Below are 144,179 nucleotides of genomic sequence, written 5' to 3'. Positions count from 1 at the left end.
GGCTCAAAATACAATTATCTATTGTAGCCAAAATATCATATTTCTTTAAACATTTTTTAGCTTGATGTACGTAACCCTTTTCAACCCTGCACATGGATGCAATACTCTTGAATCTACCTTCACTACTTGCTATCCATTCCTAAAAACTAGCCACAAAGATAATTTTCTGTAATAGAGTAAAAATGCCTACATACCTTAGCCAATATTTAGCCTACAAGGGTTAAGTATAAAAGGCTAAGTTGTAACTAGCAAAGGATCTTTTTTTCCATTTTACAACATTCATGTTTGAGGTCTCAACCTCCCGCCATCTAAGAGGGTACATACTCTTGACCACCATAGCTTGGGGTGCATACCATGATCCAACCTCTCATCATTTGATTCTCATCCATTAATGGTAATATCATTCTAGCCTAGCCATCTTGGCTATGGTTTCTTTGCATTTTAATATATTACTTTGTATTCCATTTTAACGGTTTCTTGTGGGAATTAGATTCTTTACATTGGTATCAAAGCACATCTTTGATCCAATGGGAAGGTCATTTTCATGGTGAATCTAGTTACAAGGTTAGGCACATGGTAACTAGAGGACAACAAGAATTAGTCATAAGACTTGACACAGTTAAAACTGTGACTAGTAAAGTTTCTCTATAGTAATTCGTGACTAAATTTGAAGATCTTGAAGAAGGCATGAAGAAATAATGGAGGGCTTCAGCTATTTTAGTAGGTTGTCATCAGATTTTGGTTTATTTTGAAGGACATTTGTTAAAAAAAGAGCTATGGAAGACGAGAGGGGACTAAAGTTACTTCTAGTTTTTGAAAGTAGGGTTCATCTTCTTCTTCCCCATCTCTCTCAAGCTTTTCTGTGAGCTTCAATGGTGGATTTCCTTGCATTTATTCTTTCTTTTGCATCAATGACTTGAATGATTGTCAAAGCCTCATTCTACTTGACACATGGAGTATGGTCATAACCATTCTTGGAAGGTTTGATGCAAAATGTGGTCAGCAGGATTAGATCAAAATGAATTGTCCTAAAGCTCTATGTGATAAACATATAAACTAAGGCTAGGAGGAGGGTAGAATGATGTTGGCTACTGCAAGAGCCTGCTAATCTTTGTAGAGGATCCTTGTACATTAACTTTAGATTTTTTGCACTGCTCTACAAGTGTGGTAAGTGACCAAAGCTACATGATATTGTGGAATATCTTGTGAATTTTGGGGAGCCAAAGGAAATTTTTGTTAAAGGAAGTAACATTGAAGGTTTATTTAGGATTGATACAACTTCCATCCCTTCTTGGTATGCAACTATAATGCATTGTCTATCTACAAGAGAGGTTGGGGCTGCTCTATCAAAGTCTGAAAAGAGAAAGATTAAGCAAAAAGCACTATACTTTTTTATTATAGCGGGTGTCTTATATCGGAAAGGCATGGACAAGATTTATCGCCAATGCATAGTACCTGATGAGACACCATTTATTCTTGAGGAATGCCATGATTTAGCATGTGCGGGATATTTTAATGGATGACTTACTTCCTAGAAAGCTCTCCGTGTTGGATATTGGTGGCCATTGATCTTCCAAGATGCTTTCTGTCAAGAATCGCATGGTGGGGGGGACTTGTTTGAGCTATTGCACCAAACACACACACAAGAGGAAGTTCTTTCAAGAACATAAGAAGAGAGAATTTGGAGGCCAAAACGTTTTCTTGTTGGTTTCTTCTTCTCCTTCCACACACAACATAATGTACACAAAGTATAGATAAGATACAACATAAAGAAAAGTGGCCTACTAAGTTAAATAGTTGATAAATGACTATACTAATTGACTGGTGCTATGTTTATGCCATTTGTAGGTAGGTATAACAAACTAAATATAATAAGTGATAAGTCAGTGGCCATGTGAGAATCATAATGACCACCGACATGCTCAGTGTAGATGTGATCCATCTAGCCAAACAGTCCATCATCAATGTCCGCATGTGTTGAGCTTGCCATCTCAACACTCCCCCCCTTGTCATCAAGCTTTTGGCTCTCATAAGCTATGACTCCATGGTCTTGACATAAAATAGCCCCAATTCCCCTTCCACTATCATCGGCACATATGGTAAACTCCTTAGAGAAATCCTGGTATACAAGGATAGGTGCTGAAATTATGAGATATTTCAGCTCATTGAAACTTTGATCGGTGATGGAGTCCCAAAAGAAAGCCTCCTTTTTGAGTCTATCCTTCAATGGAGCTGCCACATGAGCATAATTCTTGATGAACCTCCTATGAAGGTTAGCTCCTCCTTTAATCTTCATGTTGTATAGATGAAGTCAACACTGTGTAGAGAAGTTCCATGGAATTCCTAGCAACATCAAAGACCTCTTTCGATTGTCTAGGCGTGTAGGCCTTGTCGCTATCCCTGTCTGACGCAACACCAAAACTTGATCTTGTCCTTGAAACTTGCCACTATCCCAATCACAGCAGCAAAACTTGCTCTTGTCCTTGGATCTAGCTTTGTACTTTGTGTCCTTGGAGTAAGATCGGGGATAATAAGCTCTCCACATCTAGGCTAGGAAAGTGGACTCCTCTTATTCTTAGCTCTTATATGTCTCTTCAAATATAGGAAGGTAACAAAACTCCTCAGTTGATTCTCCCAAGATTCGATGAGCTCTAGGGCCTTCTCACAAATAATTGTAGGAGTCTGGGGGGTCATCAATGGCCTTGCCCATCTCGTCCAACACTCTTTCCAGTGCAACCTCAAAGAAAATCTTCTCGCAATTCTCAACACGCATGTCTCCAAGGGGACTAGCATGAGTAGCTAAACCCCTGGGCTTCTTCACTCTAGTAGGCTTCTTCACTCTGGTATAAGCTAGCACAGCCACCATTGCATCCTTGATCTTCTTCTTGAGGAAAGCCTCAGCAATTTCTTTCATCTTGGTCAGGACCATGGCATTGATTTCTTTGGGAGTTGAACTAGAACTTGTTATGAATAAGCATACCATACTTCATCAAATTTCAATAATAAGCTGATTGTTAAGAGCTACAAGAATGACAATGCAAAGATGATTAGAGTTTTTACCATGCCAGATTCATACATGAATCTCACAACCTTGAGGGCAACTAGTATACTTATTCATGCTTGGAGCATTAGAAGATTGTTGCCATGTGAGTTTGAAAGCCTCTGGAGACTAGAAAAGAGTCTCATTGTCAAAGAGAAATCAAAGCAATACTATTGCAGATGCACCACAACATGAGTGTAGTCTTGTGCAAAATGAATTGCAGCCTATGGTGGATAAATTGAAAGATGTAGAAAAAGCTTGGTATATTTGAGAGTGGTCTCTGTATCAGCTTATGGCAAGCTCCTTGAAACTTGGAGCTTTCAAAAGAATCAAAGAACAACATTCAAAAAACATTTTGGTACATTGATCCTTGGTATAGAGGCTATTGATCAATAGGCAAACCGTCTTCATTAGTAAAATACTCTATGCATTCTTGATGACTTCTTTCATAGTTGGATGTCAAGGATTTGAATACCCTTAAGCACCTAAGAAGAAGTAGATATTCAATCCAATTTATAGCAACTATTTGGAGAAGTACTTGAGGAAACAGAAGTGTGGATTTATGCAGTAGACTTCATGGACAAATGTGTTTTGCTTTGGGGTACTTATCCTTGAGAATATGACATGCAAGATAGCACAAGATTGTAAGGTAAATGTCATCATGATGCTCAAGATGGCATGACTGGTGATAGTGCTCCTATGAATACTTTTTTGGCTTTGGAGTAGTTTGCAAATTAAAATATTTGACAAAGCTTCTGTGAACAACTCATACTCTCTATGGAAGCTCTACTCTTGAGGATTCTAGTAGCCAGAATGCTTTGTCATGCAGAGATGGGTGAGGACTTGACATTGTCTTGCAGTAGGGTGAGGGCTTGATAATTACCTTTGAGTGAGTTTTGACCAAAGCAACATCCCACTTTGATGATGGTTCAATTGCAATAGGCTATTGTATATAGGGCCAAAATGGGATCACTCAATTCAACTTTCCAATGCTTCATCAACTTTTTAGATGGAAAAGATAGAGATTGTAAAGAAGGTCTATTTTACCGTGAAAATAAACAAAAAAACTAATGAATTGAACTAAGAAAAATAATAGGAAATAACATGAAATTCTTCAATCATGGCCATGCCATAGACATCTTCCATTATACCACAACACAATGCAGCCATGGAAGCTAAAATCAAGATACAAGAAACAAAGCTTGGTACTCACCCCAAGATGGTGATGAACAAGAAATCTCTAAGAAAATAGTGTAAGTGTTAAAAAGCTCCCTACTTTAGCACCTCTTACCTTTTTATAGTCACCCTAGTACTATCATGTCTAAGGTATTTACATGGTTTATTTTTGGAAAAAAATAATGAACTTATGTGGCTAATTTGCTTCATTACAGAGATGCTTGTTGGCAAGAGGGCTAGCTTTTCTCTTTGACAGGAAGGGTTTTGTAAAATGCAATTGAAGAATTTGCTATCTAAGAGAGATGTCATGATCATGCTAAACAATCTCCATACCAAGAAATTAATGCAATAACCCAAATAAGTCCTCCCAAAAGTACTCCTAAAACTGATGCATGGTACTAGGATCCTCGGTATTCATGTATGCAAATATGAACCTCTTACTATCCATGCTAGTCAACTTAATATAAGGGAAAAGACTTGCATTCAAAAGGTGTTTGTAATTCCCCTTTGCCCACATCAAAAGCCTTGGTCTATCATTTTCATATTCAGATACATTCAGCTTTAATTCACCCTTTCTATGCTCCTTTCATACTCCACCTACAAGTACATACAGAGTGGCATCTAATGCATAAACTACCTTTTCACCTCTTCTCATATGGAAAGAAATTTGTTGGAATTGAAAATTTGTTGTGGATTGAGATGCAAGTATAGCTCAAGTTGAGTTACCAGAAGTTGCATTAGAGAGAAAAGAAGAGCCATTGGTGTTCACTAAAGCTATTGATGAGCTCAAAAAGTTGCCATTGCTAGTTGCTCCAAAGGCAAAGGCAAACCCTAAATTTGTAGTAGAAGCAGAACCAAACCAAAATTGCTAAAGGAAGCAAAGCTTGAGATTGAGGTAGAAGAAGATGTTCCAACAAAAAGGAAAATAGAATTAGAATGAACACTCCTAGAATCTGGCTAAGAAAGTGTGGAGACATCATTCACAAATGAAACATTTTTTATAAATCTAGAAGTGCAACCTTTAGCATTAGTAGATTGATTATCCAGTGCTTGAACTTCCGGGTTGCCCTTAGTTGTGTGGGAGAAATTGTTAATCCGATCATTGGCATCCAAGATAATGGAATAAAGATGTGAATCAGTTGATGAAAACTTAGATCATATAGGGTTTCCATAAGAGATAAACAAGATCTCCAACATTGCAGCCACAAATTGATAAATCATTATAGCAGTTAAATTCATGTAGAGTGGACCTTTTCGCTCTTCCATTAGACAAGGGACACCAAGAAAGCATGAGGAAGGTTTTCAGGGAATCAGTAGTATTATGTGGAAATTGGTGAAGATGGGACAGCTCGTATGCTGATAACACTTATAACATCTATATGTAGATTTTCCATCCATCAACAAGAGTGCTATTGTATGTAGATTTGACCATTGCAAATCCATATGCAAACTGAATTTTGGAAAATAGACAAATCTAAGAGTTGGATTATTCAAACAAATGTTTGATAGAGAATACAAGGCTTTCTAACCAATTTAGTACACTACTTTCCTAAATATCTACTTCAGTCACAACTGGTTGATGAACCTGGAAGAGATTATTTCCTCTCCTTTGGCTACTTGCAACTGAAAATGAATAGCATTGAGCCACCATTTTTCTATGCATTATGCAAAAAAATAGCATGCTTATCATGAATATTATGAAGAAGACGTAAGGTACGTGCATCAATCTCATGATCAACACCATTATGATCCACAATTTTCTTGTCATGGATATTGTAGAAAATAGTATGACTATGATCCGCAGTTGTATTATGACCATGAGTACAACAAGAGTTTGTATGACCAACAACATGCATGTGACAGTAATGAGAAATCTATTGAGTTGCATCATGCAAGTGATGGTCATAATATTTTTGGACAACAACAACATGTCAATCATTATGTTTATGGTTAGCCCCAAAAATGAGGACACCCTTACAGTCATTTTGGATACGCTTCCATGAATGAGAATCATGTGGGAATGCCACAAGGATTTGAGAATGGTTTCAAATCTTTTAATATGCATAAAATGGAAATTTGTACATGAATGGACAACAACAACATGTATATGATCGTGATAATGGATATGAGTAGCATTATGCTATTGAACATGGGCAGCATATTGATCAGCACTTCTATGATGATCAGGCATCCCATAATCAATATTATGATGATGATCAACCATTTCTTGGACATCACCATTATGCTAATAGAAATGAGCGTGATCATGACTATGGAAACCATTTTATCATGAGAAGTATGTGTCAAGATTGTGGGAGAGAAGGAAGGAGTCTTGCTTGAAGCTTTCTTGCTTGCACAATGGGGGAAGACACACAAGGGTGGAGGCCGAAAACAATTTTCCTCTTCTTAGTTGTGTAAGCCAAAAAGAACTCTAGTACAAAGAAATAGAAGAACCCTATGTATGGGTCTCAAACCAAACTCAACTAACTAAGGTGGCATACTAACTGAGCCACGAACTAGAGTAGATAAGGATAGCTATCATGTAGCTATTATTCATGGGCGGTGCACCAACCACGTCTGCAATTGACAAGTCGGTGACATAAATACACAACGGTCACCCTGGCGTATCATGAGTGGAGCTCGATATCTCAACACTCCCCCTCGAGCTCAATCCCAATTCCTGCACACCAAGCAGGTCTCTGAACTTGCGCAGCTTCTCTGCACCCAATGCCTTCGTGAATATGTCAGCTACCTGATCCTCTGTGTTGACATAAACTAGATCAATAAGACCTAGTAAAACCCTCTCTCGCACATAGTGATAATGCACCTCAATGTGCTTTGTTCTAGCATGATAGACTGGGTTATTTGCCAAGTGTATACTACTCATGTTGTCACAATAAATGACAACTGGCCCATCTGTAGACTAATGCATATCATAAAGTAGCTTATGCAACCAAGCTACCTCACATGCAGCCATTGCTGCACCCCTGTACTCAGCCTCTGTGCTCGACAAGGCAACTGTAGGCTATTTCTTGCTGCTCCAAGTGACTGCAGCACTCCCAAAAGAGAACACATATCCACTGGTAGATCGTCTATTAGAAATACTACTAGCCCAATCAGCATCAGTGTATCCATGCAACTGTATCTGAACCCCAGTCTCATAAAATAGTCCATACTGCAATGTGGACTTCACATACCTGAGTATGCCTCTAGCCGCATCCAAATGTGGTTTCCTTGGAGCCTACATAAACTGACTTACCAATCCAACAGCATAGCTCAAATCTGGCCTGGTAATAGTCATATAAATCAAACTTCCTACTATGCGTCTGTACATAGTAGGGTCTTCTAGAAGCTCACCTGCATCTGTGCTCAGCTTCACATTCTGCTCCAAAGGAACTGAAATAGGCTTACAGCCTGTCATCCCATATTTGGACAGCATGTCCAATCCATACTGCCTCTGCAAGAGCTATATCCCACTTGGTGATCTAATCTCCTCAATGCCCAAGAAATAACGCAGCTCTCCCAAATCCTTCATCTCAAACTTCTGCTTCAATAGCATTTTCACATGAAGGATATCTTCATCACTGTCACCTGTCATAATCAAATCATCAACATAAATGACAAGTAGCATAATACCTTTCTCTGTTTTTCTCACATAAAGTGAGAAATCTGCCTTGGAAATCTGAAAGCCAATAGTGACAAGATACTGTCCTATCTTGTCAGACCATGCTCTAGGTGCTTGCTTCAAGCCATACAAGGCTTTCTTCAACCTGCAAACAAACTCAGGATGAACAGCATGCACATAACCTGGTGGCTGCTCCATATAGACCTCTTCTTGCAAATCACCATGCAAGAAGGCATTCTTTACATCCATCTGATGTAAAGACCATCCCTTTGATGCAGCCATAGCAATGATTGCTCTTACGGTTGCCATCCTTGCAACCGGACTGAATGTTTCTTCATAGTCAATGCCATACGTTTGTGCATACCCCTTGACTACTAATCTTGCCTTGTATCTATTCACAGAACCATCTGCATTGTGCTTCACCTTATAAACCCACTTACAGCCAATTGCATTTTTACCTTTAGGCAAAGGTACCAATTCCCATGTAGCATTTGCTTCCAAGGCATCCATTTCTTCATCCATGGCTTTCTCCCATTTTTCTTTTCCCATGGCTTGCTAAAAAGAAGTGGGTTCTGGTTCCTGTATCACTTTGACCATATATGCATAATGAATGGCTGTAAATCCATCATATTTCAGCCTATCCACAGGATACCTAGCTCTCGTAGACCTGCGCAAAGTAGGTTCACTCCCAGGTGCTCTCAAAACATCCTTGGTCTTCCTTACTCCAGGTGTAACAATAGAAGGAATACCCAACTCATTATCAATGCTATGTTCTGAGCCGCTGGATTCACCATCCACATAAGAGTGACCTGCATTCACATCAAACATGGGCTGATGAACCTTCTCTTTTCCTTTTCGTGATACCTGCATACCACTATCTGCATTGCTTTGAGAAGATTCTCTTGATCTCAATCTGGCTGTCCATGGCGAAGAATGTGAACCACTGCTAGAGGACGCTCTAGGTCCACTAATATTTTGTCACTGCTGCTGTGAATTCTGTGCAGCATTACCATTTTGTGCATCTACATCATCAATCACATTTACTGGTTTATACCAGCTACTCATCTCATCAAAAACAACATCTCTGCTCACTGTAAACTTACGAGTAGAAGGGTTATAGCATCTATACCCTTTTTGCTGCAGAGAGTAACCAATAAAGATGCACTTCTCAGCTTTTGGATCCAACTTGGATCTCAACTCATCTGGCACATGTACATAGGCAATGCAACCAAAAATTTTCAAATGAGAAATATATGGTTTCCTACCAGTATACCTCTCCTCTGGAGTCATTCCATGTATTGCTGCAGTGGGAGTCCTGTTCATTATGTAGACTGCTGTAGCAACTGCTTCAGCCCAATAAAAATTTGGCAAGTCTTTTTCATTGAGCATGGTACGCGATACCTCTCCAATATGCCTATTTTTTCTTTCTGCAATTCCATTTTGTTGTGGGGTATGACTGCATGAATATTGCTGCTTTATGCCATGCTCCTACAGGAACCTTGCAAACTCATTTGAGATGTACTCTCCCCCTCCATCTGACCTTAGGCATTTTATCTGCATGCCTGTTTCTTTTTCAACCATCGCTTTAAGAGTTTTGAAATGCCCAAAAACTTCACTTTTCTTTTTCATAAAATACACCCAAACTTTTTTGCTATAGTCATCAATAAAACTGACAAAATAATGACAGCCTCCAAGAGATGTAGCTTTAGTTGTCCACACATCAGAGTGGATTAATTCCAATGGCTTCTTACTCTCTTGAACATGTCTAGGAAATGGTTTCCTTGCCTGTTTTCCAAACTGATAGGCTTCACATACCTTATGCATTTCTGCAACCTTGAATTTTGGCAAACCTGCAACAATATTTTGGGCCTGCATTGATTTAAGTCGCTGTACATTAACATGACCAATGCGTTTATGCCAGATATCAATATCTGCAACTACACCGGTCCCATGTGCAAACATTGCTGCACTCAATTCAGACATGTCTGCATCCAATGTAAACATTCTGCCCTTCTTCTTTCCTTTTGCTATCAAGCGACCTTTATTTTTCATATCCTCAACAAAGCATCCATGAGGATTAAATCTGACCTGCAAGCCCTGCTCAACCATTTGACCAACAGAAACCAAATTCTTGGTGATATTCGGGACATGAAATACATCGGACAGGTATTTCTTTTTCCCATCCTGCATAGACAAGGGAATTTTTCCAATCTGCACAATAGGATGTGCAGTATCATCACCAGTCTCCACAAATCCTGGTTTTTCCATTTTTCTTGTATCCTCCATCCATTCTGCATGACCTGTCACGTGGTTTGATGCACCTGAGTCAACATACCATACATCATTGCTTTCTTCTGCACTTGTCACAGAATTGTTCATGTGCTGCACCATAAACAAGTGCTCATTTCTGTCATCACCCTGTCTACTAGAAGATGCATAATTCCCTTGTTGCAGTTTTCCATTCATGATGTCATTCTGCTTTTTATAGCAGTTTTTAGCCATATGACCCATTTTACCACAGTAGTAGCATTCAACATTACTGTTTGCATTTTGGCCTCTTTGCCATCCACCACGGCCTCTTTGGCTCCCCCTGCCTCTAGAGTTACCACGTCCTCCTCCATAGGACTGGTTTTCTTAAGTTTGCTGCATATTCTGATTTCTGCCACGGCCTCCAAATCGGCCTCCTCTACCTCTGCCTCTACCTCTTCCAGCATTTGAGTAGAAGACAGCTTCTTTTGAAGTTCCTCCTGAAGAAGATGCACCACCATTTCTCTACTTAGAAATTAGAAAAGCAATCAACTCCTCAAAATCAGGAAATCTTTCACGGACGGAAATGGATGTTCGGAACTGTGCATAATCCTTTCCTAGACCATTCAAGGTCACTGAGACTAAATCATCATCTTCCACTGGCGACCCAACGGAAGCAAGTGCATCTGCAATCTTCTTCACCTTCATGTGGTAGTCATTGATGCTCATACTTTCTCTTTGCACATTGTGGAACTCTTGCTTGAGCTGCATTTTCTTGGCTTGCGTATTTGTGCTATACATTTTTGACAAAGTATCCCATGCCTCCTTTGGTGTACTTGCATCTTCAATATGCACAATCATAGAGTCTGAAATGCTGATAGACAGCCAGTACATAACTTTCCTGGCTCTCTCATGCCATGCTTTAAATGCCTGCATTTGCTGTTGATTGGGAACATCAGGAAGAACTGGTTCTTCTTCATTTCCTGCGTCAAATTCCCAATATCCTTTTCCCATAAGAAAATTTATCATTCTAAACTTCCATGCTTGGAAGTTGTTCTTGTCAAGCTTTTCAGTGACAATCTGTGAAAGAGAATCAGACGCCATTAAAAAACACTGCAAAAAATTTTGTCACTGCAAAGAACACAGCTTCAGCCTCAAAAGGGCAAATCTGCAAAACTGACGAAAGTGGTATTTGACCATACAGTCACTTCCTAGTGACGATTTTGCATCAACAGGCAACAGGGATGATTCTGTAACTCCCAATGTCTCTGCGCACAGGCATACAATGCAATTTCTACAGTAACTTTTTACGACCTGCAGAACAGTGGTCACACAACATAAAACTGGGCCTTTTCCTGAGTGCGTGCAGAAAAGTTCCGCCTCCAAAACAGGCCCCGAAATGGCCTCAAATCAAAAAAACAAGGTCGCAGCATATACTGCCCTCTTGCTTCACCGCGAAGGGCGTCTCAACCTGAGACAATGCACTCTTGCAATTTCCGGCTGTGCTACCTGCAGAGATCTGCTCCCAAAACAGAAAATGAAAGCAACACTGCTCCTCTTACTAGAACACCGCGAGCTTGGCTTGCTTTCTTGAGCTCCTTACCACGAACAAGGCTCTGATACCATGTCAAGATTGTGGGAGAGAAGGAAGGAGTCTCGCTTGTAGCTTTCTTGCTTGCACAATGGGGGAAGACACACAAGGGTGGAGGCTGAAAACAGTTTTCCTCTTCTTAGTTGTGTAAGCCAAAAAGAACTCTAGTACAAAGAAATAGAAGAACCCTATGTATGGGTCTCAAACCAAACTCAACTAACTAAGGTGGCATACTAACTGAGCCACGAACTAGAGTAGATAAGGATAGCTATCATGTAGCTATTATTCATGGGCGGTGTACCAACCGCGTCTGCAACTGACAAGTCGGTGACATAAATACACAACGGTCACCCTGGCGTATCATAAGTGGAGCTCGATATCTCAACAGTATGATAGTCATAGTGACCAGCATGATATTATTCGAGGAAAACTCTTAACCAATGATGATATTAGAGGACTACATACACAAGGCTTATGTTATAGATGTGCTGAACCAATATCTTCTAATCATAAAGATATATGCAAGAAAAGGAATGCTAAAGTGATGTTGGTTATAGAGTTTTTGAACAATGAAGAGGAAGCTGAAGAGGCCGAAGAGGAAGTGGATTATAAAGTCCAAGATGGAGAGTCTTATAAATCCTATGAAGTCGATCATGATGCCTATAAGCTTTCTAACCTACATCATGCTAAAGACCAAGTGAATGAAATAATTGAAGAGGGACATGTAAAGGAGCTTAATGAATCCATACACCAATCTATGGACTCAAATGACATGTTCTCAATTGATGACCTTATCTTTCCATTTGATCCAGGAGATCATGAGGATGCTTCCTTGTTTCCATCTAACATGGGAGGCAATGATGGGATATATATTTTTGTTTTGTGATGACTAATTTGATGGTTATCCATTTGACCGTGGAGGCATATTGGATTTTTGTGACTTTCATTGTTGGTGGGTTGTAAATAACACTTGCAATATTGATTTCTCAGCATATTCAATCATCCTCTCTAAGGCTTCATTATTCCTTTAAGATAGTGGAATTATTGCAATTACAAGACAATGAACAGCTGGCTGTGTGAATTTTATGTCATGAATTACATGGTCCTTTCTAGCAACATGATTGAATCCTATGTATTGAACAAGTTCCTTATGGTCTTTTCTATCCAACAAGACTTTATTTGTGCCATTGGACTCTTCTATCACAAGTTATAGGTAACTTTTATTGGATGCCATGTTTTACAGTCTACAACAATCCCGTGACCTCTCTTAGTTATTTTCATATTTTGAAAGAATTTTCTGTGTGGCATGAAGACTTTTATTTTAGCATGGAGTCTTATTTAAGCATGATCTCATCTATTACAAGCTATCCTTGTACTCATCCTTGTATATTGTCCCAAATTTAGCTTTGAGGACAAAGTTCTTCTAGGCCGGGATGGCTTGTAATAGAGTAAAAATGCCTTCATACCTTAGCCAATATTTAGCCTACTAGGGTCAAGTATAAAAGGCTAAGTTGTAACTAGCAAACGATCTTTTTTGCCATTTTACAACATTCATGTTTGAGGTCTCAACCTCCCGCCATCTAAGAGGGTACATACTCTTGACCACCATAGCTTGGGGGGCATACCATACTGCAACCTCTCATCACTTGATTCTCATCCATTAATGGTAATATCATTCTAGCCTAGCCACCTTGGCTAGTATGGTTTCTTGGCATTTTAGTCTATTACTTTGTATTCCAGTTTAATGGTTTCTTGTGGGAATTAGCTTCTTTGCATTTTCCCTTTCCTTGGAGGAAAAACCATCTTTTAGGCAGCACTTCCATAGCCTCCATTTACAATAGTGTTGTCTTAAAACCCTTCTATAGCATTAAATGTAACCAAATAATTGTTAAGCATATCCCAATTATAAGGATGATTGACATATATAGTTAAAATTTGAATTTCCCTTTTGTCATCTTTACTTCGCACATGAGCATAAGAAGAACCATCATCTATCACCTTAGTTTCCATACTTGCTTCCACAATGTATGGCTGCCCCAAGATAACTGGATAACTACATGAATCTTGAAGAAATAAGTAATATTCATGTCACATGTCTACAATAGTCATTAGAACACTCGAGCATGCACCATAGAGCTCCCCTAATGAGTTGTTTTAGTCGGCATATGCTAGCCAAGATCTTGGTCCACTGGCCATCCACCATTCTCATACAGACTATATCCCATTACATTCATTTCAAACCCATGGTCCAAGAGAGAAATACATGGTGTTTCCTACTCACCTATCTTCAAAATTTTTGTAGGCTTAAATCCATTTCTTATTGTCAATTCTTCTTACCATTCCTATATACCCCCTTTGCCACAGTTTGGATTAAGAGGTAACCCTATTTCAGTTGCATGAATTTTTCCATCTTTCCAAAACATCAAGTTTTTTGCTTTGTATCATGATAAGCCATATAGTCCCTCTTTTCATACTACAATCTATCACACCATATGCATCATCTCTTAAACCCTTCTTTTCTCTAATAGGCCTTTGGGATGCTACCCACCCCTTCTCAACTTTCTCATCCAATTTATATAGTCTTTGAGTGAAGGCTTATCATATTCAAGTGCAGGTCACATAAGCTTTTCACCAATTCATCTATAACATCTCCTTTTTGGGTCAAACCAGCAAGCCTAACATGTTGTTTAGCCATAAAAACAGATAGCTTTGCTACAATTTCAGGACTTTTAATAAAAACTATAGGTGTAGGCCCCATTTCCAACCTCAGTCTCATCCTTTTTGGCTTCACAATCATATTTATAGCATTAGTGATTTGTGCCTACTCAGATTTTAGCCTAGTGTTTGAGGTTTCATCTTCTAGTTGATTAATCAATTTCTTCTACAAAACAAGGTCAGTAGCTTGCAAGACTAGTTTAACTTTTTGACTTTCCCAAATGAAATTCACACAATAAGCATGTAGGAGAAAGATCCTTGTTAGGTTATTCCACCCAATCTATAAACATCTTCTGTATAACTAATCCTATGTCTTTGAGGAAAAACTCCTCTATGAGAGTCTTCTTAAAGGCAACCCAATTAGCATCTTTTTTATACAATTCAGCACATCATTCTTACAATGCATGCACAATAAGATAGAAAAAATATTAGTTTCATGCATACTAAGAAACCCCATGAAAAATCAACTTGTTTGCATATACTCATAGATAGGCTGATACATTTTGTCCATTAAACTACTTCATCTCATGTCTCGCATCTTGCAAAGCATTCATAGTTGTAGCATCAAGTTTTTTAGAATCGTGCCTTCTTTGTTATTGTTGGGCTTTCTATTGTTGTGACTACAATAGCAATAATACCTGTCAGACAAACAAGGTGGAAAATTTGGAAAAGCTAAAGCACAAGAAAAGGCCAAGGCAAAGGGAAACGGAAGACAAAGGCGTGCCAAGAAAAATCTAGAAACACAAGAAGCGCATAAAAGTCCCAAATAAGGGGAAAAAGGCGCACAAGGAAAAGCGCAAGTCAATACTTTTGTAAAAGAGCACAAGCACACCATGATTTAATTTAAGGAGTGTCGGGCTCTCACCCGTGCAATTTGTAAATGTAGACGGGCGATGGAAAGGAAGCTAGGAAGATAGAAGGACAATGAGAAAAAGGGCCTAGGCCACGGCCGGCCATGTAAAAAAGGGGATAAGGGGATGACCGCCCAAAAGGGATTTAGGGTTTTGTATATAAAGTTGAAAAGTGAATGAGAAGCTCATTATTGTGTGTGGCCAAAAGTGGCTCTCCTCTTCTTCTTCTTCTTCTTGTTCTTGCTTGCTTGAGCTTGTTGTGCTTGAGAGAGTGTGAGGGAGTGAGTATGTGAGGGTGAGGGACCGGGGAGGAGAAGCTCTCCATCTTTTCATCTCTTCTTCTCTTCTCTTCTCTTGCTCACGGCTATGGAGCTTGGAGCGTGGAGCTTGAGGATGGAGCTTACTTGAAGCTTGCACTTGAATCGTTGAGCTACCGGAGTGCACGGGAGAGGAGGTAACTCGATCGGCATGGAGGTAAGCTCACTACACTCGTAGATATGGATGGCGCATCGGCTATGTGAGAGGTAGCCATTAGTGCTCGGCTTGGAATGCTTGAAACAATAAGCGGTCCGTAGATCTTGGCGGCTGAGCGAAATCTCTCACATTTTGGTTCCATTGCCGGGACCAACGGATTCAAGCCTTGAGCACTTGCACACTTTGAATCGAGTATTGAAGTAGGGTTTTCCCCGAATCGGTGCTTGAAGTAGATAGGTAGGAAGAGAGGGAGTTTGAAGAGGTATTCGATCTCCTTAGAAAGTAGGCTTTTGTTGATTTGGACTTGGGAAAGCATGATAGAGTAGTGTAGGTATTTTTCTTATAATTTTTCTTGCATTTAGGAAGGATAGGAGAAAAACATTGGAGCAAACAGTAGGTTTTTTTTTTGTTGTATAATAGGCTAAAACAAGAAAATAGGGACACAAATTCAGATTTCTGGCTAGAAGAGTATGAGGGATTAATTTATGAGGTTACAGCAGGCTAGGATGGGGCAATAAGAGGCCTAGGAAACCACGAAGACCACATTTGACATCCTGCCTTGTGAGAAGAGAGTCAGCTTGAGAGCCAGGGAGAGAGCGAGTGAGAGAGAGAGAGAGAGAGAGAGAGAGCACTAGGGAGACCTCTGAAGTGCCGATCGATTCAAGCACCACAGCGACTCCAGGTAAGTCTGGCATTTCCTTGTAGTGCTTTGTACCTATCTGGAAGGCGCTCGATGATTATGTGGTAGGCATTGACCTTGAGGCATCGTGCATAGTCCGCGGGATCCGTCCGATTCCCAAAATCTGACCATTCAATTTCGGGGTAGGACCATTCGATTGCTAGAATCAGACCACCCTGTCCGATCCGATTCCCAGAATTGAACCACTGTGAGAATCAGACCTAGTCTCAAAATTGGACACTCGGACCCTGAAAATCAGACACACTAAAAATCGGACTTCAGAATTAGACACACGAAAATTGGACGCAAGGAATTGGACGAGTTCAGAATCAGACACCTGTCAAAATCGGACGTCCAATTCCAAAAATCAGACGTGACCAAAATCGGACCACCGGACCGATCGAACCAACCCGAAATCGGACGTCCGATTCTGATAATCGGACTCCTGAAAATCGAACATTTGAGAATCGGATAAAAAACTGTCAAAATCGGATAGGTATCTAGAACACAAATTTTGATGCATCTAAACCCCGAAATTGACCCTAAAGGCTACGTAGAGCTAAAGGCACATCACAAATCCATCACTGGGCTGAAACTTAGAGCAAGTAGTTCAAAATTTGGTTATAAAAGGTTCTCCAAATTGTGCATGGCGTTTATCGTAATGGCCCTGCGGGCCGAGGGACTGCCCCCTTGGACCCCCGTAGAGGGGGCTCTGTCTGCTCTGCACCTCCCCCAAGTAGGTCGGAGAGAAAACGTGCATCGTGACAGGTCCTCCAAATTGGACCCTAGTTTAGTAATGTCTCTACACGAGCATGGATTCTCACTCGCAAAAGAGCAACCAAAAGTCCATACCGAATAGAGAGAAACAGAGACCCTAGAACATCAATGGGCCAATCTAGCCAACAAGGGCAAAAAGGCCACACTGCAAAAACACATACGTGTTGCATTCGGGCTGTATCTAGTCAAAGCGGAAAGCAACAACATCAAGCTACAACAACGAGAATGACTAGATATGACAATCCTGACAATAGATGCTCCTTGAATAGCACTACACTGATGATCCAAGACATCAGTGGAGAATCCACATCTAGTCGTGCAGTTGGGGACTCAAGGGTATTTGTCAAAAGGCTTAAATTTACAAGCCAAGACCCGAAAGACGAAGACATAGTACCACTTGCTTATCTTGGGTTCAAACTCACCGCGAAAAGAGAGCATACTATCGATGCTCTTATTGATGAAGGAGCAAATTTTAATATCTTGACCTATGAATCATGGACCCTACTAGGCCAACCAGACTCACATCGACTAATGCAACTCTTAACCCTTACGGGGGACATCCACAAGCACTCATAGGAAAGTGCAAAATTCTTGCGACAATTGAAACTGAAAGCTTGCCTATTCTATTTCATGTTCCTCCAAATAGTGCTAATTACGGAAAGGAAACCCTCCTAGGAAGACCCTTCAAAAGGGCTTATAAATATCGTAGAAGACCCCAAAAGAAGCCCAAGCCTTAAAGATGAAGGCATCGATGGAGGGTCAGCACAACACCACGATGGATATCCAAAGCATTGCTATGTGCTCAAGGGTATTATGCAGGTAACCGATGGATTTGGGTGCCAAAAACCCTTGTTAAACCTCCCTTGTCGATCAAAGGCCAGATCGTATCAAGAGAAAAGAAGCGTAGGAGGACATCTAAACGAAAAATCAAGTCTCGAGTCAACAATAGTGGAGTGATCGAGCCCCTCATGGTCGAAATAAAAAAACCAAATGGGACCATAGATCCTCAGCCTAGCGTGCTTGACAAGTAGATATCAAATGTAATCATTGAGGATACACAAAAGCCACTAGTGCCCAAGGAGCCTTTGATTCCCAAAGAGGATAGAATGCATCATAGGTACAACATTGCTCATGGCAAGATTAAATGCTCAACAAAGCAAATAGCAAAATCATCTAACAGCCACAAGTAAATCTCCCAGCCACAGTGTCAAAGCCACTTAGGAGTCCCAAGTCTCCTACACCCTCTTCCCCTAAATAGACGACACAGGACGCACAACAGTCATCAAGTGCGGCTACTCAATCCCAATCTCCACCTACATCAAAGCTTCCAAATGTCCAAGAGGCAGGACACGACACCACCCTTAGCTCTCAACCTAAGGATATGCCTATGCAATCCACCGTGGCTAGCTCAACTGATACTCGATCTACGCAAGTGAATGCTCTAAGGGCAACAAAAGACATGATCACTTCCAATCGACCTAAGGACTTGACACCGCAATCCACCAATAATAGCAAGTCCACTAAACTAGTTGCTACTACTTCCAATCAGGGATCCCAGCAGTCCAGCCCTTGGCCGTGACAATGCCCCTTGCGAAAGGTGTCCTTAGTAGTTCACCTGTGGAGAAGGTGTCGCAACCAACTTCATTGACAACTCCAGCACTTCCAAAGCGCCTAAAGTCTAGGCTGGAGGAGTTAAACTGAAGGAAAGAGCTAGACTCTTCGAAAAGGGAGACAGTTGTACCCTCACAACCTAGCGAGGCTATTTAGCAGGCCACAACTATGTCCCTTAAGGACACACTAGCGAAAGAGAATGCTTTGGCCCAACCAAGCACATCAACGGTTGACCTAGTCCAAGGTCCTGAGTCATTGAGAGATACACCTTCACTGACCAAGGAAAAGAGGAGAAAACAACAAAAACAACAGCAGTTTTACAAGTGGTTGTGGACCCCAAGAATATTGAGACCAAGAGCGCTAGAGAGCTGAGGAATAAAGCATTGAGTCCATGCACCAATGAACCCATTGATGCCCCTCCTAATAGTGGTGAAACCTCAACACATCCGTGTGCTCTAAAAAATCATAGTCGTTACCATCAATGGTTTCTTGCAACACTCAATCCACCAACAACAGAAATTGCATTTACCAATCAAGAGTGGATACAACGCTGTCACAACAAGGTGACAAATTTATACCATTCACATCCAAGGAGAACCATGACGCAATAACAAAGCCTCAGGAGAAACATGGAAACCCCAAGAGCATAAGAAATCCTAGCATTGACCAATCTTGCTCGTCTAGGCCTGAGCCCTAGCTATGCTAAAGCCTAGGCAAACTCCTAGAACCTTGCATGAGATAGCAACTGAGCAAGCCCTTGTTGAACATAGAAGTGTCACAGAATACTTAACCGAGTTGGATGCTAAGCTCAAAGTGTTCGCACGTGTCTATGCCTGGTAGACATGGGTGCATTCCCTAAAGAGAAGCTTGAAGAATACTTGCCATTTCCCATATCCTGGGAAGAGCAAGAACATCTTGACAAGCACTATAACAGGCTCCTGTATGAATGCATGTGACTCATCTATGATGAGGAAGCCGACGAACTATGCTTAACTGTAACATTCAATGATGTGCTCTACCAACCAAACCTAATAGAGATAGAGCAACTAAAGCGACAATCAGAGGGTCGAAGTCAATTCGAACAACGTTGGTGTGAAAACCGCGTTGCAATGGTTGAGTTAGGAGCCCAAATCATGACAGTCTTAGAGGAGCGATTGGCCAAATGGTGGTCTCAAAGAGACCTAACCTATGTGGCACCAACTTCCTTTCAAGTGTGCTGACTACCATTCAGGGTACGGACTTAGCTAAATCTAGCCAAGAGAACTCTCTATCTGATAAGGTTCTCACTAAGGAGGAGTTACATGTTGCCAATAGACTCGGACAAGGTTCCATACTACTCGATGTTGCAAAATATCTATCGGTATTGAGTAAGCTACCACGAGTACTAGATGCGTGTGCCACACTCCAGTACAATCTGGTGTTCTACAATTGGCTTTTATCCTCGAGAAGAAGTGACATGGATTCGTAAATATGTAAATAAATAAACAATGAATTTTGTGACCCTGTATAGACAATATCAATACACACAAGCAATGATAGTCAAGTGTAGGGAGAAGAGTTGGGTTTGACAGGCTAAGCTCCTCAGGTCCTTCTCTCACCACACATTTAGAAGTTGTGTGACCATTCCCACCTCCAAGGGGAGGGCATGCAACCCTCATTACCGACATAGGAAGCCTTGACCAACATCTCTTATGGTGTAGACAAGGTACCATTCCTTTATATGCACCTTTTCCCCTTTCCGGTCTATCCTTTCGAGGATAAGCCCTGCCCCACTCCATGACAACCAGTCCACGCAACTTAGCATGAGCCAAGATCTGCTAATGGTTGGAGGCCAAATGAACATCATCATGGGGGCCATCCCTCTACAGCAAACACGGCATGCCTCACCTCTCCCCTTCTCGTCATGTGCACTTGATAACCCACTGTATAATCCCTTCCATGCAAACAATTTTATCCTGGAGTTGCCAGCCAATGCGGGATGTCAAGCAGGACGCACAGAAATTTACAGCACTCTAGCCAACAAATGAGCAAGATGCGAAGGGGTGGGCATTAGAGAGGCCAAGTGGGCATGACCTTTGGGGCCCTCTAATTTTTTATGCAACACAAAATCGTGGGCATCAAGGAGAGGTGAAAAAACGTGAGGAGATGGAGGCACCTGTTGACGCCGAAAAATGCGCCCACTTGTTGATGATGCATCCTCCTGCCTGTGAGTAACCCCCCATTTGATCATGGGGCTTGATTCCCTCCTGTATGCTGATGCTATCACTGCCATTCGCTCACGCAATGATGGCCTAGATGAAGATCTCTGATTTTAGTCTTTCTCTCTCCTCCCTCTCTCTCCCTTAAGGGGTTGTTCTTGTGTGGAAGAAGACAATATAGAATGGTGGAGGAAAGCTTGTCCGGATGAGACCAAATTGCTTTCGAATGGATGAAGACATGAAGAGTGCTATTCTTGAAGATGTTGAGCATTAAATGCATGTTGGGAAGCAGTCCCGTAATCAAGACCAAGAAATCGAGACCTGAAAATAAGCGGTAATGCTATTTTTATAAAGGAAAATTATCTTTTTATGCTATTTGCTTTATGAAACCTTGTTCATATGGGATGAAAGTTCATTATAATATTTTTTGCTATGAGTTTCAATTATTTGTAACTTGAAAATCAGAAAATATAATTCTACATAGCTGAATTAGTGTTAAAATACATAAAAACACGTATTTTAAGGGTAAAATTGGGGTTTTTGCTATATAAATGAGAAATATGATATGTCACACCAACTAAATTTGAGTTTTTGCTGTCAATGAACTTAAGGGCCACAGCCCACAATCAACTTTCATTTTCAGTCATTATTTATTAAAGAAAAATAGAAAAAAATGCCTAAAAATGGAAAAATGGGTTTAAAATTAGGGAAAAATGGAAAATGGACTGAGAAAAATTAGGAAAATTTATATCTATGTTTTTGCAATGTATAACGATGTCAAAGCACGAGGTTGGCCTCGGTTTGTCCCCGTTTCTATGTTTTGTGCTTATTTATTGTTCTTTTAAAATGGAAAAATGCATAGAAACCCTATCTAACCGATCAATGATGTAAAATTCTAAGAGTTGGGTGAAGAGGGGCTGAAACGCTGAAAGATAAAGAGAATATTTTATTTATGCATTGCACTTGGCATATAGGAAACGGTTTAAATAAAGAGGATGGTAGCATGAGTATATGGCTCGGTGCCTCCTTTCAACGCAGCCTCCTTTCAATGCAGCACGTGTTAGTGAAATTCATGGAAAGAATGTTTTATGCATTATGCACAATGTTGATCTTTCTTTTGTCTGAGCATGTAGCCATACACAATTTGCATTAAGCATAATAATTAAAAGGTATCAGAAAAAACCTCATGGATGCATGGCACCTGACTTCCTTAGGTTGAGACCAACGATGAGCGTGAGAGGATGTCCTAAGCTGTAGGTTAGTTGTTGGGTCCTAAGGGGAAAATTGTAGTGAGGAATGGTACATCTTGGAACATAAAATATTGGTACCTTGAGAGGAGTTTTTGCTCGTTTGTGTTATATGTTTAGCAGTGCATCAAAGGGCCAATCCCTACGATGTAGGAGAGCTGCAGTGGGGCTCTGACTATTAGTCGGTGGAGTGCCTTCTATATGTGTGTGATGAGTCATTATGCCTATGTACTTTGGGTTCTCCCTCTAAGGAGTTTATAGAAAAGGGAATGTTGGACTATAAACTATAAACACAGGAATTAAGCTTTAGGGCAGTTTGTCCTTCAGCATTAGATTGACGCTCTTGGTCTGCGAGGCCGTGAGGGTGTTTGTGTGTCATGAGCATGAGGTCCGGCTAGTGCTATTGCCAGTTTCGGCCCATTTTAGGTCCCATCACAAATAGAGGTAAAACTAAGTGATTTCATTTCATACAACTCAACAGAGCAATCAATTAGCAATACATCTGATTGATATGATAGATATGCCCAAGACAAAGGTACATGAATACACTTGGGACAATAGCCCAACACAAAATGAGACTATGGCTCATTATACATACTAATACGTGAATAATATTTGCTAAACATAATCCAAAAGCTATAGGTAACACCTCAATATCGCATGCACACATCAATTTGTTGAAGGAATATGATAAGTGACACCACCATAGACAAGACACACAAATCAGAATGTATAAATCCCTGTAAAGACCCTCTACAGGCCTTTAAAAGCACTTCAAACCTATGATTATAGTTTTATTGCAATAGTAAAACATGGTATAGATGTTGTCCCAAATCCAAGAGAGACTCCATCTTTGTTGTCTATACTAAGTCTACCAAAGGTAGAGATCAAGAATCAAGCAACAAAACTCAAGGGAAGCCATATTTAAGCATCAAATCTCAATTTCCAACTCGCTATCCTATTCTTGACTATTAGTCACTATCCAAAATAATCCACATGAAGAGAATAAACTCGTCAAAACTCCTCTTTGATGATCAAGGAAGGTTCCCCCGAAGTTAGGAACCAAGAATCAAGTGAGAGATCATCTCAAAGACCTTGTAAGAGATGAAGATCTTCAAGGACAACTTACTTCCTTCTCTTTCCTTGTTTTTTGTATTTTCAAATATAGTTCTATTAATCTCCTCTCTCCTCTTCAATGCATGATCCTCCATTCCACTTACTTTCTTTGGCTCTTTCCCCCACATTTCTCTTCTATCCTTTCCTAGTTAGCATGGCATTGCCTTCACCTTTGTGGCTACATTGGATAGCAGCCACCCAATTAGTCCTATTAGTGCCCCTAAATCTACGATGAATGGTCTTCTTGATCTCACGCTTCATTCTCAACTACATAGTCCACAAAATAGGTCACTTAAGTGACTACAAATCATTGCTCAAAGCAAGATGGTCATAAACTCCCAAGACTCCACTTGACTAACTCCTATTATCATGACAATGAGAAAGGTAGGGAAGCCCACTAACCAAGAAGTCTATCACTTACCATTATGTAGACAAAGCATGAACTCTTCCACAAGAAAGAGTAACACCCCATTTTCACACTCCATATCAAAAATCCCATTACAATATTGACTACTACCAATTTTGTCACTATACGTTAACAGTGGAGCATTGAAAAGGCATGTGCAAGCATTTAGGTTCCTAAACGTGTATTGACTAAATTTCAATTTAGAAATAATTACATTCCTTAATAACTTATGCCTTTTTAAAGGAACTTTATTAATGATGTTGGAGGCCAATGTGAGGGCCAGTAGTTGGAGCTTCTAAATGCATTCTTAAAACATAAGTATTTGATTGAAATCTTGAGAGACCCTTGACATTGAGCCCTCTGCCTAGTTGCTACTTTGAATAAGTTTTTAAAGGATGTTCTTAATAGCTTATTGGTGGAAGAAGTTCAAATAGAATTTGATATAGCTAGGGTTATCTGACAAGGTTAAAAGGATATATAGAACATGATAGCAAAGGCACTAGCATGCAAAACAAGATAAAACATATGGTCTTGCCTCATCCATTTTGTCTTAGATATATGTAACAAACATGAAATGCTTATGATTCAATATGTTTGTCACACGCAATGGCCCATGCTAAAGATGAAACACTTATTCCTACATTTATTGTGTAGTCACAGAAGGAAATTTGGTGGTTAGAAACAATTGAGATGCCCAAGAAGTTGCACAATGTGCTATCATAGAGTATTTGACAAACCCCTTATCCTAACATAATTGCTAGGCAAAAAAATGTTGAAAAGTTTTGTGTGGAAGGCATCAGAGAACTTAATGTCAATTGGAACTTGGGTGGTGATATTAAACACTCAAGTGTATGTTGAATTGTGATACTAAGGCAATTGTATCACTACCATATCCATACTATATGAAAATAGCCAATTGTTCTAAGTCATTGAAATATGTAATGTGGAATGATGGAGCAATGGCATGCAATAGAAAGGTATTTCCCAATAGATCATGGTTGGATAAGAAATGGAAACCCATATTCCCTGTTGACATCAACAATATTCATTTATGCACTTTACATTGCCTCATGTGCATATTTGACAAGCTCTTAAAGTTGCACATCAATTGTGTGTACACAATGAAACCTCTATCCAAGTGCCAAGCAGTTTAAGGAGAAAATTGAGGAGTTACTAAACTCAATAGGTGTACATGGAGGCAAGGTTAAGATCCAAAAGGAGCAAAAGGCATCAAGGTTAGCTCATGAAGTAGCCCAAAAGGTATCTATGAGTAGGGCAAAGGCCAAACAATTCCTAAGTAACATGACCGATGAGTCATCAATACTGACGTGGGAGCTTTGGAAAGATCTATATGAATGTAGTACATACTTAGAATGAAATCCCAACATTAGGAATGCTTTGGCATTTATTTTTTAACCTTGCGTCCATCCTATTGAAACCCTCAAAAAATCCTTCAACAAGATCAGATTTTCATTAAGTAGTTGATAATTGAAGAGCACCCTGCCACGGCACCATGAGAACCACGAACCGGCCAAGAGAGGCTGCAAATACATTTGCTGGCTACAAAACCTGCAAGAAAACTCTTCTTTCTCACCAAGAATCCATGCTCTCCAAACACACAAGAGGAAGGCACACAAGAAATTGGACAATTCTTCCATCCTCGCCCTCTTTCTCTTCCTTCTCCATTAGATCTTACAAAGGAGCACAAGAGAGGGAAGCAAGAACAAGAAGGCAAGTGTTGTGCCAAAATGAGAGAGAGAGAGAAAGGGCCGTATGCATGGGTTGATAAAGGAAGAGAGAAGTTACAACTTCCTCAACCACCCACAATCACGACTGTTCTTTCCTTCTTTCTTTTCTTTATTCAAAATGAGAACATTTACATGATTTTTGAACCTTGGGCTTAGGCTTTCAATTTTGTGTATACATGGCTATATCTTTGAATTTTATAAACCAAAGGAAGAGAGGTTTTGTATGCATTGGCATTAAAATGTGTAGACCCACTAATGAGCCAATAGCATTTACAAAATATGACATTAAGCATTTTACAAAGATGTGTATGCCAAAAATTTTGGATAAAAGGAAATATTTTGTCGATGAGGAACCACATTCTTTTAGCCTTTTTGGTGATAAAATCTGAAGAGCACCCTGCCACGGCACCATGAGAACCACGAACCGGCCAAGAGAGGCTGCAAATACATTTGCTGGCTACAAAACCTGCAAGAAAACTCTTCTTTCTCACCAAGAACCATGCTCTCCAAACACACAAGAGATAGGCACACAAGAAATTGAGAGAAAGTCTTCCATCCTCACCCTCTTCCTCTTCCTCACTCTCCATGAGATCTTGCAATGAAAGCACAAGAGAGGGAAACAAGAACAAGAAGGCAAGTGTTGTGCCAAAATGAGAGAGGGAGAAATGAACCGTGAGAGGAGAAGATAAAGGAAGAGAGAGGGTGTAACCACCTCAACCTCCCACCTCCCCAAATCCCACGGCTGCAACCACCTCCTTTTCCTTTCTTGAATTATGAAATTCAAATTTGCAGACATTGGCTAAGGTCTAAGGACCTTTCAATTTTTGGCATGAGACAAAAGGATTTGACCTTTTCTTTTCCTAACAATATTTTATAGTGTGTCTCTTTTGCCTATACATTTTACATTGCTTCATATTTTAATTTTTTACAAAGGGGTTCAAAAGCAAAGTGTTAGTTTGCAAAGGATGTTTCCATGTTGAGCACATTTTTGTGCCTATGTTTGCACTGATTTGCCGGTCATCAATAATTTCACAAAATCTGTTGTCAATGCATGTGGAGAAACAAACATCACCCATTACAAGGTACTAGATTGACTTCCCTCATTGTACTTTATTTTGTGAGTATAATTTGGTGTTGCAAATCCAATGTTAATAGTCCACATTTTTGCAAAATATATTGTACAACCATGGATCTTACTATTTGGACAAGTATGAGTCCTTGGAAATATGGAGCACACAAGGAATGGAGAAGTCACACTACCATGGTTGTGGAACCAAATTTTAGAATACTTGCCATGGAGGATGTCTCTAGAAAACTAGCTACCTTGTTGAAATGTCCATTGATTCTATAGATGCACATTTGGTCGTTCAATCACATTAGAAAATTCAAGGGCCACTACTCTAGTAAAATCTATTAGAAATGAAGTACACAAACTAGTAATGTAGCAAATACACATGTTGTATGGCACAATAGAAGATGATGCAATGGCTCTAGATGGGATTGTCCCTAAACCCCATGTATTTCCATCCCTACCTCCCCCTTCCCCCCCCCCAAACATATGAATCTCCCCCAACTAACCTCCCCTTTAAACAGAGAGTATGAAGTTCATTCTTGTACTTCACACTTGTTCACCTATAGGCCTTTGAACTTCCTTTCTATGCAAGAATAGCTCCTACAAAGTAAACCACGTGATACCATCCACTTCTTTGGCAAAACCAAATGTCATAATAGTGGCATGGATGAGAATTTCCAAACTTCTTGCACCACTAAAGCTCATCCTTAGCCTTTGGGCATAGTCATGCATCACCTACAAGGAAGATTGTGCCCAAAAAGTACAAGGGGAAGAGGTTGTGGGAGGACAATAGGGATGATGCCTCCATTGAAGATGAAACATACAAGCCATCTGACAAGAGTGGGGATGAGGAGCACTGAGATAAAAAAGAAGAACATGAGGAGCATGAAGACGAGTAGAGAAGGGTTCCGAAGTGAGGAGACACATACTTATTAAGAGCGAGGAGATGAAAACCCACACCATGGCCATGGTAAAGGTCTTATGGAGGAAATCTTCTATGATGAAGGATTTTCTCTTATGCAGAAATGAAGGGAGGTGAGCCTAAAGTGGAAGCATGAGCGGGAGCAAGAGCTACGGTGGAAGGAGAAAGAGAAAGAGAGAGAGACACACACAATATGGAAACTCCAATAGTCACAATGTGTGACCAGCCTTCCCTTTATTCAAATATCACTGAAAGAATAAAGAATTAAGTGACAGTGATGGACGCTCGCTGCATGTAGTGTGCATGTGCGGGTATTGTCAATGTAGTGATACATGGGTGACTAGGCAGAGGTGCCTTTACCCCCAACAACCTCCCACTTAAAGGAAAATCTACCTTAGTGAGGAGTGAACAGAAAATAAGAAAAGATAGTACAACATATACATAGATACAACAAGATGAGGAAAGATATCATCTCATCCAATGCCCACCAACCTCCTAAGAAAGGAAAAGTGCTCTGTAGAGAGGATTTTTGTGACCAAATTTGCAAGATTATAGTGAGCTGAGATCTTGACAATGTCAACAAACATGTCCTCAATGACCTCACGAATGAAGTGATATCTCACCTCAATGTGTTTCATCTTCACATGGAAGACTGGATTCTTGGCTAATTAGATAGCACTCATAGAATCCGAATGTAGTGTAGGGATAACATCTGCAATACTAAGGCTAGCAACCAAACAACCCAACCAAATGGCCTCCTTGCAAGCCTTAGTGGCTACAACATGATCTCTATGTAGCAGAAAAGGCCATGCATTTTTGCACCTTGGACATCCATGAAACAAACACCTCCAGGAAAAGTGAACACATAGCCAGAGTGGACTTCCTACTATATGCATGTCCTGCATAGTCAGAGTTAGTGTATCCCATGACTCCTATATCCTTACTATCATAACATATGCACATATCAGTAGTTCCATTCAAGTATCTCATGATACCCTTCATGGCATCCCAATGCCTCTTGCCAAGTGTAGCCATATAACGTGCCACAATACCAATTGCAAAGGCAATATCTGGATGAGTGGCTATCATGGCATACATAAGACTGGTTTCTGCAGATGCATAGTGAATCTTGGCCATCTTGACCCTCTGCTTATCTATCTGTGGAAAATCGGCCATGTGATACCTTCACATGAGAAGGCAATGGACAGCTAATAGGCTTCACATCTTGCATACCAAAGCGCTCAAGGACTTTATGGATATACTCCTTCTGTGTGACAAATAGAGTAGTCCATGAGACCTGTCATGCGTAATACACATACCAAGTATATGAAAGGCTGTGGGAGCTTTTTCTCAACCATCAAGACCCACGGACTACTTATTGTTTCAAGCATTCCAAGCCGAGAACTAATGGCTACCTCCCACATAGCCGACACGCCATCCATATCTATGGGTGTAGTGAGCTTACCTCCATGCCGATCGAGTTACCTCCTCTCCCACGCACTTGATAGCTTCATGATCCAAGTGCAAGCTTCAAGCAAGCTCCATCCTCAAGCTCCATGATCCAAGCTCCATTTCTGCGAGAAGAGAAGAGAAGAGAAGAGAAGAGAAGAGAAGAGAAGAGGAGAAGATAGAGAGCTTCTCCTCCCCAGTCCCTCACCCTCACACACTCACTCCCTCACACTCTCACACTCCTTCTCTCAAGCATAATCTCAAGCAAGCAAGAAGAAGAAGGAGAAGAAGAAGAAGAAAGCCACTTTTGTCCACACACAAGAATGAGCGTCTCATTCACTTTTCAACTTTATATACAAAACCCTAAATCCCTTTTGGGTGGTCATCCCCTTCTTTACATGGCTAGCCGTGGCCTAGGCCCTTTTTCCCATTGTCCTCCTATCTTCCTAGCTTCCTTCTTACCACCCATCTACCTTTACAAATTGTACGGGTGAGATCCTGGCACTCTTTAAATGAAATCATGATGTACTTGCACTCTTTTACAAAAGTATTGACTTCCACTTTTTCTTGTGCGTCTTTTTCCTTTATTTAGGACTTTTTTGCAGTTCTTGTGTTTCCATATTTTTAAAGGCGCGCCTTCTTCTTTCATTTCGGCTTTAGATTTTCTGGATTTTCCACCTTGTTCATCTAAGGGTTAACATTACCCCCCTCCTAGACAAGTGCGAGTCCCATGGCACTCACAATCATAGGTAGCAGGCTTTAGCATGCACCGAATACGTGGGTGGCAAGGACGTTTATGGTTTCCTTGGAGGATTTTTTGTGGTGGAAAGATGAAGGTTGTTGGGGCCACATTGTTGGCATAGGTGGCTGGTGGTAGGGTGGTTGGAGTTGGGGGTAGGGCTGTTCGCTGTTGAGAATTGCACTAGGCTGGCATATGTATTGGTTTTTGGGGATTTTGCACATGACGATTCGTGGTGGGCTTGCAGGATGATAAAGGATAAGAATTCAGAGTTAAGTGTCGATGAAGAGAATGACACTTTCATTGGAGTCTTCAATACCTACAATTGAAAACCTCTCATATGTGGTCTCTCCCTAGGGATAGTGCTAGTCTTCTTTATGGTGCACAAGACGTAGCTCAATTAGTTTGGGAGACAGGTCAAACTCTAAGCAAGCTAAGAATATTATCTTGCACTTGAGGACCCAAACTATGTATATATTTCGATGCAGATATTATGTGAGTACTCGTGCATACTTAGATATTACGTAGTTAGAAGACCGTGGACTGGTTTCTCGTAACAACGTGTGGATGAAGCAAAGTTGTCCATGTTGAGAAGTACATGTGAAGGTGTAAGAGATATCCTTTGCGTTGTGACTACACAACATAGCATAATTGAACACAGGGACACCACACTTTTGGTAGCTCGTAGCTAATGGACTTGCGTGATGAGGACAATGTACTTTTCATGGCCATTCATGAAAGGCTTACCATGATTGATTGCAATGGTATTAAGGCTGAGTGCAAGAGGGATTCGTGCGAATGGGTTAAGGTAATAGGTCTAGACCATAGGCAAGACAAGTTCCTTGGGTAGGTCCTGCCCTTGATGTGCCTTGAACAATTGTGGGTGATGCTAGAGGGCTAGGGGACTAGGGACGGAGCCAGTCGACCAAGGTCACTGGATATACCTAAATTGAGGACCCCTAGGTGCTGTGTTGTGATCGTGGATGCTGCTAGCTTTTCGTTTCTTTTCTTTTCTTTTTTCCTTTTTCTTTTTCTTTTTCTTTTCTTTTTCTTGTTCTCTCTTTTTTTTTTGGGACTTGCCTGAGTACAACCATTGCAATATGTTGAGGCTATCAACCTTTCAATTGGTTAGGAGATGTCGAGCTTCCAAGGCTCATGGAATGGATATTATGTTGAGATGGCAAGCTCAACACGTGCGGATATTGATGATGGACTGCCTGGCTAGATGGGTCCACATGTCTACACTTAGCACGTTGGTGGTCATTATGATACTCACATAGCCACTAACTTATCACGTATTATATTTAGTTTGCTACACTTACCTATAGTTGGCAAAGACATAGCGTCAGTAGATTAGCATAGTTGGTTATGCACTGTTTGACTGAGTAGGCCACTTTCCTTTATGTTGTATCTTATCTATACTTTGTGTACATTGTATAATGTGTGGAAAAAGAAGAAAAAACCAGCAAGAAAACGTTTTGGCCTCCATCTCTCTTCTTGTGTTCTTGAGTGAGCTTCCTCTTGTGTATAAAGTGTGTGTTTGGCGCTGCAGCTCAAGCAAGTCCTCCCACCACGTGATTCTTGACATGGTATCAGAGCCGTGCCATTGAGAGAGGATAATTTTAAAAGCTGAAGTGAAGGAGAAGAAGCAAGGTTTAAGCAAGCAAGCAACGGGTAAGAAGCTCTCCCATTCTTCCACTCTCTCTCTCTTGGATAGTGCCTGTGGAGGCACCGGAAGCAAGGTCGAGCAAAAATCTCAAATTGCTGTGAGATTTGGTGTGCGAGCAGATCACTATATATTTTGTAGATCCGCAGTTATTTTGGGTGTCGGAGGCCGTTTCAGGCCCCATTTTAGAGCCGCAAGGTTGCGGACATCAGTTTCAGGGTACACTGTGATTTCGGTTGTTTTGACCGAAAGTGGGTGCACAGGTTACAGATTTCAAATCTGTAATTTTTGAGGTGTTTGTAGGAAGCAAGCATAAGGTTTATCTGCAAACAGATTGCAGATTACATGTACTATTGGGCAATCAATGAAAAAGGTTGCTTGGTGTAGTGTTGTGCATGTGTTGTGAAAGATTGCAGAAGACTAGCTTGCTGTGTTGTATTCTTGTTTGTGATAATGGCAAAGAACAGTGGAAATCCCATTATTGAGAAGCTCGACAAGAACAACATGGAAGTTCCGTGTGACGAACTTCCTCATTAGAAAGAGCCTTTATGAATTTATTTCAAGGCATGGAAATAGTGGAATGCGAAAGATAAAAAGGTGATGTACTGGCTATCTGCGGTCATTGATAATACTATGCTGGGACATATCATGAATGCAGAAACTTCACATGCAGCTTGGACAATTTTTGAGAGCATGTTTTCAGTAAATACAAAGGCACAAAAGATTCAACTCAAGCAAGAGTTGAATGCCTTGAAGAAAGGGAAAATGTATGTCAATGAGTATGTGTTGAAGGTGAGGAGCATTGCAGATGCTTTAGTAGCAATTGATGCGATGCTGGATGATGATGATTTGGTTTCATCTACTCTGAGTGGCCTTAACAATGAGAAGGCATGGAAATCATTTGTTACTTCAGTTTATGTATGGAAGCTATTTCCAGATTTTGATGAGCTGATCTCTCTCATGATTACTGAAGAGATCAATATGCAGGGTAATTCGTCTGAACGAAATGGTGAACAAGTCCAAGCATTTTACTCGAGTTCAGGAAGGGGACGTGGTAGATCCCTTCGAGAGGCCATGGTATGGGACGTGCTGGCGATAACCAGCAAAACAGGTTCAATCAACAGTTTGGTGAAATACAGGTTTCTGGAGGTAGAGGAAACTTTAGAGGTAGGGGGAGCTCTAGAGGAAGAGGTGGATGGCAGAATAGAGGCTCTGGAAATTCTACTATTGTTTGCCATTATTGTGGCAAAACATGCCATATTGCAACCCATTGCTATGCAAAGAAGGATGATATTCGTAGTGGTAAATTGCAGTAAGGAAACTATGCATCGTCTTCACAACAGAATGAAGACAAAAATGAGTGTCTGTTTGTTATGCAGCATATGATGAATGCAATTACAGGAAAGGGGATACATGATGATGTATGGTATGTCAATTCAAGTGCATCTAATCATATGACCAGTCATATTGAATGGTTTGGAGAGATGTAGGACTTACAAAATCTAGGTTATGTGCAGATGGGTGATGATTCATGCCACCCAATTTTACACATTGGAAAGGCTCCCTTGTCCTTGTATGATGGCTAGTCAAAGAGTCTGACAGATGTATTACATGTGCCATCAATTAAAAAGAATCTAGTAGCTGTTGACCAAATGGCAGAGCAAGGGTTGTAGGTCTGATTCAATGCTAAAGGCTGTTCTGTAGAAGACTTTAATGATAAGTGCAAGTTGGTCGCAAAAGGAAGTAGAGTTGGTCGAATGCTCACTTTAGATGCTGAAATTCCTGCAATGGATGCTGCTATGTATGCTAAAGAAAAAGGAGTAGTTGCAGATATTGAAATATAGCATAAACATATTGGACATGAAAATGTGAAAAGGCTGATTTTACAGTCTAAAGGATTGGTTACAAGGCTGCCTACTTTTAGAGTTGCAGGATTGCATAAAGTCTGTGAAGCATGCCAGTTTGGTAAGCAAGCAAGACAACCCTTCTCACATGATAGAGAAGTGAGTAGAAAAATACTTGATGTAGTACATACAGATGTTTGGAGACCTACACAGAATGTGTCTCTTGGTGGCAGCAAATACTTTATCACATTTATTGATGACTATTCAAGGAAGTTATGGGTATATTTCATGAAGGAAAAAAGTGATGTGTTCGAGCACTTCAAATATTTTAAGGCAGCTGTTGAAACAGAAAAAGGCTTAAAAGTAAAGTGCTTGAGATCACATGGAGGGGGAGAGTATCTCTCTAATGAGTTCAGTGGCTTCTTGAGGACTCATGGGATAAAGAGACAATTTACTTGCAGGTATACCCCACAACAAAATGGTGTTGCAGAAAGAAAAAACAAGCATATTGCAGAAGTTGCACGGGCATTAATGGCTGAAAAGAATATGCCCAAACATTTTTGGTCTGAGGCTGTCCATACAACTATTTACATTATGAGCAGAACTCCCATAGCTATAGTTCATGGGATGACTCCTAAAGAACGCTTTACTAGCAAGAAGCCTGATGTATTGCACTTGAAGGTATTTGGCTATGTTGCATACGTTCATGTGCCAGATGAGCTATGGAAAAAGCTTGATCCAAAGGCAAAAAAATGTGTTTTTATTGGATACTCTTTAGAGTAGATTGGGTATCACTGTTATAACCCTATCACAGGTGAGTTCAGAGTGAGCAGAGATGTTATCTTTGATGAGATGGGAAGTTGGTTTACACCTGCTGGTGATATATTGGATGATGATAATGATCAGAACAGCTATGTGTAGAAAGATAAATAAGAATAACGGAGTCTTAGTGGACCAGAAACATCATCTGCTAGTACTACACTTACAGAGTGAGCCCTTGGTCTGGGAGACTAAGGAGTAACCCCACATCTTCAGGTGGATCTATAAGTGTTGCAGGAAAGGACAAAGGAAAGAAGAAAGTGCTAGATGGTAATGATGCATCTAGGAGTCATTTGGGATTGAATGGAGATTCTAGTATTTCGAAGAGCTTGGATGATGAGCTTGGTATTCCTTCTATCAGGACACCAGGTATATAGAGAACTCATAGTAATGTAAAGGATCCATTGACTGATCAGGTGGTACAAAAATCTAGTAGGGTCAGATACCCTATTAAAAGATTTGGTTTTGAAGGTTATGCAGCTCACCATTATGCTTGTGTGATGAAACTAGTTGAGGATGTTGAGCCCACTTGTTTTGAGGATGCTGTTGGAAATGCTCATTGGGATGTAGCAATGGATGAGGAGATGGCTGCATTAGAAGCCAATAAGACTTGGGATTTGGTACCCTTACCTAAGGGTAAGAAAGCTATTGGTTGTAAGTGGGTTTACAAAGTCAAGCATAATGCAAATGGTTCAGTTAGTAGGTATAAAGCTAGGCTGGTTGCAAAAGGCTATGCTCAAACATATGGCATAGATTATGAAGAGACATTCAGTCCAGTTGCTAGGATGGCAACTGTTAGATGTGTGATTGCCTTGGCAGCAGCCAAAGATTGAGTTTGCAGCAAATGGATATTAAGAATGCCTTCTTGCATGGTGAATTGCAAGAAGAAGTGTATATGGAGCAGCCAACAGCTTATGAGGATTTAGAGCATCCCACATATGTGTGCAGGTTAAAGAAGGTGCTCTATGAGCTGAAGTAAGTACCTAGAGCATGGTCTGACAAGATTGGAGAGTATCTTGTCAATATTGGATTTTGTATTTCTAATACTGATCACTCACTTTGTGTGAGAAAGGGAGATGCAGGGTTGGTCATCATAGTCATCTATGTGGATGACTTGATTATTACAGGTGACAGTGATAATGGGATTGTTGAAGTTAAGGACTTCTTGAAGAAGAAGTTTGAGATGAAAGATTTGGGTGAGCTGAGATACTTTCTTAGTATTGAGGTGATAAGATGTGATGATGGTATATGGCTGTCCCAAAGGCAATATGGCTTGGATATGTTATCCAAGCATGGTATGATAGCATGTAAGCCTCTTTCAGTACTATTGGAGAAAAATGTGAAGTTGAGTGTTGATGTTGGAGATGAGATAGAAGACCCTACTATGTTTAGGAGGATAGTAGGGAGTTTGATTTACATGACTATCACAAGGCTAGACTTGAGCTATGTTGTTGGTCTCGTCAGTCAGTTTATGCAAATGACTAGAAAGACTCATTTGGATGCAGTTAAACGTATATTGAGGTATGTGAAGTCCACTTTACATTATGGACTTTTTTATGAGGCAGGTAAGGATGTACAGGTCTTTGGATACACAGATGCATATTGGGTTGGTAGCATGTCAGACAGAAGATCTGCAAGTGGATTCATGTTTTCTCCTGGTAGTGCAGCAGTTACATGGAGCAACAAAAAGCAACCTACAATTGCTTTATCAAGTAGAGAGGCTGAGTATAGAGGTGCTGCTATGGCAACATGTGAGGTGGTATGGCTGCAAAAGTTATTAGGCAATTTGGATGTGCAGGGAGATGTTCCAGTTGTCATTCATTGTGACAACATGAGCAGCATACAGCTAGCTAGGAATCTAGTGTTCCATGCTAGGACAAAACACATTGAGGTGCACTACCACTTTGTGAGAGAGAAGGTACTTGCACGAGAGATTGACTTGATATATGCCAATACACAGGATCAAATAGTTGACATTTTCACAAAGGCATTAGGTGTAGAGAAACTTCAGAAGTTTCGAAGCTTAATTGGAGTTGCAGAGATAGAGTTGATCTTGAGGGAGAGTGTTGAGATGGCAAGCTCAACACGTGCGGACATTGATGATGGACCGCCTGGCTAGATGGGTTTGCACGTCTACACTTAGAACACTGGTGGTTATTATGATACTCACATGGCCACTAACTTATCACTTATTATATTTAGTTTGTTACACCTACCTACAACTGGCAAAGACATAGCACCAGTCGATTAGTAAAGTCAGTTATGCACTGTTTGACTGAGTAGGCCATTTTCCTTTATGTTGTATCGTATCTATACTTTGTGTACATTGTATAGTGTGTGGAAGAAGAAGAAAAAACCAGCAAGAAAACGTTTTAGCCTCCATCTCTCTTCTTGTGTTCTTGAGTGACCTTCCTCTTGTATATACAGTGCGTGTTTGGCGCCGCAGCTCAAGCAAGTCCCCCCACCATGCGATTCTTGACATATTACAGTGATGATTGTGCCCTAGGCTCGTTGTTAGAGAAGCAGTTGTTGAGATGGGGAGATACACTTGAGATTTTGCAACCCTCTTTGGAATGTGCGATGTTAGTACAATTGAGGTAATAATTGCCGTGAGTGCTCGGTGTAGAGTGTAACCCAGAAAGAGGGAGTTGCCACTGATCACACTATGGGCCACGCGATGTGGACAATTGCAAGGGTGATTTTTGCTTCTGATGGTGAGGCTTCCGTCATGGCTCTTATGAGGTTTGTGGTCTTGCGGTGACTTGGGCATTGAACGCTTTCACACAAAGACCTGTGTTGTCCTGCATCCACTCGTCAATTCATGAGAATATATATGCAAGTTGCATGCATCAAGTACAACGAAAAGATGCAATCATGAGAAGATATTACTTTGTCAAAATCCTATGATGCTGAGAATAATGCATATTCTGCTGCTTGTTAAAGATGTGGTATATATTAGCAATTGAAAAGGAAAGTATATACAGGTGGGGAGCCTGCCCCCTTTAACCGTTTAAGACAATTTTTTTTGGCAAGATGGCCTTTGTTAAGCAGCTTATATATCATAGGGGCTACTCTATTTGTACGAGACGGGGTGAGTCTGAGTGGTTGGGTGACTGGGGCTGTGCTACCGAGGGGCTCCTGTGAGGTTGGGCAGGGAAGATATCGGCCGGGACCTGAATGATGTAGTCCCTGGCCGCAACTGTTTCTAGAATGCTTTTGAACAATGCATCAAATTCCTGCTTGTCTCGAGCTACCCTCTCCTCTTTCGAGCACCTGGTGCCTGCGCATTTGGCGAGAGCCTACATGGCTAGTGTTGCCACACCTCGTGTGCTCCCTTGAGCCCTCATCCTCTTGGCTTGGGGGGTTTTCGGCCTGTGTCCTGGGTGGTGTCGTTTGGGGCCTCTTTTCGGTGCATACCTCTTTAGAGTAGGCACGTAGCATTCTGGAGGGGTGCTAGTGCCTTATGCTCTAAACATCATCAGTCGTTGCTTGCAACACTCAATCCACGGACAATAGAACTCACGTTGACCAATCAAGAGGGGATACAACACTATCACAGCAGGGTGACAAGACTATACTGGTCACATCCAAAGAGAACCAAGACACAATAGCAGTGAGGCCTCATGAGAAACATGGAAACCCCAAGAGCGTAAGAAATCCTAGCGTTGATTAATGTTGCTCATCTAGGCATGAGCCCCTAGCTATGCTAAAGCCTAGGGAAACTCCTAGAACCTTGCATGAGATAGCAACCGAGCAAGTCCTTGTTGAACATAGAAGGGTCGCAGAATGCTTAACTGAGTTGGATGCTAAACTCAAAGTATTCGTATGTGTCTATGTCATCGCGAACATGGATGCATTTCCTAAGGAGTAACTTGAAAAATACTTGCCATTTCCCCTATTTTGGGAAGAGCAAGAACATCTTGATGAGCACTATGATAGGCTCCTACATGAACATATGTGACTCACCTCTGACGAGGAAGCCAACGAACTATGCTTGATTGTAACATTAAATGATGTGCTTTGCCAACCAAATCTCTTAGAGATAGAGCACCTACAGAGACAATCAGAGGGTTGAAGTCAATTTGAAAAATGTTGGTTTGAAAATCGTGTTGCAATGGCCGAACTAGGAGCCCAAATTATGACAGTCTCAGAGGAGCGATTGGCCAAATGGCGGTCTCAAAGAGACCCAACCTATGTGGCACCAACTTCCTTTCAAGTGTTGACTGCCATTCAAGGTATAGACTTAGTTGAAACTAGCCAAGAGAACTCTCTGCTGATAAGGTTCTCACTGAGGAGGAGTTACATGTTGCCAGTAGAATCAGACAAGGTGCCATGCTACTCGATGTTGCAAAATATCTATCGTTATTGAGTAAGCTACCACGAGTACTAGATGTGTGTACCACACTCTAGCTCTACAATTGGTTTTTATCCTCGTGAAGTGACATGAATTTGTAAATATGTACATAAATAAATAATGAATTTTGTGACCCTGTATAGATAATATCAACACACACAAGCAATGATAGTCGAGCGCATGGAGAAGAGTTGGGTTTGATAGGCTGAGCTCCTCAAGTCCTCCTCTCACCACACATTTAGAAGTCATGTGACCATTCCCGCTAGGTGGAGGGCATACAACCCTCATTACTGCCATAGGAAGCCCTAACCAACGGTCTATCCTTATAGGGATGAGCCCTGTCCCACTCCATGAAATTAGTCCATGCAACTTAGCATAATCCAAGATCTGCTAATGGATGGAGGAAAAATGAACATCATCACGGGCGCCATCCCTCTACAACAAACACTACATGCCTCACCTCTCCCCTCCTCATCATATCTGCTTGATAACCCACTGTATAATCCCTTCCATGTGAATAGTTTTATCTTGCCTCAGGGCCTAACCCTTGGTTCGTATTTTGCAGGTCCCCTATGGTAGCAATCATGGACCACATAGTGCAGCTGGCATCAATAGATTTTCCAAAATGATGCCACTCAGTGCTCCCTTGGAGTATCGCGGGCTTTGTCACTTAGGTCCTACTAAGTCTACCTCCAAGCGGAAGAGTTCCGGTTGAACCCACTAGGATCGACCTGAATTTCCAGGTTTCTAAAATCAGACGGTTCTCCTAATAGCTAGCTAGCATCAATAATTTTGAGTTCCCACTTCTACAGGATTACTTGATCTGAAGCAGACTTGCCATCACACTTGGTTCAAAGAGAATGCGAGATGGAGGGGAGTGTCGTACATCAACCCTCCTCTCCATAAGTCACGGCACACATTTTCTCTCCAACCTACTTAGGGGAGGTGCCGAGGGGGCAGTGCCTCTCTCTGCAGGGTCCGGGGGGTAGTTCCCCCCCCGCTGCAAGGCCGTTACGATAAATGCCATCAGCTGATTTTTGAACTACTTGCTCCAGATTTCCGTCTAGTGATAGGTCTATGATGTGCTTTCGACTCTATATGGTCTTTGGGTCTATTCCAGGGTTTATAGGTTAAGATTTGAAAAAATCCAAATTTGGCCCAATAGGTCCGAATTGCAGGGGCCAAATTCCTGATTCGGCCCATCCGAGGGCTGAGGGCCGAATGAGAAAGGGCCGAATGTAACTGGTCCAAATGTCAAATTTGGCCAGTTCGAGTGTGGTTGTGTGAGGGTCGAGTGGTCGAGTGGACTGAGGGCCGAGTCAAGTGGACTGAGGGCTGAGTAGTCAATTCGGCTGGGCTGAATGTCAACTTGTCCGACTGGGGTTGGGCTGAGTCGGCAGGGCCGAGGGCCAAATTTCAAAGTTGGTTCAAATGCTTCAATTGGACGGACTATGTGAAAGGCGTCCGAGTGTAGTGGGCAGAATGGCCGAGTGGTTTGAGGGCCAATGGTTGAGTGGTTTGAGGGTCGAATGGGTGAGTGGTCCGAGGGCCGATTCTGGGACTCGGCCCAGAATGGCCAACACTCCGATGGGCCGAGCTATGCACGATGATGCCTGCGTCAGGAAAAATGTCATCGAATCCAACAATCCTCACAACCGCCGAGCACGATGCATTCTAGATCACAATAAATACATAGTAGAGAGGTCAAGACGTACCTGAATCATGCGGAGAGCTCCTCAATGGAAAGATCAAATCGAATCAATGCTGGGAACACACTCTCACTCTCTTTCAATGTCAGGGCATGAAATGAGCTCTTCCTAGTCCCTTGGCTCTTAAATCCCTTTCTGGGTAAGGTTTTAGTGTCCCCAATCACTCACTTGCTGACATTAACATCCCAAGCACTCTTTTTTTTCCATTTTGCATGACTTGTGCCCTGTTTTACTTGTTTTTTAGCAGCAAACCCTATGCTTTTCCTATCTGGTTTCCTAATCCTATCCTAGTCTAAATGCAACAACGGTAGAAGGCAAAAATTTGAAATGATTTCTCTATCTTTTCCAATCATCAAACCAACAAAATAATCCAAAACACTTACTTGTTTTGAAAATAAAAAAAACCCAAACTTCCTATCTACCTCAAGCTCCAGATTGGGGATGAATCCCTTACTTCGATGCTCGATATGCAGCGCGCGAGGGCTCAAGCTTGAGTCCATGGTCTCGGTAATGGAACCAAAATGTGGGAGCTTTTTCTCAACTGCCAAGATCCACTCATTACTTATTGTTTCAAGCATTCCAAGCCCATCACTAATGGCTACCTCTAACATAGCCAACGTGCCATCCATATATACGGGTGTAGCGAGCTTATCTCCATGTCGATCGAGTTACCTCCTCTCCCGCACACTCTGGTAGCTCCATGATCCAAGTGCAAGCTTCAAGCAAGCTCCATCCTCAAGCTTCACACTCCAATCTCCATTTCTGCGAGCAAGAGAAGAGAAGAGAAGAGAAGAGAAGAGAAGAAGAGAGGAGAAGATGGAGAGCTTCTCCTCCATGTTCCCTCACCCTTACACACTCACTCCCTCACACTTTCACATTCCCTCTCTTAAGCACAAGCTCAAACAAGCAAGAAGAAGAAGGAGAAGAAGAAGAAGAGATCAACGTTTAGCCACACACAAGAATGAGATTCTCATTCACTTTTCAACTTTATATACAAAACCCTAAATCCATTTTGGGCGGTCATCCCCTTTTTTACATGGCCCGCCATCGCCTAGGCCATTTTTACCATTGTCCTACTATCTTCCTAGCTTCCTTCCTACCGCCCATCTACCTTTACAAATTGCATGGGTGAGAACTCGGAGCTCTTTAAATGAAATCATGATGTGCTTGTGCTCTTTTACAAAAGTATTGACTTGCGCTTTTTCTTGTGCGTCTTTTTCCTTTATTTAGGACTTTTTTGCACTTCTTGTGTTTCCATATTTTTCTTGGTGCGCCTTCTTCTTCCATTTTGGCTTTAGATTTTCGGGATTTTCCACCTTGTTTGTCTAAGGGTTAACAAAGGCATGTCCCAAATCTTTCATCTCAATGCTCTACTTGAGCTCAATCTTAAGAGCATCTAGCTCATCATGAGTTTTCTGTGCTAAAAGCATGTCATCCACATTAAGTATCAAAATCAATAATGAACCATTCCATGAATGCATCGAATTTTTGATACCATTCCCTAGGTGCCTGCTTCAAGCCATAAAGACTCTTCCTCAATCTGCACACTAGGTGTTCCTTACTAGCTTTGCAAAGCCCTTAGGCTGCTCCATGTATATCTCATCATGCAAGTCCCCATTTAAGAAAGCCATCTTAACATCCAACTAATACAAGTCCAAGTCAAGTTGTGTAGCCAAAGCCAAGACTAAGCATAGGGTGGTCATTTTAACCACAGGAGAGAAGACCTCATCAAAGTCAATACCATGCTCTTGCTTAAAACCCTTTGCTACCAATCTAGCCTTGTATGCCAGCCTGGGGTGTCCAGGGGTACTTTTCGACTTGTACACCCACTTGCAAGGCAAAGCCCGCTTGCCACTAGGCAAGGAAACCAAATCCCATGTATGATTCTTATGCAATGAGTCAATCTCAGGCTGCATAGCCCTCTCCCAAGAGTGACTGTCGCCCCTGTGCATAGCCTCATCATAGGCGAGAGGCTCTCCCACAACTATAACCAAGACATAATTTATGGAGGGCTCATAAGGGTTAGAAGGTCCTATATCTCTAGTAGAAAGCTTCAATGTAGGTTGTGCTACCTATCTAACATCGTGTCTAACATCATGTCTAAGATCCTGGCCATGAGGATCGACTGCTAGTGTAGGCTGTCTAGCTAGCTATGGAGGAGCAGGGGAGCTTCTCCTAAAAGATAACCCTACGTATCTCAACAAATTTCTCAGGCTGCATATGCATGTTGTGCTCATGGAATACAACATCATGGTTGTGGATCACTTTTCACACTTGGAGATCCCAAATATGATATCCCATCTGACCTGCATCTCCATAGCCAAGGGAAATGCATTTCACACTTTTAGGATCCAGCTTATTGCTTTTGTCCTTTGGCACATGGTAGAAGGCCTCACAGCCAAAGACACACAAATGAGCCTATGAGTGAGGCTTTCCTGTCCATACCTCTCTGCAACCTAGAAGTTGATACCACTGCAAGGTGACTTGTTAATGAGATGCATGGCAATAGAGACTACCTCAGCCCAAAAACGTTGTGGTAAGCCTGCTTGGCTAAGCATGTTGCAAACCCTCTCCTCGATAGTCATATTCATATGCTCATCCATACCATTCTAGGGAGGGGTGTAAGGGGCAGTCAACTGACACTTAATACCCCACTTGTCACAAAATTGCTCAAAAACATGTGAGACGTACTCACCCCCATTATCTCATAGTCCTATAAGCATTTCAACCTATGCCCATACTAATTCTCAACGACGAGAGCAATCCAATGCTAAAAAACGTCCACAGAGTTACTATGAAACAAAACATAGTCTTGAACAACCATGACATGCACCAAAGCACATAACAAACATGCAAAAATTTTAAGCATTAGTCAAATAAGCATGTAGGAAAATTTAGACACATGTTCACAATTGAAAGTGCACTCATTCAAATAAGCACATAACAAATAGGTGGAACTTTTAAGCATCAATCAAATAAGTATGTAGGAAAATTTAGATACATGTTCACAATTGAAACTGCACTCATTCAAGCATAAAATGAAGCAACTAAAATGCTTCATAACTTTGCATGAGACCCTTGAAAAAGGGAGGGACTTTAGTCCACCTTGCTTCACAAAAAGAAGGGGTTTATTTGAAGGTAGTGGTGTTGTAGTATGTTGTAGCTGGGAAGAGTCCTGAAACACATTAGCACTCTACTTGTGGCTTTGACAAGGTTCTAGGAAGATGGTACTAGTAAATGCAAGCTCAACACTAGTGAAACATAGATTTAATCAGGTACGTGATGATGTCAGCTCTTTAGATGATAGCAAGAGGCTATAGGACAGGTGGAAGTGTCTCCAATTAGGTCAACTACAACAAAATTGATATCATGAGGTTGTAGATGGTGTCATGCATCGATGGAGAGCTTGTAGAAGTTGGAACACATCATGCATTATAGAAGATAGATCTAATAGCATATATGTGTAAAGATTTAATTGATGGTGATGTTCTTTAGATAGGCAGCATGCTAAGATGGAGTAGCAGTAGCTTTGGATGGTGTAAGAAATATTGTGAGGGTAGAGGGCTAATGGATTATGTTTGAGTGTGCAATAATGAGGGATGAAGAATGCACTAAAAAATCGACTCTATGGAGACAAACCAAACTTTGAGTTGGCTTATGAAGCTCGTGACAAGAAGATCATTGATCTCAAATGGGCTTGTCAGACCAAATATTGGCATGACATAGAGATCGACTATCCATATCAACAACAGACCATCCTTCCATATTCATTATAGCAATCATAGGTGCCTTGGTCATAGCCAAGAGCTTACAGTTTCATCCTCACACAAAGGTCCATCGCAACTATGTCTAGCAACAAATCCTTGATGGATGTATTGTCATGTTAATGTCGACATGGGCACATGATGGTCTTTGTCTTCCTACTAAATAGTTTTTCTCTATGCTCCTTAAAAGCCTAGTTCACTTCATATTCGGGAATTTGGGAATTTCCCATCAATATGGGAATTCCAAATCAAAATGGATTTCGTGAATTTTGGGAATTTCATTAATTTGGAACTTGGTGTAATTGAACATATTATTGCTTATGGTTGTTTCCAAGAGATTGAAAAAAACTCAAAAAGATGGTGTTAATAAACACCTTAGTTTTAATATCCTTGAAAATATTCAAGACAAATCTTCAGTCGATGGATTCTTGTAGACTTTCTTTGGCCTTCAATACAACCTTTGGGGGAATTTTATATTTTTGGGAGATTTTGTACCTTTCTTTGTCCAAGAGAAGACAATGCTATCTATTGTTTCCCATCGTTCAGGATCTTTTTTATTGCACATCCAATATTTGTCCCAACAATTAAAACACACCTCTGCATCTGTAGCATTTTGACAACTACAAACTGGTGCTCAATATTGTATACATACCTTGTTGAAGTTTTTGGAATTTCTATTTGTATCCACCTCACTTTGTGCAACACCAAGCCATATTGGATATACTAGATCTGAAGGTCTAACAAGCACAAAGTCATCTTTCTTAACATAAAGCATTGGTTCAAATGCATGTTTGGGTCATTTATTGAGAGGACCACAATAGTGATCATTCAACTCTTCCAATCCAATAAAGTCATCTGCATTATCTAAATCTATATTGGTTACATCACTTTGTGTTATTGGCCAAAAATCTATGAAAAATAAATCTTCTTGGACATTTGGAGTTTGAAGAGCGTCGATCATATGTTTCCAATAATCAACCATTGGTGTTATAAACTTTGTGAACTCTACTTCAATTCCTTGTACATTTTACCATCTTTGCCAATACTTCAAATAATATTTAATTCCACTTACTACTTCTTGATGATCCTTAACATACTCAAACATGGGTAGCAACATTAGGACACCCTTTGAAAGAGTAGGTTTTCCTACAATATCGCAGCAGTGGCAGAGGAAAGCATTGGAGGATAGCGAGTATTTGAGTTATCACTTATATTTTGATGGGCGCATACCTTAGGCATGGTGCCTATATTTTGTCGCGCCTATTTATTGAGGCGTTGGATTTTTTTAATTATTTTATATGCGCATGGGCGCACGATTATGATATTTGTATTTGGACATTGTACTGGGTACGCCTGACTCTTTGGGCACCGCCCATTAGCTTTATTTCTATTTTGTGCTAAAGCAAACTCAAAAGTCAAAAGCGTACTATTTTGTAATTTGGGCTATTATTTGAGCTTGAAGATGATTAATACATAAAATACATGCTTTGTGGAGCACTCACACAAGGCATGGGGGGAGATTGCACCCACTTGGTCTCTTGTTCATGTCGTGCATGCTTTTTACCTTGAGTTTTGTGCAAAAAGTAGAGTTCTTTTGTTCTTGGGGACTTTCCGGCATTCACTACGCAAGCATATGGCATCCGATCTGCGCACCAGTGGGATCAGAGCGAAGCTGAGATCGAGAGCTTCTAATCGCTACCCATATTGTGTGAAGACGGAGCTCCTGGAACGATCGAGCTCTACGGTCAATCTCATCGCAAACGGTCGATATGGGTGGATTCCTGGCAATCAAGAACCTGTGTTTCCATCCTCTGATCGCGAAGGACCGGCCTGCAACGACGGAGGACCACTCCTATATCCTCTTCTCCAAGGACAGAGATCAGTATCAAAACTTCATAAGCTTAAAAGCTTAATACAAAGCTTATAAATCTTAAAGAAGCTTTAAAGCTTCATAATTTTGAATCGACGGCAGCAAGGCGGCATGTATTTGTGATTTTCGGCATCATAAAACGCCCCCCCTCAAAAATCGTCGTTTGTTGCCAGACTAATCATAAGCTAAGTTACCCAAGTTACAAATCACACAAGGCTTCAAAGTTCATCAAGTTTCCTAAGTTCTGCAAGTCTTCAAAGTCTACAAATTCTACAAGTCTTCTAAGTCACACAAGTTCTGCAAGTTCTGGTACTCTGCAAGTCTCATAAATCTGCAACTCTACAAGTCAAACAAGTCACTTGAAGTCAAAACTGACTTCTGTCCAAAACTCCTAGAAGGACTGTTCCTACGCAGAAACTCTGAACTGCAAAGTTGTTCTCTGGAAGGTACTGTTCGCATACGCAAACTTGTTGAACCAGTTTTAGCACACACAGAAGGTCAAAACACAGATTTTTCAAAGATTGCAAATACCGCAATAGCCAAAGACGAAGATTGTGAAAGTCACACATAAAAATATATAAGCCTTGTATACCCGATCTTGAGCTACGCTCATCCCGCTAATTGGATTTTGAGAGCGTGAGGTCTTTTGAAGTTTTGTAGGATGACGGAACCACATATGGATGATTTAATGGTTGAAGGTGATCTTCCTGAACCTACGATGGAGCAAAAGATGGATTTAATTATGATGCAGTTGGATGAAGAACGACGAGCTAGGCAAGCATTATAAGTTCAATTCGCTAATTTACAAAGATCGACTACTGACAAAGAGGAACCACAATCTGAAGATCTTATCTGACGTACCATCGACACGACTCTCGAAGCTCAATCCATCTGCAAAGAAACAAAGATGAGTAAAAGAAATTTCAAATTTCGTACTTTCAATGGCACCCGAGATGGAAAAACTGTTCTTGCATTCATCAGTCAGTTTGATGATTACTTTCATGAGGAAACATACGCAAAAAAAGATAAAATCAAGTGTGTCACTAATCATTTAGTGGATAGAGCATCTCTTTGGTGGACCGTGGTTCGTAAGAGTATAGATTGTCCCACTACCTGGGAGAATTTCAAGAAGAAGTTTATGCAAAATTTCCTTCCTCCACAATTCCATGAAAAAGCCATAAAGCAATGGGACCTTCTTCAGCAAAGAGATCGTGAGCCTATTCCTCAGTACACTGAACGCTTTTGGAATGCATTACTCTAGTTACACATGCTTGAAGACATACCTGAAGCGACACACAAGCGCAAGTATATGTCTGGATTACTTGGGCATTACTACGTTGAAGTCAATATGTTCAAGCATGCAACTCTTGAAGACGCAATTTCTTTAGCTCATGACACTGAAGACAAGCTTCGAGGAAGAGACAAGCGTCCACAATAATTTCAAGCCAATGGTAACTATGGATCTAAGAAATTCAACTCAAATTTTAGAAGATTTAATCAAGGTCATTTTCCTTCATCATCTTTCCATAAGTCTTGGGCAAAACCACCTGCTTTATCATCCAATACCAACCAAAACCACAAGCCAATTCCACAGCCAAATATCCCTAGACTTCTTGCCATTGCAAACAATGTATCTAAAGACAAACCTATAGTGTGTTACAAATGCCACCAACTTGGACATCTAGCAGCCAATTGCCAAATGAAGAAGCCACCTGTCCATATCAACTACCTTGGAGCAATGGAAGATAACGAACATAAAAAAATGCCTGATTTCACGGAAGATGAAGATGACATTACCACTCCTTCAGATACTTTAGTAGGTATGCCAACTCCACATTCTTTATTGACAATGAAATATCTAGTGCATGGAAAATAAAAGATTATTTTGCATGATGATGGTAGTACTCATGATTTTATTTCTGCAAAGTTAGTGAAAGAATTGAAATTACAAACTGTTCCTACGCATTATTGCATTAAAGTAGCATTCTTAGGCACAAGGTATAATGGAACACAAGAGGTGCATGACTTAGAAATTCAAATTGGTGAATATAATGAAAGAAGGAATTTCTAGTTGTACCATTACAATCTAGTGATATTATTTTAGGTATGCCTTGGCGTCGTCAGCATAACCCTGATATAGATTATTCCACACATTCAATTAATATTCAATTTCAAGGAAAACATATTACATTGTATGGTATGCATGCATCTAATGATTTTCCACTGCTTTCTCATACTCAAGCTAAACGTGCATTACAAAAAAGTAGTAAATCTTATCTCATTTGGGTGAATGAACTGCAAGTTAAAGAAAAACATATGCACCCTAGGCATAAAGAATTTCTTGCACACTTTAAAGACTGTTTTGCAGAAGATCTACCACTTGGTTTACCTCCTTCACATCCAGAAGACCACAAAATAGATTTGATTCCTAGTACACAACCACCTTGTAAAGCACCATATAGACATAACCAGATAGAGGAAAAAGAAATTTAAAATCAAGTTGAGGAATTACTAAATAGAGGATTGATTAGACCTAGTAGTTCTCCATTTGGTGCACCTGTTTTGTTGGTAAAGAAGAAGAATAATACTTATCGTATGTGCATTGACTATCGTGCTTTAAATAAGATCACTGTAAAGAATAGATATCCAATTCCTAGAGTCGATGACCTTATGGATAAACTGCAAGGTTCTGCCATATTTAGTAAAATAGACCTTAAATCTGGTTATCATCAGGTAAGATTAGATAAGTCTGACACATTCAAGACTGCATTTAGAACATAATTTGGTCATTATGAATTTTTAGTGATGCCTTTTGGATTGACTAATGCACCTGCTACATTTAGTAGAATGATGAATCGTATATTTTTGAAATATCAGCATTGTGTTATTATCTTCTTTGATGATATTTTGGTGTTTAGTCAAAATGAGAAAGAACATTATGAACATCTCTCCTTGGTTTTCAAGTTGTTGAAAGATAATCAACTATATGCTAATCCAGAAAAGAGTGAGTTTTTTAAAACAGAAATTGAATATTTAGGTCATATTGGATCATCAAATGGTATTAAAGTTGGCCCTAAGAAAATAGAAGCAATATTGAACTGGCCTATACCTAAAAATGTGCATGAGTTACGATCTTTCCTAGGTCTTGCTAGTTTCTACAGGAAATTTGTGCGAAATTTTTCATTACTTGCTTTGCCTTTGACTAAACTTTTAAAGAAAGATATTGTTTATCATTGGTCTGATAATCAATAAAAATCCTTTGACTTATTGAAACATGCATTAACCCATGCTCCTATATTACAACTGCCTGATTTTAATAGACCATTATTTTTAGTAGTTATTGATGCTGGCAGATCTGGAATAGGAGCCGTACTTATACAAGATAATCATCCCATAGCCTATTCTAGTTGTAAACTGAAACCCTCCGAACTTAAATATTCCACATATGATAAAGAATTATTAGCTGTAGTATAAGCTTTAAGACAATGGAAACACTACTTAATGGGTTCTAAGTTTATGATTAAGACTGATCAACAAAGTATTAGACATTTACTTAGCCTGGTGCGCAGATCGGTCGCAGTATGCTCACGTAGTGAATCCCGGAAGGTCCCCAAGAACAATGAACTCTACCTTTTTGCACAAAAAACAATGTAAAAGCATGAACGACAAGAAGCAAGAGACCAATTGGGTTCAATCTCCCCCCATGCCTTATGTGAGCGCTTCACAAAGCATGTATTTTATGTATATTTCCATCTTCATGCTCAATAATAGCCCAATTTACAAAAATATGACAAGCTTTTAGCTTTTGAGTTTGCTTTCTACAAAAATAGGAAATAAAGCTAATGGACAGTGCCCATAGAGTCTGGCATGCCCAATCTCAATGTCCAAATAGAAATAACATATCCGTGCGCATAGGCGCATACAAAATAATAATCAATAATCGATGTCTCAATAGACATAACAAAATATAGGCGTGGCGCCTATCAAAATATAATCCAAAGGTCGAATACTCGCTAGACTCCAATGCTTTCCTCCGCCACTGCTGCTATCTCTACACATAAACTAAAGCATTCACAATCGTTAGTAAAATAATACAATTAAACCGACAAAAGTGAATACCTAGTAGTCTTTAGCTACATAAATAAATCAACTGGTTAGAAATAAATCCTAACCTTAATTTATTACGAGTGCGCACTCTAAACTCATAAACGTTTATTAATTTAACATGTATTTTGCGGAATCACCCGCTATGGAATCACCCACCTACACACTAAATTAATGAAACGCCCGAAAAGGACAGGCGTCCCCATCAACTTCTCGCACAAAGAATCCTCTTTGTGTATGAGCCCCAGTCATCTAAGTTTACGGAATCCACCGTAAAACCTCACGGAATCCACCGTGGAATATGCCTCGTGGCATCATAGCCAACCCCAAAAATCTGACTGACATATCAAATGGGCAGCCTTTATTCAGAGTTTCATCCAATTATCCAATATCAACCAGGTAAAGAAAATGTAGTGGCCGATGCATTAAGTAGAAGACCCACCATTCATAATATTTCTGTTATATCATTTGATTCTCTAACTCCTATGGGAACCCAAGCTAGATCGTATTGAATGTTCCTCGTGCAAGAAGCAATGATAGATATGCAAAGAGATAGCAATTTTTATTTTCTGATCCACAATTATCAAATTGAAGTAGTAAGTTCTCCGATAATCATTTGAAATGATGATGGCCATCCTGTGGTGTATTATCTTCCATGCATGATTTATTTTGTGCAACACCTTGATGGTGGTCCAGTGCTTTTTTCAAGATGAGGGCATTTAGTAGCACAAAGGTTGATCTCGGTATTCCACCTACTTGTAAATCACCGTTTGCATGCACGTGTAGTCGTTCCAAGTTCCTAAAGCACAACGATAATGAGGCAATTGTGAAGTTAGGATCGTGAGGGCATAGATCAAGTGAGAAATTTCCATATCTGCCTTCTCCATGTCCATGTGTAATCATGCCTATTAAAGAAACTGGTAGTTGAGTAGATATTTTAGTCTCTTTTAATCGAAGCCTCAACCTAGGGATAGTTGTCTTTTGCTGGTCCATTTATCATGTATGATGCATAAGTTTTATTTGGATCTAATGATGAGGCCAAGTGCCAACTATAGTATATGTTCCAACAACTTTGTTGTTGTAGCATGCGACATTCACACTTTTTTAGAAGCACATTTTGCTCTTGAAGACACTTTGTTGCTGCAAGTTGCTCTTTGATCTCTGAGCAAATACTACATTTGGAGAACTCACTTGTCTTTGCTAAGGTTACATGCTTGAACTCTGTGTTCCAAATACGATTGAAGGTGGACAAGGACATTTGCTTACATCCGATACCATTCAATATTGTATTTACTTCTACTCATATATCTACTACTTGTAAACATCTGGGATGACCAATTGTGTCTCCCTTGATCCATCTGTTAACCCTCAAACGAATGAAGGTGGAAATTTCAGAAAAGCTAAAGCAGAAGACAAAGTCCAAGGCAAAGAGAAAAAGAAGACAAAGACGCACAAGGACAAATTTCCTAAATAAGGAAGAAAGGCGTGCAAGGAAAAGCGCAAGTCAATACTTTAGTAAAAAAGCGCAAGTGCATCATGGTTTAATTCAAGGAGCGTTGGGCTCTCACCCATGCAATTTGTAAAGGTAGACGGGCGGTGGAAAGGAAGCTAGGAAGATAGAAGAACAATGGGGAAAAGGGCCTAGGCTATAGCCGGCCATGTAAAAAAGGGGAAAAGGGGATGACCGCCCAAAAGGGATTTAGGTCTTTGTATATAAAGTTGAAAAGTGAATGAGAAGCTCATTCTTGTGTATGGCCAAAGGTGGCTCTCATCTTCTTCTTCTTCTTGTCCTTTCTTGCTTGAGCTTGTGCTTGAGAGAGGGAGTGTGAGAGTGTGAGGGAGTGAGTGTGTGAGGGTGAGGGACCGGGGAGGAGAAGCTCTCCATCTTCTCCTCTCTTCTTCTCTTCTCTTCTCTTCTCTTCTCTTCTCTTCTCTTCTCTTCTCTTGCTCATGGAAATGGAGCTTGGAGCGTGGAGCTTGAGGATGGATCATGCTTGAAGCTTGCACTTGGATCGTGGAGCTACCAGAGTGCTCGGGAGAGGAGGTAACTTGATCGGCATGGAGGTAAGCTCACTACACCCATAGATATGGATGGTGTTAGCTTTCATGGATGCAAAAAAGAGAGCAACTTAGAGTGAAGCAACATGCTTCCTCTCTACATTCTACTCATTATTTATTCCACACACACTTTAGTGCATATACAACCTAAGGTCATAAAGACCATTCACACCAGAAGTAGAATCGATTTATTTAATGTACCTAACTGATCTAGCCAGACTAACTGTGTCCAACTCATGTCAGGGTTAAACACACATGAAAGAGCTTGATATTCTAACACTCCCCCTCAAGCTCAAGACAACATCTGTACTCCAAGCAGCTGTGTAAAACCATAGAACTTATCTTTACCCAAGGACTTGGTAAAGATATCTGCTACCTGTTCATCTGTCTTTACATGCATAAGATCAACTCGTCCTGCAAGAACCATCTCTCTGATGAAATGGTAGTGTACCTCTGTGTGTTTCGTCCTGGTGATAGACTGGATTCATAGCTAGGAGTACACTACTCAGATTATCACATAGTAACTTCACTAGAGCATCTACCTGTATGTCCAAATCAGCCATAAGCTTGAGCAATCATGAAATCTCGCATGCTGCCAATGCAGCACCCCTGTACTCTGCCTCAATACTCGACAAAGCAACCGTAGGCTGCTTCTTGCTGCTCCAGCTAATCATGCCGCTACCAAATCCAAATGCATATCCACTCGTAGATCTATGGTCATATGAGCAACCTGCCCAATCTGCATCCGTGTATCCAGTCCATATCAAGGGCTTATCTCTGACATAGAATAGCCCATACTCTATAATGGATTTAACATATCTCATAATACGTCTAACTGCATCCAAGTGCGGCTCTCTAGGCTTTTGCATAAACTGGCTTATGAGCCCTACAGCATAGCTCAAGTCAGGCCTAGTGATGGTCAAGTAAATCAAGCTGCCAACCATCTGCCTTTACATAGTCACATCCTCTACTTTAGCCCTAGTGTCCATGTCCAGCTTGACATTCTGATCAAGAGGTGTATCCAATGGTTTACATTCAGCCATGCCATACTTCTTCAGCATCTCCATGGCATAGTGCTTTTGCATCAGCCATAACCCATTTTCAGCAATAACTACCTCAATGCCCAAGAAATACTTCAGCTCTCCTAGGTCTTTCATGTCAAATTCAGATTTCAGCATCTTCATTACATGTTGTATGCCCAAGTCATCATCACCAGTGATTATCAAATCATCAACGTATATGATCAGCACTACCAAGCCACTGTTAGTCTTCTTTGTAAATAGGCTGTGATCAGCCCTGCCAATAGCAAAACCCAATCTCTGCAAGTAGCTACTGATCCTAGCATGCCAAGCTCTCGGAGCCTGTTTCAGCCCGTACAACTTCTTTTTTAGTCTGCATACATAATGCTGAAAATCAGGGTGAACATACCCTTCTGACTAAACCATATAGACATCCTCTGCTAGGTCACCATTAAGAAATGTATTCTTAACGTCCATCTGCTGCAATTTCCAGCCTTTAGCAGCAGCCAAGGCAATCAAAGTGTGTATGGTTGCCATCTTGGCAACAGGGCTGAATGTTTCCTCATAATCAAGTCCATACTGTTGGGCATACCCCTTTGCGACCAGCCTGGCTTTGTATCTCTCCACACTGCCATCTGACTTGCATTTGATTTTGTAGACCCATTTGCAGCCAATGGTCTTTTTCCCTTCAGGCAGTGGCACTAAATCCCATGTTTTATTTTCAGCCAAGGCATTCATTTCTTCGTCCATGGCTACACACCAATTCTCATCTTTCGTTGCTTCAGCATATGTACCTGGTTCTTTGACCTCCATCACTTTTGTCATGTAAGCATGCTTTGTAGAGTAGCCAATGTATGTCAACCTGTCAATATGGTATCTGACCCTCTGCAAGCGTCTAAGCTATGGTATACTACTCAATTCCCCTCTCTCATGAGGCAGAATATACCTGCTCTGCCTTGTGCCAGGTGTATAGACAGTTGGAATAACAAATTCGGTGTCTAGAGTATCACCAGACTCATAGCCAGAAGTCATTCTGCCAGGTGTCATCATACCAGATGCATCCTCAATAACTTTCTCTTTTCCTTTGCTGTCCAAGGCTTCATGTCTCCCCCTCACTGACAAACTGATGTCAGTGGACGGCGAGCTCCTTAATCTCCCTGTCCATGGGGATACTGTCTGACTACGAGGTCCTATCATAGTAGTGCTCTGCTATAAATTAACTATAGAGGCATGAGTGTGTTGAGATATCGAGCTCCACTCGTGATACGCCAGGGTGACCGTTGTGTATTTATGTCATCGACTTGTCAGTTGCAGACGCGGTTGGTACACCGCCCATGAATAATAGCTACATGATAGCTATCCTTATCTACTCTAGTTCGTGGCTCAGTTAGTATGCCACCTTAGTTAGTTGAGTTTGGTTTGAGACCCATATATAGGGTTCTTCTATTTCTTTGTATTTGAGTTCTTTTGGCTTACACAACTAAGTAGAGGAAAACTATTTTCAGCCTCCACCTCTATGTGTATTCCCCCATTGTGCAAGCAAGAAAGCTACAAGTGAGACTCCTTCCTTCTCTCCCACAATCGTGACATGGTATCAGAGCCTTGTTCGTGGTAAGGAGCTCAAGAAAGCAAGCCAAGCTCACAATGTTCTGGTAAGAGGAGTAGTGTTGCTTTCATTTTCTGTTTTGGGAGCAGATCTCTGTAGGGTAGCACAGCCGGAAAGTGCAGGAGTGCATTGTCTCAGGTTGAGACGCCCTTCGCGGTGAAGCATCGTATGCCCTCTTGCTTCCAAAACAGGCCCCGAAATTGCATCATATGCTTGTGCGCAGAGACATTGGGAGTTACAGAATCATCCCTGTTGCCTGTTGATGCAAAATCGTCACTAGGAAGTGACTGTGTGGTCAAATACCACTTTCGTTAGTTTTGCAGATTTTCCCTTGTGAGGGTGAAGCTGTGTTTTTTGCAGTGACATAACTTTTTATAGTGTTCTGTAATGGCGTCTGATTTTCTTTCACAGATTGTCACTGAAAAGCTTGACAAGAACAACTTCCAAGCATGGAAGTTTAGAATGACGAATTTCCTTATGGGAAAAGGATAATGGGAATTTGTTGCAGGAAATGAAGAAGAACCAGTTCTTCCTAATGTTCCCAATCAACAGCAAATGCAGGCATTTAAAGCATGGCATGAGAGAGCCAAGAAAGTTATGTATTGGCTGTCTATCAGCATTTCAGACTCTATGATTGTGCATATTCAGGATGCAAGTATGCCAAAGGAGGCATGGGATACTTTGTCAAAAATGTATAGCACAAATACGCAAGCCAGGAAAATGCAGCTCAAGGAAGAGTTGCATAATGTGCAAAGAGAAAATATGAGCATCAATGACTACCACATGAAGGTGAAGAAGATTGTAGATGCACTTGCTTCCATTGGATCGCCAGTGGAAGATGATGATTTAGTTTCTGTGGCCTTGAATGGTCTAGGAAAGGATTATGCACAGTTTCGGACATCCATTTCAGTTCGTGAAAGATTTCCTGATTTTGAGGAGTTGATTGCTCTTTAAATTTCTGAGGAGCAGAGAAATGGCGGTGCATCTTCTTCAGGAGGAACTTCAAAAGAAGCTATCTTCTACTCAAATGCTGGAAGAGGTAGAGGCAGAGGTAGAGGAGGCCGATATGGAGGCCGTGGTAGAAATCAGAATATACAGCAAACTCAAGAAAACCAATCCTATGGAGGAGGACGTGGTAACTGTAGAGGCAGGGGGAGCCAAAGAGGTCGTGGTGGATGGCAAAGAGGCCAAAATGCAAATAGTAATGTTGAATGCTACTACTGTGGTAAAATGGGTCATATGGCTAAAGACTGCTATAAAAAGCAGAATGACATCATGAATGGAAAATTGCAACAAGGGAATTATGCATCTTCTAGTAGACAAGGTGATGACAGAAATGAGCATTTGTTTATGGTGCAGCATATGAACAATTCTGTGACAAGTGCAGAAGAAAGCAATGATGTATGGTATGTTGACTCAGGTGCATCAAACCACATGACAGGTCATGCAGAATGGATGGAGGATGCAAGGAAAATGGAAAAACCAGGATTTGTGGAGACTGGTGATGATACTACACATCCTATTGTGCAGATTGGAAAAATTCCTTTGTCTATGCAGGATGGGAAAAAGAAATACATGTCCTATGTATTTCATGTCCCGAATATCACCAAGAATCTGGTTTCTGTTAGTCAAATGGTTGAGCAGGGCTTGCAGGTCAGATTTAATCCTCATGGATGCTTTATTGAGGATATGAAAAATAAAGGTCGCTTGATAGCAAAAGGAAAGAAGAAGGGCAGAATGTTTACATTGGATGCAGACATGTCTGAACTGAGGGTAGCAATGTTTGCACATGGGACCGGTGTAGTTGCAGATATTGATATCTGGCATAAACGCATTGGTCATGTTAATGTACATCGACTTAAATCAATGCAGGCCCAAAATATTGTTGCAGGATTGCCCAAATTCAAGGTTGCAGAAATGCATAAGGTATGTGAAGCCTGTCAGTTTGGAAAACAGGCAAGGAAACCATTTCCTAGATGTGTTCAAGAGAGTGAGAAGCCATTGGAATTAATCCACTCTGATGTGTGGACTACTAAAGCTGCATCTCTTGGAGGCTGTCATTATTTTGTCACTTTTATTGATGACTATAGCAGAAAAGTTTGGGTGTATTTTATGAAAAAGAAAAGTGAAGTTTTTGGGCATTTCAAAACTCTTAAAGCTATGGTTGAAAAAGAAACAGTCTTGCAGATAAAATGCCTAAGGTCAGATGGAGGGGGAGAGTACCTCTCAAATGAGTTTGCAAGGTTCCTGCAGGAGCATGGCATAAAGCAACAATATTCATGCAGTCATACCCCACAACAAAATGGAATTGCAGAAAGGAAAAACAGGCATATTGGAGAAGTATCTTGTGCCAGGCTCAATGAAAAAGACTTGCCAGATTTTTATTGGGCTAAAGCAATTGCTACAACAGTCTACATAATGAACAGGACTCCCACTGCAGCAATACATGGAATGGCTCCAGAGGAGAGGTATACTCGTAGGAAACCAGATATTTCTCATTTGAAAATTTTTGGTTGCATTGCCTATGTACATGTGCTAGATGAGTTGAGATCCAAGTTGGATCCAAAAGCTGAGAAGTGCATCTTTATTGGTTACTCTCTGCAGCGAAAAGGGTATAGATGCTATAACCCTTCTACTCGTAAGTTTACAATGAGCAGAGATGTTGTTTTTGATGAGATGAGTAGCTGGTATAAACCAGTAAATGTGTTTGATGATGTAGATGCACAAAATGGTAATGCTGCACAGAATTCACAGCAGCAGTCACAAAATATTAGTGGACCTGGAGCGTCCTCTAGCAGTGGTTCACATTCTTCGCCATGGACAAGCAGATTGAGATCAGGAGAATCTTCTCAAAGCAATGCAGATAGTGGTATGCAGATATCTCGAAAAGGAAAAGAGAAGGTTGATCAGCCCATGTTTGATGTGAATGCAGGTCACTCTTATGTGGATGGTGAATCCAGTGGCTCAGAACAGAGCATTGATGATGAGTTGGGTATTCCTTCTATTGTTACACCTAGAGTAAGGAAGACCAGGGATGTTTTGAGAGCACCTGGGAGTGAATCTACTTTGCGCAGGTCTACGAGAGCTAGGTATCCTGTAGATAGGATGAAATATGATGGATTTATAGCCATTCACTATGCATATATGGTCAAAGTGATACAGGAACCAGAACCCACTTCTTTTGAGCAAGCCATGGGAAAAAAAAATGGGAGAAAGCCATGGATGAAGAAATGGATGCCTTGGAAGCAAATGCTACATGGGAATTGGTACCTTTGCCTAAAGGTAAAAATGAAATTGGCTGTAAGTGGGTTTATAAGGTGAAGCATAATGCAGATGGTTCTGTGAACAGATACAATGCAAGATTAGTAGTCAAGGTGTATGCACAAACATATGGCATTGACTATGAAGAAACATTCAGTCCGGTTGCAAGTATGGCAACCGTAAGAGAAGTCATTGCTATCGCTGCATCAAAGGGATGGTCTTTACATCAGATGGATGTAAAGAATGCCTTCTTGCATGGTGCTTTGCGAGAAGAGGTCTATATGGAGCAACCACTAGGTTATGTGCATGCTGTTCATCCTGAGTTTGTTTATTTGGACATTGTATTGGGTATGCCTGACTTCTTGGGCCCCCGCCCATTAGCTTTATTTCTATTTAGCACTAAAGCAAACTCAAAAGCCAAAAGCGTGTTATTTTGTAATTTGGGCTATCATTTGAGCTTGAAGATGATTAATACATAAAATACATGCTTTGCGAAGCACTCACATAAGGCACACCCAATTGGTCTCTTGTTCATATCGTGCATGCTTTCTACCTTGAGTTTTGTGCAAAAAGTAGAGTTATTTTGTTCTTGGGGACCTTTGAACGCTCACTACGCGCGCTTACGGCATACGATCTGTGCACCAGTGGTATTAGAGCGAAGTTGAGATCAAGAGCTTCCAATCGCTACCCATCTTGCGCGAAGGCAGAGCTCCTGGAACGATCGAGCTCTACAGTCAGTTTCATCATGAATGGTCGATACGGGTGGATTCCTGGCAGTCAAGAACCTCTATCTACAACCTCTGATTTCGAAGGACCAACTTGAGGAAGCAAAGGACCACTCCTATATCTCTCTCTCCAAGTCATTTTGAACAGAGAAGACAGATAAGTTCCATGGATACACTGATGTTGATTGGGCTGGTAGTATTTCTGATAGACGATCTACCAGTGGATATGTGTTCTCTTTTGGGAGTGCTGCAGTCACTTGGAGCAGCAAGAGATAGCCTACAGTTGCCTTGTCAAGCACAGAGGCTGAGTACAGGGGTGCAGCAATGGCTGCATGTGAGGTAGCTTGGTTGCATAAGCTACTTTATGATATTCATCAGTCTACAGATGGGCCAGTTGTCATTTATTGTGGCAACATGAGTAGTATGCACTTGGCAAATAACCCAGTCTATCATGCTAGAACAAAGCACATTGAGGTGCATTATCACTATGTACGAGAGAGGGTTTTACTAGGTCTTATTGATCTAGTTTATGTCAGCACAGAGGAACAGGTAGCTGACATATTCACAAAGGCATTGGGCGCAGAGAAGCTGCGCAAGTTCAGAGACCTGCTTGGTGTGCAGGAATTGGGATTGAGCTCGAGGGGGAGTGTTGAGATATCGAGCTCCACTCGTGATACGCCAGGGTGACCGTTGTGTATTTATGTCACCGACTTGTCAGTTGCAGACGCAGTTGGTACACCGCCCATGAATAATAGCTACATGATAGCTATCCTTATCTACTCTAGTTCGTGGCTCAGTTAGTATGCCACCTTAGTTAGTTGAGTTTGGTTTGAGACCCATATATAGGGTTCTTCTATTTCTTTGTATTTGAGTTCTTTTGGCTTACACAACTAAGTAGAGGAAAACTATTTTCAGCCTCCACCTCTGTGTGTATTCCCCCATTATGCAAGCAAGAAAGCTACAAGTGAGACTCCTTCCTTCTCTCCCACAATCGTGACAGAGTGGAAGGCATATCCGTTGGCACTGCAATTGGTGATACATACCAAGAGCACATCTCATCAAAGATAACATCCCTGCTTACTAAAGTCTCCCTGGTAGAGGGATCGTAGCATTTGTATGCCTTCTTCTCCTGCGAATATCCAATGAAAACACACTTATGCGCTTTGGGATCCAGCTTTTTTCTTTTCTCATCTAGAATATGTACATAAGCAAGACAACCAAAGACTTTCATTGTCTTACATCCGGCTTATAGCCATACAACTTCTCAAACGGTGTCATCTCATGAATACCTGCAGTGGGAGTCTTGTTCAGAATGTACACGGCTGTCATAACAGCCTCTGCCCAATAGTAAAGTGGCATATGCTTTTCATTTATCATGGCCCTAGAAGCTTCCATCAAAACCCTATTTTTCCTTTCAGCCACTCTATTTTGCTGCGGAGTGTAGCTGCAGGTGAGTTACCTATGAATGCCATTTTTAACAAACAAATCATCAAATTCATTTGATACATACTCCCCACCACTATAAGATCTCAAGCAAGAGATGTAGCATTCAAAATCCTTCTCAACCTGTACTTTAAATTGCTGAAAAACAGCAAAGACCTCATCTTTTGTTTTCAATATATAGAGCCAAGTATAGCGACTATAGTCATCAATGAAAGATACATAATATCTGGAACCTCCCATAGATACATTATGAGCTAGCCCCCAAACATCAGAGTGTACTAACTGCGATGGACGTGTACTTTGTCTTACATGCTTGACAAACGGCAATCATGATTGCTTACCGAACTGGCAAGCCTCGCATACATGACCAATATCTGAATATTGGAACTTTGGTAAACCTGTAACCAACTGTTTCTTTTGCATAATTTGTAGCCTTTGCAAATTGACATGCCCCACTCTCTTGTGCCATATTTCCAAATCCCTAACAGTGCCAGAACCATGGGTAAACATAGTTGAATTCAGCTCTGGCAAAGAAGCATCAAGAGTAAGCATTCTACTATTCCTGTGACCACGAACTATCAACTTGTAGCCATTGCCAAACTCTTCAATAAAGCAGCCATGCTTATTGAATCTAACCTGCAAGTTCTGCTCCGACAGATAACAAGTTCTTCGTAATTGAAGGGACATGCAATACATCATGCAAATTTTTCTTTCTGCCATTATGGACCACAAGAGGCACTTTGCCTTTATGCTCAATGCTATGCTGCGTGTCATCACCTGTGCATACATAGCCATGCTTTTTAGCCACCATATCCGTGAACCAATCACTGTGAGGGGTCATGTGATTCGATGCCCCCGAGTCAATGTACCACACTGCATCATCATATGATTTTTCAGTAGCCTTATCTTTGACATATTGCATGGCAAACAGTCTATCACCAAAGTCATCTACCTGACTAGACGTAGCATAATGTCCATGCTGCTTGCCCTTCTGGTTTCCCTGCTTCTTCCAGCAGTCCTTTGCAATATGCCCATACTTTTTGTAGTAGTGACAATCCTTATCTTTATTTGGATTGTCTGACTGACGCTGCTGCTGCCATGAGCCTCTACCACGGGAGTTAGATCTCCCCCTGTCTTGAAAGTTTCCACCACCTCTTGCATTTGATGACGGCTGATTGCTATTACTATAGGATGCATTCTGCTGGCCTCCTCTACCAGATCCATAGCCTCTACCACGACCATGCTGATTTGAGTAAAAAACTGCATCCTTATTCTTTGAACTACTTGACCCTCTAGCTAAGCCAAGCTTCACCTCTTCATGAATCAATAATGCAACCAGCTCATTAAAGTCAGGCATCTCAACCCGCACAGACACTGAAGTGTCAGAAGACTTGTACTCAGGACCCAAGCCATTTAAGGTCACTGCAACCATATCCTCATCTTCAACCTGTGAACCAACAGATGCCAGCTGATCTGGTATGGTCTTAACCTCTGTGACATAATCTTGTATGGATCTGTTCTTCCTCTCCATGTTATTGAATTTATGCTTCAATTGTATCTTCCTTGCACTTGTGGTTGTGCCATAGTATTTGACCAATATATTCCATGCATCTGCTGGGGATTTATAGTTTATGATATGCATCACCATAGCATCTGAGATACATAATGACAACCAATGTAAAACCCTGCGAGCTCTTTCCATCCAAGCTCGATGCGCTCGTCTTTGATTAGCCGTAGGATTCCTTTTTGGAACTTCAAGTTCAGCCTCAACACCTGTCACTAAGTCCCAGTATCCTTTGCCTATCAGAAAGTTCTCCATGCAGAACTTTCATATTGCATAATTGTTGCTATCAAGCTTTTCTCCCACAATCTGGGTTACATTATCAGTTCTATCAGCATTTGCCATGTTGTAGACCTTGCCTGACTACCTACAAACCAAGATCTTCTTAACAGTTCAACTTCAGCCTGGAACTGTTTATGATAGTTTTCTACAATTAATTGCAGTAAAAACCAAGTTATTTCAGCCCACTGACAAACCAAAATAGCCCACAAAAAAGTGGCTTAACCTATGAGTAAAGCAATCAGTGCAAATGCTATGTATTTACTTCGGTTTGAACTCCTGCAACCTCACTGCCAGGGTACATATATGTAGTCTGAAAACTGTAATTCTGTGAGTGACCAGCAGTGATTTCAAGCCCAAAACTGAGTGGCATACATGTCATACATGTCCCAAACTTCCATAGATAGCTGCTAGTACATGTGTCAAGCTGTGCATAGGCATAGAACCACAAAACAATATATAACCAGCATATATGAATGTCATAAATACATTCCCGGATTTCAAATAGCCAATGCACTGGCAACAAGGATTAATTTTAGTCCCAAAAAACCATAAAATATTTGCATCACTTCCTTTCCAATGCTGAAGCATTTAACAGTCAACAGACCAAGTCTTCAAGTACCTATGAGACCAACCAAATCAACTAGTTCTTCAGGAATAACCAATAGTGCTTTATGTCTGCAATTTTTTTTAGTTTTCAGCCTGTCACAAGCTCTCAGATTAAGCCATTCCAAGCTCCAAGTTTATGTCAAAATACCCAAGAAATATGACATGTCTTCTACCAAGCATCAAGTGCTACATTCAAGCTCAATGTACATGCCAAAGAGCATCCAAAATGCAGACATCACAAGTGTATAATGTCTTTGTAACTTCAATGATAGTTCAGCCCTATGTATTCAGATCTGTACACCTCTATTATAGCTCATACATGAGCTCCCACAAGAGCAATAGCAAGATATACCCTTCAAGAGCCTTCCTTGGTATGCATCCATGCTCTATGCCACTTGGCAAGTGCTATTCACCTTGAATCTCAGCCAATGAGAGCAGCCTGTTCATAGGCACAGTCCACACAGACTTTTTAGAGTATATTCAGATTAGATTTCAGGTGATGATGATGAATGCCCACTTGTTGATGCTCAATGGAGCTTTGGTGAGTCTCCAGACAAGCCACACTCTTGTTGATGCTCAATGGAGCCTTGGTGAGCAATCCATGTACTGAATCTCAACCATGGAGTTCAGCCTGAAAACAGGCGCAAACACGCTGGTTGGCTTGACCTCTGTTGTTGCACGTTTTGCTGATTATTATAATGATAAGGCACTCACTTGTGCTCCACCAGTCCTTGGGAGACTCCTCATCAAGCCACAGCTCCTGCTTCAAGCAATGAGACTCCAATGCTTCACAATACATACCTCTGTGTGACCATTGATGAAAATGACTGTTAGTCCTCTTCCTTTCCCAGCTCTTCAGGTCAATCTTCAAGTCTTCTTCTTGAGTACATTCCACCAGTGAGCCCATTCATGGCTCTGATACCATGTTAGCTTTCATGGATGCAGAAAAGAGAGAAACTCAGAGTGAAGCAACATGCTTCCTCTCTACATTCTACTCATTATTTATTCCACACACACTTTAGTGCATATACAACCTAAGGTCATAAAGACCATTCACACCAGAAGTAGAACCGACTTATTTAATGTACCTAATTGATCTAGCCAGACTAGCTGTGTCTAGCTCATGTTGGTCAAACACACATGAAAGAGCTTGATATTCTAACAGATGGCGCGTCGGCTATGTGAGAGGTAGCCATTAGTGCTCGGCTTGGAACGCTTGAAACAATAAGTGGTCGGAGGGTCTTGGAAGTTGAGCGAAAGCTCCCACATTTTGGTTCCGTTGCCAGGACCAACGGATTCAAGCCTTGAGCGCTTGCACACTTCGAATCAAGCATTGGAGTAGGGTTTTCCCTGAACCAGTGCTTGAGGTAGATAGGTAGAAGCGAGGGAGTTTGAAGAGGTATTTTATGTCCTTAGCAAGTAGTTTTTTTATTTGTTGTTGAATATTAGAGTAGGACCATTCATCTCCATCTCTGGTTTTGATTTTTGTTGATTAGGGTAAGGTTAGGATAGGAAAAAAGAAGAAAAACAACAGGGTTCTCTATTGTTATATAATAGGCTGAGACAAGGAAATAGGGGCAAGATTCAGATTTCTGGCTGGAAGAGCATGAGGGACTAACCTCTGAGGTCACAGTAGGCTAGTATGGGGCAATAAGAGGCCCAAGGAACCAAGACAGGCCACATTTGACATCTTTCCCTCTGAGAGGAGAGTAAGCTTGGGATCTAGGGAGAGAGAGAAGAGAGAGAGACCTGCGGGGAGATCATCAGCGTGCTCGTCGATTCGAGCACCACACCATTTTCAGGTATGCTAGGCATTTCCCTTTGTGGCTTTGCATCTAATTAGGCGGCTTGGCATGATTTGGTGAAGTAGACGTCAGTCTAAGGCATCGCGTGCAACTCGCGGACCGTCGACTGTGCAGTCGAACCAGTGCGTCTAAGTCCCAGAATAGGATTGCCCTATCTCTGATCCAATTCCTAGAGTCGAACCCAAACCACCTAGAGTCCACCCATGGACCACCCAGGATCAAACCACTCAGGACTAGTCCCAGAGTCAGACCATGTGTCAAAATCAGACCATTGGTCCTAGCGTAAAAAATGGACCACCTTTTCGATCCAACTCCCAGACTCAGACCATTCGACTACTAGAATCGGACCACCCTGTCCAATCCAATTCCTAGAATCAGACCACTGCAAGAATCGGACGTGACCAAAATCGGACCACTGGGCGGATCAAACCAACCCAAAATTGGACGTCCGATTCTGATAATCGGACTCTTGAAAATCAGACATCTAAGAATTGGATAGAAGACTAGAAAAATTGGACAGGTATCTAGGACACAAGTTTTGACGCATCTAAACCCCAAAATTGACCCCAAGGGCTACGTAGAGCTAAAGGCACGTCACAGGTCTATCGCTGGGCTGAAACTTAGAGCAAGTAGTTCCAAATGTGGCTATAAACAGTCCTCCAAATCACGCATGGTGTTTACCGTAGCGGCCCTGCGAGCTGGGGGGGACTGCCCCCCGGACCCCTTATAGGGGGCCTCTGCCCCCTCTGCACCTCCCCCAAGTAGGTTGGAGAGAAAAGCGCGCCGTGAACAGGTCCTCCAAATAGGACCCTAGTGTAGTAATGGCTCTACATGAGCATGGATTCTCACTTGCAAAAGAGCAACCAAAAGCCCATTTCCGAACAGAGAGAAACAGAGACCATAGAACATCAATGGGCCAATCTAGCCATCAAGGGCAAAAAGGCCACACCACGAGAATACAAAGACATTGTTTTCAGACCATGTCTAATCAGAGAAAAATGCAACATCAGCAAGCTACAAATACCAAGATGACTAGACATGACACTATCGATGAGATATGTACCTTGAGCAACACTGCACAGACGACCCAAGACATAGGTCGAGAATCCACATCTGGTCGTGCAGTTGGGGAATCAAGTGCATTTGTGAGAAGGCTTAAATTTACAAGCCAAGACCCGGAAGATGAAGACATGCTACCACATGCTTATCTTAGGGTCAAACTCACTGCAAAAAGAGAGCATACTATCGATGCTCTGATTGATGAAGGAGCAGATTTTAATATCTTGACCTATGAATCATGAACCCTACTAGGCCAACCAGAGCTCACACCAACTAATGCAACTCTTAGCCCTTACGAGGGACACCCACAAGCACTCTCATAGGGAAGTGTAAGATCCTTGTCGAAACTGAAAGCTTGCCTATCCTATTTCATGTTCCTCCAAATAGTGCTAGTTACGGGAAGGAAACCCTCCTTGGAAGACCCTTCAAAAGGGCGACCAAGTGTAAGGCTGACTATGTAGCACAAAGGATACACCTGACACTACCGGGTGTGAGGATAGTCACAACCTTTAGCAAGGGTGACCTCATCCAACCTCGAGGGAAAGGCAAGGAAGGTACTGACATAACAGTCAAGCCTACTAACAAGAGCAAGGACTTGTTGGAAGCTGATACAAGCACATGTCAAACAACGAGAACCAGCTAGTGAGGCCATGCCTGAGACAAGAAGGTCAAGAGATAATGCCAAGGATGGGCTTTGGACTTACAAATATCGTAGAAGATCCCAAAAGAAGCCCAAGCCTTATAGACAAAGGCGTCGATGGAGGGTCAGCACAATGCCGTGATGGATATCCAAAGCGTTGCTACGTGCTCAAGTGTATTACACAGGTAACTGATGGATTTGGGGTACCAAAACCCCCTGCTAAACCACCTTTATCAGCTAAGGGCCAGATTGCATCAAAACCAATGAAGCATAGGAGGAAATCTAAGAGAAGCTCTAGGTCTCAAGGCAAGAAACCAAACATGAGTGTTCGAAGGAAAGAGCCTCAGCCTAGCATGCTTAATAAGCAGAGGTCATGTGTAACCATTGAGCATGCACAAAGACCACTAGTGCTCAAGGAGCTTTTGACTTCCCAAGAGGATAATGAGCACTAGAGGCACAACGCTGCTCATAGGAAGGCTGATTGCTCAACAAAGAAGATGGCACAATCGTCTAAAAGCCTCCAGCAAATCATTCAGCCACCACCAGTGCCACGTCCACCTAGGAGTCCTAGACCTCTTCCACCCTCTTTTCTCAAACAGACATAGGAAGCACAACAGCAATCGTCAAGAGCGGCTGCTCAATCCCAATCTCTATCTCCATCTAAGCTTCCAAATGTCCAAGAGGTGGGACATGACACCATGTGTAGCTCTCGGTCCAAGGATATGCCTGAGCAACCTAATGTGACTAGATCATCTACGTAGATGAATGCTCAAAGGGCAACAAAAGACACGACCACTTCCGATCGCCCTAGGGACTTGACACCGCAATCCGCCAAGGGTAGCTAGCCCATTGGACTAGCCGCTACTACTTCCAATCAGGAACCACAGCAGCCACAGCCCTTGGCCATGACAATGCCCCTTGTGGAACGTGTCCTTAGTAGCTTACCTATGGAGGAGGTGTCGCAACCAACTTCCTTGAAAACTCCAGCACTTCCAAAGTTCCTAAAGCCTAGGCTAGAGGAGTTAAACACACGAGAATTAGTTGAAGAGCTAGACTCTCCGAAAAGGGAGATAGTTGTACCCACGCAACCTGGTGAGGCTATTCAGTAGGCCATGGCTATGTCCCATAAGGACACACTAGAGAGAGAGAATTCTGGGGCCCAACCAAGCACATCAACGGTTGACCTAGTCTAGGGTCCTTAGTCATTGAGAGATGCACCTTCACTGACCAAGAAAAAGAGGAGAAAACAACGAAGACAACAGAAGTCACAGGTGGTTTGGGATCCTAGGAACATTGACGCCAAGAGTGCTGGAGAGCTCAGGAATAAAGCATCGAGTCCACCCACCAATAATCCATTGATGCCTCTCCTGATAGCGGTGAAACCTCAGACACATCCGTGTGCTCTGAAAAATCAAAGCAATCGTTACCATCAACGGCTGCTTGCAACACTCAATCCATTGACAATGGAACCCGCATTGACCAATCAAGAGTGGATACGATGTTGTCACAACAGGGTGACAAATTTATACTAGTCACATCCAAGGAGAACCACGACGCAATGACAAAGCCTCAAGAGAAACATGAAAACCCCAAGAGCATAAGAAATCCTAGCATTGGCCAAACTTGCTAGTCTAGACCTGAACCCCCAGCTATGCTAAAGCCTAGGCAAACTCGTAGAACCTTGCATGAGATAGCAACCGAGCAAGCCCTCGTGGAACCTTGCATGAGATAGCAACCGAGCAAGCCCTCGTGGAACCTTGCATGAGATAGCAACCGAGCAAGCCCTCATGGAACATAGAAGTGTCACAGAATGCTTAACCGAGTTGGATGCTAAGCTCAAAGTATTTGCACATCTCTATGTCCTGGCAGTCATGGGCACATTCCCTAAAGAGTAGCTTGAAGAGTACTTGCCATTTCCCTTATCCTGGGAAGAGCAAGAACATCTTGACGAGCACTATAATAGGCTCCTGTATGAACGCATGTGACTCATCTCTGACGAGGAGGCCGACGAACTACGCTTAACTATCACATTCAATTATGTGCTTTGCCAACAAAATCTCTTAGAGATAGAGCAACTAAAGCGACTATCAGAGGGTCTAGTCAATTTGAGCAATGTTGGTGTGAAAACCATGTTGCAATGGCTGAACTAGGAGCCAAGATCATGACAGTCTTAGAGGAGCAATTGGCCAAATGGCGGTCTCAACGAGACCCAACCTATGTGGCACCAACTTCCCTTTGAGTGTTGACTGCTATTCGGGGTACAGACTTAGCTGAAACTAGCCAAGAAAACTCTCTGTCTGATAAGGTTCTCATTGAGAAGGAGTTACATGTTGCCAGTAGACTCAGACAAGGTTCCATGCTACTCGATGTTGCAAAATATCTATCAGTATTGAGTAAGCTACCACGAGTACTAGATGTGTGTGCCACACTCCAGTACAATCCTGAGTTCTACAATTGGATTTTATCCTCGTGATGTGACAAGGATTCGTAAATATGTACATAAATAAACAATAATTTTGTGACCCTGTATAGACAATATCAACACAACAAGCAATGATAGTCAAGCATGGGCAAAAGAGTTGGGTTCAATAGGCTAAGCTCCTCAGGTCCTCCTCTCACCACACATTTAGAAGTTGGGTGACCATTCCCACCTCCAGGTGGAGGGCATGCAACCCTCATTACCACCATAGGATGCCCTGACCAACATCTTTGAGGGTGTAGATAGGGGACCGTCCCTTTCTGTACACCTTTTCTCCTTTCCGGTCTATCCTTCTGAGAGGACAAGCCCGGCCCCACTCCATGACAACTAGTCCATGCAACTTAACATAAGCCAAGATCTGCTAATGTCTGGAGGCAAAATGAACATCATCATGGGGGGCCATCCCTCTACAACAAACACTGTATGTGTCATCTCTCCCCTCCTCGCCATATGTGCTTGATGACCCACACTATAAACCCCCCCATGCGAATGGTTTTATCTTGTATCAAGGCCTAATCCTTGGCTCGCATTTTGCAGGTCCCCCTACGTGGAAGACATGGAGCACCTAGGGTAGCTGGCTTGCAAAGACGCTCTTCACTGTCGAAGGGAACATGTAGCAGAAGCTCCTCCTCTAGTGCGCTATGTGCCTACCCTCAAAAGGTATGCAAAGAAACGAGGTCCCAAGCGACACCGCCCTGGATGTAGGCCGAAGAATTCCCAGTCCAGGGAAGTAGAAGCTCAAAGAAGCACACAAGGTGTGGCAACACTGGTTGTGCAAGCCCCCAACAAACGCTCGGGCACTAGGAGCTCAAAGGCAGAAAGGGCACCTCGAGACAAGGAAGAATTCGATGCATTGTTCAAAAGCATCTTGGAAACGGTTGCGGCCAGAGACTATACCATTCAGGTCCCGGCCGACATATTCCCTACCCAACCTCATAGGAGCCCCTCACCAGCAAAGCCTTAGTCGCCTGACCACCTAGACTCACCCCGCTTCATGCAAATCGAGTAGCCCCTAGATATACAAGCAACTTAACAAGCCATACTGCCACAACTTTTTGTCTTTTGGGATTAAAGGGGCAGGCTCCCCACTTGTACACACTTCCCTTACCTATTGCTAATATATGCCACGTCTTTAACAAGCACTGGAATAGGCATCGCAATCAACATCATAGGATTTTGAAAAAGTTATATCTTAACATGATTGCATTTGTTCGTTGTACTTGACGCATGCGACTTGCATATACTCTCATGAAGTGACAAGTGGATGCAGGATGCCACAGGTCTTCGTGCAAACGTATTCAATGCCCAAGTCACTGCAAGACCACCAACCTCACAAAGAACCGCGATAAAGCCACGCTGCCAAACGTGAAAAACCACCCTTGCGAGTGCCCACATCGCACGAACCAAAGCATAGTAATGCATTATGCTCTCTTCCTGGGTCAAGCTCTACAGTGGGCTCACGACGGTTATTACCTCAATTGTACCAACATTGCGTGTCGCAAAGAGGTTTGCAGTATCTCAAGTTTATCTCCCCATCTCAACAACTGCTTCTCTAACAACGAGGCTAGGGCACAATCATCACTGTAATATCCATTTCCTGAGCCTTGGAAGCTTGACATTTCCCAATCCATTGAAAGGCTGATAGCCTCAACATATTGCAATGGTTGTACTCAGGCAAAGTCAAAAAAAAAAAAGAAAGAAAGAAAGAAAAAAAGCATAAGAAAAAGAAAAAAAAAGGAGAAAAGAAAAGAATGCAACGATAAGGAGCACCCACGATCACAGCACAGCACCTAGGGGTCCTCAAATTAGGTCCGTCCCTAGTCCCCTAGCCCCCTAGCATCACCCACAATAGTTCAGGGCACATCAAGGGCAGGACATACTGAGGGAGCTTGTCTCACCTTTGGTTAGACATGTCACCCTAACCCACTCACACGATTCCCTCTTGCACTCTACCTTAATATCATTGCAATCAATTGTGGTAAGCACTGCACAAATGGCCATGAAAGTATACTATCCTCATCACACAGGTCCAATAGCTACCAGCTACCGATAGTGCAGTGTCCTTGTGTTCAATTATGTTACGTCCTTCAGTCACAATGCAAAGGATGTCACATACACCTTCATGTGTACTTCTTCTCAATATGGACAACTTTGCTTCATCCACATTGTTATGAGAAACCAACCCGCAGTCTTCTAAATATGTAATATCTAAGTATGCACGAGCACTCACATAATATCTGCACCAAAATATATACACAGTTTGGATCCTCAAGTGCATGACAATACTCTCAACTTGCTTAGAGTTCAACCTATCTCCCAAACTAATTAAACTATGTCTTGTATACGCTAGAGAAGACTAGCACTACCCCTAGGGAGAGACCACCTATGAGAATTTTCAATTGCAGGCATTGAAGACTTCAATGAAGGTGTCATTCGCTCTTCATCGACACTCAACTCTGAATTCCTATCCTTTATCATCTTGCAAGCCCGCCAAGAATCGTCATGTGCAAAACCCCCAAGAAACCGTCACTTGTACTCCATCAATGCAATCCCCACAAAGAACAGCCCTACCACCAGCCACCTAAACCACCAATGTTCCCCCAATGACCTTCCTCGCTACCACTACCAACACTCCACCATGGCAACCACAGAGGTCCTTACCACCCATGTCTTCGGTGCATGCTAAAGTCTACTACCTACAACGGTGAGTGCCATGGGACTGGCACTCGTCTAGAAGGGGGATAATGTTAACCCTCAAACGAACGAAGGTGGAAAATCTGAAAAAGCTAAAGTAGAAGACAAAGGCCAAGGCAAAGAGAAATGGAAGACAAAGACGCACAAGGAGAAAAGTCCTAAATAAGGGAGAAAGGCGCGCAAGGAAAAGCGCAAGTCAATACTTTAGTTAAAAAAGCGCAAGCGCATCATGGTTTAATTCAAGGAGCACCAGGCTCTCACCCATGCAATTTTTAAAGGTAGACATGCGGTGGAAAGGAAGCTAGGAAGATAGAAGAACAATGGGGAAAAGGGCCTAGGCTACGGTCAGCCATGTAAAAAGGGGGAAAAGGGGATGACCACCCAAAAGGGATTTAGGGTTTTGTATATAAAGTTGAAAAGTGAATGAGAAGCTCATTCTTGTGTGTAGCCAAAGGTGGCTCTCCTCTTCTTCTTCTTCTTCTTGTCCTTGCTTGCTTGAGCTTGTGCTTGAGAGAGGGAGTGTGAGAGTGTGAGGGAGTGTGAGAGCGTGAGGGAGTGAGTGTGTGAGGGTGAGGGACCGAGGAGGAGAAGCTCTCCATCTTCTCCTCTCTTCTTCTCTTCTCTTCTCTTGCTCGTGGCAATGGAGCTTGGAGCGTGGAGCTTGAGGATGGAGCGTGCTTGAAGCTTGCACTTGGATCGTGGAGCTACCGGAGTGTGCGGGAGAGGAGGTAACTCGATCGGCATGGAGGTAAGCTCACTACACCCATATATATGGATGGCACATCGGCTATGTGAGAGGTAGCCATTAGTGCTCGGCTTGGAATGCTTGAAACAATAAGCGGTCCGAGGGTCTTGGGGATTGAGCAAAAGCTCCCACACCATCTTGCATTGTTCTACTCTTGTGTGGCATTTGCTTTGCATTCTTCTTAACAAAGTCTCTAAGGATAGCTCTTCCCATCTCTGTGTGATCCCAAGCTGCTCTTATTACCCCCTTGTTTCCATGCATTGCCCTCCTCATGCCATGCTCAAATTGTGTTTTGTACTTGTAAAATTATGTATTTGGGATTCTATGAATCTCATACCATGCCCTTTCACATACCACTTGTCCATTGAAGATGAAGATGTACTTCCTTGTTCCCAAGTAATCAATACTACATGATGATTTAAACTTGTCATAAACATAGTTTTGTGCAGTCTTCAAATTGCAATCTCCAAAAGTATTCACATAATTGTTGCATTGCTTCTCTATCAGGAAACTAACAACACTTTTCTTGGCAATAGTCAATCATAGAAACATGTGAAATGGAGTCCATAGAAGTCCTCAATTTTTTATGCCAGAAGGCATATTCCACGGTGGATTCCGTGAGGTTTTGCAATGGATTTTGTAAAATTATATTTATTGCCGAGGCTCATACACAAGGTGGATTCCTTGTGCGAAAAGTTGATGGGGACGCCTGTCCTTTTTAGGCGTCTTGTTAATTTAATGTGCAAGTGGGTGATTCTATAGCAGGTAATTTCGTAAAATACATATTTAAATTAATAGACATTTATGAGTTTAGAGTGCGCACTCGTAATAAATTAAGGTTAGGATTGAGTTCTAACCAATTTATTTATTTTGTAGCTGAAGACTGCTAGGTATTCACTTTTGTCGTTTTAGTTTTATTATTTTCTAACAATTGTGAATGCTTCAATTGATGTGTAGAGCAAGCAGCGGTGGCATTGGAAAGCACTAGGCGATAGCATGTATTCAAGTTATTTAGAAGAAATTATCATTTTCGATGTACATGTATCTTAGACGTGGCGCCAATATTTATTTTGATGCACTTATTTATTGAAGCACCTGACATTTATTTATTATTTTGTATGTGCATGGGCACACGATTTAAATATTTGTTATTGGACATTGTATTTGGACACAGATCGACTCTTTGGGCACCCAATAGCTTTAATTCTTTAGTGGGACAAAAGCAAACACAAAAGCTAAAGCGTGCTAATTGTAAATTGGGCTTTTTTTTAAAACTTGGAGATGAATAATATGTCAAATACATGCTTTGTGGAGCGCTTACACAAGGCATAGAGGGAGATTGTACCCAATTAGTCTTTTGCTTCATGTCGTGCAAGTCTTCCCTCTTGTTTTTTATACAAAAGTAGAGTTTTTTTGTTCTTCGGGACCTTATGGGGCTCACTATGCGCATATACAGCATCCGATCTGTGCAACAATGGTATCAGAGCGAAGCTAAAATTGAGGGCTTCCAATCGCTTACCATCTCACGCGAAGGCAGAGCTCCTGGAATGATCGAGCTCTACAGTCAATCTTGTGGCAATCCGTCAATACCACCGTGTTCCTGGCAATGAAGAACCCCCTGCTACGCTGTTGGATCGCAAAAGGACCAACCTCTACACGCATAGGACCACTCAAAAATCTCCTTTTCAAGTCTTCTTCTTCTCAGAAACACGAGGTAATAATTTTAACCAAGTTAGAGTTTAAGAATCTTAACAAAGCTTAGGAGAAGCTTTAGCTCCATCAAATTTGATTTTTGGCACGGCGGCAATATGCACTAAAGGTCACCGTGATCACCAAAAAGCTGCCCCCGTCCTGTTCACGAGGTCATGTTTTTTTTATTTGGGGATTAAGCTTACTAAAGCTTCAAGTAATTCTCAAGATTCAACCTCTCCCATAGTGACTGTTCGTATACAGTTAGTCCTGAACGGATTTTGACTTCCATCGAAGCTCCTGTTTGCACCTGTGGACTGAGAGAATTCAATTTCAGCAAACAGATTGCTACCCGTAGTCACACGAATTATCTTCTTGGGATATGACCGTGATATCAAATTCTGCATCGCAAAGAAGAAATACTACAAAATGCCATTAATTTTAAAAAAAGCCTTGAAAACCCGACTTTGAGCTACGCTCATTCCGCTAACAAGATTTTGAGTGTGTGAGGCCTTTTGGAATTTTGCAGGATGTCCGATCAAACCATGGAAAATTTTATACTTGAAGGTGACCTACCCGAACCAATGATGGAGCAAAAACTGGATTTGATTATGATGCAGCTTCAAGAGGAATGGAGAGCACATCAAACTTTGCAAGCTCAATTGCCCGATCTGCAACAATCTACTCCCAACCATGATGGACCACAATATAAAGATCTTATATGACGTACGATCAATCAAGACTTGAAGCGCAATCTATTCGGAAAGAAACAAAGATAAGTAAAAGAAATTTCAAATTTCGTACTTTCAATGGGTCACGCGATGGAAAGACTGTACTTGCTTTTATAAGTCAATTTGATGATTATTTCCATGAAGAATAGTATGCCGAGAAAGAAAAAATTAAGTGTGTCACTAATCATCTAGTAGACAAAGCATCCTTATGGTGGACTATTGTCTGCAAGAGCATTGATTGTTCTACTACTTGGGAGACTTTCCAAAAGAAATTTTTGCAAAATTTCCTTCCACCCCAATTCCACAAAAAAGCAATCAAACAATGGGATCTTCTGCAACAGAGGGATCGTGAGCCTATTTCACAACATATCGAGCGTTTTTTGAATGCTTTATTGCAACTTCGAATGCTCAAAGATGTACTCGAGGCAACCCATATACACAAGTTTATGTCTGGCTTACTTAGACATTTTTATGCGGAGGTGAACATGTTCAAGCCAACGACTCTCAAAGATGCAATTTCCTTGGCCCATGGCACTGAAGAAAAAATTCGAGGACGAGAGAAGCGACCACAACAATTTCAAACTAATGGTAACTTTGGTTTAAAACAATTCAATTCAAATTTTCAAAGATTCAATCAAAACCATTTCCTTCCATCTTCATTCCGTAAATCTTGGACACGATCCCTGCTTTACCATCAAATAAAAATCCAAACCCTAAGCCATCTTTCCACCAAAATCCTAACATTCCTAAACTTCCTGCTATTACCAATAATGTATCTAAAGCCAAACCCATAGTCGGTTACAAATGTCATCAACCTGGACATCTAGCGGTGAATTGTCAAACCAAAAAGACAACTATTCATATCAATTATTTGGGAGCGAGAGAAGATGAAGAACATGAAGAAATTCCAGATTTCACGGAAGACAATGACGACATTGGTACTACTTCACATACTTTACCAGGTATGCCAAATCTCCATTCTTTATTAACGATGAAATGTCTTGTGCATGGTAAAGAAAAGATTGTTTTACATGATGATGGGAGCACACATGACTTTATTTCTACAAAATTGATCAAAAAATTGAATTTGCATATTGTTTCTACTCATTATCGTATTAAGGCTATATTCTTAGCCACTAGATGCAATGGAACACAAGAAGTGCATGATTTAGAAATTAAAATTGGTGATTATGTTGAACGTAGAAATTTCTTAGTTGTCCCTTTGCAATCTAGTGACATTATTTTAGGAATGCCTTGGCGTCATCAGTACAATCCCGATATAGAATATCCCACGCATTCAATGAAGATTCATTCTAATGGGAAACAAATCACATTGCATGGTATGCACAATTTCGATAATTTTTCATTGCTTAGTCATACACAGGCTAAACGTGCATTACAAAAAGGTAGAAAATCCTATTTAATATGGGTGAATGAAATTGAAGCTAAAGAAAATCATATGCATCCTAGACATGCCTTTCACAATTTCAAGATTATTTTGATACTGACTTACCACCTAGCTTACCACCTGTACGTTCCAAAGATCACAAAATAGACACCATATAGACATAACCAAATTGAATAGAAAGAAATTCAAGCTCAAGTTGAAGAATTGTTAATCCGAGGACTCATTAGACCTAGTAGTTCTCCATTTGGTGCACTGTCCTATTAGTGACGAAGAAAAACAATACCTATCGCATGTGCATTGATTATCATGCCCTAAATAAGATCACTGTTAAGAATGGATATCCAATTCCTAGGATAGATGATCTTATGGAAAAACTACAAGGATCTACAATATTTAGCAAGATAGATCTTAAATCTAGATACCATCAAGTACGATTGGACACATCTGATATATTGAAAACTGCATTTAGAACACAATTTGGACACTATTAATTCCTTATTATGCCTTTTGACTTAACTAATGCACCAGCCACATTTAGTCGTATGATGAATCACATATTTTTGAAGCATCAGTATTGTGTCATTGTTTTCTTTGATGACATATTGGTTTTCAGTTAGAATGAGAACGAGCATTATGAACATTTATCCTTGGTTTTCAAATTATTGAAAGAGAATCAATTATATGCTAATCCTGAAAAGAGTGAATTTTTCCAAACATAAATTGAATACCTATGACATATTGTTTCATATAAAGGTATTAAAGTTGACCCTAAAAAGATAGAAGCAATTTTGAATTGGCCCATACCTAAAAATGTGCACGAATTGCATTCTTTCTTAGGTCTTGCTAGATTTTATAGAAAATTTGTGAGAAATTTTTCATTACTTGCATTACCTTTGACCAAATTATTAAAGAAAGGCATTGTATATTATTGGTCCGACAATCAATAAAATTCTTTTGATTTACTGAAACATGCTTTAACTCATATTCCTGTATTGCAATTACTTGACTTCAATAGACCATTTTTCCTAGTAGTCACTGATGCTAGTGGATCTGGAATAGGAGCAGTCCTTATGCAAGATTCTCATCCCATAGCATACTCTAGCTGCAAACTTAAACCTTCCGAACTTAAGTATTCTACTTATGATAAGGAATTGCTAGTTGTAGTACAAGCTTTACGTCAATGGAAACACTATTTAATGGGATCTGAATTCATGATCAAAACTAACCAACAAAGCATTAAACATCTCCTTAGTCAACCACAAATATCTGACCGACACATTAAATGGGTTGCTTTTATTTAAATTTTTCATCCATCCATACAATATCAGCCTAGAAAAGAGAATGTTGTTGCCAGTGCTTTAAGTAGAAGACCAACTATTCATAATATCTCTGTGATATCTTTTGACTCTCTTTTCCCTATGAAAGATACCTACGACTAAGACCCTAGTTTTCAAGCTGATTAGAATAAGTTAGTTGCAAATAGTTGGATTCCCATTGATTCATTGTCTTACACTAATGGATTTACGTTTTATGAAAAAAGATTATGTGTAACTGTTCAATTTCGACCATTTGTTTTGCATGAAATTCATTGTCCCCCATACCAAGGCCATAGAGGAATTATTTCTACTTTTCCTATACTGATTGAAGATTTTTATTGGCCACACATGGAATCTGATGTATCTCACTTTGTATCTGAATGCTTAATTTGCCAAAGAGTTAAACAACGCCATGGTAAACAATATGGTTTGTTAATGCATTTACCAATTCTAGAACGACCATGGGAACAGATCTCAATGCATTTTATCACTGGTTTGCCTAACACTAAAACTAATCATGACATGATTTGGACTATTGTTGATAGGTTTACAAACAAGCATATTTCATTCCATGCAAGGAAACCTTAACTGTATCTCAAGCTGCTCAATTGTTTTTGAAAATAGTTTTCACTAATCATGGTTTGCCAAAAGTTATTATTTCTGATCGTGATTCTAGATTTTGCAATAATTTTTGGATTACTTTGTTTGCTAATTTAGGAACAAAGCTTGATTTTTCATCTACATTTCATCCTAAAACAAATGGGCAAACAGAAGCTACTAACAGTACCATTTTAGATCTTTTGCATGCATATACAATTTCAAAACCACAAACATGGGATACACATTTACGTTTACTTTAGTTTGCATACAATAACACACCACATACAGCTACACAGAAAGCACCATTTGAAATTATTTATGGATATAGATTACCTACACATGTTACATCATTGTCAAACAAAGTTCAAGCTGCTGATGATATTGCTAACATGCATACTACTATTCTTTATGAAGTTAAAGATATGATTGCGAAAGCCTAGCAATCATATACAAAACAAGCCAATAATAAAAGAAAAGCTATGAGTTTCAAAGTTGATGATTATGTTTGGTTACGTATTGAAAAACGAAGATTACAAAGTGTTGACAAACACCCTATTGTAAAGTTAGCTCCTAGATTTTATGGACCTTTCAAGATCATTCACAAAATCAACGACAATGCATTTAAACTAGAATTACCACAACACTGGAAAATCCACAACACTTTTCATATCATTTTATTATGATCTTTTAGAGGCCAATTACCTATATATCTTGTCTATGAAAACCCTCCTTTGCTAGAAGAAGAAACTAAAATCCTTGAGCTTGAAACTATTCTAGATACAGACTTTATGACTACTAGAACTGGGCGTAGATATTCTAGATATTTGGTTAAGTTTAAAAATCATCCTGTTGAAGAGGCCCAATGGATGCACTCTCGAGACCTAAGTGCTTACCCCTCACTATTGGCTCCACATTGAGCTAATAGCAATTGAGGACAATTGCTATCCCACCCCAGGGGTATGATGCCAGGAGGCATATTCCATGATGGATTCTATGAGGTTTTACAGTGGATTCTGTAAAATTATATTTATTGTCAAGGCTCATACACAAGGTGGATTCCTTGTGCAAAAAGTTGATGGGGACGCCTGTCCTTTTCGGGTGTCTTGTTAATTTAATGTGCAAGTGGGTGATTCCATAGTGGGTGATTCCGCAAAATATATATTTAAATTAATAGACATTTATGAGTTTAGAGTGTGCACTCGTAATAAATTAAGGTTAGGATTGAGTTCTAACCAATTTATTTATTTTGTATAGCTGAAGAATGCTAGGTATTCACTTTTATCAGTTTAATTTTATTATTTTCTAACAATTGTGAATGCTTCAGTTGATGTGTAGAGCAGGCAGCAGTGGCGTTGGGAAGCACTGGGCGATAGCGTGTATTCAAGTTATTTAGAATAAATTATCATTTTTGATGGGCGTGCATCTTAGGCGTGGCACCAATATTTATTTTGACATGCTTATTTATTGAACCACCTGACATTTATTTATTATTTTGTATGTGCATGGGCACATGATTTAAATATTTGTTATTGGACATTGTATTGGGACACAGCTCGACTCTTTGGGCTCCCAATAGCTTTAATTCTTTAGTGGGACAAAAGAAAACACAAAAGCTAAAGCATGCTAATTGTAAATTGGGCTATTTTTTGTGAGCTTGGAAATGAATAATATATCAAATATATGATTTGTGGAGTGCTCACACAAGGAATGGGGGGAGATTGTACCCAATTAGTCTTTTGCTTCATGTCGTGCAAGTCTTCTCTCTTGTTTTTTGTGCAAAAGTAAAGTTCTTTTGTTCTTGGGGATCTTTCGGCGCTCACTACGCACACATACAACATTCGATCTGTGCACCAATTTTGCACATTTAGGGGCAATAATTCAAGGCTTTCTATTGATCATACAATATGATCTCTTCTTAACAAAATTTGATTTTTTTGCAGAAACAGAATCTTCATTGGTATCTTCCATGTTTTTGGCACAAGCATTTGTAGAGATAAATTGCATTATGATTGTTATTGTAGTAGCTATGCTCCATCATCAAAGGTGACTAGTTTAACAGGCCATCTTTCCAAAGTGACACAGTGGAGGTTGTCATCTATGTATGTTTCTGTGGTTTGATCAAGGGCTTTATCTACCACCACACCAACATCCTCTTCTTCTAGCAATTCAAAGTTTATCACATCATATGGAATATCCAATAATATAACCCCTGCCCCAACACAAATTGTGTTGCCTTGTGTCCATAGCATCACTTTATGTTGTCGTGATGTTATGAGGACATAGTGTGAAAAAGTATGGAATGCATCATCATCCGACCTCTTTATTGATCTAGAGAGTCAATGTAATCTGAGCTATTAGTACTAGTGTGAGTTGCATGGATTATCCGAAAATACTAGATTTTTGGATAATTTTAGTCTATTTTTTATATTATTTATTGTAAAAATCCGAAAAAGCTAGAAAAAGCTTCTAGATTAGGATGGCATGCAAAAATCTAGTTGCTTTTTCAGCCAGTTAGGAGATTTTTCATAAAAAAGGAAAGATTGACGAAATCGCGGGCATCGCGATTGATGTAAACATGCTGAAAACTGCATATTGAGCTGAAAGAAGGAGTGATTTGGGAGATCCGTGACCAGGCATCGTAGGGTTTTACCCCCCCTTTCGGAGCCAACGGAGCCATCAGATTTGGGTTTCGAGCAGCAGAGAAGGAGCTGTAATTTTTATGCATGTTTTGTTCTACGAAGAAGCTCTAAGAGATCTAATGCCTGGAGATTGCTTCTGAGTAGTGCAAAGATTCCAGGTTCTTTCAATACATATTGATTCAATTCATTGTGATTTGTTTTTGTAGTTTTTACCACTTGGGTATTCTCTACCTTCTCTTCCATCTCCTATCTCTACTTCCTTCTACTTCTGATCCCCGGTCGATGGATTCGACCTTTCGACAAAAACCCCTCCGACATTGCTGAACCCGACGCGAAAGGTCATCACAGAAGAAGGAAAGATAAGATGGGAGAACCTTTGAATACAATCTCCAGTGATGTTTTGCAACAATTGGTGCAAAATATGAATATGCTTATGCAGGTACAACAACAACAAGTGATGCAAGCTTCAATTCAAACATAAAGTGTTGTGATGAATGCTTTGCAAGTAGTTGAGTGTGAGGTGAAGTTATTCAATGGCAGGAATGTATCTGCATATGTACATACCTATGCTCAGAAGATGGAATTCTTTGGAGTGGCTCAATCTGCATGGAGCCAGTATTTTGTATGTGTTACTATTCATGAATTGAAAGCACAGATTACTGAATTATACTTGTAGGATGCAGACTGGGTAGCCTTCAAGAAGACGCTCAGGGAAGAATTTTACATTGAGGATACCAGTTTGATTATGCGCAAGACTTTTCAAGAGTGGGTTTTACAACCCAATAAGGGTCTTGTGGCTACAGAATTATTAAGAGAATTTGAAAGTCATTTTGAGCAATTGGATCTTGCAGAACAGCAAGCTCTTGCAAGTCAAAAAATTGAATTGTTTCTATAGGCAGCTGATCCTAAGCTTTAAGAGAAGCTTGATGATTTACTGGAGGATCAGACTACAGAGATAGGTTTGAAAACAAAGTGGAGACATGTCAAGGAAGCTATTACTACACTTGTGAAGAAGCATAGAAGAAGAGAAAGATTGCATGTCTCTAGCTTGCCTAGTGTTACAGGCAAGACAATTGATGTATCCAGTAAGCCACCTACTTCTGTGGCTACCCCTATGGCTGTACCTGCTATTATTCCCTCTGTTAGGGAATATTTCTTGGATGAATTGGTCAAAGGGATACGGGATCTTCAATTGAAGGTTGCAAAATTGGACAAAAAAGGACAAAAGGAAAGGGGACGGGTGGTAGCCCCTAAGCCTGGAAAAAGATGTATGTGGTGTGATAGTTTGCAGCACGAGAGAAAGGATTGTGCTGCCTATCAAGAGGCCTTGGCATGACAACTTACCTTTTGGAAAGATGACAAGATCCATGCACAAGAAACAGGATTGCCTCTTGCTTTGAATTTTGGAAAGGGAAGTATGCAGAAGTTGTTGGAAGACTTGGCTATCCAAAATGCTTATGCAACGGTACATGCTTCTACTTTTGTGGATAGAATGTATGGCCAAGTGATGGTTGGTCCAAAGGCTGAAATATGGACACATGCTTTACATGCAGCTGAAAAGAGAAAGGTCACTGATAGTGAAATGTGTCATACGGGGCAAGACATTCGTGGCATAACTGGTTGGGAATCGCCAATAGATGCACATTCAATGTATGCATATTTACCAAAGGTACAAAACAAGGATGTACTTGTGGAAGAAAAAATGAAAAAGAGATGAAGATATTGCAGGGACATCTAAAAGAATGCCAAGAAGAAGTATGGATTAGCCTAAAGCTGCAAATCAGCCACCTCCTGAGCATGTTATGGAAGAGGTCAGTCAGGAGCAAAAACAGGATAACAAACAAGAGGGCAAAAAGAAGGGCAAGGAGCCAGGATATAAGTTGTAATCTGACATTGAGACAACCACAGATCTTAAGAAGGTTCTTGAAGAAAGGATCTTAAACAGTCAGGTGGAATTTACCTTGGGAGAGGTGCTTGGCATTGCCAAGCGAGAATTTCATGATGATATCATTGACATAATTAAAAGGAAGCGTCAGTTTCTTGGTGATACCACTAGTGCATTGATGTAATTTGAAAAGGAAACTGGTTTGTTCGGTATTCGGGCTGAATATGAGCATGAAGTAAGTACAGGATTGTTTATGCAGGATGCTACTAATTAATGGACAACATATGGAAAAGAGAAAAAAGTGGCTGAAAATGCATTGTCTTGTAGCAATATTCATGGTGGAGTAAGGAAAATGCAACAATATGGAGAAGAGACTCCAGGATTTATTCCTTGAAGTCACTACACAAGAAATCATTGGGCTAGAGCTACCACTGAAATGGTAGTGAAAATAGGGGAACATGAAACTCCTTGTGTTGCTTTACTTGACCATGGGTCTGAGATAAATGTCATTGAGTGGAGATTGTATGAAAATGGTGCATGGCCTATGGACACTGATCATGGTTGGCGTATGAGGGCTGCAAATAATTCTTTAGGGGAGCTCTATGGTGTATGTCCTAATGTAAAAGTGATGATTGGTGATGTACAGGAAGAGCAACACTTCTTTGTGCAAGATAATTTCTCATATGTAGTGATTTTGGGACAGCCCTATATTACAAGTGTGCGTATGGAAACAAAGGTGCTTGATGATGGTTCTGCTTATGCAAGAGTTAGAAGCAAGGATGGGAGAAAAGCAGTCCAATTTCTTACTGTTTGTGTTAATCATCCTAGAAATTGGGATACGCTTCAAGATTCTCCTTTGGTTCCAAATGCAAGGGAATTCAAAGACCTAGATTTTCATTAAGCAATACTGTAATGCGGGGCTACAGTAGTGCTGTTCAGAGGGTGTACTCGCCTCTTGATGAAATGAAGCATGTATTTACTATTGATAATTGTCAATTTATAGCAAACAGTTCATGTTGGTTTAAGCCTATGGAAGCTATGTGTAGGGAAGAACGCATATCTATGAAACGGGCTATTAAAAAATTGGGAGCATTGGGACTGTTAGCTGAAAATAATGACATTTTAGGCATCTTTTATGGGCTGAATATTACTGACACTATGGCTGAAATTTCAGTAACTATACATGCAGAAAATGAGGTTGAAAACAAAGTGTTGTCAGTATGTTCTTTGATATCTATGATGTTATAGCATTGTTTGCTCAGCAGGAAGGATTACAATGGGCTGAAGCACTTGTGGAGACAAAGTATAAGACTGTTGACAAAAAGGTGAAACCAATTGCTTTGCGACTTCCACCAAAGAGTGAGGGTATGTATGAAAAAGTGTCAAGGAAACCAAGCTTATGAGATCGTAAAGATATAGGTCATCAGTTTACATCTGAAGCATTATAGGAATTGAAAGTTAGTGCAGAAGGGTTTCTTTTGCCTACTGAGAGAGACTTTTTTATGCAGATGTTGGCTAGACATGGGAAGGCATTTGCATTTCAGCCAAGTGAAATAGGTTGTGTGGATCCAAATGTCATCTCTCATATGGTCATATTTACTATGCCACATGTACCATGGAACTTGAGGCCTATTCCAGTGCCTAAAGCTTACTTGCCAAAGTTGATGGATTTGCTAAATGAAAAGATTCACATGAAGATCTTGGAGTCTTCTTCAGCCCCGTACTCAAATCATTGGTTTAATGTGCCCAAAAAGAATGGGGCTTTGAGATTTATTCAAGATATGCAACCGGTCAATAAAGTGACCATAAGAAATGTGGCTGTAGGTCCTGTGGTTGATGGATTTGCAGAGGCTTTTGTAGAGAGAGCGATCTATTCTTTGGGTGATCTTTACTCATGTTATGATCAATTTCAGCTTGCAATTGAAAGCAAGGATATCACAACCATGAAGACTCCTTTGGGGTTAGTATGGATGTGTACTCTCCCACAAGGTGCAACAAACTCAGTGGCATACATGACAAATGCTATGAATAGGGTACTCAGGGATTCTATACCACAATTGACTATGCCCTTCTTGGATGATGTTCCAATCAAAGGGTATGCAGTGGATGAAAAGAATGAAGAGATGGATGCTCATGGATGCAGAGAGTTTGTTGTAGACCATATTGTGGATTGTGAAAGGATTTTGACACGTCTAGAAGAGGTGAATTTAACTCTTTCTAGACAAAAGTCTATCTTTGGAGTTGAAGAGGTTTTGGTTGTTGGGCATATGTGTGGACCTTATGGGCGAAGGCCATCACTAGCAAAAATAGATGGGATTGATAGAATGCAAGATGTATGCATGAATGTATCGGAGGTGCGTAGATTCTTGGGAGCATGTGTATTCTATTTGATATGGATTCCTCACTTTGCACATGTAGCTGATGCTCTTTATCAACTTCTAAGGAAAAGTCAGAAATTTCATTGGGAAAGGAAGCATCAGAAAGCAATGAAGAAATTGAAGCAACTCTTAAAATCTGCTCCTACATTGAGAAAGGCTGACTATTCATATGGAAAGGCCATCATTATTATTGTTGATACAAGCCCAATCGGGATTGGATAGGCAATTGGGCAAGATGATGAGAAAGGGCAAAGATATGCAATACGCTTTGGTGCAAAAGTATTGAGTGAACGATAGAGAAGATATCCACATGTAAAAAGAGAATTATGGGGAATTGTGACATCCCTTAAATGTGATAAGGAGTATTTCATGGGTGCTCATGTAGTCATTGCAACTGATTGTTTGCCGGTATTGGATATGATTACTAGTTGTACTACCGCGGACATTTCTATGCTCCAGTGGATTGCATACATAAAATCTTTGAACCCTAAATTTCAGCATATTGCAGGAAAAGATAACCTAGTGGTAGACATGTAATCTCGAGCACGCTATGAGAATGAAGATGGGATGATGGTTGGGGAGGAAGAAGACTTTCTTATGGCTGAAAATGATGTTGCAAGAGTGAATTTAGCAATGCAAGGTGTTGGTACAACATTAACAAAAGCTTGGATGACAAAGAGAAGACACTTTATATGTTTTGCATCTTGTGTAGAAGTGTTTCTAGAAGACAAATATGTAGGAGAGTGGATGAGCATTGGTCAATATCTCAGTACATTAACAAAGAGAGATGAATGGTCAGATGAGGAGTTTAAGAAGATCAAGAGGAAAGCCTATGGATTTTTCTTAAAAGATGGATACTTATGGAAACATGCTAAAAAGAAATACAGTATGCCATTGCGAGTTTTGGGTGACAGAGCTTCACAAGTAAAAGTAATGCAAGAATTTCATGAAAGCTTGTAGGCTAGTCATAGAGGTGTTTGGGGTACTTTTACAAAGATCAAAGAAAGATATTGGTGGAAGGGTATGTATAAGGATGTTTCTGACTTTGTGGAAACATGTACAACATGTCAAATGTATTCAACTGTGAGACATCAGGATGGATTGCAACCCACATATCCATTGTTTTCTTATTTTAAGTGGATGGTGGATCTGGTCACAATGCCTACAGGTCTTTGGAAAATGAGGTATCTTATGCTTGCTCGTGAAGACTTGACTAATCAAGTGGAAAGGAGAGCTCTACGTACTAAGATGACAAATGCCATATGTGCTTTTCTCTTAGAAGAGATCTTTTGTCAATATGGCTGTGTGGAAAAAATTACAACAGATATGGGTGAGCTAGATGTAGATGAGGCTCGTGATTTCTTTGCACGGTTGGGGATAAAGCTTTCTTTAACATCAGCCTATAACCCTAAAGGAAATGGCAAAAGTGAAAGAGGTCATCCACCTATTGTGAAGGCATTGGCAAAAGCATGTGGAGAGAAGATAAAAGAGTGGTCATGATTACTCCCTTATGCTTTGTGGGTTGCCAGAACAACTCATAGTACTGTTACAGGATATATGCCTGTAGAATTTATGTTTGGTCAAAAACCTATCATGTCGATAGAAGAGATGACAATCACATGGAGTGTGTTACCTTGGGAGGAGTTGAATCGAGAGGAGTTGTTGGCCTTACGCATTAGACAGTTGGAAAGAAAGTCAGAAAACATAGAGGCAGCAACTGCAAAGTTAAGGGCAGCAAGGATATATAACAAGAAACAGTTTGACAAAAGACATAGATTGAGACCAAGAACCATACAAGATGGGGATTGGGTATTGGTTTATGATAGCAGTTTAGATAACCAGCATAGTGCCATGCATAAAGTTTCCAAAAGATGGTTTGGACCCTATGTGGTAAGACAAGTGTTTGATAATGCTACTTATGCATTAAATGAACTGGATGGGACAACCATCAAACTTCCTGTAGCAAGGAAAAGAATCAAATTATTCAAAAGGTGAGAATCTACTACCTATGAGTTGCCAAAATTGTAAGAAAATAGTGGTCATGATACAGGGGCTAGCCAGGAAGATATGGAAGATGAAGAAGTAAAGGATATGGTTTGCAGAGGATGAGGAGGACTCAAAATCCAGTGACAACTAGGATTTTGGCACGTACCACACGATGTGCAGGTTTAGAGGGGGTGGATGTCATGATGTTATGAGGACACAGTGTGAAAAAGTATGGAATGCATCATCATCCGACTTCTATATTGATCTAGAGAGTCAATGTGATCTGAGCCAGTAGTACTAGTGTGAGTTGCATGGATTATCCAAAAATACTAAATTTTTGGATAGTTTTAGTCTATTTTTATATTATTTATTGTAAAAAATTAAAAAATTAAAAAAAATCTTCTAGATTAGGATGGCATGCAAAAAGCTAGTTGCTTTTTCAACCAGTTAGGAGATTTTTCATTAAAAATGACAGATTGACGAAATTGCATGCATCGCGATCGTTGTAAATAGGCTGAAAACTGCAGATTGAATTGAAAGAAGAAGAAGGAGTGATCTGGGAGATTCGTGATCAGGCGTCTTGGGATTTTACCCCCCTTTCGGAGCCATCAGATTTGGGTTTCGAGCAGCAGAGAAGGAGTTGTAATTTTTATGCACATTTTGTTCTATGAAGAAGCTCCAAGAGATCTAATGCCTGGAGATTGCTTCTAAGTAGTGTGAAGATTCTAGGTTCTTTCAATACATATTGATTCAATTCATTGTGATTTTTTTTTGTAGTGTTTACCACTTGGGTATTCTCTATCTTCTCTTCCATCTCCTATCTCTACTTCCTTCTACTTCTGATCCCTGGTGGATTCGACCTTTCCACAAAAACCCCTCCGACAACCTTCTCTCCAAATTTCATGAATGCTAAGCACATCAATATCCTCACAAGGTAGGACATGGTTTGATTCGTAATCATCTCCTTCGTCATGAATTGTTATTGAGTTTAAAACAACCACCACATCTTTATTTTCCCATTTTGCAAAACCACCTACAGCTTCATTGCGTCAATTGTTGGGAATGGAAAATATGCTGCTATATTTAGGCATTTATCAATAGTCATTGAAATATATCCATCTTCAAGTGTTTCTCCACGGCATGTTGTTAGAATATCAAGCTCATTTATGTGTGTTGACCGACATGAGCTGGACACAGCTAGTCTAGCCATAGTAGTTAGGTACATTAAATAAGTCGGTGCCACTACTGGTGTGAATGGTCTTATGACCTTAGGTTGTACTTTCACTATACAGTGTTGAATGAATAATGAAGTGTGTGAGAGGAAGCATGCTGCTTCACTCTGTCTGACATCTATCTGCCTCTATGAATTTGAACATGGTATCAGAGCCATGAATCGGCAAAGACTGGGTGCCTGGGAGTGTGGCATTGGACTTGCAGGAGCTGAAGTCAGAGGGAAGGTCATTCTTCTTCAAACAGGCTGAAGCCATTGAACAATGGAAGGTATGCAGTGTATGGTTGTATGCTCAATTATCAAAGGCATTATCAAAGGCTTGTTTGTAGCCTTGAGAGGGATGTGTTGAGCACCTTGGAGTGCTTCATTGTCATGATTAACAAGATCGTGAGCTGTGCTTCCCCCCTGCCAGTCTGCGCTATTGCGCCAGGTCCAGATTCAAGTCCTCCAGCTTCAAAACGAGGCATTAAGCATCTTATACATGCTCTATGAAGTGTGTGTTAACCCTGGGGTGTGACCTTGAAGGTTTGACATGTCAATGGAAGCTTGGGTGATGAGGCATGGACTGTTACGCAGGTATATAGGTCTAAAACTAAATGTACAGTGCTGAATACAGTGATTTACATCACTGTTTTGATCCTGAAGAGCATTTGAAGCTCCCTAATATGCTGGGAAGATGCAGTGCAGACAACACAAGTCAAGAAGTCATATGTACTTGATGTGAAGTACTTGAGCTGAATTTTCTCATTAAAATATTCAGATCTGAGAACTATTTCATTGCTGAAAACTATCATATACTGTTAGTGACAAGCATTGGATACTACTGATGCAATACATGTCATTTTTAGAGCTCTATCACCTATGAGAGCTGTCATATACATGCTGGATGTATGGAGGCTTGAAACATGCAATGAGCATCATTGAAAACTAAAGTCTAGAGCTGAAGTAAATGCATACATATTGTCTTGGTCAAGTACAAATGGTTCATGAAGTTTTATGCTTTGGTCAGTGAAAACAGGTTGCCTATGTATACCCAGATGCTCATGTATTGACCTGTCATTACGAAGTAAATGTATGACATGATTGGAAGACAGTTTGGGGCTGATTGGAACTTGATATACTGAACTTTGGTTGACTGCAACCTGCAACTGAATTTGTTGACACTTGTATGTGCTGGGTATGCACTGTTCTGTGACTCTATGCTCATGTCATGACTGCCAAGTGTACTAGCAGCTATCTGGGAGGTTTTGGGACATGTGTGACATGATTACCACTCAGTTTTGGACTTGAAAGTACTGCTGATTATTTACAGTTTAGAGTTTTCAGACTGCATGTATTTACCCTTGCAGTGAGTTTACCAAAGCTCAAGCTGAAGCAAACACATTGCTTATATATTGACAGTGATATCTATAGTTGAGACCACTTGTTTGTGGGTTGTTTTGGGGTGCCAGTAGGTTGAAATACCTTGCTTTTTACTGCAATTTAGTGTAGAAAACTGTCATAAACAGTTCTGGACAAGTTGTCTTATTGGCTTGCAGGTAGTCAGGCAGTGTCTGTAAAATGGTAAATGCTGATAGAACGGACAACATAACCCAGATTGTGGGGGAGAAGCTTGATAGCAATAATTATGCCATCTAGAAGTTTCGAATGGAGAACTTCCTAATTGGGAAAGGATACTGGGACTTAGTAATAGGTGTTGAGGCTGAACCTGAACTTCCAGAAAGGAATCCTACAGCTGATCAAAGACGAGCGCATCGAGCTTGGACGGAAAGAGCTCGCAGAGCTTTACATTGGCTGTCATTATGTATCTCGGATGCTATGGTGATGTAGATCATGAACTGTAAGAGCCTAGCAGATGCATGGAACATATTGGTCAAATACTATGGCATAACCACAAGTGCCAGGAAGATACAATTGAAGCAGAAATTCAACAACATGGACCGAAAGAGCAGATCCATACAGGATTATGTCACAGAGGTTAAGACCATAGCAGATCAGTTGGCATCTGTTGGTTCATAGGTTGAAGATGAAGATATGGTTGCAGTGACCTTAAATGGATTGGGTCCTGAATACAAGTCTTTTGACACTTCAGTGTCTGTGCGGGCTGAAATGCCTGACTTTAATGAGCTAGTTGCATTATTGATTCATGAAGAAGTGAAGCTTGGCTTATCTACAGGGTCAAGCGGTTCAAAGAATAAGGATGCAGTTTTTTACTTGAATCAGCGCGACCGTGGCAGCCGTGGCAGGGGTTATGGATCTAGCAGAGGAGGCCAGCAGAATGCATCCTATGGCACTCAAAATTAGCAGTCATCAAATGCAAGAGGTCGTGGAAATTTTCGAGGCAGGGGGAGATCTAACTCCCATGGTAAAGGCTCACGGCAGCAGCAACGTCAGTCAGAAAATCCAAACAAAGACAAGGATTGTCATTACTGTGGCAAGTATGGGCATATTGCAAAGGAGTGCTGGAAGAAGCAGGGGAATCAGAAGAGTAAACAGCATGGACACTATGCTATGTCCAGTCAGGCAGATGACTCTGGTGATAGATTGTTTGCCATGCAATATGTCAAAGATAAGGCTGCTGAAAAATCATGTGATGATCCAGTGTGGTACATTGACTCAGGGGCATCGAATCACATGACCCCTCACGGTGATTGGTTCACTGATATGGTGACTGAAAAGCATGGCTATGTATGCACAGGTGATGACACGCAGCATAGCATTGAGCATAAAGGCAAAGTGCCTCTGGTGGTTCATGATGGCAGGAAGAAAAATCTGCATGATGTCTTGCATGTCCCTTCAATTACGAAGAACTTATTGTTTGTTGGTCAAATGACAGAGCAGAACTTGCAGGTTAGATTCAATAAGCATGGTTGCTTTATTGAAGAGTTTGGCAATGGCTGCAAGTTGATAGCTCGTGGTCACAGGAACGGCAGAATGTTTACTCTTGATGCTATAGCTAAATTCAGCTATGTTTGCTCATGGTTCTGGCACTGTTAGGGATTTGGAAATCTGGCACAAGAGAGTGGGGCATGTCAATTTGCAAAGGCTACAAACTATGCAGAAGAAACAGCTGGTTACAGGTTTACCCAAATTCCGATATTCAGATATTGGTCATGTATGCGAGGCTTGCCAGTTTGGTAAGCAGTCTCGATTGCTGTTTGTCAGGCATGTAAGGCAGAGTACACGTCCTTTGTAGTTAGTGCACTCTAATGTTTGGGGGCCAGCTGATAATGCCTCTATGGGAGGTTCTAGATATTATGTATCTTTCATTGACGACTACAGTCGCTATACCTGGCTTTCCATATTGAAAACAAAAGATGAGATCTTTGCTGTTTTTCAGCAGTTCAAAGCACAGGTTGAGAAGGAATTTGAATGCTACATCTCTTGCTTGAGATCCGACAGTGGTGGGGAGTATGTATCAAATGAATTTGTTGATTTCTTGGCTAAAAATGGCATTCGTAGGTAGCTAACCTGCAGCTACACTCCGCAGCAGAATGGAGTAGCTGAAAGAAAGAACAGGGTTCTGATGGAGGCTGCTAGGGCCATGATGAATGAAAAAAATATGCCACTTTATTATTGGGGAGAGGCTGTTACAACAGCTGCATACATTCTGAACAGGACTCCCACTGCATGTATTCATGATATGACGCCGTTTGAGAGGCTGTACGTCTACAAGCCTGATATAGGTCATATGAAAGTCTTTGGCTGTCTTGCTTATGTGCATATTCTAGATGAGAAAAGAAAAAAGCTGGATCCAAAAGCGCATAAGTGTGTTTTCATTGGGTATTCGTAGGAGAAGAAGGCATATAAATGCTATGATCCCTCTACCAGGGAGACTTTGGTGAGTAGGGATGTCATCTTTGATGAGATGGGCTCTTGGTATGTCTCACCAGTTGCAGTGCCATCCGATATGCCTTCCACTCATGTCTCTAAAGTTGATTTGCAGCAGAGCACTGCTATGACAGGACCTAGCAGTCAGACAGTATCCCCATGGATAGGGAGATTGAGGAGCTCACCATCCATTGACACCAGTATGTCAGTGAGGGGGAGACATGATATCTTGGATAGCAAAGGAAAATAAAAAGCTACTGAGGATGCATCTGGTATGATGACACCTGGTAGAATGACTTCTGGCTATGAGTCTGCTGACACTCTGGACAGCGAACTTGGTATTCCGACTATCTATACGCCTGGCACAAGGCAGAGAAGGTATATTCCGCCTCATGAAAGAGGGGAATCGAGTAGTGCACCACAGCTTAGACGATCACAGAGGGTCAGATACCCTGTTGACAGGTTGACATACAGTGGCTACTCTGCAAAGCATTATGCTTACATGACAAAAGTAATGGAGATTAAAGAACCAGGTACATATGCTGAAGCTGTGAAAGATGAGAACTGGTGCACAGCCATGGATACAGAAATTCATGCTTTGGCTGAAAATAAGACATGGGATTTGGTACCTTTGCCTGAACGGAAAAAGACCATTGGCTGTAAATGGATCTATAAGATCAAATGCAAATCTGACGGCAGTGTGAAAAGGTATAAGGCAAGGTTGGTCGCAAAGGGATATGCCCAACAGTATGGGCTTGACTATGATGAAACATTCACCCTTGTTGCCAAGATGGAAACTATCCGTACTGTGATTGCTTTGGCTACTGCTAAAGGCTGGAAATTGCAGCAGATGGATGTGAAAAATGCCTTAATGGTGACTTAGCAGAGGATGTTTACATGGATCAGCTGGAAAGGTATGTTCACCCTGATTTTCAGCATTATGTGTGCAGGCTGAAAAAGGCACTGTATGGGCTGAAGCAGGCTCCGAGAGCCTGGCATGCTAGGAATCAGCAGCTACTTGCAGAGTCTTGGTTTTGCTGTTGGCAGGGCTGATCACAGCCTCTTTACAAAGAAGACTGACAGTGGCTTGGTAGTGCCGGTCATATATGTTGATGACTTGATAATTACTCGAGATGATGACATGGGAATTCAGCATGCAATGAAGATGCTGAAATCTGAATTTGACATGAAAGATCTAGGAGATCTGAGGTATTTCTTGGGTATTGAGGTTGTACCAGCTGAAAATGGTTTATGGCTGATGCAGAAGCACTATGCCATGGAAATGCTTAAGAAGTATGGCATGGCTGAATGCAAACCGTTGGATACACCTCTTGATCAGAATGTCAAGCTGGACATGAACACTGGGGCTGAAGTAGAGGATGTGACTATGTACAGGCAGTTGGTTGGCAGCTTGATTTACTTGACCATCACTAGGCCTGACTTGAGCTATGTTGTAGGGCTGATAAGCCAATTTATGCAGAAGCCAAGGAAGCCGCACTTGGATGCAATTAGACGCATCATGAGGTATGTTAAGTCCACTATAGACTAGGGGCTATTCTATGTCAGAGATAAGCCCTTGACATTGATTGGATACACAGATGCGGATTGGGCAGGTTGCTCATATGACCGCAGATCTACACGTGGATATGCATTTGGATTTGGTAGCGGCATGATTAGTTGGAGCAGCAAGAAGCAACCTACGGTTGCTTTATCGAGTACTGAGGTAGAGTACAGGGGTGCTACATTGGCAGCATGCGAGATTTCATGGCTGCTCAAGCTTATGGCTGATTTGGACATACAGGTAGATGCTCCAATGAAGCTACTATGTGATAATCTGAGTAGTGTACACCTGGCTATGAATCGAGTGTATCATGCTAGGACGAAACACATAGAGGTACACTACCATTTCATCAGAGAGATGGTTCTCGCAGGACGTGTTGATCTTATGCATGTAAAGACAGATGAACAGGTGGCGGATATCTTTACCAAGTCCTTGGGTAAAGATAAGTTCTATGATTTTAGACAGCTGCTTGGAGTTCAGATGCTATCTTGAGCTTGAGGGGGAGTGTTAGAATATCAAGCTCATTTATGTGTGTTGACCGACATGAGCTGGACACAGCTAGTCTAGCCATAGTAGTTAGGTACATTAAATAAGTCGGTGCCACTACTGGTGTGAATGGTCTTATGACCTTAGGTTGTACTTTCACTATACAGTGTTGAATGAATAATGAAGTGTGTGAGGGGAAGCATGCTGCTTCACTCTATCTAACATCTATCTGCCTCTATGAATTTGAACACATGTCTCATTTGGATGCATTGCATGCACTCTCCCAAGTGCAACAATCTCATGATCAACTAGTAAATTCATGGTTTCTCCAAAATAAAATTAGTTATTCATACAAGTGAGAAAATGGAGATTTTATCATTTGTATGTTGTCACCTCTCAGAAAGAAGAATATAGTAATGAAATTGCTAAGTACAATGAAGTATCAAATTTCATTGAAATAAAAAAGGCACTAAAGTCAAAAATCCATAATAGAAAGTATTAATGGAAACATCATACATAAAAGGGATAGATTTGACCATATGGCCAAAAACAAACTTTCTCATGAACTATGCCCTAAAGTAAAGAAGAAAAGTTTCTTCTATTATTTTTAGTTTCCCTTGATTTAACTTTATTTTATTAGCAACTCTTTGAGTAAGCAAAAACTTCATTGTGTATTCTCATTAGGAAAAGATATAGCAGATGTTCAAAACTTGTACTACATCTATTCAACACGAGAACATTGATTAAAATTCTTTATAATGTGTATAAGAAAAGATTTAGCCACCTGATCAAAAATCTATTATATGTATTCCATACCATAGAAAATATAAATATTCTTTGTGATCCCCATAGGAGAAAACATAGTCAAATGATTGAAGCCTTTATTGTATATATTTCACATGACAAAAATGATAAAAGCTCATTGTGGTTTCCATAGAAAAATATTTATTCCATAGAAAAATACATACAACAAGGATAAAAGTTCATTGTGATCTTTATGAAAAAAGATTTACTAGATGGTCAAAACCTCTATTACAAGTATTTTCTTAAGACTTAGGATTAAAATTCTTTGTGATGTCCACAAGAAAAGATTTAGCCATATGGTCAAAACATGTATTGTATGTAACCTAGATGATAGCAAGGATAATAATTGTTTGTGATGCCCATAGAAGAAGATTTAGCCAAATGGTCAAAGCCTTTATTGTATGTCAACAAGGATAAATAATATCTGTGAAATTCATTAGAAAATATTTGATCAAATGATCAAAACCTTTATTTCATGTATTCCACATAACAACAAGGATAAAGATATTTTATGAGAAACTTTGACCTCGTGCTTAAATGTTGAAACCACGAGGATCTCTAAAGAATAGGAGATTTCATTCTCTATGACACAAAGCTATAAAGATTGAGGAAATTTCTACATCTATTAGAAGCTATTTGAGAAGCAAATATAATATTTATCATGGTTAAATATTTATAAATCTTATACTACCTAGTTTTTGATAATAGTAAAATGTATCATATTACATTTTATTTTTTAGTTATACTATTTTAGTATAAATCATGTTATATTAGTATATTGTACTATGTGTATATTATGGAATATAGTATCAATATATATATATATATATATATATATATATAACTAATAATTAATAAATATAATTAAAATATATATAATCATATTTTGTAAGATTATGTATATTTAATGTGTCTAATATGTAATATGTAATATCATTGAGGCTTTTGAAGCCATCGTAGTGATAGTTCTAGAGTGAATCTCTAGTAGGGTAGGATAGAGAGCATGTAGATAAAATCTCTAGTTGTGGAAATAGGGGCAATATCCTAATGGTGGGTTCTTAAGGAGGGGCGAGGGGGAAGGAGCGTGTCTAGGAGAAATGCCCCTGGTGAGAGTTTGAGGGTAACATCCTCCATGGTGGAGGTTTGGGAGCAATGCCCCCAGTTGGGGTTTAGGAATAGCGCCCCTTGTAGGGATTTGGGGGCAATGCTCCCAATGGGGGATTCGAGGGGCAGTGTCCCTTGGTGGGGGTCTGGGGGCAACAGCCCTAGTGGGGGGTTGGGGGTAGCGCCCCCGATGGGGGTTTGGAGGCAACACCCCCTAGTGGGTTTTGGGGGCAATGCCCCTAGTAGGGGTTCAGGGGGCAGCGCCCCCCGTGGGGGTTTGGGGGCAATGCCCCTAGCGGGGGTCCGAGGGCAACGCCCCCTATGGGATTTGGGGGCAACGGTCCCAACGGCGGGGGCGTTGTTATAGTTAAAAATTAATGTATAGCCATTATATGGTTTTTGAAAAAAATGTGACTTGAAATATTTTAAAAATTTAAAAAATAGTTAAAAATAATATCTAAATCTACTTGTATTCTGTAACAAGTTATTGTAATTTGAATAGCATGATACATTAAATGATCCCTTTCATGAGGTTGGTCTTTACAACTAATCATGATGTTTTTCAAAATGAGTTTCTCTTCCCCTCTCTCTCTCTTCCACGCAAGTGTTTAACCCGAGTGTTTTCTCTGTTGCATTTTTATAGTTGTAGGTTTTGCATCTCTGATCCTCAACATTTTTATCTTTGCTCTTGTCACCTCTCTCTTACTGCAAGTTTTACGGCCATAATATTTGGCAATTCTATCCCCCTGCTCTTCTCTAACTATTCTCCACTGTTTCATTTTCTCAAACTGAAATATTCTAACAAGATTTCGAGTGTATAAGGTTGTTTGAGATTTTGCACGATGTCTGAACAAATTTTGAAAGATTTTATGGCTGAAGGTGATTTGTCGGAACCAACGATGGAGCAAAAATTGGACCTAATTATGATGCAACTTCAAGAGAAATGAAGAGCATGCCAAAATTTGCAAGCTCTACTAGCTACTCTTCAACGATCCACTGTCGATCAAGATGGACCGCAACCCAAAGATGTCATACGATGTACTATCGATGTGACACTCAAAGCACACTCTCTAAGGAAAGAAGCCAAGATAAGTAAAAGAAATTTCAAACTTTGTTCTTTTAATGGGCTACGTGACGGACAAACTGTTCTCACTTTTATTAGTCAATTTGATCATGAAGAGCAGTATGCTGAAAAAGATAAACTCAAATGTATCACTAACCATCTAGTGGAGAGAGCATCATTATGGTGGACTATTGTCTGCAAGAGTATTGATTATCCTACTACTTGGGAGGCTTTTCAAAAGAAAATTTTGCAGAATTTTCTTCCACCTCAATTCCATGAAAAAGCAATCAAACAGTGGAATCTTCTGTAACAAAGAGATCGTGAATCCATACCGCAATACATTGAGTATTTGTGGAGTGCCTTACTACAACTTTGAATGCTTAAAGATGTTTTGGAGGTGATCCACAAGTGCAAGTATATGTTTGGTTTGCTTGGCTACTTCTATGCGGAAGTGAACATGTTCAAGCCAAAGACTTTGAAAGATGCAATTTCTTTGGCCCATGATGCTGAAGACAAAATTCGTGGACGAGAAAAGTGACTGTAACAATTTCCAACTAACGGTAACTTCAATACAAAGTAATTCAATTCTAACTTTTCAAAATTCGATCAAAATCACTTTGTTCCTTCTTCTTTCCATAAATCCTGGACACGACCCCCTGCTTTACCATCAAACACAAATTCAAATCGTAAGCCATCTCTTCAGCCAAATCCCAACATACCTAAACTTCTAGTCATTACCAATAATGTTTCCAAAGCCAACCCTATAGTTTGCTACAAGTGTCAATCACTACAAGATATAGACCTTATACCGACGTTTAAAGCGACGAAAATACAAACAACAAAATTTGCCCCTATCGTCGCAAAAAGCGTCGTTATTGACGACCCCATAAAAACGTTGCTATTGGCGTCGCTATTGGCATCGCTATATGTGTCGTTATTTGCGTCGCAAATGCGATGCCAATAGCGACACAACCAGTAAATTTGCGACTCGCATAGCGATGCCAATAGCGAGGCGAGCAGTAAATTTGCGGCGCAAATAGCGACGGTAACAGGGATTAAAAAAATTTTGTGGCAGGGCAGCCTGTGTGCTGTATGAGAGCCATACAAAATAGTTTCTACACTACTGTATACAAAGCGCTTGCAAACAAAAAGAATGTATACTGAAATCATAAAACTGATACATGAAATAAATACATGATTGCATAAAAATCGATTGGTACAATCATGACAGGATATCACTAATACATAGAAAATGTCTACATAGATCAGGCAACTAAAAAATAAAGGTGTGTGAGCTCCAAGGATCCAAGGGCGAGCTAGAAATCCTCGTCCCCCAAAAGCTCGTCCCGCCACAAAGGAGCATCGAAGGGATTCTGCAAAAAAAGAAATAACACATCAATCCACCATACAATAATGCATTCAAATATCTCATGGTAACTATGGACCAGAAAGATGAGTGACTTACAGGGCCGCCGCGTCTATACAATCGATCAATCAATGCATTGAGACTGTGCCTCTCTGCATATTGAGTCTCAAGGCCTTGCGGATCGTGATTTGTAATGGAGTGCTGCAAAGAAAACAAAATGCTAACCTTTAGAAACATGATTGTCAGTACAAAGAATATTTCAAAAAAACAAACAAGCAAAATAAAAGAGAAACTTACAAAGTCCTCCAAATATGTCCTGTGGCCGCCACTCCCAAGATGATGGACCACTCCGGCCTCGAGTCGTGCCCTCGCCGCCTTGCACTGCTGACTCCAACGTCTTGGCGAATCTGTAGCCTCCTCCCTTAGTCGGCGCCAGTCATCTGCATCTAACGACTCCGGCTTTGCAGCCCCACTCTTGATTGCCTTGCGTGCGTCGGATCGTCTATGTGACATGTATGCACGCATGCAATCCATCATCCAGCCTGTAGAGAATCTATCTATTGTGGCTGGCACCGGAAACTCCTCGTGCAAGGATGCTACTATGTAGTCCTTGCTCCCCTCTGGTATGTTCTTCCAATGATCCAGGACTCAGGCATGGTATTTGCAAGTGGTAATATATGATATTTCAATAACCTTAAAAAAATCATAAAACACCTTGAAAAAGCACAAATGTTTGTAATAATAATGTCAAAAAAAAATCAATGAAGCCTATGTGCAAGGTACCTGAATAACTCGGTCACACTCGTATCGCTCCACCCATATTTTGCTTGCACACTTAAGAGTGCAAGCAATGTCTTCAACCGAGATACTCGGTACCCATCATATAATGGTATGGATGCTTCCTCTCTAAGCGGATCAGATGTCTCGACATCCATGGGAATCAATGCATCGATCATTGCCTCCATCTCAGGCTCCAAGATTGTAGGTAGGTCTAGAAGGTTGTCTGTCTCCTCTGGCATTGACGGTATAGATTGGCCTTGCGAGTGGTGGATTGGCTCCTGCAATCCATCCATCACACATCCACGAACTCTTCTAATTGGCCGCAAAGGGTGCACTCCCCCTTGGGACGAGACATCACCCCCCCTGGATAGAAAATTTGCCAACAAGACCCAATCTTATTGTGTATGGTTTTCAATTAGCTTGCGAGTACAATGCATGATTAATGTTAACTTCAAATTACCATTTGCTGAAAATCCGCAATCGCCTAATCAATGATCTCAGATTGAAACTCGCCAAATCGTCGTACGTGTTCTATAGACGATCGACGTTTTCGTCTAATTGCCAACTTGCATTGAGAGCAAGGACACGGGACACGCTGATAAGATACGCCTCACGATCTTGAACAATAAGACCTTCTTCGTTTTCCATCTTATCTACATTACAACAAACAAGGCTCAAATGGATAGCTTTATGGAGATGTATGTCAAGTTGCAAGTTGACCATAAGCTCTTGCATTGTACATAGTAGTTGAGAGATTTATTGATGTTATATCTCGGCCCTATACCATGCTCAAGGATTTGTTTGTCCCGGTAGATAATTATTCGTTATTGTAAAAAAAAAAAGCATTGGCTCATAAGGTTCATGAGTCAAAGACTAAATGTTTGGACTTGACTAAAAGATTGGATAATGGCTTAGATGCTAAAAGGAAAAGTGATGAATATGTTACTTCATCATTGCAACAAAAAGATTGGTGACAAGGATGCTATGATTAATGAAGTTCTTCACGAGGTGAATATAGAGTTGAAGGGGATGGAACACAATTCTTCTTTGGGATTTAATGGTGATAACTCAATTATTGAGGTGTCTTCTTGTACAACAATTATACCTTATATACCTAGCTACGGTCTCTAGGTTATGTACTTTGAGTATCTTAGAGGGGCTCTACTAGGATTACTTATACAACTGCACTAGAGGGCTTTAAGTATAAGTAATCCATTTATGAGCATCATTGAGGATCTCTTAGTCTAATAATAAATCAGTCTCAACAAAAAGCATCTTAGAAATGTGGTTTTTTTGTCCTAGGATCGCATATTAAAATTAATGCCATCTATGAAATTTATCAACTATAGTAATAAAATTTGTTTCAATCAATTCTACTCATAGTCATAACATTTTAAGAAAATATCCTATGCTCAATTTAAGGGATTCTTCTTCTATAACAATAATTTTGGGTTCATTTTGATGAAGTACCGTAATGACCATTAGATAGAGTATCATTTCTTTTAGTCCTTCCGTTGACTAGTTGGCATGATTTCTAATTTGTTATGCCTATCACAATTAGATCCCCTACTTGGACATTATGAAGGATATGACCAATTTTAAGCCATCTTAAAGAGTCATCAATGTACGTGGCCCATGGCAAAGCACATTTCATACCATTATCGATAAGTCTATTATCGTGCATCTTAAATCTCCTAATTAGACTTGATAAAGTGTATGACTAATTTTTAGCCCTCTTAAGGAGTCGATGTAATGGTACCCATAAAAAAAGCAAAGTGGATACCATTACCATAATCATGGATATGCTATCATTCCAATATATGTTATCTTTCTCTTTTTCTCCCTCTCCCTCTCTTTCTCTGGCATTTCCTCTCCCTCTCACAATATATCTTAACACTCTCCAAGAGCAAAAGGGAGATGGAGAGAGATAATACACTCTCCCTCCCTCTCCCTCTCCCTCTCTTTCTTTTTCTCTCCCTCTCTCATTTCCTCCCTCTCCCTCTCTTTCTTTCCTTCTCTCTCATTTCCTCTCCTAAACAAGCAAAAAAGAAAGTGATTCAAACCTTTAATAAGCAAAAGGGAGAGGGAGAGAGAGAATGCACTCTCCCTCCCTCTCCCTCTCCCTCTCTTTCTCTTTCTCTCCCTCTCTCATTTCCTCCCCCTCCCTCTCCCTCTCCCTCTCTTTCTCTTTCTCTCCCTCTCTCTCCCTCTCCCTCTCTTTCTCTCTTTCTCTCTCATTTCCTCTCCTAAACAAGAAAAAAAAGTAATTTAAACATTAAACAAGAAAAATTCTAAACAGGCAAAAAAAAAGTGATTTAAACCTTAAACAAGCAAAAGGGAGAGGGAGAGAGAGAATGCACTCTCCCTCCCTCTCCCTCTCCCTCTCCCTCTCCCTCTCTTTCTCTTTCTCTTTCTCTCCCTCTCTCTCCCTCTCCCTCTCTTTCTCTCTCATTTCCTCTCCTAAACAAGCAAAAGAGAAAGTGATTTAAACCTTAAACAAGCAAAAGAAAGAGAGAGGGAGACTCACCGATGAGATATGGCGAGTGTGGGGCGGCTCCTCTTTGCGATGAAGGCTCCTCCTCTCCTTTGCGAACAACGGCGGCGGCGGCGGCGGCAAATCTTCTTCCTCTCCTTCTCTCACGACGGTCGCTCTCTCCCTCGCTATCGCTCTCAAAACACAAAACGTGCAAACGCAAAATAAAATAGCGCTCGATTTTGGCCCGCTTTTTTCCCTGTGGAGCGTCACGATGCAAATAGCGACGCCAATAGCGACGCAAATAGCGACGCCGCTACCCGCCATCGCTACTAGCTCAAATCCTTGTAGTGAATGACCTGGACACTTAGTAGTGAATTGTCAATCCAAGAAGCCAACTGTTCAAATCAACTACTTGGGAGCAACTGAAGACGAAGACCATGAAGAAATTCCAAATTTTACGAAAGATGATGATATCGGTACTATTCAAATATTTTACTAGGTATGCCAAACCCTCATTCATTATTAACAATGAAATGTATTGTGCATGGTCACGAAAAGATTGTTTTACATGATGATGGGAGCACGCATTATTTTATTTTTACAAAATTGGTAAAAGAATTGAACTTACATACCATACTAACTCATTATCGCATAAAAGTTGATTCTTAGGCACTAGATACAATGGTACACAAGTTCATGATTTAGAAATTAAAATTGGTGATTATGTTGAGCACAAAAATTTCTTAGTTATGCCTTTGCAAGCTTGTGACATTATTTTAGGAATGCCTTGGCATCACAAATATAATGATATAATTTGGACTATCGTAGATCGATTTACCAAACAAGAATATTTCCTTCCATGCAAGAAAACTTTAATTGCATCTCAAGCTGCATAATTGTTTTTGAAGATTGTTTTCACTGACTATGGTTTGCCAAAAGTTATTATTTCAGATCATGATTCTAGATTTTGCAATAATTTTTAGACTAATTTTTTTGCTAATTTAGGTACTAATATTGACTTCTCATTTGCATTTCATCCTGAAACAAATGGGCAAATAGAAGCTACTAACAATACAATTTTAGATATTTTGCGTACATACATAATTTCAAAACCACAAACATGGGATACAAGCTTGCATTTACTTCAATTTTCATATAATAATGCACCGCATACAGCTATACACAAAGCACCTTTTGAAATCATTTATGGACAGAGATTGTATACACTTGTTACATCATTGTCAAACAAAGTTAAAGCTACTGATGATATTGCAAATACACATGCTACTATTTATACTAAAGTTAAAGACATGATTGTGAAATCCTAGCAATCATACACTAGACAAGCTAACAAGAAAAGAAAATCCATGAGTTTCAAAGTTGATGATTATGTTTGGTTACGTATTGAAAAGCGAAGATTGCAAAGTGTTGAGAAACACCATGTTGTTAAATTAGTACCTAGATTTTATGGACCTTTCAAAATCATTCACAAAATCAATGACAATGCATTTAAACTAGAACTACCTCCATATTGAAAAATCCATAATACTTTTCATATCAATTTACTACGACCTTTTAGAGGCCAATTACCTATCCACCCTGTCTATGAAAACCCTCCTTTGTTAGAAAAAGAAACTGAAATCCTTGAACCTGAAACTATCCTAGATATTGACTTTATGACCACCAGAACTAGCCGTAGATACTCTAGATATTTGGTTAAATTTAAAAATCATCCTGTTGAAGAGGCCCAATGGATGCATGCCCATGACCTAAGTGCTTACCCCTTACTGTTCACTCCACATTGAACTAATAGCAATTGAGGACAATTGCTATCCCAACCCGGGGGTATAATGCCATGAGGCATATTCCACGATAGATTCCATGAGACCACGATGGATTTTGTGAGGTTTTGCAGTGGATTTCGTAAAACTATATTTATTTATCGAGGCTCATATACAAGGTGGATTCCTTGTGCAAGAAGTTGACGGGGATGGTGTCCTTTTCGAGCGTCCGATTGATTTAATGTGCACATGGGTGATTCCACAAAATACATATTTAAATTAATGAATGTTTATGAGTTTAGAGTGCACTTGTATTAAATTAAGGTTAGGATAGAGTTCCAACCTATTTATTTATTTTGTAGCTAAAGACTGCTATGTATTCACTTTTATCAGTTTAATTTTATTATTTTCTAACAATTGTGAATGCTTTAGTTGATGTGTAGAGCAAGCAGCAATGGTGTTGGGAAGCACTGGGCGATGGCGTGTATTCAAATTACTTAGGAAAATTTATCATTTTTGATGGATGTGCGCCTTATCATTAAAGGTGTGGCACTATTATCTATTTAGGCGTGCTTATTTATTGAAGCACTTGACAAACATTTATTATTTTGTACGTGCATGGATGCTCGGTTTAAATATTCCATTATTGGACATTGTATTTGGGCACAATCCGACTTTTGGGGCATCCAACTGCTTTATTCTTTATTTGGATAAAAGCAAACACAAAAGCCAAAGCATGCCAGTTGTAAATTGGGCTTTTTTTTAGCTTAGAGATTAATAAATTTATAAATACATGCCTTGTGGAGAGCTCAAACAAGGCATGGGGGGAGATTGTGCCCAATTTGTCTTTTTGCCTCATGTCGTGCAAACTCTCTTCTTGCTTTTATGAAGTTTAGTAGAGTTTTTTGTTCTTGGGGACCTTCCAGCACTCACTGCGCGTGCATACAACATCCAATTTGCGCACCAACCATGGCAAGTAATCACATATAGGCTTACCTTCTCTTTTTGTGAAGATTAGTGTGATGCTCTTTCTTTTGTTCTATTCTCACTATTTTGATCTTTTTTTTACAGATATTTGTGGCATACACTGGAGAAAATTGTGCATCTAGAGATTGCCATATGATTGTTAGCTCCTAAGAAATATTTGATAGTTGGATCAAAATCATGAAGAGATACTCTAGAGGTGAGCTTATATCCCAAGTGGAGAGTTCGAGAAAAAAGGGAAGGCAACCTTCTCCTGCTACATTTCATTGCCTTATGGGTCTAAAGGATGGAGACATCCTCACACTACAAGAGGAGATCAATGAATGCCATATCCTTTTTCTTAGAAACAAATGGGATAAGGAAGATATGATTGACATGGAAACAAGGGCTAACCAAATCAAGCAAGATAGGGTCCTAAAGGAGAAATTAGTCACTATTTTCAATGTTTGAGTTCCAGAGAGTAGCGCTATGATGAAGACTTGGAAAGAGCTTGTTAATGACTATGATATCAATGATGAAGTCTACACAAAGATTTTAGGCCTTTGCAATGATTGGGTATCAAAGAAGCTCACATGTGGAGCTGATGTAGGGTCCCTACCAAATGGAGCAAAAGATATTGTGAACTTCCTAATTGGAAAAAGCAAAATCCTCTTCAATCCTCCACTACTTCCCCTTGGTGTGTATATGTTGTCAAATGCAATCTAGAAACCTTTGATCTTATACATAATGTTTACAAAGATCCAATTACCATTAGGTTTATTGTTCTAGATGCAACACATGGGGTTGAGGGAATGAAATGGGACTCTATAAAGTTTGGAAAGATTGTATCCACTCTACTACAAATAACATGTGAACCTAAACAATTCATATTGTTATCATTTCTTGATCAAAAGCAAATGGCAGCTTTGAAAATTTCTCTTGAAAGCATTTCTTACAAGTATCACATTGCTTTTGGATCTATAGATTCTTTTGTGGTTTTGACATTAGTGACCATGGAGAAAAGCTTCATTAATTTTGAGAAATATATAAACAATGTCAACAAGCCTTCCATTTTGGACTTTGAAGGCTTGGATAAGGAGTGCAAGTCCAAGGGCATAGAATAATCAAGCCAAGATATAGCAAGTCTAATTATGAAAGAGAAATTAAAGGTTACTTCAGGTGTTTGAACTACATTCATTCTCCTTTCATCAAGGAAGAGATATTGATGTAATTTTGATTTTTTTCATGAGAAGTTACTTACAATAGCATTTGCAATATTTTCTTTCTTTGGTGATATTACTTAAAGAAATTATGTCTTTAGTTTTTTAATTTTTTACAAAATGTACCAAGCATGTTTGGTTTTAAAAATCTATTTAAGTAAATCTTTTGCTAAAATATTATTAAAGAGATCATTCAAATTTATCATCCTTTGTAAGGGTAATTGTTTAATTGTAATCTAGTATGTAAGAATACTTATCATAATGAAAAGGTTGAGCTTGCTATGCAAAATTTACTTAAGTCTATTTTAGATCTTATTTCAATTAAACTCTTATATGTGTTGCGTAATGATCTTGTCATGTTATTTTTTGTTAGATTTGTCCACATGGTGAAATCTCTTATCTCTTATAACCTCTTTTACTAGATCACTAGTATATGTATATGCATGTACCTTAGGATAAGAGAGCCAACAATATATTGCACACCCCAAAAAAGATTCATTGCACCTCCCAAAGGAGATTTACCTCAGTAGCAAATATTGCATCAAAGATTTCATCTCCAATGTATCTTTTGAGATGTGTATATGGAATATTAAGGTAAAATCCTTGTTACAATTCATGAGTTTAAATATCTATAGGATATAAATAGTTCAAAAATAGAATGGTTAGTCCTTAAGAAGAAACTATGAAAACTTATCCAAATAGAGTATAACTTTTATCAATTAAATTGTCATGTATCACTTATATGTGACATAGTTTTGGCCACATGGTCAAAAGTATCATGTTTAATTTTTCTTTCAATAATTAGGACTAATAAACACCTTCTTTGTACATGCCATTTTGAATGACTTTTTAGAAACCAAGTATGCTTAATATTATAATGATAAGATAATTTTTGTAACTAATTACAAGAATCTATTGTTAATATTCCAAGTATACTTATCATTAGTGATAAAAAGTAGGTATGAAAAAATGACTTTATTAGAATAGATTTTACTTTAAAGAAATCATCATATATATATTTTTCACCTCATGATATTACTCTTGGTAGATTTTTTCACTTGGTCAAATGTCTCTTTTCTTAAGACATCATTTATTAAGTAGTACCTATGTATGTATTTGTCAATGTGAAGTTAGGATGAGGAAGTAAATGAATCTAATGTTCTTCTTTTTCTTCTTTGTAACTTCAACTAAGACATCTATGGTTGGATATCTAACAGATTCAACAACAATAGAGCACGATGATGTGATTGATGTGTCCTTGATAAGAAATACAACACAATTATGTGTAATACTTGATCTCAATTGTCTTCTTTTACAATGATGCTTTTCTAAGTCTAAAAAGTTTCAAAGCTTTCAAATGGGAAAGCAATGGATTGTTCTTCGACCAGGATGTATGGATTTTCTTGAAGCCTTATTTGCAAGATTCCAAGTGGGAGTTTGGTCAACAGCTTTACATAAGAATGTCATGGCAATTATTAAGTGCTTGGAGATCCATGCAAAAAGGAAGTATCCTTTCTTCATGATTTGGGGCCAAAAACAATGTCATAGACATCAACTCAAAATCATATATAGGCCAAATAAGATGGGAGTAGAAGCAATGATCAAGCCTCTGAAGTATGTATGGGATCAATATGGAGATGTTTGTTAGCATACCAAGACTATTCTCATAGATGACAGTCCTTACAAAGGATGTCCAAATCTTGTTGAGAATTGCATTTATCCAAAAATATTTGATATTGATCATGGAGACTCTATCTTGATCAAAGAACTTCTACCATACTTGACTCACTTAAGCAAATACCATGATGCATGTGAAGTTATCAAGTTTGATCGATATGGAAAGGAGCTAGTCCAATATGGCCATGAATTGTGTAACATGTCCCCCTATCTACTCGTAGGACACATCTTAGCAGCCCATCGGGAAGAGAGTCTAGAAAGTGCCGCTCGGCACTCACAAGGAATGTCACGGGGTTTGCGATCTAGGTCTTCCTAAGTCTACCTCGAAGCAAAAGCATTCAGATCGTTCCCAAATAGAACCGACCTGAATCAGGGTTTTCCTAATGGTCAAGTTCCTAGGAGGTAGCTAGCGTCAAGTCCTAGACGAACTACTTTGCGCAGAAACATCAGGGTCGAAGCGGATTTATACTACACTTGGTTCAAGGAGAATGGGAAACGAGAGGGATGCGAAGCTTGACCTCTCTGCCTGTAAGGCATAGTCCCATTCCGTTCCCCTAAAACAACATAAATCAGGACTCTTGCTTTATAGATTCTAGGTCATTGTTACCTCGCTGTCAATTCCTTTGAGAAAAGTTCCCCGCCAACTGGGACCACCCTTCTGTTGGACGGACTGAGAGTCACGTCCACCGCACTTTCCTCAGGTTGCTTTAGTTATCTAATTACCTACCACATTTAGTTTGACAAGTAAAAAAAGCTTTCTTAATTAATCAATTTAATTCACTGGTTCCTTCGCATAACTTAAGCACTAACAAAGAAAAAAAATGTCAAGCAAGTTCCTTTTTCAACATTTGATCTTTATTTATCAATCTTTTGAATATATCAAATAACGTGCCCGAAGGCTATTCCAGCAATCCTCAGGGATCGCTATTCCAAGTTCTGCCCATTGACTAGTATGTGGGCCTCAAGATCCCATCTCGAGTCACGTCGGCCTCTTGTGGAGGATCCGGAGGCAAGGGATTTATAGCCAGAGCCTCCCCTGGTACCCAAGCGTCCTCTTGCTCCAAGTAGCACCCACGGAGAGACCTCTCGCGGTAGATTTGGTCCACGTACCCAGTGCGGCTAACAACCCCCTTGGATAGGGTCAGGCAGACAGTCGGAGCTACTTGGTACTGCCTCTCCCTCTAGGCTTTTAACCTGAAGCATTAGTTGTTTTTCCCAAATTAGTTCATGAAGCAAAGAAGTACAAACAATGCACCTAAGTATACAATCACGAGCATTCCAGAGGTCGTTCGTACGGCCAACTGCTAAGGTCTGATTCCTTCTCCCCGAATGCTTACAGCATTTGGTCCTGAATCAATCGCGACTTGGCAAGATCCCAAGGGTTCCATAAGCTGAGTTGCTTGTTTATCATTTTTCTCCTTGGGTCAGGGTTTATACCCTGTTGACCCAAATTGTTTCTACCTTAGATTTTCTTAAATTATAAACAATAAATCCTGGGCAGTCTCGTCGCCCTAACTTGGTTGGTCAATTGCTTTTCTTGGAAATTCATTACTACCCTCAATCGGCAAATTGGTCCCAAGGAAGAGTGATGTAGCAGGATGACTACTCAGCTTCTAGGAAATTAGCTTGTAATTAGAACTCGCCAACTTGGTCTAAGGTGTAGGGGTCTATTTTGTGATTTAGACGCAATAGCATATAATGTTAAAGTTTGTTGCACGAGATAGGTGTCAACACCTAACTTGTGGGATTATTTTTCTCATCACACGGTATTCCTTGATCAAGAATACCTTTGGTCAAGATGTAGGCCTTGGGAGTCCTATTGACCCAATCCAAATCCTTGACCCTACTAGGCTGATAGTCGTTTTGGCCCTAGGGTCCCTAAACTCCTTGCAGGAGTCTAGCATTTGGTCAATCGATCCTTAGGGTGAGAACCCTAGATCGTTCTTGCGCAGGTGATTAGACAATCTTAACATTTCAAGAATGTGGATAGGACCTTTGAGATCAGAAATATTAGATCGGCATCCTAAGTGCGATACTAGGCAGAATTTAAACATAACTTAACCTAACCCAGCATATTGAGGTGTTTGTCCTATGCTAACTATTCACGCCTTTATGAATCTCATGTGAGTTACACGATTGCATGCGATCCACCTAATTGATCTGATTGTCTTACGATTAAAGGTGATCTTTCCCTTAGAGATGCAAATGATTTCCCTAAAAGATGTAAGTAACTGCAAGATGTATGAGATATATCATTCAATGCGAATATGCAATTTCAAGACCATAGACCTTTTGCCTTTATGCAACTATAGGATTTATAGCGATCTTTCCTTTCCTTGCCCTATGCGCTGTTGATTGGCATTCAGAGCTATTCTTATAAACCCTATGTTGATGCATCGAATTCAAGCTCTAGTATTTTAATGAAGATGCATCCTTTCCCAAATTCAAACTTTGATAAAAGAACTCTATGCATGGGTGTATCATTCTTTCATGATCAGATGCCATGAATTCGTCATTGATTTAATCCTTCCTTTAGCACTTAACCCACACTAGAATGTAACTATCATCGCATGCAATTTGCAAAGTACATAAATCCTTTCCATGCATTGCAACTATTCGGACATCATTTAATGGGCATCTACGATTATCTTATACACGAGTCACAACTAGGAAATTATTACATAAGTGCATTATGTGTTATATGCCCTGTCCTTTGCGCGATGCAACAAGGATGCCTTTGCACAATTCTGTCTTTTTACTTATGCATTATACGTTCAGAATTGCAACTACCCTTGACCGCGCAAGTGCAAGCAATTGCAAATACTCGACATGCAACTAAACTTTGTAGATCGAATGAGTATATAAATTTCCCAATGCATTTAAACTTCCCTACGAGAATTAAAACATGCTTAATGCATCCTTTCCATGTGGGGTTAATTTTGGAAACTTGGGCATTCAATATGGGGGCGTTGTCCACTCTCGTAATTTGGGTGGAAGCTCCCGTGTGCGCTTCTCTCGACTTTTTCTTAGGAGCCATTGACAAAAATAGATTTCGACTTAGCAAATTCTCATTGGTCTTTATCCGATTTCCAAAACTCCCTACTACCCGAGATTTCCCTTGCAGCACAAAAAATAGGCCTTAGGGAGCACCGTTTAGAAACCCCGGGAGATGCAGGTGAACTTGACTTAGAGAAGCTTCAATAGAAGCTTCTCAAGCTTCTGGATTACAGGGATGATGTGGAAACGTGATGGGTGGAGATGATGATGATGGTGAAGATAATGATGAGGGAGATGAGGACGACGACGATGACGACGATGATGATGATGATAATGAAGGCGACGGGGGCAGCAGCAGCCTGGAGGCGCGGTGGCAATAGTCGGATGGCGGCGGGCAGCTCCTCACAATAGGCAGCAGCAGCACGATCAATCCCCCCCACCAAGCTTGGGAGGGGGGTTTATATGAGAGGAAGGTGGGGGGTGGGGGGGGGGGGGGGGTTGCCACACAAGTGGCAGGGTGCATGCCCTCCTCCCCATGCCCCTCCACAACTCCAGCTCATACTCCCTCTCCCCGCCATGCAATTAAGAAACATAGGTGGGTAGCTACACTACAGAATTATGATTTTGACATCACTCATATGAGGGGTAAAGTCAATATAGTGGCTAATTCTCTTTCTCGTATGTGGGCTTGTAAAGTTTTAGCAATGACTGAGCTACATAGTGATTGGATTGAAGAACTACAGGAGACTTATCTTTTGGATGAAGAGTTCAACCATATTTTCCAGAAATTATAGCAAGGTCTCATGGAAGATAATTCATATTATCAACTTAAAAATGACATTATTTGGTTAAATGGCAAGATTGTCATTCCTTCTACCTCTTCTTTTACATAGAAAATTATGGAGTAACTAAATTCTTCGCCTTTAGCTGGACATCTTGGAGTTTTCAAGACCTATGATAGGATCAACAAAAGTTTCTACTGGAAAGGGATATGGAAAGATGCCAAGGACTTGTCATGAAGTGTATGCCTTGTCAGTAGAATAAGGACAGGACCCATAAGCTAGGTGGTTTGTTGCAGCCATTACCCATTCCTATAGGTAAATGGACTCACATTACCATGGATTTCATTATTGGCTTGCCTACTACCAAAAAGGAATGGAATAGTATATACGTGGTGGTGGATAGACTCACCAAGGCAGCTCGTTTCATTCCAACCAAGACCTAGTTTACTACTTCACAAGTGGCCAATCTGTTCATGGAGTAGATTTTTAGAGTACATGGATTACTGCAAGTGATTGTTCATGATAGAGACTCAAAGTTCATGAGTAACTTTTGGTAGGCTGTATTCACATCCATGGGCACTAAATTGGCTCCTTCTATGGCCTATCATCCACAAACTGATGAACAGACAGAAAGGGTAAATAAGTGGTTGGAGACTTATCTTCGCCATTTCTACTATGATGTCCAAAATTTGTGGGATTCTTGGTTACACTTGGTTGAGTTTCCTACAACAACTCCACTCATGCTAGCATTGGATTTTCGCCCTTTGAGGCTATGTATGGCTATAAGGTGCCCTTACCCACAATCATCTTTAATGAAAGAATCAACCCTCATGGGAAAGAAGAGTTGGAAAGAATGCAAACCCTTCTTCAGCAGTGTAAGATGAATCTTAGGAAAGCTCAAGACCAAATGAAGATGTATGCTGATGAGAAGAGGCGGCCTTTAGAGTTCCAAGAAGGAGAATTGGTTTTATTGAAGGTGCCCAAGTCTAGGTATTCTACTTTGAAAGATGGATCTAGTACTAAGCTTGCTCATAGATTTTATGGCATCTATCAGATCCTGAAGCGCATTAGAGACTTGGTATACAGATTGGAGCTACCCTCTTCCACAAAGATTCATAATGTCTTCCATGTTAGTTAGCTCAAGCCTTTCTATGGTGATCCTATTGATACAATAGATGAGCTACCACCTATTGATGAAGAAGGTCTTATTCAGTACATCCTAGAGGCTGTCATAGGTCAGCGTGTGAGAAGAAGCTTTGATCTCGTTCCATCATTGAATATTTGATCAAATGGAGAGGTTTACCATGTGAGGAAGCTTCTTGGAGGACTGATTCTATATTAGATGAGTTTCCTTTCCTAAGGGACACATTGGTGGTGGTTGAAGCCTACTGACTATGAAGCTAGTTTTGGTGCAGACAGATACATGACAACACATTGTTTTAGAGCAGTTTTTACTGTGCCTAAATTTTAGATTTAAGCCACTTACATAGGGTCAAAGTACTCTTCAAGAGCTACGTTTTAACATATGGCACACCTCATTTGGACACTTCTACTAGAAGTTATGGCAGATTTGGTCCACCAGGGTCTGTTTACACAACAAGCTATCTACTTCATTTTGACCTCATCAGTTTTGAAGATTTTATGACTCCATATACTTTTGAATTATTCCTGATCATGTACATAGCTAAGGCTTATTTTTTTAATTCCATCTTAGTCCATATATCAGTCATTTTTCATTCATTTTTCCATTTGTAAAGCTGTAAAAACAGAGTAGTACTCTGTTCTATTTCTAGTCTTTATAAGTTTGTTTTTTAGGGCAAAAACCTTTGGGATGGGATGGATTGTAAGAAGCTAGGAAGAATAAGGATTTAGTGTATAAATAATATTGATGTTATGCCATGTCACACTGACATTGGTACAAAAGGAGAGGACATGTAATTTTTCCTATCTTTTGACACATTAATACATTATTGTTCTTCTTCTCTCATCTTGCTCACAGCTTCAATGGCTTCTTTCTCTTTCCTCTCTTTCTCTCTCCTACTCTAGTATTTCTCTCTCCTCGCCACTCTATTTCTCTCTCTTCTACACTCTTTCTTCTCTCTTCTGCAGTATTCTCTCTCCTCTTCCTCTCTCTCCAATCCACTTCTTGACATAGAAAGTTAATTTTATGCCCCCTTTGGCTATACCGGTTTTAGCCTTCTTAAATGAATATTTCAATAGTAGAAAAGATTATTGTAAAGGAGTTGATGGTACTTCCAACATCAGACCTTAATCTTTGCATGTTCTTGATCCCTGAGAAATTTCAAATGGAGGGTCCATTTTTACCTTTGGCCATTTTTTGAAGACAGCTTGGTTTAGAGCTCGGGGAAGTTACTATATGTATATCCTCTACATCATCTGTGTTCAAGGCCTATTTGTAAATATCCTTGTCTGTGAATTTTTCTTGAATAAAACATAATCAATTTCTATTCAATCTATAAATAAACCCTGTATATTGTACCCTTTTGTATGTAAAAAATGTATAAAAATGGTATTTTAAAAATACCTTATTTTGAACCCACATGATATACACATATATTCATGAGTAACTTACCCGAGGTTTAGAGAGTTCTCGGATGATGCAAAAAACTGTCACAATTCATAGGAGATTTTTTGCAACTTTATTGAGAATGCTTCTGGCCATAAAAGACAATCCTGCTTGACATGTTGTTGTTGGAGACAAGCGCACTGAAGGACTTGCAGAGAAACAAATAGCAATCAAAGTGCAGGACGCTTGCTAGTGTCAAATTGCTGCCATTCTAAATAGTTCTGAAAAGCCACAAGAGGTTTATTTGAAAATTGAGGATGCTCAAGATTCTTAGATAGTATTAATTCATGTTAAAGACAATGACGTACAAATAAGAGATGCATATATTTGTTGTAGAAGATGCAGAGAATGATCAATAGAGCAAGAAATCAATGGTACGCATCCAACTAGAGTAGAGGAGTAGCCTTCGGATCAGGTAGAGAGTCAGTGATAACTATAAGAAAAAAGGGAGTTTTAGATAGCATTTGAGGAGATGTCAAACTATATAGGGGATTGTTAGGAGATAGGAGGATGTTGTTATCATCATGACTTTTATGCCGTGCATGAAATTCAAGCTGTGAAATTAAAAGGATAATGTCGTGTGAAGGCTGTGGTCTTGATTGTCAAATGAGGCTATCTGAAAAATGGCAATTCAGAAAAAAGAGGTCGTAGTAGACACCTCGTCTAGTTGGGAGTCAGAGTACAGACAGGACGACATGTTGTACATACAACCATATAAATCCTACAATTTGAGAAAGCTTCCATTGTACTGTGGATTTAATTATGGAGAATGGAAGGCAACGTTATCATAAATGAAGTGAGGGTGGCGATTTCCAAACACAAAAGATTTTTAAAAAAATTATTGTATTAATTAAACCTTTAAGGCTTTCGAGTTTATTTTGGCCAAAGCCTTTGAGCTTTATGGAAAGCATGGAACAATCAAAAAGCTTTAGCTTTTGAAAACACAATGTATGAGGAAATACTACTTAAGGAGGGTCTGTCAAGGCCTAGGGACCCTTGCCCTTCACTTGCAATCTGATTTGTATCTTGTGTGAGGAAAGTGGAGGGTCACACACAAGGAAGTGAAGACTTGTCGTGTAATTTGAAGTGTTCGTGGTGGACACAAAGAATTTCAAGTGTTTTAACTTCTCTGGACTAAGATATGTGGATTTTTTTAGCAATTGTATTTTTTTGCTCGAAGTTTATGTTTGATGCTCTACCTAGAGTGTTCCTTAGATATTTTTAGAGCTACAAGAGGCCTTGTTGGTCGTTTCGGTTCATGTGTTGGTTGAATCATGTTCATGAAACATAGAAACTTTTTGTTTTATATTGAACATTGAAAAAGTCAATTCCCTAACTGGAACTCCTTATTGTCTTGTTTTTGGTTTGTGAGAGAGGCTTGTCTTCAATGACCGCTCGCTTAACAACACTAGTAATTCTATAGTCCGATGAACTATACTCATGTAGTCTATCCTTGATTCTAGCACATTTATTCTATCACCTCTTCTTTCCTTAGCAGGTTCATATCTCGTGACTGAGTGTACATATGTCCTTGTGCTTTCATATTAGTATTTTATCATACAATAGGCTTTCTTTTTTGAGTGGAACAAGAAAGAAGAAGAAGAAGAAGAAGATTTAAGCCCTATCTCTTTGTGTGCTCAAGTCTCCATTGTTGAGTGTATGTGCTCTTGGTTTTTTCATCTCTCTCCTCTATTGTCTATTTTCATGGTATCAGAGCCATCCCATGGCTACATAGAGCTCCATTAAAGGTTAGGTGAAGGCATTGGAGCATGAAAGCAAGCAAGAAAGCAACGTTACTTAATTTGTCTTAGGTTATAGCCACAGGAGGCTCCTGAGGCTACCAAGGCTGCAGTCTCCGATTGTAGTGAACTCTTTGAGTAAGAATATTAGTGTATATACCATAGATTTTAGGGTTTACCTGCTGTGAATTTTGGCATATAAGGTTATTTTGGCCTCTGTTGTATACCTACAAGTGGTCCCAACAACAGTTTTTGGATATACTACAGTTTTAGCTATGTCACCCATTTATAGGTCTACATGTTACATATATTGAATCTGTAAGATTTTAGGTGTTTACTAGGTTGTAGACATAGAAGGCATTTGCATACAAATTTCATATTGCAATTATTGTTGTGCAATCAGTAAAAAAAGATTACATATTTACTTATGGTTCACGTGGTGTCAACTTGCTTGCAAATTCTAGTTTTTTGCAAGTTGTTATTCTCTCAAAATGTTTGACAACTTCAACTACATTGTTAGCAAGAAGCTTGATATGAACAATTATCTTGCATAGAAGTTCAAGATAACAAATTTCTTGAAGGATAATGGTGTTTGGAATTACATTGAGGAGACATGGCAATAGCACCCGAAGTTCCTATGTGAAATGCTACTACAGAACACGTAAAGGCTAAGAAAGATTAGGAGCAGACATAGACTAAGGTCGTGTATTGGTTGTCTCTTAGTGTCACAAATAGCATGATGGGATATTTACAAGAATCTAATATCCTCGCTATTCTAAGGAAGAATCTAGCAAAGGCTATTCAAAGTAAAAAAAAATGCTAGAAAAATGTAGTTCAAGTCAAAGCTAAATCAAGTGAAAGAGGGAATCCTACCCATTAATGATTATCTCTTGAAGATTAAGAGTATTGTGGAAGCTCTTAGATCTATTAGTGTAGTAGTTGATGATGATGATGCTGTGTGTGTATGCTTAGGTGGACTTGGAGACGAATACAAGAGCTTTAGGTACAATTAAGAAACTTCATTGTAAAAGGAAAGTAGGAGGGAAGATCCTTGACGGTTTTTTTGTCAAGATTGTGGGAGAGAAGGAAGGAGTCTCGCTTGAAGCTTTCTTGCTTGCACAATGGGGGAAGACACACAAGGGTGGAGGCTGAAAACAGTTTTCCTCTTCTTAGTTGTGTAAGCCAAAAGAACTCAAGTACAAAGAAATAGAAGAACCCTAGATATGGGTCTCAAACCAAACTCAACTAACTAAGGTGGCATACTAACTGAGCCACAAACTAGAGTAGATAAGGATAGCTATCATGTAGCTATTATTCAAGGGCGGTGTACCAACCGCATCTGCAACTGACAAGTCGGTGACATAAATACACAACGGTCACCCTCGCGTATCACGAGTGGAGTTCGATATCTCAACACTCCCCCTCAAGCTCAATCCCAATTCCTGCACACCAAGCAGGTCTCTGAATTTGCGCAGCTTCTCTGTGCCCAATGCCTTCGTGAATATGTCAGCTACCTGATCCTCTATGCTGACATAAACTAGATCAATAAGACCTAGTAAAACCCTCTCTCGCACATAGTGATAATGCACCTCAATGTGCTTTGTTCTAGCATGATAGACTGGGTTATTTGCCAAGTGTATACTACTCATGTTGTCACAATAAATGACAACTAGTCCATCTGTAGACTGATGCATATCATAAAGTAGCTTATGCAACCAAGCTACCTCACATGCAGCCATTGCTGCACCCCTGTACTCAACCTCTGTGCTCGACAAGGCAACTGTAGGCTGTTTCTTGCTGCTCCAAGTGACTGCAACACTCCCAAAAGAGAACACATATCCACTGGTAGATTGTCTATAAAAAATACTACCAGCCCAATCAGCATCAGTGTATCCATGCAATTGTATCTGAACCCCAGTCTCATAAAATAGTCCATACTGCAATGTGGACTTCACATACCTGAGTATGCGTCTAGCCGCATCCAAATGTGGTTTCCTTGGAGCCTGCATAAACTGACTTACCAATCCAACAGCATAGCTCAAATCTGGCCTGGTAATAGTCATATAAATCAAACTTCCTACTACGCGTCTGTACATAGTAAGGTCTTCTAGAAGCTCACCTGCATCTATGCTCAGCTTCACATTCTGCTCCAAAGGAACTAAAATAGGCTTACAGCCTGTCATCCCATATTTGGACAGCATGTCCAATCCATACTGCCTCTGCAAGAGCTGTATCCCACTTGGTGATCTAATCACCTCAATGCCCAAGAAATAACACAGCTCTCCCAAATCCTTCATCTCAAACTTCTGCTTCAATAGCATTTTCACATGAAGGATATCTTCATCACTGTCACCTGTCATAATCAAATCATCAACATAAATGACAAGTAGCATAATACCTTTCTCTGTTTTTCTCACATAAAGTGAGAAATCTGCCTTGGAAATCTGAAAGCCAATAGTGACAAGATACTATCCTATCTTGTCACATGCTCTAGGTGCTTGCTTCAAGCCATACAAGGCTTTCTTCAACTTGCAAACAAACTCAGGATGAACAGCATGCACATAACCTGGTGGCTGCTCTATATAGACCTCTTTGGCTCCCCCTACCTCTAGAGTTACCACGTCCTCCTCCATAGGACTGGTTTTCTTGAGTTTGCTGCATATTCTGATTTCTACCACGGCCTCCAAATCGGCCTCCTCTACCTCTGCCTCTACCTCTTCCAGCATTTGAGTAGAAGACAGCTTCTTTTGAAGTTCCTCTTGAAGAAGATACACCACCATTTCTTTGCTCCTCAGAAATTAGAAGAGCAATCAGCTCCTCAAAATCAGGAAATCTTTCACGAACTGAAATAGATGTCCGAAACTGTGCATAATCCTTTCCTAGACATTCAAGGTCACAGAAACTAAATCATCATCTTCCACTGGCGACCCGATGGAAGCAAGTGCATCTGCAATCTTCTTCACCTTCATGTGGTAGTCATTGATGCTCATATTTTCTCTTTGCACATTATGCAACTCTTGCTTGAGCTGCATTTTCCTGGCTTGCATATTTGTGCTATACATTTTTGACAAAGTATCCCATGCCTCCTTTGGCGTACTTGCATCCTGAATATGCACAATCATAGAGTCTGAAATGCTGATAGACAGCCAGTACATAACTTTCCTGGCTCTCTCATGCCATGTTTTAAATGCCTGCATTTGCTGTTGATTGGGAACATCAGGAAGAACTGGTTCTTCTTCATTTCCTGCAACAAATTCCCAATATCCTTTTCCCATAAGGAAATTCGTCATTCTAAACTTCCATGCTTGAAAGTTGTTCTTGTCAAGCTTTTCAGTGACAATCTGTGAAAGAGAATCAGACGCCATTACAAAACACTGCAAAAAATTCTGTCACTGCAAAAAACACAGCTTCACCCTCACAAGGGCAAATCTGCAAAACTGGCGAAAGTGGTATTTGACCACACAGTCACTTCCTAGTGACGATTTTGCATAAAAAGGAACCAAGGATGATTCTGTAACTCCCAATGTCTCTGCGCACAAGTATATGATGCAATTTATACAGTAACTTTTCATCGACCTGTAGAACAGTGGCTGCACAGCATAAAACTGGGCCTTTTTCTGAGTGCGTGCAGAAAACTTCCACCTCCAAAACAGGCCCCGAAATGGCCTCAAATCAAAAAAACAAGGTCGCCAAGGGCTAAAGCCCTTATCCCTCAGCATATACTGCCCTTTTGCTTCACCGCGAAGGGCGTCTCAACCTGAGACAATGCACTCATGCACTTTCCGGCTGTGCTACCTGCAGAGATCTGCTCCCGAAACAGAAAATGAAAGCAACACTGCTCCTCTTACCAGAACACCGTGAGCTTGGCTTGCTTTCTTGAGCTCCTTACCACGAAAAAGGCTTTGATACCATGTCAAGATTGTGGGAAAGAAGGAAGGAGTCTCGCTTGAAGCTTTCTTGCTTGCACAATGGGGGAAGACACACAAGGGTGGAGGCTGAAAACAGTTTTTCTCTTCTTAGTTGTGTAAGCCAAAAGAACTCAAGTACAAAGAAATAGAAGAACCCTAGATATGGGTCTCAAACCAAACTCAACTAACTAAGGTGGCATACTAACTGAGCCACGAACTAGAGTAGATAAGGATAGCTATCATGTAGCTATTATTCAAGGGCGGTGTACCAACCGCATCTGCAACTGACAAGTCAGTGACATAAATACACAACGGTCACCCTGGCGTATCACGAGTGGAGCTCGATATCTCAACATTTTGCTTATGGTAGAATGGTCTTGAAAATCCATGAGGTTTCTCTCAAAACTATAGACTAGGATAAAGTTTAAAAAATAATTCAAAAAGAAGGCTGAAAGTAGAAATTTAAACAATCAACAAGGCAATTATGGTTCCAATAGAAGAAACAATGATGATAGAAGTGAATAGTTGTTTGTTATGCTGCACTTTATGAATACTATGACTACTAATGGTTTATCAAAGAATGGTGTATCGCATTTAGACTCATGTGCCTCTACCCACATGAATTATCACAGAGAGTAGTTTAGAGAGATGTGTAGTCCAGAGTCTCCAAGCTATGTGGAGATAGGGTATGATACATCTCATCCCATTACTCATGTTGGAAATGTTTCTTTAAGTATACAGGATGGTCAAACTAAGTACTTGGATGATGTGTTGCATTTACCAAATATTACAAAAACTTGGTTTTTGTTGGTCAGATGGTAGAACAAGTATTGTAGGTTTGGTCCACATCTTATGGTTGTTATGTAGAAGATGTAAAAAATGATTGTAGAATTGATTACAAAAGGAAAATGTGCTAGCAATTTTTTTACTCTTGATGTAAGTCTACCTGAAATGGATGTTGTCATGTTTACACAAGGTTTAGGTATTATGGTTGATATTGAAATTTGGGATAATAGAATTGGTCACGTGAATATGCAACGGCAGAAAGACATACAATCAAAATAGATTGTGAATGGCTTGCCCAAGTTTAGGGTCGATGTCAATTTGTAAAGCAAGCAGGGCATGCATTTCCACATGAAAAGCATGTATGTAAGAAGCCACTTGAATTGTTACATTCTAATGTGTGGTGTCCTACAAAGATTACAACTTTTAGTGGTTGCAAGTATTATGTTTACTTCATTGATTATTATACTTGTAGAGTATAGGTTTACTTTATGCATGAGAAAAGTGAGGTATTCACTCATTTTAAAATCTTTAAGGCTTTGGTTGAGAAGGAGATAGGGTTATATATTAAATTCCTAAGGTTCAATAAAGGGGGAGAATATCTCTCAAATGATATTTAATTTTTTTTGTAAAAAAATAGTATACAAATGTATTTTACATGTAGATATACTTTGTAGAGCAAAATGGAGTTGTGAGCAAAAAAACATGCATATTGAAAAGGTGACTTGTGCATTGATGTCAGAAAGAACCCACTTCTACTATCCATGGTATGACATCCAAAGAGAAGTTTACAGGTAAAAATCCCAATCTATCCCATCCAAAAGTATTTGAATGTATTGCTTATGTGCATATTCCTAATGAGTTTCATAGTAAATTAGATCCCAAAGAAGAAAAATGTATATTTGTGGGATATTTTCTTGAGCACAAGGGATACATATATTATAACATTGTCACATTTGAGTTGAGAGTTAGTAGGGATGTTGTTTTTTATGAAATGAGTGGTAAGTACAGTAATGTGTAGAATGTAGCTAGGGTTGATAAGCATGAGAATGTGGTTGTGTAGAAAATAGGATAGCAATCATAGATATTAAGTGGACCACAAGTGTCTCCCAGCCATTGTTCTGATGATAGACCTTGGAGTGGTAGATTGAGATTACAAATTACTCCGCTATGTATATCAGAGATTTCAAGAAAAGGTAAAGAGAAAGTCGATACTCATCTATTATGACAAATGTACCGTCAAAGTTCTCTCATACTGATGGCGAGTCAATTTGAATTTTAAAAAATCTTGGATGAGGAGTTTGGGATTTCGTCTATTAAAACACCTAGTGTATGAAAGACACAAGAGGATGCTAAAGCACTTGGTAGTGATCCAGGCCCATATAGGCTAAGTACAATAAGAAAGCCAATGCAACGATTGACATATGATAGCTATGTAGCTCATCACTATGCATACATGGCTAAGGTTGTAGAGGATATGGAACCCACTTATTTTGAGGATGCAAGGGGTCATGAGTGTTGGGATTGTGCTATGGGTGAAGAAATGGCTACACTTATGGATACTGGCACATGAAAGATTTTGTCTTTATCCAAAGGCAAGAAAGCTATTAGCTACAAATGGGTTTACAAGGTCAAGCACAAGTCAAATGGATTTACTGATTACTATAAAAGGCATGCTTGGTTGCCAAAGGGTATTCATAGACTCATGATATTGATTAGGAGGATACTTTTTCTTCAGTGGATAAAATGGCCACTATAAGGGCTATCATAAAAGTGGCTACATCAAAAGGTTGGATCATGCATCAAATGGATATTAAAAATGCCTTCCTGCAAGGGGAGTTGCAAGAGGAAGTTTATGTGGACAACCCTCTAGTTTTATAGATGAGAATCATTCAAATTATGTATGCAAGCTTCATAAAGGCCTTGTATGGGCTAAAGCAAGCACTTAGGGCATGGCATGAAAATATTTCATAATACCTTGTTAGCATTGGATTTAGAGACAAGGCTGATCACTCACTCTATGTCTATGAGAGTGATGCAAGTATTGTGGTTATTACAATGTATTTGGGTGATTTGATCATTGTGGGTGATAGTGAGACAAAGATTGACCATGTGAAGGGTCTCCTCAAGAGTGAATTTGAGATGAAGGATTTGGGAGAGCTATGCTATTTTCTTGACATAAAGATAATCAGGACTCGAGAGGCTATATGGTTGTCACAAAGATAGTATGTGATATTAATGCTAAGCTCTGGATATTAATGCTAAGCTTAGTGCACATGAGGGTGACTTGATTGAGGACGTCACTATGTATCAGAAGATTGTGGGGAGCCTTATCTATTTGACGATCACTAGGTTGGACCTAAACTGCACTGGAGAGTCAATTTATGCAACTTCCATGAAAGCCACATTTGGATACAGTGCGATGCACATTACATTGTGTCATGTCCACATTGGAATATGCCTTATTCTATGGTATAGATGTACCATTAGACTTGCATGGTTACACAGATGCAAATTGGGCTGATAGTATTTCAGACAAGAGGTCTATTAATGGTTTTATGCTTTCTCTTGGCAATGCTACTATTACTTAGAGTAGCAAGAAGCCGCCGACAGGTGCCTTGTCTATATAGAGGTAGACTACATAGGTGCTGCATGAGAGTAGGATTTAACCACCATGAAATGCTGGATAAGTTCTAACTGATGCAAATTTAAAGTGAAATTTAACAACCGACGAAAGCGGAAGATGCGGATCTAACAATTTTAAGTGGCCGTGGAAGATGAGAACTAAAATTTCTTCAAAAGACCAACCTTCGCATTGATTGTGGATTTTTTATAATTTTTTCGAGTGTTGAAATCAAAATAGGACAAGTTCCCAGCCGTTTAAGACTTCAAGCTAGACACACAAGAATTTTCGAATTACAAATCGGGTGCTGAAAGTGGGTAGCCTTGATGGGTCAAATTTGGCCAAGATTTGAAGAGTCATGGGCTAGAGGGGCCCCTTGGCCCAAATTTCTCGTGTGATGGGGGGCAGGGGCATTCTTTTGATGATGTGAAGCAGGATGAAGGGCACCATGACATTTTGGAGATGATGAGCATTGGGGACTACAAAACAACTAGATTTGAAGATACATGCCTTCTTCTCCAACCTTTTGCTCTAATTTTCTTGTCTTTGTGTGGAGAATGGCTGCTCAGATAAAGAGAATAGAAATTAGTCTTTCTCTCTCCTCTAAGAGGCAATTCATGTAGGTGGAAGAAAAAGAAGAACGGGATAAAGAATGCTTGTCCGACATGTATCGCATTGTTGCAAGATGCTAAGAATTGATTATCCATGCTATGTAGAGATTGATGGCGAGTCCAATGGCCATCCATGTATTCAATTTTCATGACCTCAAACACACAATTTAATAATATGTCTAGGCTGTAGGGTTAGTGATTGGTTTATTTGGGGACTAATAAAGTGAGGATAAACTATCTCCTAGAACAATCAATTAAAAGAGAGGACTATGTGTCCTATGTGCTTTATGTTTGAACGGCACATCTTGGGGCCAATCCCCAAGGTGTAGAAGAGCCAAAGTGGGCCGTGGCAATCAGCCAAACGATCCATTTGGATACTCCCTACGAGGAGTTGGGAAGGGATTTTTTGGACTATAAATGATACAAACTCTTGTTTAAGTTAGATCAATGTTGTAAGTAGCCTCCGGATGCTCCAAGACCCTGGGCTATTTTGGTTGAGCATAGAGGGCCCCCGCTAGAGCCTTAGAGCTAGTGTCGAGCACGTTTTAGGTCTCGACAAGTGGTGCATTTCTCAAGAGTCTCTAATAAGTGGTGGTGTCTAAATCTTGGTCAATAGGGACCAGTTGATTAGTGTATGCTAAAAGAGGCAATGAAATAGATCCAAAAGATTATCAAGTCGATCTTCAGAAGCAAGAAAGAGCTGAAAGGGCTAGATGGTGAGCCAAAATTATTAGGAGGTATTCTCCTCAATGGAGTAGTTTGATATCCCTACAAGAAAGGGATCTTAGTAGTAACGCTAGTTCTACAAATAATTTGTTTAGGAGGAGGAGGAAGTTCTAGTACTTTCCCTCTCCCAGTTGATCAACCCACTTTGAGTGGGATAATAGTTCCAATAGTTCAAAGACCCTTAGCGAATGTGGTCATCGTCATCATGATGCAACCCATTGCAATCCCATGCAGGGGATGCCAAATTTTCCCTCACTGCTTAGGATTCCCTCTACCACTTTTAATGGGTTAGTAGAGGAAGATGCGGAACTCCACATTAATGAGCTCCAAAAATTAATGTGCAACTCTAGCATTCAAGATGAGGGACACCTGATGATGTTCTTCAATATGACTCTGAAAGAACAAGTTGCAGTATGGTATCACAGCCTAGAAGCTAGGACCATAACTACATTTGATCTATTTTTTGCGAACTTTCACTGAGAATTTTTCCCTGAAAGAGGGGGTCTGTATTGGCTACGTGTTCTTAATGTAACACGTCAAGAATCTCATGAGAATGTTCAAGGGTATACCAAGAAACTAAAAGAAGTGTTTTGTAAATTACAAAATTATGTTCCCATTCTAGCTACTACTCAACAACAATACTTTTTGCAAAGGCTAGACTTTAACATCCATGTACAATTGAGTAGTGTTGCTCTTGCCATCGATATTGATACGACTATTACACGAGCTGAGGAGGTAGAGTCACAATTACAAGTGGCCTATGTCTCTAGGATAAACTCAAATTTGAGTCTAGGATTTAGAAATAATTCAATGTTGACCAGTGGAAGTCAAGGGACACCCATGACCAATTTGAATGGGAGAGGAAGCGTAATACAAAGTGTGCCTATGTTACTAGCTCCCTCTAATATGACTATGCCGACAGCCAGTTAGATGGCTCCACTGAACAATGGAAGCCAAATGATGAATCTTAATGTCATTGCAATGGATCAACAGCCAATCGATCCCTAATCAGTTGGTTAGACCGACTAAACATCAAGTAGATGATTGCAGCTATGAGTCTAATGCATCAAATATTCTTGGCGAAGTCAAAGGACATGATGAAGCATTATACTAATATGATAAATGAACAATACATATATAAATATCCAAAGATGTGAATTTTCTAAAGAAGCAACATGACTTGATAGAAAGTCAACACCTTCCAGAGGGTGGTCCATCAAGATTCAATTGTAAGTGGTGCAACAATCACCACTTTCCAAGGAACTACCCTAATGTCAAGTGTGACATATGTGGGAAGTTCTTTAGCTAGTACTTGCTAGAGTAAGATTAGCTCTCTTCAGCTAGGGAGTAAGTAGCTAGGTCCAAAAAATAATTGATCACAAGGAAACAATCTTCAATGAGATGAAGAACCAAAACAAATACTACAAAAAGGAAAAGCTATTGTAGAAGAAGTGCCAATGGTAGTGGTTTCAACCTTATCAAAGCTATGCATGTTAATGCCACACTGAGGATTCCAATTTATGAGCTATTACAAGAGGAAAAAAGGCTAAAGAACATGACAGGGATAATGTAAAACCTATTGAGATAAGCCCTAAACAGGATGATCAGGGGACACAAGTCCTTAATCCTAATGTGGAAGTTGGTCCATTAAAAGCACTTGATGGAAAAATTAACCCCAATAAAGTAGTGCCAAAGAAGAAGGTAAAAGCCAAGAAAGAGGCACCAAAGCCTTTCAATGACCAAGAGAAAGAATGGTTTGGTGAGACAAGAAAACCATTACTAACTATCATGAATTTGATTAAGCAAGTTCTCTTTGTTAGATAAAGCCTAACATGAATCTCCTACAGTTGATCAAGTTATCTCCAAGAGTGTGTAAAGAGTTCAAAACCATTCTTCGAATTGGGTATATTGTTGAGTCCTTAGGAATAGCTCAGGTGGGAGATGATTAGTTTGAACATACTGAAAAGCATTGCCCAAGGGTAGTAACATATGTTGATGGCATATTAGTAGAATATGCCATTGTGGATATGGGATCCTCCGTCAACATTATGAGTTCTCAATTGATGGAAATATTAGGGCTAGAGATCCAAAAGGATGCCTCCACAATTCTCCAAATGGTTGATGCAGGTTAAGGCAACTTGAAGGTTGCATTATCAAAGTTTGTGTGACAGTTGCTAACATGGGATGCATTGTGGACTTTAGGATTATCAAGTTTGTAGGGCGGAAAAGCTATCAAGTATTGTTAGGAAGGCCATGTATCTTGTAATCCGATTGTCAAGTTGAAATACCCGCTCTATTGGTCGCTTAATCTTTTGTAGAGCTACCCAATGTGTGATAATGGATGCATATCCCGAATCTTCTCAAATTGAGAGAGTACCTTTATCTGCATCAAAATTAGATGCATTGTGTGATCCATCTGGTAGTGGGACTTTGTCAAGTGACAAATTAAAAGAGGAGTCCACTACAAAAGAAACTCGGTGACTCTCAATCAGGCGATAGAAGCTCAAGATAGAATAAGAGACAATGATGTGATTGAGGTGGATCTCAGTACGTTGGATAATCCATGACCAATTAAATTAGGATCTATGCTCAATCTTGAAGAAAGGAAGGACTACATGTCCTTGATTGAAGAATTCTGTGACATCTTTGCCTAGAGCTATGATGAGCTGAGGAGTATTCCTCCCATTTTAGTTGTGCATAGCATTCCCTTGAAGGAAGGTAGTTGCCGTATGCGACAAAAAGTGAGGCATATGCCTTTTGAACTAAGGGATGGACTATTTGAGGAGCTACACAAATTGCGCAAGGTTGGCCTGATATTTCTTGTATAACACACATAGTGGTATTCGTCAATAGTTATCATGAAAAAGAAGAATAATCAAATCTGTCTTTGCGTAGAGTTTTGGGAGCTCAATAAGCTAATAATCAAAGTCTACCATCAACTACCATTTATTGACTAGATTTTGGATCAATTGGCAAGTAGAGATATTTATGCATTCATGGATTGCTTTGTTGGATATAACCAAATGGCTATTGCAGAGAAAGACAAGTTGACAATGACATTTATTACTATATTTTTGGAACCTTTGCATATCATGTTATGGAGTTTGGGTTATGCAATGTGCCAAGTTCTTGGCAACGTATAGCTTATAAGACTTTTGGTGATATTTTCCTATAGGAGTTAAAATTATTTATTGATGATTTGGGGGCAGCCACCACCAAGGAGAGACAACTTCTTATTTTAAGAAAAAAAATTGAGGGTTGTAGGCAGTTTTGGATTACTCTTAATCATCCAAGAAAGTGTCTTTGGAATACCCTATGGTTTGTTATTGGCCCATGTGGTTAGCTCAATTGGTATTGTGACCGATCCTAAAAAGATAAAGGTTATTGTCACTATGATTCTGCCACATACTCCTAAGGAAGTACATAGATTTCTATCATCAGTGGGATACTATCAAAGATTTATCAATGCATTGGTAGAGAGGACATTGCCACTAATGAATCTACTATCCTTCAATTGCTGGTTTGTTTGGAGTGACCCTTTGTTGAGTCTTGTTTGAGGATGTAAAGTAGAACTAGTAAAATCTTGAATCTTAAAAGCACCCAAAAGAGGTGAGATCTCTATGTATCTTCAGCAGTAGTCACAATGCATAGCATCAACTGTTGTTTAGTCCAAATTTGGGAGGAGAACCGGTACCATTCAATTGCATTTGCTAACCATAAATTGGGGATGTTTGAGATTAATTACACCTACATGGAGAAGTTGTGCCTTGGGATGATATTTGTGACAAAGAAATTTAGGCATTACATTCTCAATGAAAATGTGGTATTTTATATGAAGGCGAAGGGGTTGAGGCTATTGATGAATAAGTTGCAGCCGCATGACCATATACAAAGTGGTTAATCGATTTGTAGGAGTTTGATTATGAGATCAAGAGTAAGACACCAAAGTTGCAAGGCATTGTTGAATGTCTTGTGGATTTTGGGGAGTTGAAGGAAATTTTGGCTAAAGGTAGTGACCTTGAGGGTCTATTCAAAATTGATACATCTTCCATTCCATCTTGCTATGCTACCACAATGTACTATCTATCTATAGGAGAGACTGGAGCTGCTTTGTTAAAGGTTGAGAAGAGGAAAATTAAATAGCTGGCTTTGAAAATTTCCTTGATCGTAGGAACATTATATCTGCAGGGGGTTGATTATGTTTATTGCCAATGTGTTATGCCTGATGAGGTTATATTTATCTTAGAAGAGTGTCATGACTCTGCTTGTGGAGGACACTTTGCTAGACGATTGACTACACAAAAAGCTTTAAGAGCCAGGTATTAGTCACCGTCCATTTTCCAGGATGCATTTGCATATGTCAAGAGATGTGATGTATGTCAAAGACATGATAATAGGGAGAACAGGAAGCACCCAATGGCTCCTATTATGGCTATACTACCATTTGAGAGCTGGGGTATCGATTTTGTGGGTCCTATTACCCTGCCATCCTCTACACAGAAGAGGTATATTATAGTGGCAACTAATTATTTTCCAAGGTGATTAGAAGCATGAGCGACAAGGCAGGATGATGCAAAGGAGACTACTAGCTTCTTGCTTGAGCACATTATTTGTCGATTCGGTTGACCAAAGGAGTCAGTGTCAAACCATAGAACCCATTTTTTGAATAAGGTGATTAAGAGCCTACATGGTAGATTAAACACAATCAAACGACACCTTATAATCCACATGCAAATGGGCAGGTTGAAAGTACCAATAAACAACTTGTGGGTATTCTATCAAAGATAATATCAAAGAAGAAACAAGATTGGGATAATAAGTTATATGTGGCTGTGTGGACATATAATATGACCTTTAAGCAAGCTATCGACCACACCCCATTCAAGTTAGTTTATGGTGAGGAGTGTGTACTACCCCTAGAGATCGAGTTTCCAACTATACGATTTGCAACTAACCATTCTTTGGTGAAGGAAGATTCACTCTTTGAGCACTTTACAACTTTAGCACAAGTCGATGAGCTCAAATTGCAAAGTTTGTTACACCAGGAGGTAGCTAAGTGACAGATCAAGCAACTTCATGATTCAAAAGCAAAGAAGTATACCTTTAATAAAGGGAAGTTAGTTTTATACTATGATGTAGGTAGGGAGTTGTTTCCTAGGAAACTAGAGCCTAAGTGGGATGGTCCCTACAAAATAGTTAGAATTGGGAAAAATAAGTCCACAATATTATTAGCAAATTTGTAGGGAGTGGAGTTTAAAAACAAGGTTATCTTTAGGTATGCTAACGAGATAATTGTATTGCGCGTCAAGTCTGGTTTGATTTGAAACCTACAAAGAGAGGCTAAAGGTTGGTTGATGGGGTGGCTAATTCCCTATTTAGAACACCCATATTTGGAATAAATATACCATCACAGAAGACTTGTTTGCTGGAGCAAAGGTTGTAAAGTGATTGAGCAAGAGGATGGGATATTTTTTTGCGAGATTAAAGTCTTATGCCATCACTCTTAAGGATTTCAACAAGCATCCCTGTTGGATTCAATGAAGAATGTGGGATAGAGCCTTTGGTTTATCCTCTAAATATGTTGAATTTCGACTATCATAGTGACCAATAAAGGAGCAACAATGGCCAAATGCATGAACCCTTTATGCACCTATACCTTATAATTTGATGGGGCATCCAGAGGTCCCAATAAGATAGAGAGTATTAGGGTATTCATTAGAGATCCCCATCATAGAATCACAATGAAATTGGCTACCTACCTTGGGGCAAGATTTACTAATAATATGGTGGAATATAAAGCCCTAATCATGGGACTGAATATTGCTAAGAAAGGTGGTATTCAACAGCTATTAATAAATGGGGATTCCTAGTTGGGTTTGAATCAATTGAATGGGATGTTCACAGTATGGAATCCCATTCTTCATATGTATTATTGGAGTACTATGTGTTAGATATGATCAATGCCCCACCCTCATTAGGTGCTACCAATGATCCATGGTGCTCAAAGTTGTAAGGCCCCCATTATGAGGAGAAGCCAAGTGTGAGCCCGGACATTGGTGGAGTCCTGACTTGTATATCAGATGAGGTCTATGTGACCGGATGGTAAAAAGGTGACCGTTGTGGGTCTAATCTTTGGGTTAGACAGAGTGGTTAAGCTGGTAGCAACTCGAGGTGCATTGCATCGAGTTGCGGTGTAAGGGAGCTAAAAGGGGCCCCTATTGTGGGGTCCAGGGGCCGCGGAAGTGGCCCCTGGCTGGGGGGGTCCCAAGGGGGCCAACGGCCCCCTTCGGGTCCGAGGGCAGCGCCCCCGGCCCGATGGTAAAGGGAATATTCCCTGGAATATTCCCTGGCCGACTAGTGGAGGCTCATATGGTAGGTCGAACTAACAACCTTCGCAGGCTATAAAAGCTAAACCCCTTCGCAGCCATCACTCGCTCATCTTTCACCCAGTCAAAGTTGTTGTTCCAGCTAGCCTTAAGCTCTTCACCTATCTTCTGTCTAGATCGCTATCTAAGCTTCACACAGTGGAAGCGCACGGGTGGACAGAGCCATCTTTGTATCAGTTGTTTGGAGTTAAAGAATTTACTGATTCTCCTCTTATGTGTTGTGTACTCTCTATCTCTTTCTCAGATTCTGTTCGTTGCGCCGTGTAATATTTTACATGGTATCAGAGCCTAGGGGGCTCTAGAGATCGGAGAGCGTGTAAGAGGCAAAGGCTTCAACAGCAAAGAGAAACTATGTCAACTCCGGGAAGTGGTTCTAGCACATCACGAAGCGATGCAGGAGGTGGTGCTGCTGTACCGGCTATTCAAACACTGAGGATTCGTCCACCAACCTTCAGCGAAGGCAAGTTAGATGGTACAAACTACACCTTGTGGAAGTTCAATATTACAACTATCCTTGATTCTTATGAGCTTCTGAAGACTGTGCTGGGGACTGACGCAGAACCACATCCTACCCCCGACCCATCAAATCCTAGTGTGATGATTCCTCTGAATGCAGATCTTCTACGAGCTTGGAAACGAAGGAATGCAGATGCATTGTGTGCCTTAGTTACAAGCTGTTCTGACAGTGTTTTGACTTTGATTCAGCATACAACCAAAGCATTAGAAGCTTGGAATGTACTAAGGAGTCAGTATGAAACACAAAACCAAACAAGGATTCAAAACTTGGAGAATCAACTAGCAGTGGAGAAGTTTGCTGAAGGAGAGACGGTTGAAGCATTCATCACTTGGATTAAGAATCTGCGCGACCAGATGGCTGGTGCTGGGATACAAAAGACTAGCGAAGAGCTAGCTCGGAGGTGTCTTCGAATTTGTCCACAAAAGTTTGATGGACTAGTAACTGCCCTTAATACTCAGGTGAGACCTCAAGCTTTGACTTTTGAGGAGTTTTGTGCATTATTAATGGAGGAGGAGTTGAGGCTGAAAGCCCGAGAAGGAAGCAACAATGGAGATGCTGCATTCTCTGCCAATGCAAAAGGCAAAGGTGTTTCCTCCACCAAAAATGATGGTGACAAAAAGAAGAAGGGCGGCAAGAAGAAGTTTCAAGGAGAGTGCTTCTACTGTAAGAAGAAAGGACATGCAATTGCAGATTGTCGTGTCAAGAAGGCAGATGAAAAGAATGGTACCCTTAAAAGTAAAGGGAAAGAGACAGCCAATACGGCTGAAGCAGAGTTGGAATTATTCATGGCGACCATTGAGGAAGTGTGCTCCTCGGCGCAAGAAGAATCTACCACTGACTCTTGGGTGTTGGATAGTGGGGCCTCCCGTCACATGACCAACAAGAAAGGTCTATACAGTTCTATGTAGCCTCTACAAGAATCCATCACTGTGACGGTTGGAAATGATGCTAAATGCCCTGCTGCGGGCACAGGTACTATTTCTTTTGTTGCTGCAAATGGTGAAGTCAAAAAGCTTTCAAATGTGTTGTATGTTCCCGAAATCAGGAGAAATTTCTTATCAGTTTGCTACCATAACTGATCTTGGTCATGAAGTGAGGTTCAAGAAGATAGGTGCAGAAATTATTGATAGTGCTGGCACAATTGTTGGCAAAGGAGAAAGAAGGAACAACCTGCATGAGCTAAGTGCTCTTACAGCCACCGCTAGAGAGGGCACAAGTAAACTTTGGCATGAAAGGTTTGGACACATCGGATTTGCAGTATTGAAGGAGATGCAAAAGCAAGGTATGGTTGCTCACCTACCTACAATAACTGAATTGAAGGAACCATGTGAAGCTTGTATGATGGGCAAGCAACAGAGAAAGGCATTTCCACAAGAAAGCAAGAATAGAGCACAGGCTCCTCTAGAGTTGGTGCATGCTGACTTGTGTGGTAAGATGCCTACACAGACCTTGGGGGGATCTTCTTATTTTATGTTGATTGTTGACGACTACAGTAGGAAGATGTGGGTGTACTTCCTTCGTGATAAGGCTCAAGCTTTTGATAAGTTTAAAGAATGGCTAATACTTGTTGAGAATGAAACAGGGAAAAGTGTGAAGAAATTTAGAATAGATGGTGGTGGTGAGTTCAACTCAAAGGAGTTTGAAGGCTTTTGCAAGAGCAAAGGGATCAAGCGTCAATTGACGACGCCTCACACACCTCAGCAGAATGGTGTTGTGGAACGCAGGAATCGCACCATTGTGGAGATGGCAAGATGCATGCTAAAGGGCAAGGGATTGCCTAACCATTTTTGGGCTGAAGCTATTAATACTGCAGTCTACATTCTAAATCTGAGCTATACAAAGGCTCTCAAGGGAAAAACACCTCATGAGGCTTACACTGGTAAGAAACCATCTGTCTCACATTTCAGAATTTTTGGATGTGAATGTTATGCACATGTTCCAGATGAGAAGAGAAACAAGTTACAACCAAAAAGCAGAAAATGTATCTTCTTGGGTTATAGTGATGAGCAGAAGGCTTACAAATTATATGACCAAGAGGCAAAGAAGATCATCGCGAGCCGTGATGTGGTGTTCAAGGAGGAGCCGCATACAGTGGAGGAGGAGAAGGCAAGTTCTTCCACTTTATCATCAAGCGAAGAAGTAGTCCACTATGAACCTATCCCGAGAGCTATCCCTATCCTTAAGGAGGAGGAAGCATCATCTTCAGATGATGAGGAAAAAGTTCACCAACCTGACATCACCCCACCGGAAAAGCCATTGCCGCGCTGGGTGAAGCAGCTCTATGACCACAATAATCCTATGCCTGCATCTGCTGAGGAGAAGGCAGACGGCGGACCAAGGAGGTCTCAGAGAATAGAGGAGCAAAGGAGGGCTTCTGCTCACATAGGCAATATGGCCTTGATGTTTGAGATTATGAGAGAAGTAAAGGAGCCAACTAACTTAGAAGAAGCACTTGCAGATCCATCATGGAAGGCTGCTATGCAGGCGGAGTATGACAGCATAATGAAGAATGACACTTGGGAGCTAGTGGATCGACCATCAAAGCAGAAGGTTATTGGCACCAAGTGGATCTGGAAGGTAAAGTATAAGGCTGATGGTACCTTAGAAAAGTACAAAGCTAGACTGGTTGCCCAAGGATTTTCACAAGTTGAAGGGTTTGATTTTCAAGAGTCATTTTCCCCAACTGCCGGAATGACCACTATTCGCACGGTACTTGCAGTGGCTGCCCATGAGAAGTGGCCAGTATACCAAATGGATGTTAAGTCAGCGTTCTTAAATGGTGACCTCAAGGAGGAGGTGTACGTGGCTCAGTCACTAGGGTTTGAGGCTCCCCATTCTGAGAACAAAGTGTGTAAACTGAAGAAGGCATTGTATGGGCTGAAACAAGCCCCCAAAGCATGGTACCAGCGGATAGATAGGTTCTTTTTAAACCTAAACTTCAAAAGATGTGCCTCAGATGCTAACTTGTATGTTTACAGGGATAGTAAAAAGTCTATAGTGATTGTCCTATATGTGGATGACCTTCTTATTACAGGTGACTATGAAGATATGATCAACCAAACTCAAAAGGCTTTGAGTTCTGAGTTTGAAATGACAGACTTGGGCTTGTTGCACTATTGTTTGGGGATTGAAGTCTGGCAAGAGCCAGGAAAGATCTTCATCTCTCAGAAGAAGTATGCATGGGAGATCTTGAAGGCATTTGGCATGACCGAGTGCAAGGAGATAGCTACACCTATGGAGGTGAATGCAAAGTTATCCGTCGAGGATACATCAGCACTAGCAGACATTGGGAGGTATAGGAGGTTGGTCGGCAGTCTGATCTACTTGTGTAACACCAGACCAGATATCAGTTTTGCTGTTGGTGTTTTGAGCCGGTTCTCAAACAAACCTCATGAGAGTCATTGGAAGGCTGGGATGCGGGTGAATGCAAAGTTATCCGTCGAGGATACATTAGCACTAGCAGACATTGGGAGGTATAGGAGGTTGGTCGACAGTCTGATCTACTTGTGTAACACCAGACCAGATATCAGTTTTGCTGTTGGTGTTTTGAGCAGGTTCTCAAACAAACCTCATGAGAGTCATTGGAAGGCTGGGATGCGGGTGCTCAGATACTTGAAGAAAACTCTTGACTATGGTATCACATACAGTTTCGGAACTTCTCTTGTGGGGAACTGTGACTCAGATTGGGCAGGAGACATTGATCCAGGAAGTCAGTTTCTGGTTATTGTTTCTCTTTGGGTTCAGGAATTTTCTCTTGGATTAGTAAGAAGCAACCAACAGTGGCATTGTTTTCTACCGAAGCAGAGTACAAGGCAGCTTGTTTTGCTGCATGTGAGGCCGTATGGTTGAGAAGGATTCTATGGCATATGGGAGTGCAGGATGAAGAACCAACTGTGATGAGATGTGACAATCAGAGTTGCATCACCATTGCCAAAAATCCAGTGTTTCATGCACGCACCAAACATATAGAGATCTAGTATCACTATGTGCGTGATTTGATGGAGGATGGGATAGTGGAATTGGTCTACTGTCCAACAGAGGAGAATGAAGCAGATATCTTCACCAAAGCACTTACGAAGGATTTGCTTCAAGTTCATCTTCAGAGACTCGGCATTGGGCCAAGGAGATAGTTCACCTATGGATGGACATTGAGGGGGGGTGTTAGATATGATCAATGCCCCACCCTCATTAGGTGCTACCAATGATCCATGGTGCTCAAAGTTGTAATGCCCCCATTATGAGGAGAAGCCAAGTGTGAGCCCGGACATTGGTGGAGTCCTAACTTGTATATCAGATGAGGTCTATGTGACTGGATGGCAAAAAGGTGACCCCCGATGGTAAAGGGAATATTCCTTGGAATATTCCCTGGCCGACTAGTGGAGGCTCATATGGTAGGTCGGTCAGCAGGTCGGTCAGCAGGCCGACCTAACAACCTTCGCAGGCTATAAAAGCTAAACCCCTTCGCAGCCATCACTCACTCATCTTTCACCCAGTCAGAGTTGTTGTTCCAGCTAGCCTTAAGCTCTTCACCTATCTTCTGTCTAGATCGCCATCTAAGCTTCACACAGTGGAAGCACACGGGTGGACAGAGCCATCTTTGTATCAGTTGCTTGGAGTTAAAGAATTTACTGATTCTCCTCTTATCTGTTGTGTACTCTCTATCTCTTTCTCAGATTCTGTTCGCTGCGCCGTGTAATATTTTACACTATGAACCTAATTGATGAGATTGATAGAGTGTCTCTTTAGCTGGTTGCACGATATTGGAATTAGTTTGCCGATTCATTAGATAAATATGCTTATGAAGAAGACCTTTTTTTCAATTGTGGTCCTTATTTAGATCTCTCCATTTTTTATGAGATAGGATCTAGTCAATTATGGGGACTTTTATCAGAACATGATTTATAGGGTGGTCAGACGACATTTTATGTGTACACCTCTCTTGCTATATATGCAAGAGGTATGGGTCATAATCTAATGCATTAATTTAGGTCTAGGAGCCCTCTTTTCTCCTTGGAATGTGGCATCTTGTTGTATGTCAGTACTACTCCAAGGAGGGATGTGTATAAGCTGTATTGGCTTCTTTACTTTAGGCCAAGAGGGCCAATTGTTTTGGATGCACAATACTATATTTCATTATGCCAAGAGGGTGAGCTCATTTGTTGTGAAATATTATATTTTGTTAGGCCAAGAGGGCCATGTATCTATTTGGTGCACGTACATTTAATGGTTTTCTGTTTTAGTGTTGCACCAAACACAGGTCTAATGGAGTGCCTAGAGGGAACCTCTTACTATGACGATGCTTCTTGTGGCCAAGCTTCTAGGTGATATCATTCCTTTATGCATTCTTTTCCTTTATGTTGAATGATTATATTTATGTGGGGATTTTCATTTTCTTGGGGACCAGTGATCAAGGCATAAAGTCCCAAAGTTTAGGTTAGGTGTGATTGGGGAGGTCCAAGTAGCTAATTGCCTCCTGTGTAGACATTGTCCAGCATTCTAAGAACCATTTTAGAATATATTCCCAGTGACCTTGTTCTACTAGCTTGCTAGGCAGTTGTTTCTAGGAGTTTCTATTAGTTGTGAGGTAGGTAGAGAAGCTTGCCAAATAAAAGAAAGAGAAGAAACAATGCCTATATCTGAAGACTAGTATACTATATGGAGGTGTGTAAAAAGGGGTTCTAACCCCTGAACAAAAGAAAAAGAAATAAAATAAAATAAAAATCAAAGAGTGAATGATCATTGCCTTGCAAAGGCCGGGTAGGTTCCTAGGAGAATGAGTTACCTGATGTCTTTTCTTCATGGGGATGATGTCTAGAGAGATTAAATAAATAAGGATGGATGGAGTGAAAATAAAAGTGAGCGTAAGAAAAGGATTACGTGTAACCTTGTGAGGGATTGGTAGGTTCTTAGATATCGAGTCAGTACCTGAGGCCAATGCCCTATTCTCCTTGGGTCACTACGCTCAGCTCCCTCCTTTTTGCATGCCTAAGTATCAAGACTATAAGTATATAAAAAGTAATGACACAAATGTATCTACAAATATAAGATCAAGCTACGTGAGTCCTTGCCTAGTAGGAGTTCCTAGTCTAGTTGTCCTAGGGTAGGTAAGTAGTTCAGACCACCACACTTAGGATGACTTCTTTGGTAGTTCTTTTTAGCATGTCTATGTTGGAGCAGTTGGTTAACGACTAGATTTGGATCTCTATCAAGTTTTGCTTGGCCTATCCCTTGTGGATCCTCCTGCCTTGATCTTGTCAAGGGGTTAGGGTGAGAGCTGTTTTTGTGCTTTGTTGAGTCTTTTGTTTTGTGGCAGCTTGATGCTTTTTATGGTCGTTGTTTGTGGAGCTCAGTTTGTAAATTCGACGAACTGAGTCGCCCTATCTTGTGGTCACCAATGAGAGCAAGATTCAACCACCAAGAAATGCTAGATAAGCGATGCAAATTTAATGCGAAATTTAATGAGTGACTAAAGCGAAAGATGTGGATCCGACAAATTTAAGTGGCCATGGAAGATAGGAATTAAAATTTCTTCAAAAGACTGACATTCGCAGTGGTTGTGGATTTTTCATAATTTTTTCGAGTGCCAAATTGAAACAAGACAAGTTCCCAGTCATTCAGGACTTCAAGCCAGATGACACACAGGAATTTTCAAAGTGGGAGGACATTTGATTGTTCATGGGTCAAAGGGGCTCCTTACCCCATTTTTCACGTCGGGGGGGGGGGAGGGAGGGGAGGGGGCATTCTTTTGATAATGTGAAGTATGATGAAGGGTGCCATTACATTTTGGAAATGAGGGGCATTGGGGGCTGCAAAATAACCACTAGATTTGAAGATACAAGCCTTCTTCTCAAAAATTTTGCTCTGATTCTCTTATCTTTGCATAGAGAATGGTGGTCCAGATGAAGAGAATAGAAATCGGTCTTTCTCTCTCCTCCCTCTGTCCTCTAAGAGGCAATTCATGCTGGTGGAAGGAAGAGAAGAAACAAAATGCTTGACCCCGGCATGTACTGAATTGTTGCAAGATGCTTAGAATTGATGTTTCATGCTTTGTAGATATTGATGGCGAGTCCAATGGCCATCCATGCATTCAATTTCCATTATCCAAAACACGCAATTTAATGGTATGTCTATTTTATGAAGTAAATTAGCTTGTTTTTGAGTATTTATGATCCGAATGAAGTGCGTATTGGAATGAAAATTTGTATGAACCTTGTTTGACACATCTTTGAGGTCTCTAGTAGTAATAATACATATAATCCATAATTAAATATGATCGTTACTAATAATTAAAAATCTGAAATGCTGTATTTAAGAAAAAATAGGGGATTTTTCCCTTTCGGGTGGAAAAAGTGTGTTCTCATGGAATGAAATGAAAGATAACGATGAACCTTAGTAATCCTATTTAGGTTGGATCAAAAAATCAGAAAATAACAAAAATTTATTAATAAATAAATAGAGAGAAATCAAGAAAAATGGAAAAATAGGATTTATGCATTCAAAAATTATGGAAATTTTATACATGTGTCCATTTGGTGGATGTATGATAAGGTTGAAGCATAAGGTTTAGCCTCAATTTAGCCCTATTTCTATGTTAGAGTGTGTATTTATCACTTTCCATACAAAAAACAATACATTGAAATATCTTTAAACCTACCATCACATGCACAACACTTGACGGTAGGGAGAGGGGGATTATTTATGAGTACCGAAGATAAGCTAAAACCTGACTTTTATGATGCACTTTACATATAGGACATGTTATTTTGAAATTTAAGGGGTTTAGTAGCACAGGTATTCTCGATGTTGTTCCGTTATGCAATGAATAATGTGCATTAGTATGAAAAAGAACATAGTTACGATGTTGTTTTGAATAAATAAAATGGTTGAGCACGACAGATCATCCACACTTGCATTGCATTCATTACATGGTATTGGAAATACATATCCTGGATGCATAGCACCTGCTTTTATGGACATTGACCTATGTTGAGAGGGTGAGGAGTCCCAGGCTATAGGGTTAGTGATTAGTTTCTTTGGGGACTAATAAAGTGAGGATACGAACTATATCCTACAAGGATTGATTAAAAGATAGGACTATGTATCGTATGTGCTTTATGTTTGAATGGTGTATCTTGGGGCCAATCCCCGAAGTGCAGGAGAGACGAAGTGGGTCGCGATATATAGAGTCAGCCGAGGGGTGCTCCTTGTGAATATGATACGATCTGTTTGGATACTCCCTGTGAGGAGTTGGGAAGGGATCCATTGGACTATAAATGATACAAATGCTTGTTTAAGTTAGACCAATGTAAGTAGCCTCCGCGGCAGACGCTCCTGGTCATGAGGCTGTGGGTTTTTTGGTTGAGCATAAAGGCCCCACCTAGAGCCTTGGAGCTAGTGTCAGGTCCATTTTAGGTTTGGACACTACAATTTTAGCATGTGAGATAGCTTGGTTTACGCAAGCTACTTGGTGATTTGGGGATATAGGTAGATAAGAAGATTTTCATTTACTGTGATAACCTTAGTAGCATTCAATTGGCTAGGATCTTAGTGTATCATGCATGGACCAAACACATAGAGATCTATTACTACTTCATGCGGGAGCGAGTTCTAGTAGGTAATATTGACTTGGTTTATGTTAATATAGAGGATCAACCTACTAAAATTTTCACCAAGGTCTTGGGAGTTGAGAAGCTTCGACACTTCAAGACTATGCTTGAACTTCACGAGCTTATGCTAAGTTTGAGAGAAAGTATTGATATGTCAAGCTCTATATGAGCTCGCATCCACTATGTGCCTTGATGATATGGTAGGATACTATTCGCTAACATGTTAGGTGACCAATATGAGGATATGCTAATGATTTTATAGTTGGACTACTCCCACATAGTCCATCCTTGATTATGGAACATTTATTCTATCACATTTTCTTTCGTTAGTGGGTTCACACCTAGTGACCGCATGTACATACATTTTGGTACTTTCATAATAGTCTTTTATCATGTTAAAGACTTAGTTCTTTTGCGTGGAAGAAGAAGGAAGAAGAAGAAAAAGAAGATTTTAGCCATGTCTCTTTGTGTGCTCAAGTCTCCATTGTTGAGTGTGTGTGCTCTTGGTTTCTTCACTCTCTCCTCTCTCTCCTTTATTGTCTATTTCCAAAGGATCCAGCTTCACCTGCTTCACAAGGAACCATATCTTCCTTTGCAGCTTCTCATCTAGATTTTTTTCTAAAATATCAAGAAATTGAGCTACGTCGAAAGCCTCCTTTCTCACACCAGCTTCATGAAGGCTATCTATTGTTGCAGGTTGCATTAAATCCTCCAAGCTCGACCCCAATAAGTCGGATATTGCAAGATCCATAAGGAATTCTACCTTAGGCTTGATTGTGTTTGTCACTCTCATTCCCAAAATCTCAATATATTGTGGTAGCATGGGACTAATGGACCATGTTCTGACCCCAATGCTCACAAGATTAGCTACAAAAGTACTTATTGTACTCTCCAATATGAAGCATAGCACATCAATGAATCACACCAAGAAATGTGCAGTGTTTTATTTTTTTATGTCCAAATCACACAAGAAATCAATCATTGGCATCAAACACTGGATTGAAGGACCATGGGGTACTTTCTAAGGAGTCACTTCTTGAATGTGAAACTAAGATGTTTCAAGTAGTCCAACATTGGGATTGTATTCTTTTTAACATTACAACTAACAACAAGGGGATAGTTGTTGATATCATCCTTACTCAACCCTAACTTCTCAAGAAACTCAGTGAACTCTTGCACCACATCTAGGGAACCTTCCTAAACTTGATAAGAGCTTCAGTGGGTCTTTTTGAAGACATTCCTACAAGAACTATCTCCACTTTCTTGTATATGATTTTCAAATCACGAATCGGATGCCGAAAGCGAGAGAAGCAAGAGGTCCGGACATTGATGGGTCAAATTTGACCAAGATTTGAAGAGTCATGGGTGAAAGGGTCCCCTTAGCCCAAAGTTTTCACATGATGGGGGGTTGGGGACGGCATTCTTTTGACTACATGAAGTAGGATGAAGGGCACCATGATATTTTTTTGGAGATGAGGGGCATTGGGTGTTGCAAAACAACCACTACATTTGAAGATACCGGTCTTCTTCTCTAATTTTTTGCTCTGATTCACTTGTCGCCATGTGGAGAATGGCTGCCCAAATGAAGAGAACAAAAATCAACATTTCTCTCTCCTCACTCTCTCTCCTCTAAGAGGCAATTCATACAAGTGGAAGGAAAAGAAGAATTGGAAGAATGCTTGTCACCAGATTGGTGCAAGATGTTGAGAATTGATCTTCCATGCTATGTAGAGATTGATGGTGGGTCTGATTTCTATCCATGCATTCAATTTCCATGACCCAAAACACACAATTTAATGATATGTCTATTTTATGAAGAAAAATTGCTTGTTTTTTATTGTTTATGATCCAAATGAAGTGTGTATGGAATGAAAATTTGTATGAACCTTGTTTGACACGTCTTTGAGGGCTTCGAGTAATAATATGAAAAACCCATAATTAAATGTGATCATTACTAATAATTAAAAACCCAAAATGTCGTATTTAAGCAAAAAATAAGGGGTTTTATCGTTTGAGATAGAGAAATAGTGTTCTCATGGAATGAAATGAAATGAATGATAATGATGAATCTCAATAATCCTAATCAAGTTGGATCGAAAAATTTTAAAAAATAGAAATTTATTAATAAATAAATAGAGAAAATAAAGGAAAATAAAAAATATAAGATTTATGCATTCCAAAATTATTGAAAAAATATACATGTGTCCATGGATGTATGGTAGGGCTAAAGCATGATTTTTAGCTTCAATTTATCCCTATTTCTATGTTAGAGTGTGTATTTATCACTTTCTATACAAAAAACAATACATTGAAATATTATCTAAACCTACCACTGCATGCACAACACTTAAGGTAGGGAGAGAGGGATTTATGAGTGCTAAATATAGGCTAAAATCTACTTTTTATGATTCACTTTACATATAGGACATGTTTATTTTGAGAGTTGAGGGGTTCAGTCGCACGAGTATACTCGGTGATGTTCCCTATGCAATGAAGTAAGTACATTAATATAAAAAGCATGAAGAGAAATTTATGTGCATTGTTACAATGCTATTTTGAATAAATAAAATGGTTGAGCACAATAGATCATCCACTTTTTCATTGCATTCATTACAATATATATCGTGGATGCATAGCACTTGCTTTTATGGACGTTGACCTACATTGAGAGGGTGAGGAGTCCCAGGCTATAGGTTTAGTGATGGCTGGTTTCTTTGGGGACTAATAAAGTGAGGATACAAACTATATCCTAGAAAGATCGATTAAAAGAGAGGACTATGTGTTGTGTGTACTTTATATTTGAACAGCACATATTGGCGCCAGTCCCCAAGGTGTAGGAGAGTAGAAGTAGGCCACAGTAGTCAGCTAAGGGGTACTCCTTGTGTATATGATAGGATTTGTTTGGATACTCCCCATGAAAAGTTGGGGAGGGATCAATTGGACTATAAATAGCACAAACTCTTGTTTAAGTTAGATCAGTGTAGGTAGCCTTCAGACGCTCTTGGTGGCTGCAAGGCCGTGGGGTATTTCGGTTGAGCATAGAGGCCGCTAGAGCCTTAGAGACAGTGTCAACCCCGTTTTAGGTACCAACAAGTGGTGCATTTGCTAGGAGCCACTAATAAGTGGAAGTGTTTGAATCTTAGTTGATAGCAACCAATTGATTAGTGTATACCAAAAGGCAAAGAAATAGATCCAAAAGACCATCAAGCTGAGCTTTAGGAGCAAAAAAGAGCTGCAAGGGCTAGACAACAGGCCAAAATTATCAGGAGGTATTCTCATCTAGTATCCCTACAAGGGAGGGGTCTTAGTAAACCTACTTTTATGAACAATTCATTAGGAGGAGGAGGAAGTGCTAGTACTTTTCCTCTCCTAGTCAGTCAATCCACTTTGAGTGGGGTAATAGTTCCAATAGTTCAAAGACCCTTAGCAAATCCAGTCGTCGTCATGATGCAACCCATTGCAATCCTAGTAGGGACGTTGGATTTACCAACCTTAGGATTCCCTCTACCCATTTTTAATGGGTTAGTAGAGGAAGATGTGGAATTCCACATTAATGAGTTCCAAAAGTTAATGTTCAACTATCCAATTCAAGATGAAGGACACTTGATGATGTTCTTCAATATGATTTTGAAAGGACAGGCTGCAGTATGGTATCACAGCCTAGAAGCTGGGACCATAACTATGATTAATCTATTTTTTGCAGCCTTTTGCCCCTAAAAGAGGAGGTCAGTATTGGTTGCATGTTCTTAATGTAACATGTGAAGAAGCTCATGAGAATGTCTAAGGGTATACCAAGAAAACTAAAAGAAGTGTTTCGTAAATTACAAACTTATATTCCCATTCCACCTATACTCAACTACAATACTTTTTGCATGGGCTAGAATTTAACATCTAGGTGCAATTGAGAAATGTTACTCTTGTCGATATTGATATGGCTATTACATGAGCAAAGGAGGTAGAGTCGCAATTACAAGCAGCCTATGTCTCTAGGGCAAACTCAAATTTGAGTCTAGGATTTGGAAATAATTTGGCCTCAATTTGGCAATGACCATCAGTGGAAGTCAAGGGACACCCATTACCAATTTGAATGGGAGAGGAAGTGTAATGCAAAGTGAGCCTATGTTACTAGCTCTCTCTAATGTGACTATGCCGACAGCCAGTCAGATGGCTCCACTAAAAAATGGAAGCCAAATGATGAATCCTAATGTCATTCCAATCAATCAGTAGTAACCAATCTCTAATCAGTTGGTTTGACCAAGTAAACAACAAGTAGACGGTCTTGGTTATGAGTCTAGTGCATCAAATGTTTCTAGCAAAGTCAAGGACAGGATGGAGCATTATACCGACATGATAATGGAATAGTATGGACAAATAGATGTAGATGTTAATTTTCTAAAGAAGCAACAAAACTTGATAGGGTGTCGATGCCCCGTAGAGGGTGGTCCGTCAAGATTCTATTGTAAGTGGCGCAGCGGTCAGCACTTTCCAAGGAACTACCCTAATGTCAAGTGTGACATATGTGGGAAGTCTTGGCCATTTAGCTAGTACTTGCTAGAGTAAGATTAGCTCTCTTTAGCAAGGGAGTAAGTAGCTAGGTCCAATAAATCATCAAGCATAAGGGAACGATAATCTTTAGCAAGATAAAGGACCAAAACAAATACTACAAAGAGGAAAAGCTACCGTAGAGGAGGTGCCAATGATGGTAGTGGCTAATCAAAGCTATGCCTATTAGTTCCACTGAGGCTTCCAATTTACGAGCTATTACAAGAGGACAAAAGGCTAAAGAAGGTGACAGGGATAATGTGAAACATGTTGAGATAAACCCAAAGAAGGATTATAAGGAGATACAAGTCCTTAACCCTAATGTGAAAGCCAGTCCATTAAAAGCAGTTGATGGAGAAACTAACCCCAATAAAGTACTACCAAAGAAGAAGACAAAAGCCAAGAAAGAGGTACCAAAGCATGTTCAATGACCAAGAGAAAGAATGGTCTGGCTAGAGAAGACAACCATTGCTAGCTATCATGAATTTGATTTAGTTGGTTCTCTTTGTGAGATAAAAAAGCAGCCTAACATTGTCGAAGGGGTTTTTGTCAAAAGGTTGTATTCACTGGCGGGGATTGGAGATAGAAGGAAGTAGAGAAT

This window comes from Lygodium microphyllum, chromosome 16 (genome assembly GCF_053477565.2).
Source record: "Lygodium microphyllum isolate KBCC chromosome 16, Lygodium_microphyllum_v1.1.10, whole genome shotgun sequence".
Classification (NCBI taxonomy): Eukaryota; Viridiplantae; Streptophyta; class Polypodiopsida; order Schizaeales; family Lygodiaceae; genus Lygodium; species Lygodium microphyllum.
This window is presented reverse-complemented; position numbering follows the sequence as displayed.